A 144179-nucleotide genomic window follows, 5' to 3' on the forward strand; every position below is an offset into this window, starting at 1 on the left:
TTTTGGGTATATGCCCAGGAGTGGTATAGCTGGGTCCTCTGGTAGTACTATGTCCAATTTTCTGAGGACACCAGAAAATAGGACCACCAGACCTATTTCCAGAGTGGTTGTACCAGTTTGCAATCCCACAAGCAATGAAAGAGTGTTCCTCTTTCTCCACATCCTTGCCAGCATCTGCTGTCACCTGAGTTTTTGAAATAAAGAAAGAAATCAAAGGCTTCTTAGAATTTTAATGAAAAGGCACAATATACCCAAACTTATGGAATACATTGAAAGGCAGTGCTATGAGGAAAACTCATAGCTCTGAGCGCCTCCAGAAAGAAACTGGAGAGAGCATACACTAACAGCTTGACAGCATAGCTGAAAGCTCTAGTACAAAAAGAAGCAGATATACCCAAGAGGAGTAGACGGCAGGAAATAATCAAGCTCAGAGCTCAAACTGACCAAGTAAAAACAAAAAGAACTATACAAAGAATCAACAAAGCCAGGAGCTGGCTCTTTGAGAAAATCAACAAGATTTATAAACCCTGAGCCAGACTACATAAAAAAAAAAAATCAGAAATCAAAGTAAAGACTGAGTAACTCACTGTACTACTCCTTGTGTTGAGTGATGGGAAGAAAATATTTTAATGTGATTTTCTCATGCTGTAGAGATTTTCTGGGCAATGTCACAGTGTCACTCAAAGACCCGACTTTTACACCCTGCAGCAGCAGAGCATATTGTGGAATGCCAGTGGTTCAGGGCATGTCTGCTCAGCCATCCTTTCTGTGTTCAGTTCCCTTTGTCCTCTTCATCAGTCTGTGTTTTAAATTGCCTTTATCTGTCATTTGCTGATTTGGCTTTGGTTGTACACCCAGCATCCAGAATTATGTTTCCAGCACAGGTCACATGTCAGACCCTAGCATTCCAATGGTCACCATTTCCCAGTGATACCATTTCTCACTGGAGTGTAATCTTATGTCCTAACAGCTGGCTATCAGAGTCAGTACCAAAGGTCTCACACCATCAGGATTTATAGAGGCTCATAACCAGCCATGCCCCAAGCTGCACTCAAAACCAATCAAACTGTTCTTGGCGCTATTACATCTTCTTAAGGTTCCTGATCATTTGTTTCTATGGCATGATCATGGAGAATTTTGAACATACATAAACAGGGAAAAATCTAATGCAGACACAGCCCCACATCTCTCAGTCCATAGCCCATCCTCTTCTTCTCATGTTCATCTTTACCTTGTATCAGTGGCGACCTCATTCCATGGACAAGCCCACTCCACCCATACAGGCTTAAGGACAGAAAGCGTAGATTAAATGAGAAGGAAATTAAAAACACAAAATGAACCTGAGAGAGAGATGTAACACACAAGCGTGCGCACACACAGAGACACACACAGGTGCACACACACAAAATTGAGGACTCCCCTTTTAGCTACATTTTAATGAGAATGCACCTAAGGGGAAAAAAAGTGAGCAGGTGTATGTCTCTCCCCTCCACAGCATTCCTTTCAGCCCCTCACCTGGATCTCATACTTTCCCTTCTACCACCCTCCTCCCCACAAAGTCTCAAGCACTGGCCACCATGAAGCCCTAGCCTGGGTTCTCCCTACCTGGGGTGTTCTACTCCCAGCAGACAAGGGGCTTGGCTTGTTTTTTCTCCGATGCCACCTTCTGAGTGAAGCCTTCATTGATTATCCTATTCAAACTCGCTCTCAACCCTATACCCCTCTATCCCTGCTTATTTCTATTTATAGCGTTTCACCGAGTCCTCAAATACTGAATTAGTGAAACGTGTCCCATCAGAATAGAACACTGTAAGAAAGGGAGCCATGTAAATATTTGCTGAATGGACATAGGGGTGAATGCCTAGAGATGAGCCAATGAGACGCTGGGATGAAGGGGAAGAAGCCCGATAGATAATCTATTTCATAGTGTTTTCATGGAGGACACAATATCAAGAGACATGAAGAGATGAGAATATTAATAGGTAATGCATTCACGGTGGACTAATGGCGAAAGCTGCAACGTTTCAAAGAAATCCCTAAATACTAAGGTTACATCAGAGAGGACAACTGTTTCTTTTATTAGCAGTCTCTTGGGCCTGCTCCTACTACAGAATAAAGTCATGTTGGTGGAGCAGAGCGACTGCACGGTCATAATCAAATAGTCACAATACATAGGCCAAAAGCAGCAGCTCCTAAATACATATGCATGTTTATGTGTGCTAGCAAGGGGAAAAAAAAGAGTCAGAGTATTGAAGTGAAGTCTAACTGGGCAAAACCCCAAGCATCCCTGCACTAGGCCATTGCAGTCTTCTCCTCTGGGGAAGCTGATCCCTGAGTTCTGTATACGTTGCTGTTCTCCTTGAATCAGGAGCATTGTTGGCCCATTGCCAAGCACAGGAAACTGCAAGACAGCTGAGAATCTCTGGAAGGCCAGAGCTACACTGTCAGGCATAAAGGTATTAAAGCCCTTCCCTACCCCCCTCCTACCGAGCCAGAAGGCCACGTGGAAGCACTCCCTCTGAGAAGCCTATCTAAAACAGGTTGTTTCCATTCGGCCTTGGGACATTTAGCACTGGTTTCCAACATAAGAAGGAAACTTACTCTTTCTTTTCCACATCTAAGGCACAAGTTGTTCTGCCGAGGCTTGGCAGAGAAACATCCAAGGATACTGTTTGGAGAGCTAGTCCTGCCCCGTTTGTAAGCTCCAGGATCAGAGACCTTGTCTCTAGAAGAAAAAGAAATAAGTGAAGAAGTGACTGTGAAAGACACATGACTTGCGCCTCTCTTACCTACACAGGCACATCGTGTTCGTGTGCCATGTATGTGCATTTGTGCACACACCACAAATTACAAAAGCTACCACTGAAGCCATCTGTTCCCATGCCCTGCTGTCCCTTGTTATGTTTGGGAACAAAAAGCTGTTTATGAACACAATTAAAAGGAACTTTTACTTAAAACTTAATAGAAACTTAACAAAAGTGAGTTTTCTTTGGAGTTGTTTTGAGGCGTGGTGGGACTCAAAGAACACCCCCTCACCACATTCTATTAGAAAGAATAGTAACTAATAACCAGATCTTCTAAATTCACCATCCCTTCCCAGAAAGATTCATGTAAGCATATGCTGATGTGATATTTGTCACATTTAGGACAGTCTAATTCCCTTTGCTGGTTTGAAAAAAACTAAGCACCTCCTCTCCCCGACACACACACACACACACACACACACACACAGAGAGAGAGAGAGAGAGAGAGAGAGAGAGGGGTGCTGTAATTTCTATTTTGTAAATGCTAAAATATTGGTGCCCACATCGCCCCATTGCTGGCTTCTGAGGTCTCACAGGTGACTACAAACAGAGCTTGCTACCGAACCTGAGGGGAACTGGTTTTTACCAGTTGAAGAAAGAGAGCCTAGACAGGGTTTGTAACTCTGCCAAACCTTAAGTAAGTTTGTAAACATCATCATAGAATATGCTACGATGTTTACATCACATCTTTTATTATCAAGGACTACTGTGGAAGCATGAGCAGAGCCTACTTCTTAAAATGTTTTCACATAATAGCTGTGGCATTAAATTATACAATACTAATTGTGCTAACTGTACCAAACCCCAGTCTGTTTTACGACTGCTTCTCACGCTGAGCTCGCAAACTCTACACAAACACCATCTGTATCAAACATAAAACTCTTAGCTACCCTAAGAACACAGGCTTACCAAGTAGCTTATTAATTCTGCGGCCAGCCAGGTTCATGGCTGATGTTTGTTTGAGTCCCTACCAGCTACCTCACCCAGGTGCTGTGTGTGCTCTGTCTTTGCCTTACCGGCTGGGTGCCAGGGCAACAGGGCTCCTTGCAGGCACCATGACCCAGGTGCCCCGAATGCTGGCCCACATTTGCACAATTTGTTTTGCGCTGAATGCATTTTGTTCTGCAGAGTTTGCTAATTTCCTGCCTTTCAGGAGGTGGGGAGGGAAGAATTCAGGGAGATAAAGTAGCCAACAGTGGTACTTCCTCAGTGTCCCTTTGTGGAGTGCTGGCAGACCTCAGATGGAGCTTTTTCTTTGCCATAAAAAAATTATTTTTTAAAAAAGGGGTGGGATAGCTCTTAAAACAAAATTCTGAAGTTCTTGTCAAAGACAACTAGAAATTTTACTCAAGAAGCTGAACCAGATAATAACAGTAAAACGCTTGCTTTTTTGTTTTTTTTTTTGTTTTTTTTTATTTGTTTTGTCCAACGGACACCCAGTTATTTTCTCAGCACCATACAAATGTAGACACAATCTACAAGTGAACAGAAACATCTTAGCAGGAAGTGAATCAGTTGAATCCACCAAAGATCAGTTGTACCCATTCTCACATGCACTGTTTGGATTGGCCATTTGTGTCTAGCAACTGATGGAGCTCAGACGACTGTTTCTGGGCTTCTGATGATCTAGGAGCAAGTAACGATCATCAAACTTTAGTATATTTAAATCTTGTAATGTTTCACTGACAGAAGTCCCCATCACCCTGCCAATCAATATCATAGGAGTTAAGGGACTTTGGGGGGTAGGAAGGGTTGGAGAGCCTATATAGAGCAAAGGCATGGAATCGGGTTCTGCTTTGGAAATAACTTTGGTTGGACTCATGTTTATTGGCCAGACGATTGTGAACATCGTTAACAAGTTGCCAGCTAGGTGTGTCAGCACTTGGGCATGGTTTATAAAAATGTTATTATGGACAAAATACTGCCTTTTCTTCCAGGTAACTGTCCCAACATTCAAAGACGGATGTCTTAATTTGGCATCCAAAAGCACACAAGAGGTCAGACTGTATGTAGGTAATTTCCTCAGCTGCTGTCATTTGTCCCCAGGGGCTCCACGTGCTCAATACCAATTACAGAGGAGAGGATTAAGAACAGGCAGAAAGGGGTGAGGAGCAGCTCAGCAGGTCTGAGTAATTTGGAACTAAGATCTTGTGTCAAATTTGCAAATTACCAATTAAGGCAGGTTTAGGACATGGCATCATTTTCGCTCACTGTGACAAAGGGAAAATTAAGACTCTCTCTGCCCGTTAGAGGGATGACAGCAGTGACATATAACAAGAAATGTTATCAAAACGCATCGCTCTTGGTAACAATATCCTTGGATGCAAGGCAAATGGATTGGAAAGGAAATGTAGGGCAGAAATCTGAAAATAAACCCAAGACCCAGATCCCAAAATAACCACTCTGTTATTGAGTCTAGCTAAGTCACTCAAAGATCGGGCAAGTGAAAATCCTGGGTATTTATTTGCTCACAGAATGCTCATGACTGGTGGTCCATATCTGTATGGTTAGAATTCCAGACTACCCAATCTTGGCAAGCAGCCAGTTACAAGGTACTTTTATGTCCTTTATTTAAAATCAAGACAATAATAAAATTTGTTGACAAGAGACATATATTGCATTTGACAAGTAGCTGTGTCAAATCCCCTCCTACCCAATAAGAGCATGTATTTCTCAGAGATGTAGTGGAAACTCATGAAGGGCGGGATAGGATGCCTGCTGCACCATTGCCAGGGACACAAACTCCCTCTACCATTTCACATTAAGCAGATCAATTCTCTGGGCTCCTTAAATCATGCATAACAATCCACATCCTCCTGACTCTCATCCTATGCCATCTTCCTCAAAACTTCCTCTTTCTCATACACGTGAAGCAGTATATACTTTGCCTAGCCATCGGCATGGTACCTAGTGACCTAAAACTTGAACACAAGTCCAAGCCATTTGCCAGAATACAAAATAATGACAGAAAGACACCATGGTAGCGAAAACGATCAGAATGGAAAGTATTCACACCAAAATCAAGTGCCATGTGGCACTGGGCCCCATTGAGAACATGGGTTAGGTGGCACTTGCTCTGGCTTGCTGCTTGCCTAGCCATGGGGAAAACATGGATTAATTACTCTGTTTAGTGTTGTGATGGATTTCTGTCACCCATTTACATCCACAAGCATCCTACACATGAATACACAAGCACACATACAAATGCCACGGATATTCAAGTCCTCGAAAGCAAATAAAATTAACAGGACCCTAGAGTGAGTTTCCTCTCTCCTTGTGCCTGTGCCTCTTGTAAATACATAGGGAATGAAGCCAGCATGCCTTTCTGTGCCTCGGTTTCCTGGTTTGTTACATGTTAACTCCCACCTCCCCTGGCTGAGAAAAGGAAGAAGTTATTCACTGTAAACCACTCTGGAAAGTACAGCATGCTATACAAGGGCTAGAGATAAGGAGGTATTTTACAAGAGAGCATCATTCATTTGCTAAGAGGCGTTCACATGCCAGACTTTGCCTGTGAAGGTTCTTCTTTGAAATTAAACTGAGACTATGACCAACACCTCCTGCAAACCTAGTGCATTGGCTTCTTTTTATCCTCTGTCCTGTTGGAGTTCAAGCTCTGAGAGGGACTTTTCCCCAGCAGTGAAAATAGCTTTGTTTGTTTGTGTGTTTGTTTTCTTTACAGCAGACTCAAAAAATATTCTCTCTTGATGCTAACATAAAGATAAGGCCAGTCTACTATGACCACCAAGAAAAAGGACAAAGCCTTGAGGATGGGAGGATGAGACATTGTGGAAACCCAAATATTGAAGAACATTCTCAAGTAGGGATTTCTCTTTCAGGTTTACATGTCAACTGGATCTCGGTCTTTTTGTATTCATCCGTGCCTTTCTTGTGTGAACACCTTCAGAGCCCAAGTTAAGCAATTCTTCAGCAGATCATCAACAAACTCCCTCTCCCGGACTTGCTTTTGCTCACCTCTGCACAAAGAATGTATTTCCACATCTGTTAGCTACTCTTCCGCTGCGTTCAAGTGCCTATATTGTCAACTTGAGTCTTCCTCTGCCCTCTCTTAGGCTGGAGACACCTGCTCTTCTAGGTCAAGACTTCTGTCTCGGCTTCTGACAACCTACCAACCCCTAAGGCAGCTCCTAAACACGCGTAATTTCATGCAGCTTTCTCTATTACTCCTTCCCAATTGCAATCTCTCCCTTTCCTAATGAGAATTTTCATTTTCTCAGATTAAAAAGAAAATGGCACACTTTTGTTTCATGTCTCCTGTTGGCACACCTCATCATTCTGGGTGGTGGTACCTTCCTTGCCCCAAGGGGAGGGGGAAAGAAACTCTGATGAAGGATGGCCTGTTATGAATTTTTTTTTAAATCTTTATTAGGAAAAATTTCAAATATATACCAAGTAAACAGAAGGTGCTATTTATCTCTGCGTCTCCTTTGGGACCCATCACAGGGTTCTGCATGTTGCAGAAGTAAATTTAAGTAATTAGGGCCTAAGGCAAATGGAGCTGTCTGCCTGCATATCTGATTCCACATCTCCCAGGTGGCTTAGTGTTTCCTCAGTAACATACACAAGCAAACACCTGTAGGCTTGCAGTCTACACAGACGGAACTCAGCCACCAGCTTTAGCATTCAGGGGACATATGTATCCTTGAGGGTTAGTTTAAAGAATATAGACAAAACCAAACCAAACCAAACCAAACCAAAACAAACAAACAAAAAAACATGTGGTTAAGAATATTTTCTAAGAAAATTCAAGTTCAGTTGAGTAGCACTTGTGCAGCATTTGTGGGACAACCTACGCTTCTGAGAGGCTCTGCTGGATCAGAAGTGTAGGTTTCTTTGCTGACAAGAAGTCACCACTGCTATATTCTAGTAGGCCCCCCAACCTCAGATTCCTATGCCTACTTTAGAATTTTCTTTTAACCTTGAGCTGACTTACTCATTAATTTCCATGTTTTTATTCTCTCTCCCTACCCATGTGTGCGTTTGTGTTAAGGAGCAATGAATTCCTTAAAGTGTGTGTGTGTGTGTGTGTGTGTGTGTGTGTGTGTGTGTAGCAATGAAATCCTTAAAGCAAACAAGAATTCCAGAGTGATGGGTTCCACATCCATGCTGTGTCATATGCAATTAACTCAAATGGACTGTATAGTCCATTATTCTGTTAGTGCACGGAAGATCAATAAACACGGGGAAAGATCCACCCCAGCTCTCTACTTTCCCATCCAATTCTGCTAGGGCTGAGCCGGATCATGCTACTGTGATGTGTACGCCACGGCTAAGGCAGGCAGGTGGTGCATAGACACCATTCAAACTTGGCCTATTCAGTCCCAGCTCCTCTAATGCTCCATTCATGCATAGCAAAACACCATCTGGTCCTATTTTGCCTCCAGCAATCACAGCTGACCAAAAAACGATAATAACAGCTGTTGCAAAACAAAAGCCAAACAAAGAGGGTGGGTGAGGGGAGGAAAGGTTAGCTTGAAGTCCGGAGCTGAAAATGCTCTGTGAAGTGAGGGCCGGGGAAGAGACCATTCAGAAGTCTGGAGCCCGCTGAGTGGACAGCGAAGGACTCCTACTTAAAACTTGAGATATTAATCCATCTGTCTCGGAAGCCTTCAGACCGCCGTCAGGTGGTAATAAATTGCAGAAATTATGCTGCAGGAAGGCATTTAAGTTTCTGTTCTTTGAGTCAGGAACTAATGACCCCATGTCAGCTGAAAATGAAAAAGTCCTTCTGCTCTTTCATCAGACGGCCATACAGGTGAACGCAGAAAGGGAACTCGGTGTCCCCACAGAGGGAAAGAGACAAGGAGTGTGTGATGGAGACAGGGTATGGGGATAGGGAGTCTCAATGTCTGTGGAACAATTTGAGGGTCTACACAATCAGGTACCATGCTTTCTCCCACAGGTTTTCATTGCCCAGACTTCTTTCTGACCTACTAAAGAAAGAGTTGGGTACCAAAAACCTTAAACTCAGAGTCAGAAACCAGCCACAGAGAAAGCTTCAATTTAGACATAAAACCTGTTTTAAATATACAGGTTTGCTTGGTGGTTGTGTTTTAATTGCAGAAATTTATCTTATTCTTGCCCTGGAACTGACCAGAAATAGCTTTATATAATTTGATGAAATGGGATAAAAATCTAAGATAAAAAAGACAAAACCAAACAAAAACCAACCTCGGGTAACGGCTGTGACAGATCCAGCCTGTAACTGCAATCAGTTGCTAACAGACTTCACATGCAATTAAGACTCATCACTGCTGACATTTTTTTTCCCCAGCAATACTTCATGGGTTTTCAAAATGACAATTATAGAACTAAGACACAATTACTGTCACATGTAGTTTAGCAATTAATGTTGAAGACATTTGTCTAAAGGTCCCACAACAGAATATCAAATGGTTCTTAGTGCTATGTAATGCTGGGTCCCATTCACAAAGACCCTTTGAGCACTGGCTCTGTTCCTGATGGTCCTGCTGCAGGCCGACCACTGTGCTTGGGAGTACAATCATCTCCTTGTAGATGTGGTGAGGCATCTTTCTAAGACTGTTTGAACCCTGATACCTGTCAACTAATACATCTTATAAAAAAGCTTCAATTTAGACATAAATTTTTCTACAGCAAGAAACCTATAAATTTATAATTAGAGTATCTCGCTGTTCAATATTTGTACATACGACAGAGCAGGAGAGGATTATGAAATATTAAAAGCAAGATTCATTATTCATAACCCACAACATACAGTAAATATTCTTTGAAGTATGACAACTTTGAGGAATCCCTATTCTATTATTTTTGGACGTCTTGCACACAGGAGCAACGGACACTGTCACCCTCCCCGCATTCTTTTCAGATTAGGATTCTAGTCAGGCTTGACACTTGCTGTTCTTAATTTTCATTTTATCATAAGCAGTTTAAGACTGTTGCCAGTGGTAATTTGCAATTTTTATCAAGACCTCTTCATTACCGCTTCTGACAGGACAGATGCTGTAATTAATCATGCCAGACAACTGGGGATCGTGGTCACGTAGCTCTCAGAGAAGCCACCACAGAGCAGACAAGAAGTGGAAAATGGCCACCAAAATTCTGATTTAAACCTTAAAATCAGGATCCGCCATTTATTTTAATAGCTGAACAGGAGACAACTGTTTTTTCTTTTTTTCTTTTTTTGCTTTATATAAATATCTCTGTAGCTCATCTGTATTTTATTTGTAAATTATCTGTATCAAATTCATATCTTAGCAAAAACAATAATTACAAAAAATATTCCTGCCTTTTCTTCTGGGCTCTGGGATTTGGATGTAAAATCCAAATTCTTGCTCATGAATGGTGTACTTCGAGATGAAAATGGAGGAGGATGCAAAGCCCAGGCAGGGCTGGTCAGTGCCACGTTCCCCGACTTAACGTATTCAAGGGACCAAAAGTAAAATTTGACATTCCATTTTATTTGAAAAGTGAACAGGGTCCTTGCTGTTGCATCAAAATACAGTCCACAGAGTTTACTGAAATGTGTTTATTCTATAGCAAGATAAAAGCATTTTGTTTTAGTTAAGCAAAATACAAACAACTTAATTGCTGCTATCGTAACTCATAAAAAAGTATAAAACAGCATAAAAACACAATAAACAAGGTAGCAGTGAATGGTTCATGTCACCAGTGTTTACGTTAAAGCCTCGTTTAGGAAAACTTTACAACACATGATATGAAAACTTACACCTTGGAAAGAAAATATTTACAGTGATTATTTCGGATGTAGTGTGCCTTTTAAATATTCCATTTTCTACCGGTATTACATCATAATAAAAACTCTTGCTCTTTCTTTTTAAATCTTAACTTTCGTAATAACTGTTTTCATTTAAGTGCATTTCCCTTTTAAAAATACAGTGTTTTTATTTTTCCAAACGCGTCACTCAAAACACGTAATATAGTATTCACATTTCTTCTAATCGGAATGAACGTGATGGGCTAACAGTGGCCGTAGATACTGTCACAACATATACCACGGTTTGATTCAGAGAAGTCATGGATACAAAGAAGTAAGGAAATAAATCAATCATTGAATCTAATCACTTGCATTTTTTTTTTTCTGGAGAGATTTTGAAAAAAAATAAGAGCTTTGGCAAAAAGTCTGTGATTTACATTATTTTTTTTTTCATGACAAAAAAATGCCATCAACTATTCACATCATACAAATGTTTGTATGACACTGGGTCTTCATATGTCAGGTAGTTACAACTGTGCTTTGTACTTAGTTATTTATTTTAGGGCTTCAGAAGTCCAAACAGCCTGGAAGTGTGATTCACTCACTTCTGGAGAAATAAGGCCATCTTTATTTTCTATGACTCGGCAAGGCCAGTCCACAGTCATCCGTATGTCCCAGGGTTCACTAAACGGGTGGATTCACATATTGTAGGAATAGCCTGAATAAATAAAAAGGCAGCACATGACAGAGCGCAGCTTTTCTTGTTTAAAAACAAAGTGATGTACAGTCGGCTAACAGACTCTTCCCAGCTACACTGAAGTTCTTATTGCCTATCTAATAGACACTTGAGGGGATCTTTTGATCTGTTACGCATTGTGGCATAACCAGAGTCAGCTTACAAGTTCCGGTCGGTACACCTTCCCTCCTGAGCCTCACTCAGATCTGCATGCCTCGTGCACCTTAGAAAATACTGACCTGCGGTAATACTTGAGTCTGTGTCTGCGATTGGATTTGAGGCTGGTGCTGCTGAGAGGCTGGCTGGGGGCTGCCAATGGCGGGGATGGGGGATGTGATCTGTGAGGTGACGGGCGAGTGCTGCCGAGGAGAAGGCTGAGACTGGTGCTGCATGTGCTGGAGTTGCTGCAGCTGGAGATGCTGCTGCAGCTGCTGCTGCAGCTGCTGTTGGCTGATCTGTTGCTGGAGATGCTGCTGCTGCTGCTGCTGCAGGTGCTGCTGCATGTGGTGCTGAAAATGCTGCTGCTGCATCTGCTGCTGGATTTGCTGATGCATTTGGTGCTGCTGCAACTGCTGCTGCTGCATCTGCATCTGATGCTGCTGGGTTTGCACCGAAGGGCTCACCTGGGTGGAGGATGCTGAGCCAACCATGGTCGTCCCCATGGAGCTTATCAGTGGAGCCCCAATGTTCGAGGGCATGTTGGCTGCAATGGTGACTGATGTGACAATCTGGCTCATGGGTAGTCTCATGGTTAAGGGTTTGGGGGCAATCGACCTAGGGAGCGACTGTGGGAGAGTCTGAGGTGAGGCTGGGACTGTCCCATGCTGAGACAGTGATGTGTTCAGAAGGAGAGAGGATGTCAGGTTGGTTGATGCCAGAGTCTGCTGGACAGAACGGATGGTCTGGGCTTCTGCGGATTCAGCAGCAGCCTGCACATAGAGGGACAAAGTTCCAGAATGTTACAGTCTATAAACATGAACTATAAACCGACTCAAAAGCTAGCCACCGTCATTCACACTGCACCATCTGCAAGGCCTTTGCCACGAGACTGTCTATGCATGGCCTGAAGGCAGAGTCAGCTCTGCTCTACTCCACTGAGTCTGGCTGGTGTGATGCCTTTGCTTGGTCCCTGGGCTGGGATGACAGTGAAGCTGTCCCAGCTCCAGGCTGATGCCCTCAGGGATCGTCCACCACCCTTCCACTCACTCTCTCTATCTAGAGCTACCACAGAAACACAGAGCCATGGCCCCGCCTCACTCAGCAGCCAGCCCACTGTCTGCATCCAACTGCAAGTGTGCAGCTCCTTCAACCAGACAGAAGAGCAGGGCTCCATCTGAAGGGCTAGTCAGCTACCTGGCTCTCTGCGATAAAGCTTATCTTTGTATGTCTTTGGTGTCTGTGGTTGGTTGTTACACACCATTAACTGGAATCAAACATACCTGACATACATTTTAAAAGCAACAGTTCTTCATTCAGCCACTCCAACCTCCTTTGTGAAGCAACACATACTGAAAGACAGTGGCCTACAGCTCTACCAATGCACATCTCCAGATCTTTGAGAACATCTATTCATTCATCACTTCCGTAACACGGCACGGGGTGATGCCGAGCTTGCAGAGAAGGCTGTAGTATGAAGAACCATTCAGGCACTATGCTTCAGATCTGTCTCTGGTTCTTGGGGAGTACTTTGGAACTAACAAGAGATGCCGCCAGAAATCCGAACCACTAGTAAAAGTCCAAACTCCACCTGCATAACTACCTCAGTGACCACTCAAGTAGATGAACACTATAACTACATTCTTCAAAGACACCAAATGGAAGCAACTCGGGACTTGAGAAGTTTCAGGTTTGACAACCATTTTCAAAGGCCCCTAGACTTTATTGTTGCAGTCACAGATGAAGAGAGACCATTAAAACATCATACAATGTGATAAATCATTAAAGGGTGTTGATAAATCAATTCCAGTTTGTGCCCAGAACACAATTCTGCAAAAATAATTTCTTGTACACATGCTGGAGAGGTTTGAATGTTTCACCTTAAGGAAACTTTCACCCTTTATTTTTCATAAGATCAATTTTCCTACTTTGTTTGCTTTACTGCTTTTGGTGGTGCTGGTGGAACCCAGGGTCTCCTATATGCTAGACAAATACAACCATCATTAAACTATCTTCCCATCCTTTAGGATTTTTCTTTGTGTTGTGGGGAGGGGTCAGCAAAGAAGACCATAGTACAACTGATAATCATGAGACATCTTTAGTGATTTTAAATATTTTTTTCTGCATTTTTTGTGACTCAGATATGTAAAATTCTGCTACTCGAAAGAACCTGAAAATGGCCTCATATAGAGTCACCCACCCAGTGTAGCTGGTGGTTAGACACACCTTCCTTAAGCACCACTCTCATAGGGCCCCACTCTCTTGTATAAAAACCCAGTGCAACTGAATGTTACTGAGGGCCCCATTCTAAAGGCTTAGGGTAGACAATGTTGTAAGTGTGCAAAACTATCCTTAGAAATTTTTAGCAGACTCACAAAATAGAATATGCACCGTTTCATAATATAACTTCATGTACTCTATTAAAAAATCACCAGGCTAGTTTTAAGGAAGAAATTGTAATGGTAACTGTTGGCACTGGCCAGTGGCACCAGGGAGCTTTAAGGTGGCATTTTGGAGGTAAATGAAACAGGGTTGTTGACTGTGGAGGCACCTACTAGATTTACTCACTGAAAATCTAATTGTAAGCCTCTATTTACTGCTCTGAAGATTTAAACTCAGGGGACAGTAGAGTTAAAGCTTGGGGTGGGAGTTCTGGGCTCTGCACACAGGTGTGTATTCTGGGGAGTATGATTCAAATCTGCTCTCTTCTCTTTCACTGTGGCCCTCACAGTTGAAGATTAAGATCTCTTGCCTCCAAAGTCTCATTGACCAGATTCTTGTAATTATTCTAATAGGAATTGGTTTACATTGATCTTCATCATGAAGGTAAGTCTGGGAGTCTTCAGTTGATTATTCTTTTAACTTGTGGACTCTCATACAGAGCTGTTCTTCAGAAGAGTGGAAAGTAGTCACCCTGTGTCATTGGATGCTGTCTACTAGGAGCTCTGTGTCCTGGCTGGAATTCTTCTGAACATGTGCCTCAACCATGACTTTAGTCTCTTTCACCTATCTAAAAATGAATCCAAGTGCACTAAAGTACATTTGGAAATAGTTTGGAATCCTGACTCTAGTCACAATATTTAAAATTATTCCTTCCAAGTAAAGCACAGACCGGAAGGTCCTGGTTGTGGCTGTTACTTCCATTTGAGATAGTAGTTCTTGGTTTAAATTCATGTGGTCAGTTGCTGACACCATCACTCACAGAGGTCACCGGCTTGTCTCTGGGTAAGCCAACAGCAAACTAGTCCACCTGAGAAGCACACACTGCTACTCTACCTACTATTGCCAACCTATTGATCAACCACACTTCTAGGTGGTTGCATACACCACAATACCCATAGTCCACACAACCTGCTTTCCATCCACTGCACATCTGAGTTCAGACTCAGTGTATTTTACAGTATATGTCTTTCAGAATTTCAGAAAAGGGATGTTGCTATTGACCAGATAAACCTTTTCTTTCTTTTTTTCCCACTCTTTCTAATGAGGTGGGAAGTATCCTAAGAAGTGTCAACAAAGACAGGAGGCCCTCTGTGGTTCTGATGCAATGGAGCTGCCTTTGGTGGCTCATCATACAAAGAAGAAACAACTCAGGCGAGCAAAAGAAGAAAGGGAGAAAGGCCTTTCAACAGGGCTTTGAGGCCTTATGTACTTGAGATAATGAAGATAAAATAGAATCGACCTCTCAGAAAAGATGAATCTGGGACAAAAAACCTGCTAGTCCAAATCGTTCACCCTAAAGCCAGTCCAAATTCTAGAAAAGCAAAACCCCTCAGGAACTAAATGGTAAAATAACAGTGTAAGACTGTACATCTTGGTGATGAGACTCCAAGCTAGAGTGGTTGCTTAATATGTGTGAGGTTTTGGTTTAATTCCTAGGACTACCAGTAGATGGACAGACAGAGTGCTCATTCCTCTTGGGTCAATGTAAAAGTGCCCAAAAGCAGAACTGCTCTGAGCTATCAATGCCTTTTAGACCACATCACTGTACCTTCTAAGTGTAATGCATATGCTTTGTGTCTTAGTACTTGGGACATGATTTTCTTTTAAATAATCATGAGGTTTATTTATTTATAAGATGTGAAACAACTTGTCAAAATGTACCACTGTTGATTACAATAAACATAACTACCAGAGAACTCCCGGTATGTTCAAAAATGCCTGACAAGCACACCTCCAGTTTCAAACAGAGGACATTAACCCAGATCCAACTCCCCACCACCCAGAGAAAGAACAATAGGCTATTTAAATGTATCTATATGGCTACAAACACAGATAGAACGAATGGCAAGTCTATCACAAGTTAGCAGTGATTCATCCTCATCAGCTTACAGGAGCCCCTAGTGTTCACAATGTTGGGTGGGTAGAGTCTAATGAGAAGCTTGTAGGGGGGCCAAAACTAAAGTTTCCTGTGCCCAAGGACTGCTCCCACACTTAGCAGACTTACCTTAGAAACGAGGCTGGCCCGGTAGGCAGCCAGGGCCTTCAAGTATTCTTTCTTGGCAGCTTCTGTCTTCCTTTTATACACCTATTAAAATAAGGCCACAATTAGCATCACTCTCAGCCTATAAGTTCTTAGCTATAAACCCATTGCACAAATTAGGTCACATAAACAGAGCTCACCTGTAAACGTCATGCTCCAGCTTTGATTTTTCAAGGGTTTTACACATGCACAAGCACACACGCACACACATAGAAAAATCCATGTCTACCTATACCCAAATCCAGTTTTGATGATAGTTGATGATCAAAGGGGAGAATGATCTCAGGTTGTTACAGAAGGCCCCTTGATAGACAGCCAAAAAGCACTGACTACCAGCTTTCTGCAAATGGCTTCAATTCTAATAAGAACAAGGCTTCTCCATCGGTATCAACTTTCCCTTGCATGTCCTCGTACACTGTACCAGATCTGAGCTTTAATGTCAAACTAGAGGGGCTAAGGGGATGATGGCTCAGCAGATAAAGGCATTGGCTGCTATTCCTGAGTACCAGAGCCCAGGCCTTGGGATCGCCACTCTGGAACTGACTCCTCTAGCCTCTGGCGGCCACACACGTGATGTGGACCTCACACATGGCGGCCCCAGAATACAAAACAAACAAATAAACAAAGTTATTTATTTATTAATTTTTAATTAGACAAAAGAGAAAAGATGGGGGCCTCTCAATCTTGGGCTTCTCTGGGAGAAAAAGGAGAAGCAGAAATCATAAATAATAAAAGATGGTAGAGTGCCAAACTGGAACCCAGGACTTACGGAAGGGCTGGTGCATTACATAAGACTGGGGCTTCATTTCTCTGAAACAGTCTGATGGCTGACTGTTAGAACAAAGTAAAACTCTCCCTTTCTCCAGAATCTGTTAGGTTTGTGGCAGTTGTTTTCTAGTTCCTTAGAATTCCATTTGGGGACAGACGTCAGTATGGGGTGTATGGTAACAAGCTCATGGCAAGCAAACTGGCACAGTCAATACCTGCACCACTCCATTGAACAAGCCGTGCGGGAATGAGTTCGTGATGTGCATTTCTACACACCCCCCCCCCCCGTAAGCATCAGTCTGTTTCATCACAGAGAGGGGTCTGCTCTCCCATAGATGTATAAAACTCCTGTTAAAGGTAATTGGAGTTTTATGCAAGCAGGGAGACCAACCGCAAAGGACCCCGATTCTTCCCTTCATTTGTGTTGAGTAGTTGACGAAGGAGCAGGCCCCTGAGGAAGTATCTCCCACCAGCATAGCAAATCTCTGAATACCTCTCACACTACCTAGCTTCAAAATGAACTTGGAATGAAATTTCAAATGCCCGGTGACAATAATAAGATACTCAGAGGCAGCTTCAAAGTTTGGAAACGCACCAGGAGAGCACAAGAGCTCAGAAAGATGATCAATGGAAAAGCAAGCAGGACGGGCCTAATCCCTTTCAGGGTCCATTCTGAACAAAGGGTGAAAATTCCACATTATTTAAAATGAAAAGATTATCATCAAAAGTTTATGCTTGCAGGCTGCTGGCCGGATTTCTTCCAAGTCTCCTGTGAATGAATTCTGAACATGTACCCTTAACTTGACTAAAAATCAATACAAGTAGAGTTGTTTGGATTTATTTGTGTGTGTTTTAATTCCATAGCTTAGAAAGGCTTTCTTAAGAAGCAATCATGCTAGATGTAAAAAATATTCTGGTAGCTTTTTAAATACATGCCCATGACATGCTTGTCTTACCTGCTTTTGCTCCTCTCCAAGGCTGTCCCACATAGATGCTACAATTTTTGAGACCTCTCCAAAGGTTGCATTGGGATTTTGACCTTTAATTGCTGCCTGTGTATCTCTGAAAAACAGGGCATATGCTGACACTGGCTTCTGAGGCTCGTTGGGATCTTTCTTTTTCTTTTTCTTTGGAGTCTTGGGCTTCTTGCCAGAATCTGGGGCTGTTCTTTTCTCTCCAATGGCCTGAAAAACAGGAAGAGAATTCATTGCCTAGAATGAACTTGCAAAAAATGCAGCAAGACCTACTCCAAGCCACAGTTGCCCTTTGAAGGTTTTGTTAAGCATCATCAACAGATGAATTACCACCAAAAGCGGGGGAGGGGCACACTTGCTTGGAGTTAACTGGACAGCAGAGATTAGCATTTAGAACACTGATTAATGAGACCAGGAAGTAGCTTCAATATATTCGAAACATATGCTTTCCATGGCAATTATGAGTAATGAAAGCCCGAACACTCTGTACCACGCCACACTATCTATGTACACTGCTACACACACACACACACACACACACACACACACACACACGAGAGCAAGACAGTTCACAGTGAGATGGTTTAGAAGGAACACCTAATAACATTTTGGATGTGGATCACATTAGCATATTTTAAACAAGGCCCCCTGCCATAGTTACAAGCCATCTGTATGACTGGTCAGAATTGATTTTTGTATGGCTGATTTTTTTCTCCCCTTTTATAAGGAGGTTGCTGTGCTAATGAGCCTCTGGAAGTGCAAATAGAAATTAGCTGTAATCACTACACTTGCACAATAAAGGAAAGGTCATCTTTATTTTCTAAAATAATAACTTTCTAAAGGACACGATAACGAGAAATATAAAAATGTCAAAACCACTTTAACTAGAGATAGAAAAGAAATGAATACTCATCGTAACATTAACAGCCTGGAAAAGAACACACGTTGCTACTTAAAACCACCAAGACTAACAGGCAAAGCTACAAGAGAGCTATTCATTAGACAAGGTAAGTAACCCAGAGTGCACAGCACTACAGAGAGACACGTTCACAGGGTGGACTCTCAAGAACCCTGTGTATGTCATGAGTAGAGATCCACATCTACACACAGCCAGACTTCCTATTCACACGCTGCTATTTGCTGGTATGTTTACTGTCATGTGTATTTTGCCTGCATGTATGTTTATATACCAACATGTAGGCACTGCACATGGAAGTCAGAAGAGAGCATTGGATCCCCTGGAGCTGGAGTTTTGTAGGTTATGAGCAACCACGTAGGTACTGGGAACCAAACCTCAGTCCTCTGTGAGAACAGCAAGGGTTCTTTTTTTATCACTGAGCCATCTGTAAAGACCTTACCACCTGCTTCTTACTAATCATATGATAGAGATACCCATCCAAGAAGAAAGGCAAATGCTCAACCACTTCCACTTTCTCTGACCTAGGTTACAGTTAGAGTACAGTGAAGATTTCTTTGCCTGTGGTTATCTTCACCAAGAATCCCAAATGTTTGACGATATCACTTTAAAAGCCAGACATGGGCCTGATGAACAATAATTGATTCAAATTTGGATCAATATGGGTTTTTAGGAATGTGAATCTTAATTCAAATATTAGTGGAGTTTTAAAACTTTCCAAATGAGGGGCATTTGGGATTTAATCCAATTGCTAACAGTTCTTAGGGAGGAACACAATAAGCAGCAACCTTTCCGAGAGATTACTACATATTTCAGTCTTTGACAAGCACTGGCTGTCTTCTAGTTTGTACTGGTTTGAGGGGCAGCCACATCTACAAGGCATACAAATGACTCATTTCCTTCCTTTTAAAAGACTGGTCTTTAGAACTTACACAGTTAATCTGGTGATTCTGTAGACCCCATAGCCTTCTCTTTCCCCCCTACATTTTCAGAGTAAGCATGACTTGTTTAATTCTATCCAGTGCCTGAAACCTGGATGGGGAACCAGACCCCTTTCAGGTAGCCACTTAATGGAAGCCAGGCTTCCTTTCTGAAATGCTACATTCATGTGTCCCCAATTTCTGAGGCCTCTCTAGGCAAAACACAATATGTCCTGACCACCATTATGTTCTAAGACTTAACTAGAAAGAAAGAGTCCCACAGTTTAAACAACAAATCAGAATACAAACATCTACAACAAGTTTCATAGTTGACTCCAAAGGGCTGAGAACACTGAAAAGAGGTATATAATGATCATCTTGGCCCTACTTTATTTGATAATTGGCTCTAAAGGTAACAAATCAGTCTTCACACAAACGTAAACTCTCGGTTACAATGGAGAAAGGCAGGGTGGGGTCATTTGGACTGTTTCTGTTTGCCAGGGGACTGGAGTGCATGTGAGTGGAGGGAAGGATGGCAGCTGGATATGCAAAGGCATAGCTGCCTAAGCAGCCATGACCTGCGCCTCACTTTCCTCACCCAGCCAAGCCTCTGTGAAAAAGGATATTAGTCACTCTGCGTTAGCAGCTCAGTACCCAGCTGGGTGCTCTAGACACTGAAGCACCAAACCCTCCACCTTAAATCCCCTCCTTCTGCCATATGGTTTCTACCCACCTCCTATTCTTCCCTTTGCTACTATAATAATGATGCTCAGAGTTCTGGCTATGTTAGGTCTGGACATTGTCCTACACCTGGCCTCCAACCCCAAAGTTTCAGCTCTGAAGGACTGAGCTCCAGTCTCAAAAGTAAGCGCCTTAAAACTTTCCCCATTGCAGGTCAACCCCTCCATGCTTTCTCTTAAACCGAAATCCAATTTATCTCTCCCATCCTATCATCAAATCCTAGCGATTCACCTTCTTTAGAAACATGGGCTAACCTGATATCCTATACCTGTTCCTTCCAAGGATGAAAACTGGTTAGCTAGCATAAAGGTCTTCTCTAGCCAATCTCTATTTCTCTTGACCCTTCCTGTGTACTGTTGTCTACAGACAGCCAGAATGGCGGTATCCATCCAATTATGCCCTCACCCCATGTAAATGATCAACCCTCATTTACCACTGGAAGATGACACTGTACAGCCATGCCATTTCTTCTATTCCTGCCCTCCCCTATATCAAACTTCACAGCACTCATAATCAGTCACACAGTTCCCACTGTTTTTCATTTTCCCCTGAACTTGAAGGTGGCCTCTCTCTTCTGTCTCACACACTTTTATGCATCCTCTCAGACCTCAAATACAATCTTCTCAGTAAAGTCTTTCTCAACTCACAGACCAAAGTGACGATAATCTCTGCAGTGGCGCCAATTATGACACTAATCAGACCTGGAACTAGATTTAACTAGTTCAGAACTAGTTTTAACTAGTTCAGAACCAAGGAAGGATTCCTTTGTCTGTCTCTGTCTCTCTGTCTCACCCTCCCACTTCCAGTGGTGCTGAGCATTGAATTCAAAGCATTTCAAAAGAGTAGAAATGCTCCCAAGCACTTAGCTACATGACAGCTTCTTAGAAACTTTTACACCAAGAAAACCAAGAAAACTGACAAGCATAGAACAGGTCCAAAGCACACCCCAAGTAGAAGCAATATGAGTACTTGTGCACCACCACAATGCTCGTTTTCATTAAAGCTATCCATTTGGCCATTCAGGAAAGTCTGCAATCTATGACATTCAAAAGTATATTATACATGAGAAAAGCAAAGCACAGAGGAATTCAAATCCACCGAGTGGCCATCATTGAGATAGAACCCCCCTGAAGTGTAGTCACTCAACAAGACAGGTGAATCTTGCTCTTATCAACCACAGAACGAGAGCCTTTAGATTTCTCAAGAGTCTAGAATATTGGAAACAGAGTACAGGCCCTTCCACCTACAGAGTGAAACAGTTAAGTCAAAAAATACTTAATGGGTGTGCCTAAGGTCTTCTAGCTCAGAGACCTGGTCTCTCATCCTAGTCTTCTCTTTCATTACTCTTTCACCAGGAATCGTATATGAACGAAAGAAATAAGAGCTTAAAATCATTGTCAACTAAAAGGTGTGTTCAAATCCATTAAGAAAGGAAGGTGATTCCCCCAAATGCAAACTCTAGCATGACCAGGGACTGGCCCAGCCATCAGCTCAGCTCCATAGTAAACCATCAATAACTTACTCTGTTTGCTTCATCAGCATCCTCTTCATTGATAGAGCTGGAAGGAGAGGGAGTGGCTGATTTGCTTGCTGGAGGTGAAGGAGATGTGTGGGGCACACTGGCTCCTCCCAAATTTAAGCCCAACTGTGCACTGAGCTGAGACTGGTTAATGGTGGTCAGTTGGGCAGGAGGCATGATTCCAGAGCGAGCAGCATCCGTCATATGGACAAGTGACCTCATGACCAAGGACGGATCCTGGCGGTACTGTGACACTTGTGTGTGGCTCTGATCCTACAAAGAGTAAGGGAGAAAGGGATTTAGTTTTTCAAATACTGACAAACTTGCAAGGTCAGCAACCCTGTAGGTGAGTCAGACCCATCTGCAGCTTTGCTGAGAAACGTAGATGCAAGCCACAAAGATGGAAGGCCAGAGCACAAAATGCAAAGACACAACCCAGCTGTCCTGCTATGGGACAGTTGTTAGATGACTTCTGTATAAAGACAACTAGCCAAAACCCTTTAGGGGTTCATCAGTGAGTCTATGTCCTTCTTACACTGGTCCCATGACTCACCATGTAGGAGGAGGGTTCATCCTCCGCTGAACCCCATGGAACCGCATTCCCACCAGAAAGTGGCCAGAGACACGCAGTTCTGTGATTGCACAGAGCAGAATCTGTTTGCATTGGAGAATCCTTCCCATGTAGTCTGGTGTTAAGCAGAGTCATCATAATTCTCAGTTACACCCCGAAGGGCATCTGAAAGTCATTCAATGTCTTGGCTCCCACACCAGTGCTTTCAATTAAACCTATTTTGTTTTCGTTTTCTTTTGCTGAGCCCACCGTGATTTAATGTCATAAAACTTCTAAAAATATTCCAGAATAGCAGGTGGGGATTTCCCCATCAGCATTATTTTCCTGTGAAAATTATTTCCCTGACTTCAGAAGTAGCCTTCTCTGTTTGGGGAGTCACACAAAGCCACTAAAGCTATTGCTGCCTCTTTCACTTTGCTTCCCTTTTAAAGACCAAAGAAGGCAAAGTAAAGGCATGCCTTTCCAGCCACTTCTTGCAGACCTGTCCTTTGGAGTAAGTGAGGTTTTACTAAAATCTAATTCTTTTGACTCCCCAGTGACTTGGGATCTCATTTTATATAGAAAATGAAGGATTCTTTACTGTTTCTCTCTCTGGAGTCTTTTTGGTAAGGCTTCGTTTTTTTCTTTAATTAAAAAAAAAAAAAAACCAAACAGTAGGTTGTCAATAACTACATTGAACATTTGGTTTCTTAATTACATATCGCCCCTGTCACTAAAGAAAACGCTATGTCCGGAGAACAGTGGCTGTGTATAGGATGGCCTCCCTACACAGTGTTGGCAAGCTTAGGCTGTATACTAATTGATCTATGGCTGGGTTTTTCAATCATGGACCAGGTAACTGGAGGTGTGGATCGGGTCCTCGGATTTTGTGGCACTTCCACAGCATCCTCGGCTGCCACCCACTAGAACTGAGCAGCTTCCCTCCCTTCTAGAAATGGTTTCAGGGGACAAAATCACTTCCACATAGTGACATCTAAGATGGTAAAAGGTAAACCGAGGTGTATCTGTAGAGCAGAGTCTGTTTTTACCTTTTAAAAAGTGAGCCCACTGTTACTAAGGGTCACATTGTAAGAGACGGGGTGAGAACAATGAGACTGTTCCAAACGTCTTCGAAGAATTATAAAATAAAAGTATCGCTAGAAGACTTAACAGACAGACGCAAGGACTGAAGCAGGACTCAGGAATAAGACAGAACAGAAGATAACACAAGATGGTTAAACCAAAGTAACTGCTAGATTTGTTTGTTTTGTTTTGTTTGAAACAAGGCCGCACATAGCTCAGGCTGGCCTTACATTTTTGACATACCCAAGGCTGACCCTGAAACTCTGGATTTTTGTTTGAAACAGAGTCTCATGTAGTCAAGGTTCACCTCAAAATCACTATGTAACCAAGGCTAGTCTTGAACTCCTAACCTTTTCAACTCAGCCTTCAAGGTGTTGAGACATTTCTCCTCTTTACAAGCCCTGAGCTACTGGGCAGATTTCATGTTCTTCTGAGGGTCCAGCGTTATCCAGTCATTTGCCCTTCCAATGGTACGCACCCTGCACACACATCTTTCTGGTATGCTTTCTAAATCTTTCCAGACTTGCCTCTGGAAGTTTTAAAGTTGTTCTCAAGCAACGTTGGGAGTACAGTTCAATACAATGAATTCTGATTGAGCACTAATGTCTTAGTTAGCTGGTATAGCCATGTGAACTAATATTAATTGAGCCTGGCTTTATCCTCCACAAAGGAGACACTTGATTCTCATTGTTTCAATGCCTGTGAAAATCGGCCCAGATAGATACTTATTGAATGGCCCCCAAACACAGCATTTTCGATAGCCTCTCATCAGCAAAATGATGTCTAGGAACCAAGCTCCTCTGGCAGAAGCCACCTGCCATTCACACCTTTATTGTGGAGCTGGCTGCTAGGGGGCTAAAAAGCAATCTTCCCTGCATGTTTTCTGGGTACTAGGATCTAAGCTAAACTCAGTATGTGTTTCTTAACTCAACCCCTAGGACTATATAACCAATAACTATATGTATTGGTTATTGGTACTATTGTACTATTGGCACTATTATTATATCAACCCTTAGACAGACATGAGTGAGTCTGTGAGCCTCTACTCACTTTCTAGTGATTCTTGCTCAATAGTAAAATGATTCTCTAAGGAGTCACAGAGCCCAAGGGACACACGGTGCAAGCAGCAAAAGAAGAGAATGGACCCTGGGCTCTCCACACCACCATCCATTTTAACAAAATCATCTTCATGCACATTTGTTTTCTAAACTGAGGTCTCTCATTTTATTTCATTTTAAAAGACAGTGCTCCTTTGCAATCAGGGAATTATGTGAAGAATATTGGTGGTGAAGCTAAGTTTTTCCCAAAATGTTAATAATCCAAGAGGTTACTGGTTCATTTTCCCCCCATAGGACAAGATACCAAGAAGCCCCTAGAATATATTCAAGAAAATTCCAAATCATTAGGATGTGTCAACATTCCTCAGGGCCCACAGTCACCCTACTCACAGCTTCCTTCATTGGAGGACTATTATATAAGACTATTGGTCAGAATGCCTGTAGACTATACTACAAAAAGTATATACTGCACACACTATATAGCAGTCTAGAGTATATACTGCACACACTATACAGTCTAGAGTATATACTGTACACACTATACAGTCTAGAGTATATACTGCACACACTATACAGTCTAGAGTATATACTGCACACACTATACAGTCTAGAGTATATACTGTACATAATATACAGTCTATAGTATAAAGGCTTAAGCCTCAGTAGGGCCACCAATTATTAACAGCTCCTCAGAAGAACTTGAGCCTCAAAACCTCCAGTCATTTTTCATTTAAAAAGTAATTATTAAAAGATATCTATAAGCTGGGATGTAGCTCAGTACTAGAGGGCTTGTCTACTACAGGATTGGTAGTACCACAGTTTCTAATCCCCAGTACCACAAAACAAATGGATCTTAGGACTTCTTTATTTATGTTAGTTCTTGAGCATTGAATTATCAATATTTTAAGACTCAGTTTTTAGAAACTAGAAAATCCTTTAGATATGCAGCAGAGGTTAAGGATGGCTCATCTTATTTACTTCAACAAAGCACAGGTCAGAAGAATCTCTATGTACTTCTCCAAAAGAGCTCATAGTTTTTCCCACTAGGAATGAGATAATAAGGAAAGGCATAATCCCAAACAATGCCCAAAGAAATATAACGTTTTTATAAACCAATAAATAATAATAAACCCTATAAAATTAGGTCTTGAAAGACTTGCCAGCGGTCAACTTGAACAGGCAACATATGCATTCTAAGAGACTGCTACAAGCAATGAGGGTTGAATGCTAATAACTTTTGCAGCATTGCTTGTTCATATATTTGTCTGTTTAATTTTGTGTTGTGTTTCTGACTTCAAACCTAGGAGCTTTCTCACACTAGATAAGAGTTCCACCAGCAAAACATAGGTAGTGTTCATTCAGCACTAGAGAAAAACTTGTGTTTCAGGACAAGAGACCTGAATGCACAAGTTGAGGGGGACAGCACAGAGCATGCTCAGAGGTGCTCAGGGCAGGGTTAGTCAGGAGAACAGGAGTGGACAGAGGGCAATGGGTCAGAGTGGACAAAGTCAGAACACTTCTCTGACAAAGGGCGCCCAGAGCTAAGGTACAAAAGGAGGCAGAAATCAATAGCCAGGAAGAGGAGCAGCACACAGCAAACAGAGGTGACCTGTGGAGGTGCAAGGGACAGAGCAGGATATGCAGACTGGATGCTGCCAACACAGGGCCAGGAGCAGCAGGATCCCTAGGCTGCAAGACAGAGATAATGGCTAGAAAATGATGGATCTGACAGACTGGTCTAGGACATCTGGATGGCAGCATATAAGACCCAGCAGCAAGCTGCTGGTTGTTCAATGGATGCTCAACAGTGTGTTTTCTACCTAGTGGGATTATTCATTCTAGTAAATAAGAACTGACCACTCCTCAAAGGCAGTCTCCCTAAGTCAATTCAAGACATTCAGTATACATGTGTAGGTGGCTACCTCAATCTGTGTTTGAAGATTGATAATTTAAGGATTAATATTCAACTGTAGAAAGTCTTCAGGATGAACAAACTTGGCTCCTCTTGTTAGCTACCTGCTGGCCTGGAAGTACCACAATATCCACATGCCTCCCAACAAAAGGCCTACTGCTCTGAGGGTTGCTTCTCCCTCTTCCCCCCCCCCCCCCCAAACAGGAGTCCAGGCAATGGCTATTTCTGACAGTAGTCCTGTGCTTATTGTCTGGATCCTTGACTATTGTTAAATATTTATCATTTAAGTGAACAGTTTTTGAGACTGATTTTTATTATTTAAATTGTGTGTGTGTTTCAATACGCATATGAGTGCAGGTACCTGGGGGTGAGCTAGAAGAGAGCACTGAGTCCCAGGGAGCTAGAGTTCAAGCTTTTGTGAGCCATCTAGTGTGGGTGTTGAGATCCAAACTCTAGTCCTCTACAACAGGTCTCCACTGAGCTGTCTCTCCTGACTACAAATCAAACTGTTAAAAATGTGGATAATTTGTATTACTAAAAAAAGGTCTCGTCAATAAAATAAGGAAAGACTAAGCCCACTGTTTGGTGCTGAGCCAAACACTGGGTAAGTACCAAAAGGCAGAAGAAACAATGTGGGTCTATGAAACCTGGGACCTGCCTAAATTAACAGCACAAGGTCTGCTTTCCCTTATCATAGGCAAAAGAAAGGTGTCAGAGGAACATTATCCTCTGACAAAAGGTTCTCCTTGATTTACCAACTCCAAAAGACAACTGAGAAAACCCTCCTGACAATGTAAGTCCCCACTATAGAACCATGATTGCAAATCACACATAGGACTTGGGGGAGGGACGGATAGATACAGTGTGCTTTCATTTCCTGAGCAAGGAAAACTGAAGTCACATTCATATTTAAATCTTTTTCACACATTAAAGCATTGATCAGCAACTTCTCTTGGTACAGAAAGAAATATCTCCCCTAGTGTTTTTCCCAAATGTAAGCTATATGCTTTTGAATTTGTCTTTTTAACTTTAAATATTACATATTATCCTTCCATTTTAAATCCATACATTCATTAAATGGTGCTTCCTCCCATCTCTGTTGATCTCATTGTAAAAGGCATTTTAAATTTCATATGTAAATGCTTTTATGTGCCTTCTATCTGCATTGTTGAGTCAATATTTTCTATAACGACCCAGCATCATGTTCACACTGGAGGACAGCATCCAATTAACAAGCAAATAATCCAAATATGAGACAGTGTGACTAAATAGATTTTCACTGAGCCAGTTTTTAATCAATATTTCCTGAGAACCGGAATAATTAAACAATTACTTGTAATAAACATTATATTGCATCAAAAATACCAGAGTAACTATAAATATAAAATATAGGCCAACAATTTTATGCTCAATTATTTAGTCATGTCCTATAGCAATGTTAAAATTTTGTTTATAAATTAACAACAATCTAGCAAACCCTAATGCTGAGCCAGTAATATGTCTAACCCCTAGACCATGAAGCGAATGCCAATAAGTAAGCCAATGAGAATTACAAATTCTACTACTTTTATTTGGAGATATTTTTTCCCTATGTTCAGTTGTACGTCTGTGATATGGTGGGGGAGGGGGCTTTAGGCACCTGAGTGTAGGTGCCTATGGATACCAGAGACAGTCAATCCCCTGGAGTTGGAATTAAAGGTGGTTGTGAGCCACCCAGTGTGGGTGTGGAGTCAGTCAGGGCAAACTTGGATTTTCTGCAGAAGTCTAAGCTCTTGTCAGCTGCAGTGTCTTTGAAGCCACCATTCCAACTTGCCTTTCATCATGATATCTACACTCCTCAGTCTCGCTTGGTCACCACGCTCAGACTTATGGTCTCACACGTGACCTCAGGTTTATATGACTTGCCTACACTTGAATTTTATGCACAAGAGCAAAATAAAAATTTAAAGGGTTTTATATCCAATGCGCCAGGGTAGGTCAGCTCTCCTAACAGTGAAGCTACTACTCTGTCTTAGCAGAGTCTGCACCATGCTTACGCCCTTTAACCTTCTGTTAAGTTTCCTCAAGAGGAATTCCAGCCTCTTGCCTGTTTATGTGCTAACTCTCCTCCCCTTTCATTTAGTGTAGCGACCAAGAATGCCGTGTAATGAAAGAGCGCTCTCACGCTGTCCTTTCATTCACTCATATATTGGAGAGATGAAATGCTCTAGCCCTAAGGTCGGCCCACAGATGCCAAGAAGCAGCAGTAGGTGAGGCTGCTGCCCTCCTGGAGATTCTATTCTGGAGGGAGTCAGGGTAGGGTCATGGTAATCACACAAAGGCCACCAACACCAAGATGGCAGGTAACAGTAAGGATCTGGGATAGCTACACAGTGGCTTTTGCCACTAACCCATACTGTACCATCTTGTCAGGCTGTACTGAGGAACCTGAGCACTGTAAAGTGGCACCTCCATAGTCCCCCTGTCACTGCTGAGGTTTGGCAACACTCAAGTACAGTAGATACCAGCTGCGAAAATGAGACATGGAAATAAATTGACCATGTCACTGTTGAAGAATACTGACCCTTTAAAACCAACAAATCAAGTGAGCTACCATGTACAGAGCTGCCCAACAGCTAATAGTATTTATTAGTCCCTAGCACATGCCTGTTTCTATAGATAACACTGACTGTTCTTAAAGACAGCGCCTCACCCATGTGATGTGGGTCAGTGGTATTTGCAGGCCATGCAGACAGAAGATTTTAAGCACTGGATGGTTTGAGGCCCTCTGCTCCACTGTGAGGGGCAATAGTGGGGCATCTGGACCTGGGAAATTTGGCAGGCAGTCCAGCACAGAGTAAGAGCTACATGAAAAGTGTCTTCGGTAATGGGCAGCTTTTAGCCCTCAGACTGTGAGTGTTGACAATCCACGGAGGAGACATTGATTATCAAAAACAAAGACAAAAAAAAAAAAAAAACAATAACAAAACAACATGCTATGAGCAGTATAATTCAGGTAATTAATAGCGTTGAAGCACTTAGTAGGTCTCTGCAAAATGTTGCTTAGCAGTCCATGAGCTTCAGTTTCATAATTCGGATTTTGTATTGTTGAGGCCTTGTCCACTAAAAGTGAGGTGTCTGCTCCTTTTTCATTGTTAACTAACAATGAAAATGGTTTTTGACAGCAACTCAACTTAAAATACACAGGCATCGTAGTCATTCAATCTGTACGAGAACTCGCCAGTCCCCAGTGGCTGAGCAGTAACCATCCTTCGGAATTCAGCTGTGCAGCCTTTGTCGACAACGGCAATGAACATGCTCATAATAATAATAAGGGCTTGTTTTAATAGAACGTTCCACACATTAAACACATTAATGACCCATGAAATAACTGTTTTATCTGTAAGACATTAAGCAACATTACTAAAAACAATGTATTAATTGGTAGTGGGCTATTTCTTTGAATGTAAGTTTTTTGGTTGTTGTTGGTTTTGTTTTTTTTTTGTTTTGTTTTGTTTTGAAGATAGTAAAGAAAATCATTTCATATTAAATTAGAACCATGCCAATTGTGTGGGGGGGAAAAAACCTTGTAAAATGCACTTGGTAATTTTAGACATGTCATGTTGATAAACTCTCACTTTCCTGATCACAAATGATATCTACCAGCATTGCAAGTTAAGCATGTGATTAGCATGTGAAACACTCCTACTCTGCTGCCCAGGTCCCTACAAAGCCTCTGCTCTCTCACCTGAGCAGATCCCAACACTTCACACCCCCATACACTCCCAACACCTCCCCCCTTTTCAATTTTCAACCACTCCCTTTGATGTGCTACGGCATCCGCCCCGAGTTTCCTACACACACAAGTTATCACAATTAAATCCAACGCAACATCAAACAGAACGCACAGGCCCTCGACACAGAAACATAATGTAGGCAGGAAACGTGTGTGAATTATCAGTGTGTTTTATAAATTCTCTTTTTTGGGGGGGGAACATACAAAATATCAAACTAGAGACAATTATTGCACTGTCTGTTTCTTTGATATCAAAGAGAATTTTGAAAGTCATCAAAGCTAACCTCCTGTTATGTACAACAGGCTGAGCTGAAAAGAATGTTAACAAGTTCAATTTTCATTCAATCAGCAGCACTGCTCCCTGAAATGTTTCATTGCAGGAAAGAAATAAAAATAATCTATATGGTAATTATGAGAATGAATCCCCCAGTAACTTTCAGCTACATGAAAGGTCAGTTCTATTGAAGATATTTTATCAGTGCCCTGCAATACTCCTGTCCTGTCATTTTAAATCTGAACAGCATTTTATTTTCCCATTTACAGCTACCTGCAGAATTAAGTACTTAAGCCAAATAAGAAAAAAAAAGGAGAAAGAAGAAAAAAAAAAAAGAAAGAAATGTTGAATGCTGGCAAAAGCTATAATAGCACAGAGATAAATCGTTCATCTGCTCTCTCTCAAGCCTCTGGGGCTGCAGATTTTTCTTCTCCTGGTGCACTGTGGGTATTCAAAACTTGTTCAACATGATTTCATTTCATTTCAGGCACTGCCTGAGAAAACTAAATTACAGAATCAATCATACAGAAGGTCAGAGTGAGACTTCATTACAAGTATTGCATGCTTGCATGAATATCTTTCATTTATGACTGACCCAATATGTCACAATAGCTGTCTAGTAAAAATAATCCACTTTCTGAAATTGATGTACTACTGATGCCGGTGCTGCTCAGCAGGTTGGGCAGATTATAGAGAGGTGTTAAAAAAGAAGAAGAAGAAGAAGAAGAAGAAGAATTCTTTGGAGCTCACATTGTCAGTTTTCAGAATTGTAATCTTTTGTAGATTAAAATAATTTCCAGATGATCAGCTAACTGACAATAATGCTTAGAAGTAACAAATTTTTTAAGTAAAAATCTACTGTTGATTGCAACCTGCCAACCACCTCTTGTTTTAAAACCTCTGTGCCCACCCCAAGCAACTCGAGGTTGCTCTTCGATGGCACAAATGCATGGACCTTCCGCTTTTCAGCAGTTCTCTTTTGAATACCAGGGGCGGCATTTTCATTTTCTGAAATGTGAATGCTAATCACTGGACTCTCTTTAATCTCTCCCCTTTTGCTTCTTCGTTCTGTTGTTTTTAAAAATATAACAGCATACGCTTAAAGAAGATAAACATGCTGTGCTTGTTACCTATCATAAAACAGCTAATCAGCCCTCTGACAAACTGTCAGTCTTCGCTAAAGCAACGACGACAGGGCTCTGAGGATACGCTGGTCCGATATGACATAAACAAACTGGCTTCTCTTCTCATATGATAGGCTTAATTCACCAGAGCAATCCCTCACAGTCAGCCATATTCATTTGGATAATAAAACTTGTTACTTGATAAGGTATGGAACAGTCCACGTGCCCTAGAATGCTGCACGCATGATGCACACCGTATTATTTATTATTTCTGGGTTGACCTTCCTACAGAAAACCTCAGCGGAGGCTTCTGCTGAGCATTATGATGTAGCCAGCACCTCAGCACCCAGAGGAAAATAGAGAGGAACTTTGACAGAACCCATTTTTAACCATGCCTCTGGCGATTCTGAATTCAGGTTTACAGGTGAACATGTCAGGAGTCCACAGAACAAAGCCAACGACACATTGTATTCATCATAATTCTGTCCTGCTACATTTTATTTTTCTCAACATTTGTGATTTAAAACCCCATGACATTTTTTCAAGGTGAAATTCGACTAGAATTTCCAACAAGATTAGTTAGCTTCAAGCAAAATAAATAGCATTCAGGTTGAGCAGAACTTCAAACCAGTAGCTATAACCATGACGCAGTCTGGTCCACGTAAACAAAAGAGCCTGCACTTAAAGTACTTATACATAAAAAAAAAAAAAAAATCAATGGAATAATTGAACTGCTTTACTGATTAGCCATACATTACAAAAGAAGCATTAAAAATTGAGTCCTCGCTTCCAATGCCAGCCCAGGAAAGCATTGTCTTTAAGTGTATGTGAATATCATAATTATTTTATGATTCCATCTTTAGTTCTTTCCAATATAGTAAATTCAATTGACCATGAAATGAAATTTCATAGTCAAAATGCCTCCTTTACACTTTTTTATAGCAGCAATAACTGTTTTATAGCTTTGAGGCAAGGTAATTCATCAGATGTTTAATTTAAAGGCAGATTCTTGTATTACTAATAAATATTTACCAATTTAATAAAGTACACATTTTAGCATATATTATATGGTCTTTTAAGTATTTCTGCAACTTGAATGAGCCTGGCTGAGCATCTATAAATATGGCCAGCTCTAGTAAACTCCCTTGGTGACTAAACACCCTTTTTTTCTTTATTATTTTCCATGTATATTACAAGCTAGACTGTAGATTGTAGAGGAAGACAGAACCCTCCCCCCTTCCAGTGTCAAAGGAAGAAAACTGTAAGAAAGTCCACAGAAAACAATTATTTGTGATGTCAGGGAACATTTATGAATACTTAATGACTACTTCCTGCCTGCTCACTGCATTCTTCTCTGACCAAAAAAAAAAAAAAAAAAAAAAAAAAAAAAAAAAAAAAAAAGAAAAGAAAAAAAGAAAGAGAAAAAAAAGAAAAAATGAAAACCCTCATGTTGTTCAGCTCAAACACAAATGATCACAGGCAAAGAAAATTATGTTGCCGAAATCCTATTTGGGGAAGTAATCTTACGTTTCAGAAAGCACACTGAATCTTTGCACTGTTAATCCACTATGTATTTTGCAATCGTGCGTTCTTATCTGGGGAATTAAAAATAAAACCAATAAACATCACTGGCTTGGTCCTAATGCACAGAGAAATATGTAAACAAGTGACGGGATTTGTTTTTCTTATACCAACACATCTGTCCCATTTTATCAGGATTTAAAAAGAGAGAGGGAGCCCTATAAACTATTAATCTTGCTTTAAGATGCCTGGTTAGTACTTCACCTCCGCAGATACAAATACATTATATGCTGTGCTGGAAAAGACACAATCCCAGCAGAAGAGTTTAAAATACTTAAACAGATTTACTCTGGTGATTGCTGACTATAATTGCACACTAAGAAAAATAGAAATGAAATTATCTTGTTAGTAATCTTTGCTCTCTAGAGTGCCCTATTCAATGTTTGTGACAATAAATACCACAATTAGGTGTATTTCACACAATAGCATGGGCCATTTTTCCTCTGCTTTTTATAAGCAGACCCCTCCCCCCTTCTTCTGTACCAGTTTGATATTTGATTGGAGGTGAGAACCAACTATGTACCATACACATTATCCTCTAATACAAGTTCAAAAGACCTGGGCACCTAAGACAGGCTTCCATGTTCAAAGACTCGCCTGAGTAAGTTCTCACTTTCAGCACACTTCCACATTAAAACAAAGGCCAGGAAAGACCTGCTGCCTTCAAAGCAGTAAGCAAGCATCCTTCCTAAAGTTCCTTTCATACTGGAAGACTCTTGTTGGCCATCCTCTGTGACTGTCAATCAGCCAATACCAGATATCAGTCTAGAATTACCTATGGTTAGAGTATTACCTAAGTGGCCACCAGCCCATCGGACAGGGATATTTCTGAACAGAGCCTCACAGATCTTTACCATGAAGACAAATGACACAGTGTGGTCTAGGGTAATGAACAAAGTGCTTACCAGGTGCAGACCATTGCTATGAAGCACACCGTCTTGCTCCACCAGATTTCTTGAGATTGTGATAGAAGGAAGATCCAAGCTTTGAGGGGGAAACTGGGGTGTGAACTCATTTCCCTGGGAAGGCACCGGATCGCTGAGAGTCTGAAAGGGTAGCAGTACATCGGGCATGCCCAGGGTGGGGTCTGACTCTGGAGGGGGTGTGATCGGTGGAATTTCAAACTCTTCATCCCCAAGGCTTGGCGTGTGGAAGGTCTGCTGAAAAGGAACAGAATACAGACACCCTTGAAGTCAGTTTCTGTATCGTATCCCTCCTTAGAGGAAACAAGCAAGACTACGTTTCTAGGCCAAATAGTTATTTCTCAACCCGAAAACATCTTAAACACAGATTTCCATATATAAAGTTTTGCTGATCATTCTGATTAAAGATTTAAGTCTCATTATCATATGGTTTTAATGGAGTATCAGTATTAAGAGTGTTTTAATGCGTACTTAATTAGCAACATCTGTCTTTGTTGTTAGTTGGAGCATCGGCAACATTAAATTTGGCTATATAACAAATTGCCACTTTATTGATATGTTAGTGAAATAGATCAAATAGCTTACACCATCCACATGCTTCAGAAAAAGCTGACAATGTGGGGGCGCACACATGCATGTAGTCAAGTGCTTGAGCACACACACACACACACACACACACACACACACACACACACACACACACACAGACACACACTAACCCAGAAGTGAACATTATAGGTGTTCACTCTCTGCCAAAACCTATAAAACAAGTAATATTAAACTTGTGGTTTTGTTTTAAAACTTTTCTTTATTGGCAGATTCCCAAGTGTAATAAGTCCTTCTATGGAAATTGTTATGGTGTCATGCAGCGTTTTCTGTGAGAAGATTGGGGTTTTTTTTTTTTTTATTTGAACATTTCCATATGCATTTATCAGAACACCATCTAGCAGGCTTCTACAGACGACCCAGAGAGAGAAAAGCCATACTGATATAGCTACCCTAGGAACCTGCCTGTTCACTTCATCAGACAAATGTTATGTCTTAAAACACGAGTAAATCTTGGTACATTGTTATCCTTGAATGCTACGGATGCTCTTCAGGCTGGGTTTTAAAGTAGGGTCTTTGAAGACTATCAAGGATGCCTTCCATTTCAATTACACTGAACATCTTTCTCTTACCATGCAGGCCATATGGAGAGAGAAAAGACACCAAGATCCACATTGATGAAGATGATGATTATTGTATATACATTCGTGCGCCTACATTTTGCTGAGACACAGGATTTGGGGGCCACCCAGATTTATTTTTTATTTTTAGCTAAGAGGGTCACAGATGTAGTTCATTTATTATTAATAGTATTTGAAAGAGTGGACTGGCATGGGGTAATTGGAGTCTGCTATTATTGATAAAGAGACCTAATTAAGAATTGAAAATCATCATTTTCTCAATTATAATGCTATATAATAACCACCTGAAAGGAAAGATAAACAAACTCTGTGGGGGTTTGGGGGGGGATAGTTTCAACAAAAAGCAGTTCTTGCACACAGAACCTGACAACTGTTACTTGTAACTCACCAGCAAGAAAGAGAATCAATGAACTCTGAACTCTGAGAATCTATGGCAGGCCAAGTGGTCACCTTGCGCACCCTGGTAGACTCAATAAACGCTTTTGGTTTTGGTTTTATTTTAAATTGAAACCTAATAAGGCATTTGGAGGCCAGAGTGAAGCATCTGATATTCAGACGTGGGCACACTTACAGTGATACCCTCCTTCAATGTCAGTCTCTTTCTGTGGTACCCTGAGTTCCTAGCAACAAAGGGATGAATTGGCCACAAACGCGGGTTGGCTAATGAACGTAACCCTATGGCTGCGTTCGCTGTTATTTTGGCACTAATGTGGTCTAGTAACAGATGCAACTGTAATTTGTGACTCATTTGCTACCCCATTACTGCTTAATGAAATCTAACATATCACATTAACAATACGGATAAACACTCATTCTTGATATGTGGCATTTGGCTGTTTTCATTACCACTGTAATTAACACTTGAAATATTATTTCAATAAATATTTAAAGCACTTTAAAAATGGTCAGAGTAATCATGACACAGATAGAAAGCATAAAGCTAAGGTGTGATTTTCAAACATCAGAGTACCCTGGTCTCTGTAGTGCTACCTGCAGGACTTTGCCCATCTGAAGGAAACTGGCTTCAGGAACGATTTAGGCTTTACAGCACGCTAATCTAAAGTCTTTCTGAATTAGTTTGCACTCATTAAAATGTTTAAAAAAAAAAAACAGATAAATTTACTTTCAGTGTCGTGATTGGGAAATTAGATGAGAGCCGTACTGTGGCACATTAGCATTTACTCTGGCTTTATTTTTGATTGTGGGAAGACACACAGAGTGAAGCCATTACGTAAGATTTTAAACTCTAGTATAAAGCACACCTCAGGCCAGGCAGTCAAAATTAAAGAGGTTTTCAATTTTTATTTTTGTTAAGTAATATAGAGAGGCATGTTATATATAATATGTCCCCATGGCATAATTTTTTAAAGGCACATTAATTTTAACTTATAAGCAATATATGTCTTTATTGACCTAATAAAACAACACAATGAAATAACATTGTAATATGTAACCAAGGAGATGCTAAAACCTTAACTACCTTTAAGGAGAGGTAAAATATCTGCATGTGAAGCCTTCCACAGAGAAAAAGAGATGTAAAGTATCAAGTATGATATTAAGTACCTCTGATCCAAAGCATTGTTTTCTGAGAAAATAAAAATACCACAAATGCCATCAACATCGAAGGACACAGGCTTTGGATCAGATTAATCATTCGGAGCTTATGTGATTGATTTTTACAGATACTGACTTTCCAGTGTTTACCTTGAACATGTTAAAGTAGTGTGTGCATGGTTAAATACCATCTGTACAGAAATGTTCAAAACATTTGTTCCTTTTGATAAGAATGCAAATCTGGAGAGCACTGTTGTATCAACATGTAACAGCCAACGTCTGACACGGTGAATTATCACAGCTGGAATTAAATTGTTTCTGAACAGCTGCTGGCAGCACAGCCTTCATCAATGTTTGATTCAAATGTAGAGGGGAAAAAAATCCCACAGAATGAAACATCATGTTGTCCTTACAGATGGGGTTTGCACTCATTATCCCAAACAGCCCGGCAGCCAGTGCCAAACAGTATTCCTGCATCTAAGCTGTCTTCCGGTTGGAGCTGCGATGCTCACTGGAAAATGATTAATCTACAAAGACCCTTACTTCGAGTCTGCACTTACACTAATAATTTTTCGACATTCATTTCTTTCATATCACTTGTTCGCCTGTACCAAGATCATTTGCAAAGCCTTTATTATTTTCAATCTCTGGGGTCAGCCAGTTCACTCTCCTATATCTGAATGTATTTGGAAAAATGAAGACTTTTTATTGCCCGAGCCACAGAGGAACGGCTCAATTTGGACTGATTTTTATTCTTCTGTTTGTTCTTGTTTGAAAATGTTAAATCTCACACAAGCTATCCTTTTAGGAAAATGTTTTGATTGAGCTAATCAAGTATCTTGAGTTTTATTTTTTATTTTTTTCCTTTCTGGGAGGCATGCCAGTGAGACCAGACAAAGGTGGGAAGTCATACTTAAGAAATACAGTAGAGAGAGCAAGAAGACAATACTTATGCCATGTAACCTGTAAACTAGCAAAAAGCATGAGTTAATACGGCACTGTATGCAGAGCCCATCACCCAGAATTCCTTGCTACAATTGTATCATGTACCAAGTCTACTCGTTGAATCAGACACTCAATAATTTCTTATTGGATCTCTACTATCGTGGGCTTTGTGCTAGGTGGTGGGGTTCTAACGACAAAGCACTCAATGCAGGTCACTCTAGAAACCACAATACTGTCGCTCATAGTTCCCTAAGCTGTTCTGCTCAACGAGGTTAAGCTTAGAAAGCTAGGAAGCAAAACATTTTCTATTAATGTTTCCAAAATACCAAGATATCTGCTTAGACATCCAGCAGAGAGAGAGGGAGAGGGAGAGGGAGGGAGGGAGGAAGGGAGAGAGAGAAAGAGAGGGAGGGAGAGAGCAAGAGAGAGAGAGAGAGAGAGAGAGAGAGAGAGAGAGAGAGAGAGAGAGAGAGAGAGAGAGAGAGAGAGGAGAGAGAGGGAGAGAGAGGAGAGAGAGAGAGAGAGATGGAGAGAGAGAGGGAGAGAGAGAGATAGAGAGGAGAGAGAGGGGGGGGAGGGAGAGAGAGAGGGAGGGAGAGAGAGTGCTTTTTATTACACATTTATAATTGCTTGAGTGTGTGCTTTTTCTTTTCCTTCAAGAGATTCACTTATAAGCTTTGCAATGTTAACAACTACCCGTGGACAGTGCTAAAGTCTTGTCAGGTTAGTTTCTTTTCCAATAGGCTTTTCTCATTCTCCTCCAAAGTTACTGTCTTCTGCCACAGGAGAGAAAGAGAGAAATCCAATATTTTGCTTTTCCCCTTCAAGCCTGTTACATTATCTATACAACACACAAAACACAAACAAACTTGGGAAGACAGATGGACACCCACCTCACTGGCAGCAAAGAAGGCGTTATTTGCCTCGGCCATGTTCATGTAGTTACTATTTCCCAACTGGAAAAAAAAAGGAAACATTGATTTATGTTAATAGGAGGCAGAGTAAAACCTTGAGCTGTTTAGTTAATGCTCAGGGGCAATTGGGAAAAAAGCCAAGCATGGGCTAACCTGGGAATGGGAAGGTGTAATGTGAGTCAGCCTTCTGCAGTTACAGCATGGAGTTACTCTGTCTCTAATTCTAGGAACTAGTTCTGTTTCTCCCCACGACTGGTAGTGAAAGGAGCCAGTCACAACCATTGGGCTGTCTGGTCACTAGGGTGCTGTTTATAACCAGCCTTTGTCAAAGGCTGGGAAGAAAAGGAGTTCCCAGGAAAACCACCTGGAAATGTTCGAGAGCATGCTGCGATCTCATACGTTACCTCTCAAGAACAGGTGTCACAAGTGTGGGTGGGTTCAAAATGTGAATTCAAGAGAACACAATTCAATCTCCAAGACTCATATTCTAGTTTCTGGCGAATGGGGTGTGGCATGAACATAAATAAATAAGACTAAAGAACATTCTAAAATCTCCGAGCAGAGCTCACTGCCATATCGGCTCCATCAGAGCTGCTGAAAGCTGTGCTATTTAATCTCTCCATGTAACATTAAGTGCAAAGAGGTTTGGAGAATAAGCAGGATCCCATGAACACAGCAATTTTTATTTCATTCCCTAACACAATGGCCCATTCATAGCGTCACAAATAAGACTGTATCAGCATTTCACATGTAGGCTCTTTACTTCCAGGGACCTGTTATCAAAATGTAAAACTTGGATTTTGGGCAGAAATGTTATTTTCGGGTTCAAATGATCTGGGCCGGCACATTTCGTTGCTTTCAGCATTCTGCTATCAGGCTGGCAATGCGGGAGGCTCTGTGGGCATAATTATCTGGAGCTGTGTTATTTTCATGATGGTTAAATGGAAAGAGAATGTCCGTGCGCAAGGCATTCTATTCATCTCCTTTAGCGCATCAGAAACAGCACAGGTGTGGTCTCCAAGCGGTGAAATGTATATAGGCATTTTCTAATGTATACTAAAGCTAGCAATTACATTAAAGTAAAAGGTGTAATTTTCCCCTGAGATAAATTGGTAGACCAATGACTGGCTGGATGAATGGGGTGGTTGGGGGGGTGAACAGGATTAGAGACAGGTACACAGATACTCAGATACTTATGTAGACTGACACAACCAATAAGGAGAAAGGAGACATACAGGTAGGAAAATACAACATAATCCTCCCTTCAAGATCACTGATTTCTGGGGTGGGGGAGTGGTCTTGGTCCAATTCTCAACCTGTAGGAAGCAGGATTAGCACGCTACATTTTTATCATGTCAGGGACCCAAGAGCTAAGCAAGATTTACAGGATAAAACTCTAATGGCTCCAGAGTGCCGTTAAGGTCTACAGAGGCAACATCAACCACCACAAGCACTTCAACACACACACACACATACACACACACACACACACAGAAGCTATCAAAAGCACTTCTACTCCTTTGGGTGAAGAACTCCCTAAGAATTCCTGAAAGGTGTACTCATTAGCCCTTAAAAAAGACCTTTATCTGGCTTGACTGAGGGCATGTAGTTTCAAAGACTGTGTATCGGGCCACAGTGCAGATACACATGTACACTCATACACATGTACACTCACACACATGTCTCCGTTCTTCTACAGTGTTAAAAGTATGTCAGAACAGACCCCCATAGGCTTCTGTCTTGATTGTTTTCTATGTAATGTTCAGGCCTAAATCAAATATGACCCATATTTGAATCTATATATTTCCACGCTCCAATACGCTCCTCCCACCCCCAGCTGCCTGACAGCCAGCGTCACAACTTTAACATTATTTAAATGTCAGCTTTGTTGGGGAATTAGAAATCCATTTAAGGCAAAGAGCTCATTATCAGAGAGTATTTTTTTTTTTAAGATTAAACTCACTTATTATCTAATAGCACCTAGAACAACAAAGGAAAATAAAATGGCCATTAAACCAAAGGCCTAAACAATTCAAAAAAAAAAAAAAAAAAAAATTAAGCTCAGGGTGAAGTAAGAACTGGGTTAGAAATCCTCTTCAGAACAGTTAGTATGCGAATGTAATTACCGAAGAAACTACGCCTAATCAGCTGTGAATTGTATCCATTAATTAGTATTTGCCCTGGAGAAATGAGAAAAATCAGTAACAACTCTGGCACCACCACCGTGCTGATGAGCTGCAAGCGGGCTGAGCTGCGTTTAGTCAAGCAGGTGGCTCCAGCGGTCCACATAATTTGGAAAGCTCTCACCTGGAGGTGGGGAGCTGGAGCGGACAGAACACTCTGTGCATATCTCTTGTATCTGCGTAAGGCCTTAATTAATGGCTTTTAATTTGGAGGCGCTTGGTGATCGGGAGGGAGCGGTTATAAATCATTTCAAGTAGAAGCAAGGGTTTCCCTGTCTACCTAGGGTGGAAGATGCTCTGTTAAAAGGTGCCTTCAGATGTTGGCGGGTGGCAGGAGACTGTTCTTCAGCACATGGGGCTGTGGGGACTTAGTCACACCACCACCAAAACTAATTCTGAAACCTACATTTCATTTGGTGCTGTGTATCCCTTACCTACTAAACCCAGGCATTCTAATAGCAAGAAGAATTTTGTATTTGGTTATTTTCTGTCCCCACCCCCTCCCCCGCCCATGCTCACTTACTTTGTTTTCTTTTACATTTTGTTTTCCTTTGCTTGTTTGTTTGAGTCACAGTCTCACTAATGGGAGCCTAGGCTCCCCTCAGAACACACCCCTAATCCTCCTAACTCAGCCTCTTGTGTGCCTTGCCTCCAGGAGTGTGCCACCATGTCCCCTCTGTTGATTCCACGTTAAAGTGTAGCCTACGAGCCCTGCTGTACTTATTGGATGCCTAAAAAGAGACAGGATTCTGAGAGGGAAAGTCCTCCTTTGGGGTAGACTGCTGACAGAAGGACCAAAGAACAATTCACTTTGAGTTGTGTACAATGAAATTGAGTTTATGTTATAGAAGGAGTAGCATTGGTAAAAGCATTATATTACACACCCCCAGCTCCAGGAGGGAAGGACCTTAACTGGGCTCCCCACTGCCATTCACTGGACTAACCATGCCTGGCATTTGTTGAAAAGATGACAAGCTGATCCCACTCAAACTTAGGTGACCCAGAATCACCCCTGCTACCCAAGGTCATCTGTCCAATATCCAAATGGTGGTTAATAATGAGTGATGCTTCTGTAAACACTTCTTCATTTCATCTCCCAAAGTGGGACTAAATGCAATCCATTTTTTTCCCAACAGCCAACAGGAAAGAATTATTAACATACTCATTTGTTCTGGTCAGCGGACTGAAGGCTCCAGGGGTCATGCAGTAGAGAATTTGAGCTCACAAAGCTGGCATCCCCCAGCCTCACTCTGCATCCCTCACATGCCAGGACCCACACACAACCTTCTCTCTCACTTGGTGGTCAGTTCAGATTTTAAACTTTATTGTTAACTCTGTTATTCCAAGCTGGAGGGGTATTCTAATGGTCCCAGGTCTCTTACAATTTTCCCAGTGGAAAGGTGTTAACTGGGAAAGGTTTTTTGATGACGCTCAATGCTTTCTGAGTCTACAGGCTCTTCGATCTCTCAGTCCGTTTGATCTACAAATAACTAGGTCCCACCTGTTTAGGGCTGGAGACTCACTGGATGGTGACAGAAATTGGATTCCTGGGAACTCTTTTCTAATGGAGGCCATATATACCTTGCCTACCCTCCAGCAGGCACCACGGAAAAGGAAACAAACAAACCAACAAACAGCCTGTGGATCTTCCTTATTCTTATTGTAAATGTTCCTTACAATAACTAAACTCTTTGGGAGGCCTTATTGGAAAACAACCATTGGCTCCTCCTCTTAATCCTTTCTCTTTTTCTCCTCTTACTCTTCATCTTTCTTCTTCTTTTCCTGGATTATTTATATAAAAGCCAGCCCTGATTTTGCACTGTAGCAAAACCTACACATTAAAAAAAAAAAAAAAACTATTTTTTCTAACTTTTCCATTCTATGTCACTGCCTAGCTCCACGTTTTTGAGATGAAGACCTACAGTGAGTGATATTCCTCCAAACCAAGACCCTACTCAGTCATGTCTTCTCATGTCTTCTTACATTCTCAAAACTCAAAGCAAAATATTCTGAATAAATAAGATGAATGAGGGAAGACACTTAATTACTGTGGTGGACACATGAAGACGTCATCCAAGAAAACATCTCATTCCCAAAGTCTTAAGGAGAACACATATGAGGTTTAACCTTCACAAAGAACACAATGGCAGCAGGAATGTATCTACATTGACCAACTCCAATAGATGTCATTCCCAAAGATACCAAGGTAAAGGAGAAGGAAGTCACTTTGCTTGTGGAGCCTCTGTCTCTTAACAGGCCATAAAAGGACATCTCTCCTGTATCAGAGGCAGATCTGCTCTTGCTTCATGATGAGCAATTATGGCTTCAGCAGACATAATTTAAGAAGGACATCAATTAAAAGGGAGCAGCGCAGGATTTCATAGAAACACATCAAAGAACATCATGTGACTGTGTGAAGTGCCACAGTAAATTACTGCAGTTTGCAAAGTCTGGCTCAGCTAGCAACAGGCTTGGTTCAAAGAAGGACCGGCAAAGACAAAAGCCCATCTGTAAGCACAAGGCAGTAACTTGGCCTTGGGCAGTTCACAACAACACCATATCCACTAAAACTACTTTAACATGCATGTGAAGAGTTGTATAGGCTTCTAATAAAGAAGCATTTACAATAGAATCTCAAACAGCTAAATGGTACACATGTAATCGTTTTAAAAAAGATATTCCTTCAAAGTCTTCTTTTCCCCCATTAAATTTGTTAGCAGACCCCATTCAATTTGATGTCTCACCCAGATATCTCTCAAGTCACTTACGTGAGAAAACTGTGCCATTATAAACCACTTGTGCCTAGCCTGCTCATGTGACAGAGAGGGTAACAGGTGAAGTCCACTCACTTTTGATGGCTCTGTTAAATAGATCCTGGGAAATGACTGGTGGGTATCAAGCTACATTTCACTGAGGATCAGAAGCCCACAGGGAAACAAAACTGACATGACAAATAGTGGATACCCTACGAAGAAACAAAGGTCGACGGGGACACAATGCTGTCACCAAAGGTTAGGGGCCCAACAAGAATCTGGAAGAAGAAAAGCTACAGGGATTGGCCCCATGGTGGTTTTTCTTGACCACAGTGTAAAAGTGAAGTGCATAGACACTCCACACTCCTAGGGTTTTGAATTCTGATCCCAGACCAGTGGCAGGCAGTAGGAAACCCACTGCAGAACTAGTCAGGGCAGTAGCAGCAGGTTATCGTTCCCTGTCAGCCACGTGAGCATGAGTAAAGGAGACTCAGTGCATCGTTGGATAGCAACTATATTTTCTCCTCACTGGGTCTACAAAGTGTCCACCTATCTGTACACATCAATACCCCATTATCACATGGGTTTTGTGTGGGTGATTTTCCCCTACTATCAATAAGGTAGATCCATAAACATTCTTGCCCCTGTGACTAAACTGCCTGACAGAATAACTCGACGAGGGACTTATTTTGGCTCCTGGTTTCAGACCAGGAAGGGAAGATGTGGAGATCAAACCAACTTATCATGGCCCAGAAACACAGGTACAGGGAACTCAGGAAATAGTCGTGCACAGGGGACTGCCCCTAGTGTCCTGCTTCCTTCTTCTAGACCACACCTCCTAAAGTACCCAGGTCCTTACAAGTGAACAGCCCACAGTGGGAACCAGGCACGTGAAATATGAGCCTATTATAATTATATGTTTAAATTATATTTATTAAATATTATATGTAGTATATTGAATTATAACACTTCATTTTAAAGCATAAAAGTATTTGCAATATGCTGGCTAAGCTGGGATGTTTGGTGGGCTTAGTGTCTTACTGACATTTTCAACTTAGGTTATTCAAATTGTGGTATTTTTTTACATACAGTATCTTTAATACAAGATTTATCAGCAAAGAGCATCTAAATACATGTGTATACATACATGTATACATAAACATAATATGGCTAATTAAGCATATACAAGTATATGTACATATATGAAGAGAATCATACACATATGCACTATTACACACACACACACACACACACACACACACACACACACACACACACGCATCCCTTTTGACAAGCTAAAATTGCCCAGATGTCTTCTACTGAACACCCAAAGTATGAGGACTCACATACTCAACACTCAAACTTGGATGTGAGCAGGCATTTCAACATCCATCCACTGCTGAACCCGATTTGCTCCCCGAAGTCTGCCCTATACAGTCTTTCCCATTGCCTTCAATGGGGACCTGACTTAGGCCAAGTCATTCTTGAATCTGTGCTGTTTCTCCTTTCTCCCATCAAGTTATCCAAAGGAGATCCTGTTGGCCCATCCTTCTAGTGAAACTCAAGCAGATCACTTGTCCTATGCCCACCTCCTGGGTACCCAGCCCTGCCTAAGCCCCACGGCCTTTTGGCTGCAGAAGCTTCCTAGCAGGTTACCACTACTCTACCAAACTGTCACCAGACTATAATAGCACTGTCACAGAGACCTTTGTCACCAACTTTCCAGTGGCTTCCTACTGGCTGAGGGAAGGAGCCATGGCAGCATTCTCATTGTCATACTACCACATCCCGGCGGTCTGCTTGCTGCCCCAACAACACCCAAGACCCATGCTTACTAACTTCAGGGCCTTGACACTGGCTGGTTCTTCCATCTGAATCACTGTCCCTCCAAATGTCCCCATGGCTTACACATTCCCTCCTTCTAAGTCTTCCCTGGATGCCACCGACAATCACATTTCTGCACAGCCTCCATCACCAACACCTTTGACCCTTCTCCTCCTAATCTACTCTTTCTAACCACACTTTCCACATCGTGCAGCAGAGCCATTGCCTTTGTCCTGCTACTAGAGTCTAAACTCAGTGAGGGGAACACTGGGACTACTTGCTACTCAAAGGCCCTGCTGACAAGAAGACTGGGAAACGGTGGATGCTCAAAAGCTCTGCTCTGAAGGAACCTATGAGCCAGCCGTGAAAAGCCAAATCATTCTCCAAGCCCCTCAGATGACAGCACCAACTCCTGGAATCCAAAGGACAAGAAAAAGGACCCACCACCACTGTTGTCCCCCCACAACATCTACGGCATAAAAAAGCAGAGAGAAGGAAACACACATTCTGAGAAGGAGACACCCATCTGGACCAACACTGTTCCTGGAAAGGCACTACAGACTGATCTGCAGCTCTGGACAGTTGTCGTGCTTAGCAACAGCCTGTGCATTTCCAGGCAGCTAGCAGAAAGTATTTAGAGCATTCCCAATGCAAAGCATTGAAACACACTTGTGGGCACCGAGGTGCGATCAGGGTCATCTCTGACCTGACCATTACAAGGTGTAATACACTGTGCCCATGTGTATGGACAATTACCGTGTCCAGTATAAACAAAAGATCCATATGAAAGATCCAGAGGTCTATACGGGTAGGGTGGGCTGTTGGGGAAGGAACTATTGGTGGCAAATTACAGACTGGTCTGACTGGACGTGCTGGCGGGCAAGATGCTGAGAGAAGACAACCAACCACGTGGTGTCAAAGGGGGAAGGCTGCAGGTATTCAATTTAATGACTGTTTGTTTTATCTTTTAATGAAGCTTTTTAGTCTGAACCAGTGTCATTTAAAGTGTATGACCAAGGACCAGGGATTAATCCAATGCTTGCTCAAGCATACAAATTACCTGACCGCATCATGACTATCAGATTGTAAGGCTGTGGGCCTCTAGTTTCATGTTTTTTTCTCAGGGACTGCACAGTATGTCAATATTTGTCTCGTTCATTTTATACTAACATCTTGAATTATTATGTATTATATTTTGAGATGGGTTGCTGGCATGGGGCAGAGGCTTGCCCCAAATTGGCCATTCTCCTGCCTTAGATTCCTGAAGTGGGCTCAGAGGCAGGCCTCACCATGCTGGCTTTAAGTAAGTTTTCTAAGCCTCTAGAACAGGCTAAAGGAAATGCTGGGGTCCCATTGTTCTGCCGTTGTTGACAGCAACACACAAATCAACAGGGGTTCCTCATCTTTCTCCTTTCACACCCACAGGAGAAGGGCAATCTGGGAAGAGGCCACCTACCTAACTCTCACCCTAACCCCCAGGATGGCCAGAAAGATCTGCATCTCTATCAAGAAGGGAATGTACACTTTGTTATCTGAGTTTAAGCAAGCGGTGTGGCCACACAAGCAACAACAAAACCTAAACATATGCATCCTCCTCAAACACAAAGGCCTTTGGAGTCTCACGATCTGGATGCATTTGAGTTTGTGAATCACACAACCATCTGGACAAGCTACTAGTCACAGGGGAAAAAAAGACACTTGTTTAATATAAAACTTACACACACACACACACTCACACATGAGTAAAACGATAAAGGTTTCAGCATCATGGGAGTTTTGAGCCGAAGTGGAGTCATCATTGGCCTGGTCAACACACGCTCACTACTATTTCCAGATCAGAGAACGGGAGACTAGTGTTCGTAAGACATGTTTACCCATGACAACAGTCACAAAACACTGTGTGAGCAGCCTTTCAGAGCCCTTCTATATGCCTCCCCTACCTCCCCTCATTCTCAGTTAGTAGGACTGGATGCCGGTTAGTAGGATTTATTTGGGGAATGTCTTACCTCTCTGTAGAAGATGAGAAAGAGGTGGGGCTGTTGCTCTTACAGGGATAAACAGTAAGGCTGGGATGGGGGCAAGAACAGTAACAGCATCATGTGGGCAACAGTCACCAAAGTGAGGGAGGAAAAAAAATCAGAAATAGCCACTTCAGAAAACAAGTCCTGGACTCAGGAAGTGGGCAGGGGAACCAGTAGCACAATGCAGGGTTGAGTAGGGTCGCCAGTACTGTGGATCGAACCATGCACAGGGCTTATTTAAAGATCAAAATAGGGAAGTAAGCAGGGAAAGAGAAGGCGGGCAATGGCCGTGAAGACCAACCTTGGTGTTCTTAACGGGAGGTTTAGGAAAGATTTTGCTGGGAGAGGATATCTCTCTACAAATGCATACGTGTATATATCCATCAATGATGTGAGGCATGCAAAAGTAACACTGAAAGATGCCACACACACTAAAAACATGGCTCATGGGGAAGTATCTTCCTATCACGTGCAAAGGCCTAGATTCCAGTCCTAGCACTACGAAGAAAAACAAAGCACAACACGAGATGTCCACAGTGCACAAACAAGTGCTAGGGACAGGGGCAATGATAACGCTTTCCCAGGAGACTGGACCCTGTTTGGGCTCACCAAACTAGCTAAGGGAGGAAGTCCAAGATCCCAGCTGAGCCACAGGAAACTGGCCACTTGTGTCCTCCATGTCCTCTTCTATCCTGTAGCACTGAGGAAAGAGGCCAATCAGTCCTGTGAGGCTTTGAGAACTAAAAGGGCTACCGCATAAAATGCCATTTTTCTTAACCACTAGAAGCCATCGGAAAAGGCAAAAATGGATGAACACTGATGCCTGTGGCCCCTGTGATAGCACAGGAGAGTTTGCTACTTAAAAACTCCAATGGCAAGGCTGGGGAGATGGCTTATCAGGAAAGTACCTGTTACTGGAGCCCAGACATAAGGGGTTTCAGTTCTGATACCCAGGAGGCACAGAAGAGTGAGGCAGGAAAGACAAGCCACCTGATTCCTGGAGCAAGCTAACTGCCAGAATGCAGAGAAGGGTGAGTTCCGGCTTCAGCAAGAAACACTGCTCCACTATAATTTGGAGAAGAAATCCAACATTAACTCCAAGTCTCCACACATACACACAGGTGCATATCACACACACACACACACACACACACACACACACCAAACAAACAAACAAAAACAAAAATAAACATGGCTTCCCTGTGGTATCCTTTTCAGTCACTATACACTCAAGCTGCCAGAGCATCTCTTGAACAACTCCTCCTTAGAAGACTGCTTTTGCCGCCAGGCTCTGGGCACATTGCGTGCACTCTCTCTGTCTCTGTCCCTGTCTCTTTCTCTGTGTGTGTGTGTGTGTGTGTGTGTGTCTGTCTGTCTGTCTGTGCATGTCCCAGTTATTTTCTTGAACCTGCACAAGCTGCTCCTGGCCCCACCACTCTCTCCTTTAATCCCTGTCCTCTGCTCACTCCTCAGAGCAATACTGAAGCCCCTCCACCCTGCACACCTGCCTTTACTACCCTTCCCACGGCTCTGCCTTCTGCTTTGTTGGAGTCAAACTCACTCATCACAAACTGACTTTCCTTCACTAATGTTTGTTACCCTCTCACCGGCTCATGACAATGGAGAGTCTGTGACAGGGTTTCCTCTGGCTCTGTGATTTTTTTTTCACCATAGGATGATGCCTGGTCCACAAGAGGTGCTCTATGTATGTGCAGAGTAAAAGAACAAGCCGGTGAACCAGAGAGATCTCAATTCAAATCCCAACTCTGCCATATCAAGCTTGACCTCATCCGAGGAGCCCTGTCCTGTTACCTTTATGATCTCCTCATTTACAGAGAAGAAATGAAAGAAGTCTATGGAAATGAACTGTGTAAGGGAAGCAGGACAATGCCAAACAAATCAAAGATTCCAAGCAGAAAGATCCATCAAGCAGGAGAAACCCGAGGACCAAGGATCTCAATAACCTGGGTAAAAATGAGGTCTCGTTGAGACATTTTACGTAATATTAGCAGCCTGTTACATAAGAAGCAATAAGCACTGTGCTAAAAATAAGTTCTGACTTCTGCCCAAGATTCCACTAACGAGAAAACCAGATAGAACTTTCTATGGTGGGAACAAGACTGGGTAAGTATGAAGCAACTCTCACTGGAAAGCCAGGGGGCTTCCGAGAGGAACCACTTGAGTGAAGTCTTGATTGGCTTGTCAGAACTTCCCTGGGATATAAAAACATCCTGGTAGAGAAATATTACTGAACAGAGACCCAAATGTCATGGTAGGCAAGGCAGGTCACGAGATGTGAACACAGCCTTCCTGATAGAAGGAGCCCTGGTACAGTATCCCACATACATGCACTAGTGTGAAAGGCTGAGCCTCAAGATGAATGGATAACAGGAGACGTGCACTTCGGTAGGTGGAGAAAGCCTAAACATAGAGAGAAAATCTGCCTGCAACAGAAAAGCAAACACAGACTGCTGTTTCCAGATGATAGGAATATTGTGCCAGATGTAGCTTACCTGTAGCCTCAGAACTGAGGAGGCTAAGGCTGAAGGAATTGCTAGTTCAAACCCAGCCTGGGCTATGTAACAAGATCTTGTCTCAAACAACAACGACCACAAGAATAGACTTCATAGTTCCTATCCTGTGCATCTCCCACAGTGTTTGGCAAATGCAAAAGCATTATATGCTGACAGAAAGGGGCAGAAGAAACATGTATGATCACACTTGAGTTTTGTTAGGACCACTGAAATTACAGCAAATATGCCATTAGTCCTGAAGGGAAAGAGGGCTACTTGGCCTCATGTTGCTTCAAGAACTAGGAAGATTCCCCCCCCCCCCCATTGGTTTGTCCAAGAGATGTGAAGTTTACACCCAAACTTCTCACAGCAGCAGAACCCTTGGGTTGAGAAAGGGCTATGACCTGTGATAAACATGGCATCACTGTGAAGAAAAACAACTTAGCTGCCATCTACCATGGGCACTTTAGTATAAATTAGTTTTTAATAAATGGTCCATTAATGTAGACTGCATCATCACTAAGGATGCTCAGAAAACAAGTCGTATCATGATACCCTCCCACTCTGGGCTGGACCAGCTCCTCTTCCATGCTCCAAGGCAACCTGTGCTTCACTCTACACTGTGTTAAAGCAATCTGTTGTAGTGCCAATCTGTCTGTTGGAATCCTTTCAGGCAAAGACCAAACCCACCAAAGCCTGGCTCACAGGAAGTCCTCAACTGATAATGCCCACGCACACCCCCCCCCCTTTAGAGTAGTTGGGGATGTGCTATTAAACCACTTACTATTTTCTCTTTTCATTGATGACAAGTATGAGTCAGTCTGCATCAAAGTCAGACGACCCAGTGCTATTATGACTTAACAAAGCCTTAAAACAAGGTAGAAACGACAAGTCATAGAAGATAAAAACCCAAGTTATCTCCCTTATACTGACAGACTTTGTAGTTTTCTCTGCAGTCAAATGATAAAGGACCCCAGAGAGTTTCTAAAAAGAAATGGAGGTCTCTCAAGGCATATTTAAACCAAGGACCCTTAGCAAGTATCTTAGACACTACTTCCTATAGGATTTGAAGTTTCAAATTATAAAAAGAAATAACAAACTAAGTCAAAGGAACCCCTGTGTTTTTAAACGAACAGCCCATGGCTGGTTACAAAATATCTTCAGTTCAGTAACTCAACTCTACTAACCAATGGGAAAACCATCTGCTCTCTAATCTCAATCAATCTTTCTAATTATGATTTAGTATGAGTGTAAAAAGAAATCACCAATGGCTTCCTATATGGTCTTCTGTCTCTGATCTCTAAAGCTGATGATTTGTTGTTCTGTACCCACCACATCTTCAGTTGCCTGAACAATTACCACATACATACATAGATGTATAGACAAAATCATGCATACAGGTATAGATTAGTGACTCTCCACCAGAGGTAATTATGTTCTGCAGAAAGAGTGATCTGCAGAAAGAGTCTGGAATTTTTACCTAGGTGAGGAGCCGGTGCACTCACTACAGAATGACCTCAGTAGAACCATTGTGTTGAGATCAACAGTGACTGAGAAACCCAGACCCAGACCCACCCACCCAGCAGGCATAAACAAAAGATGAAAAGTGAAGTATTAAAAAGACAAATACTACAGAATTATGGCGCCTATGCCATCTGAACACCAGTATTCTTTTCAGACTGGGTATTGGGCTGACTCTGAACATCTGTAATCCTAACATTATTGACTACCCTCAAAGTAAATGTCTTTCAAGTATGTAGCAGTAAGTAGGTTGTCAGCTATGAGCTTTATGTATATAAATATGCACCTTCTCTTATTTTCTGATGAGAATAAGTCAAAAAGAATTTTAAAGTGAATAGAAATAGTTAGCATGGTCTTCTAAGGCTAACATTTCCCGAGAAGACCAATAAGCCCATAAATCCTTCATGAAATATTTTAAGTGACTCACTGTGTCTATTCTCCAGCCTTAATCACATCTGATAAACCAAAGACCTGAGACTTCCTTAACTGAGAAAACATTAATGACTAGCCCACGAGTATATGTAATATGGAATGACACATAACCATTGCCTCCCAGCAGGGTGACACCAGGTCCAGGAACGTCTGTAATTCACAACCATGATTTCAGAATTCAGAGAGAGGGAGGGAGGGAGAGAGAGAGAGAGCAGGCCAGGGAAGCCCCTTTGTGAGCACAGCAAGAAGACCTCAGCCCCATACATCTTCCTAAGGTTTTATGGTGATAACAACTTTGGACCAGATGGCTAATGATATAGTTCTTATCACTTCTCTCTATTTGACCAGTGATGTATGTTTGTCCAAAGCCTTTTAGTGGGGAGGGATCACGTGAGACAATAAATTCATTTCTGATGTGGTCTTAGGGCAGATGAGGGCAATCACATTCCCCTCAACCAACCAGTATCAAATCTTATATTTATTTTTTAAAGGCAGGCTTTTCAAAAAGTACTTTTGAGTATGACACTAATCACTTCTTAAACATAACTATAAAAATAAAATCTCTTCAAAGCAGGACCACTAGCTTTCATCTTGAAGACAAAAAATAGAATTCAGCCAAGCTGTCCAATGTTAATCTGGTAAACAGCTCGAATTTATTTCAGCATTTTGTATAAACAACCAAGAAATTAAGTGTGACACAAAAGGCATTTTCTTACTAGGGTCATAGTCATGGCAGACTAAAACATTCAGGACTACCTTCACATTTCCTTCGAGGAATCCAAAAGATGTGACTATGCAGGAGTTTGGGAACACTTCTTTCTATGTCACCTACCTGATTTTCTAACTTCACCAAAACCCAGCTCTATCCCAGAGTGACTCCGGTAGACAGGGTCAACTGTCACAGGTGCAGGGGCAACTCAAAGAAGTGAACCACAAGTGCCAAAGTGACCAAAAGAAAAATAGCAGAGGAGAAAGCATAAATCAACTACAGAAGGCTATGAGATAAGGCTACATCTGAGCTCAAGACTAAAAAGACCACCTCGAAATAGTCTCTCTATTATGTTATAGCTACACCAAGACATACTTGGGAGCAAGTTCCTGCTTAGAACTCAAAAGCAATGTTCCTCTTTCTCCACATCCTCGCCAGCATCTGCTGTCATCTGAGTTTTTGATCTTAGCCATTCTGACTACTGTGAGGTAGAATCTCAGGGCTGTTTTGATTTGCATTTCCCTGATCACTAGGGATGTCGAGCATTTTCTTAGGTGCTTCTCAGCCATTCAATATTCCTCAGTTGAGAATTTGTTGTTTAGCTCTGTACCCCCTTTTTTAATAGGATTGTTTGATTCTCTGAAGTCTAATTTCTTGAGTCCTTTGTATATTAAATATTAAACCTCTATCAGATGTGGGATTAGTAAAGATCCTTTCCCAGTCTGTTCACTGCCATTTTGTTTTCTTGACAGTGTCCTTAGCCTTATAGAAACTTTGCAATCTCATTAAATCCCATTTATTGATTCTTGATCTTAGAGCATAAGCCATTGGTGTTCTGTTCAGGAAATTTCCCCCTGTGCCTATTTGTTCTAAACTTTCCCCCACTCTGTTCTAATAGTTTCGATGTACCTAGTTTTATGTGGAGAGCTTTGATCCACTTGCACTTGAGCTTTGTACAGGAGATAGGAAAGGATCGATTTGCATTCTTCTGCATGCTGACTGCTAGTTGAAACAGCAGCTGAATAGGCTATCCTTTTCAGCTCTTTGAATGTTTTCAGTTCCTTTATCAAAGATCAAGTGACCATATGTGTAAGATTTCATTTCTGGATCTTCTATTATGTTCCATTGATCAACATGCCTATCACTGTACCAATACCATGTGTTTTTTTTTTTTTTTTTTTTTTTACCTGATTGCTTTGTAATATAGCATGAGGTCAGGGATGGTGATTTCTGTTGTAAGCTGGTACAACCACTCTGGAAATCAGTCTAGTAGTTCCTCAGAAAAGTGGACATAATACTACCTAAAGACCCCGTTATTCCACTTCTGGGCATATAACCCAAAGATGCTCCAACATATAATAATGACACTTGCTCCACCATATTCATAGCAACCTTATTTATAATAGCCAGAAGCTAGAAAGACCCAGATGTCCTTCAGTAGATGAATGGATACAGAAATTGTGGTATATTTACACAATGGAGTATTACTCGGCTATTAGACATAGTGACTTTACAAAATTTCTAGGCAAATGGATAAATCTAGAGAATATCATCCTGGGTGAGGTAACCCAGTCACAAAAGAACAGATATAATATGCAGTCACTGATAATTAGATACTAGCCCCAGAAAGCTCTGAATACCCAAGAAATAACTCATAGACCATATAAAGCTCAAAAAAAGGAAAGAAAGAAACAAAGAAAAAGAAAGAATGAATGAAAGAAAGAAAGAAAGAAAAAAAAAAAGAAAGAAAAAAGAAAGGCCAAAAAGTGAAAGCCTCAGTCCTTCTTAGAAAAAAAAATAAGTGTATAGCACCTTCTCAGAGTGTGGTACACCTAGACCTTAAATCATTAATAATTCAAGAGCTAAGAATTTAGCCTTGTGGCAGTTTTTGGTATTTAAAAATCATTATGTTTAAACTTTACACACCAAGAAAACTTTGATTATTTCCATGTTGTATTTTGTTTTACATGTACTTTATGCTCATTGTACTAGTAAGATTTCAATGCAAACTATCAAACCTTTAAAAAAATCAAGTACTGACAAAAATATGCTGATATAGTTTTATGCCAAAATGCTTTTAAAAATCTGTACATTTATCTCTGTTTTTTTAAAAATAAAGTTGTTTAAAAACAAAAAGAAGTCAAAAGCAAACTTCTTGGCTCTTAGATATGAGAGAGAGAGAGAGAGAGAGAGAGAGAGAGAGAGAGAGAGAGAGAGACAGAGACAGAGAGAGACAGAGAGAGACACAGAGAGAGCACATTTACATAAGAAAAATTATTGCACATTCTATGGTGCTGGTTAATAAAGTCATCTATAAAACCACACTATAAAATTCTTTGGCCATAATAGAAACAAGTTAGAGGCATGATATTTTTAAGAACAGCAGCTGCCTTCCTATCAAGATTAATATTGAAAGTAAGCCCCATCTAATGGGGCCCCTGGGATTGCTAACAGATTCCATGAGGGGTGTCCATATGGCCCTGGCCATAAGCTGCTTCCTTCTTTGAGTCTACCACACACTCGGATCCTAAAATACACCCTTGCTGATACTATGTCCCAGGGCGATGTTGACTGTCCACAGCACTTCACTTGGATATTTTAATGACTGTATCAAGGTTGAGGCTGAATATCAGAACACACAAGTGTAAAGCTACATCAAACAGGCATGCAATGGGGAGGTTCTTGACAAAAGGCATCAGGGCTCTCCACAGGCGATGACTCCTCTTGAGGTAGGAGGGCAGACATAAGAAGTCAAAGTTCTTCAACAGACTGTGAAGAAAGCGTCCAGAGCTGACGTGGCCCTCCTCCAGCTCAACTGTCACCTCCTTACAGGTGTTTTTGGAAATGAGTGATAATGAAACTTTCAAGGTTCAGTGAATTTACTCTTAGGCAAGATGTTAAGTGGTGTTAAAAAAAAATCAAACATAGCTGGGCTTTGTTTTGTCTAAAGAGTTTTTATTTGTGCATGCATGTGAGTATGTGTGTGTATGTGTGTGAGAGTGTGTGAGTGTGTGTGTACATGTGTGCATGTGTGCCTGCAAAGGTAAGGGAAGGTATTGAATCCAATGGAGATAAATTGTCAGGTGGCAGTGAGCTGCCTCAGTGGGTGCTGGAAATCAAACCTTGGTCCTCTGGAAGGACAGCCAGGCCCTTAACTGCTGAGCCATCTCTCTAGCCTATGGGCTATTTAAAAAATACAGATGGTTTTATTTCACTAAAGAGATGGGGTTTAGTTCTTAGTCCAGGATCCTAAAGTTAGTGTTTTATGTGCGGTCACATGGAACTATCCACAGCATGGCTCTGTGGCAAAACTCAAGCAAGAAATCCTCAAACTAGCCTCAAGAAAGATGAGGGGAAGTCCAGGTAATAACATGGAGTTTCAGAAAGCAGCCACAGTTATTGGAGCAGAAAACTGACTTTGACACTAAACCAGATGTAACGTATTTTCAAATAGAACCTCAGGTTCATCAAGCTTTGCAGACTCCTGTAAGAAGTTTCTCTTAGAAGAGCTTCTCTTCCACCAGAGTCAAGCGAGCACCCCTAAGTTATCTTCAGTATGCTCATAGTATTTTGAATCTTTCTGAAAGGGTTTGAATGGCAGAGGAAATAGTTATGGTGTAAGAGCCAAGACTCAAAACCATAAACGATAATATGCTTCATCCCTCTTTGGCTTTTCTGTTCTATGCCTTCTAAAATTAACACCTACCAGCTCCATCACCAGAAAAATATGTGTCTACAGTGGATGTTCCCAGAAAGGATATCCTTAATCTCTCCTGGCAGGAAACAGGTACATAAACACCAGTCCTGAAGACAAAAAGCAACAAGCAGATTTTACTGTCCCTCCATTTCCGCATTCTTACATCACGTATATTCTACGGAGCTTGTTCCGGTGACAATACAATGGGAGCCAAGGAAGATGGCTGCTGATTTCCAAGAGTTGCAACCCAGTCAATACAGAGAAGTCAGACAGAAATGCACGAGTAACTCCACCTGTGAAAAATGCCATGAAATTAGGGTGGAGAGTGAAACAGATTGGCCAAGAATATAGGAACAGAAAACTACCTGATGGGGCCTGAGTTTGGGGGGCAGGTAATTGGGTCCAGGGTGAAATGAGGGAGGATCAGGGATTTCTTAGAGGATCACTTTTGCCTGGGGTCTAATTAGGACTTGAGAGCAGAGGAGGGGAAGGAACTGTCAGTGAGACTTCTAGGTTTGGGGTTTCAAAACTTGAGTGTCAAAGCCATTCAAGAAACTGAACTGAGTCACCCTCTGGGGAGTGGGCAAAAAGACAGGTGTACTTTAAACTCATTAGAACTGAGATGCTGAGAGATGTTTGCAGTTCATGGGAAAGTTCTAGATTCACTTTTTCAGACTTCTCGAAAGATCCATGGGGAGAGGGGATCAGTGACACCTCAGACATAAATGGGGTTGAGAATTGAGATTTCCCCGAAGCCCCAGCATATCCTTTGTGAACTGTAGTCAGTTCATGAACTCGGTGTTGAGAATCCAAGGGAAGAGTGACTAGAGATGTGGAACAACGCCTAAAGGGTGGTATGCCTGCCACCAAGAGAGGCATAAGGAATGAGCAGCCATGTTTAGTGCTGCTCCAAAGAATCTACCAGACACCAGGATGTGAGGACACTGTCAGGTCTCAGATACAAGGAGCAGAAACATGGGGAAGCAGCTGTGACCACTGCCTTCTGGAAACTGTGAGAACAAGACAGATAGCCAAGCTAAACCAGACACACAAGAACCACACAAATACTCAACTGAGTCTGATAAGGAAAAAGATTATGAACATTCTGTCCTTAGCCTATAAATTATGCCCCAGTAGATTAAAAACAAGCCAAAGTTTTACAAAGGAAAATACCTAAGGCCAAATGGGCAAAGTAATTATCTTAAGCTACAGCAAAACACCTATCATCTGGGATCAATGAGAGGGCTTGCTCACCAGTGAGATGTGACATGGTATGACATGACAGTGTTGGTTCTGGGGGCCAAATGCAGAGTCTGCTCTTCTATTCTACATCTTTCCCCTCACCAATAGCCCAGAGGCCACCAGAGCAACTGAATCACAGATGATACATTGAAAGCATGTCTATTGAGCAAGAGTTGTAAGGACGTGTTCATAAGACAAGGACACTGCCTGAAATGGATGGAATTAAAGGATTCAGTTGTCAGGACACAGCAGTGAAAGCCGGGGACTAACACCCTCCTATAGTTCATTCAGTATTGCTCTGGAAACAGAGGGGAAAGGGGCGATTTTACAGTGAAAGTCAATATGCAAAATGTTAACCGGAAATCTGAGGATACTTCCCAATAACAAGAGGAAGCATTTCTTACAACGAGATGGGGGTTTGATGGGTGATCTCTGGTCACATTTGAACGGTCAGTTTTGTCTGCAGAGGAATGAGAGTTTCTACCAAACTGCAATGTTTCGAATCAAAAGATGAAGAATGAACAGTGGCTGTCTTTCTCTGTTCTGAAAGGTAGAGAAAGCGAACTTCACCCACGTCTAATTGTTTCCCCTAATTGCTGGGAGGAAAGTAAAGCATCTAGGACACAAGCTCCAAATGTGACTCACTGTGGTCCTTTCTGCATGTGGACTCCTCTGTGTCCATATTTTTTATATTACCTCTGGAACACATCTCACATCCCCTCAACTTCAGCCTGTCCTCCACCTAAGCCTCTTCCTCTTCCCGCATCCCAACACACTTCAGCTTTCTCACACTGCTCTTCTCTGGAGGGCCAAGCAACCATCTTAGTCCTGTGCTAGCCAACTTCTCCACCAGTTCAGACAGGCAATCACTCCACCTTTCTTTAGAATCTCCAGATCTTTCTTCCTCTCTCTTTTATCATACCAGACCATGTGAATAGGTAACTTTTCCTTTTACTACACCCCTACATTACTATACCCCTAGATTACTATACCCTCTACATTACTACACCCCCTATATTACTATACCACCTACATTACTAAACCCCTATATTACTAAACCCCTACATTACTAGACCCTCTACATTACGCCCCTTATATTACTGTACCCCTACATTACTACACCCCTATATTACTATACCCCTACATTACCATACCCCCTACATTACTACATTCCCTTAGAAGCTAATGGCAAGGAGTATCGTAGCCCCACAGACCCTCTGCTCAATCAACAGCATATAGTGGCTTTAACTGTGGATCTGGATTTCATGTTTTATTGTTTCCTCAACTTGGGAAAACAAATTTACTGGGAAAGAAAAGGCATTCTGAAAAGAGATGAAAATCAAATGGCTTAATGTCTACTGCTGACTGTATTATTCAGCAAACAGGAACTAGACTTCCATGTAAATAAACATCCATCACCACCTCCCCCACTTTCACACTTACTGATCTCCTTGGAGATATAAGGACCAAAAATATGTATCTTTACTCCTGGAGGCTTGGTTTCTTCATCATAAGGGTTCTGGTCTCATCAGAGCCTCTTCAGCACCCAGCACCCCCTTGTAACTGGCTCATTTTTTCAGTCTCCAATGGCCTCCTCTATTCCTCATATATGCTCTTGGCTCTAACTCCTACCTACCCAACTAGCAGATCTTCAACTGTCAGCCTAACTACTTCAGTTGGCTTCCCTTCCTTCGGGAGAGAAAACACTGTCTTCTGCCTGGGTTCACTTGACCAGGTCTACACTCAACCCCACCAACTCACCTCCCACTGAATTCCAGCTCTAATGTACCACAATATTCATATCCCATTCAACCTTAAGTTACAGAAAACATGGAGCATGGTGACTGATGTCTGTAATCCCAGCACTCAGGAGGCTGTGGCAAGAGGATTCCCATAAATTCAAATCCAGCTTAGGCTTCAAACCTGCCTGGGCTAGTATAAAATCCAATCTCAAAACAAAGGAGAGATGGAAGGAAATAAAAATGGCCAAGTCTCCAGTTCATCATACAAGCCTCTTTCACCAGCCATCTCTACAATGTGACTTTCTTTTCTGCCTTGTGGTCTTTTTACCTATGCAAGATGTGTTATCAATGAGTTCACCATGAGCTGCTCCTTAGAAATCCCATGGACACCTTCCCCTTGTATCCCTGCCTCAAATGACCGCACCTCCTCTGACTCTTCCATTTATCTCTGTTTTGAAGAAATGTTTCCATTTGGAAGTAGTCACTTAGTGTTCCTGAAAAGCTCCCCATTCCCCTTTCCTTAACACGTACATTGTTAACACATATGCTGTGCCTCATCCACCAGGCACACTTGGCCAATCTAAGCAACTTTCAATATACCAGGCTGCAAACCTTTAACACCTCACATCCACTAAAGCCACATAGAGCTTGTTTCTTCTGGTTTTTGGGTTGCTCCTCTCAAGCAACCATTATTATCTTTCACATAAATCATCCAAACCTCAGCGAACATCTCTGTCATCCTGCACATAAAATCATTCCATTTTGACAATGACATAAATAGACTCTAGTCCTAAAGTTGGTTGGCATTTGTGCTTAGCCCAAGTAGTGGCAAATATTAGGAGGTGTGGCCTCGTTGGAGGAAGTGTATCACTGTGGGAGTGGACTTTGAGACCCTCCTCATAGCTGCCTAGAAGAGTCCTCTTCTAACTGCCTTAGGATCAAGATAAAGAACTCTTAGATCCTTCTCCAGCCCCATGCCTGCCTGGATGCTGCCATGCTTCCTGCCTTTATGATAATGTGCTGAACCTCTGAGCCTGTAAGCCAGCCCCAATTAAATGTTGTCTGTAAGAGTTGCCTTGGTCATGGTATCTCTTCACAACAATGGAAACCTTAACTAAGACAACCATCCAAACTGGTGATCTGACCATTCCCATCCCTGACATTGTAATGCACAGCCTATTAATCATAAACTCCCCTTATCATTGGGACAGATGTCTACTTACAGAGGACACTATGAGTGCTTCCTGTCCCCGGTTCCTCTCATTTATTATCAACCTTGTCACCTCTGCTCCCAGGACCTGTGCCTTATTCCTTCCTTCCGACTGTGTTAATACTCAGCTCTCTTTCCCACACCCCAGGATTCTCCATCAGTGATTGGCTTCTTTTTCCTGATCTCTGCTAGGCAGACTGAGTGGCTCCCTGCACAGGTAAATTCACAACATGATCTCAGTTCTCTGCTAAAAAAAATGAGAATGCTTTTAGATATGCAGTCAGAAAAGGACTTAATATGTGCTATTTCTAACAAGTGCTCACATTTAAGAAGAGCTGATTGTCAGTGAACACAACTTTGCTTACTCTTTCCAGGGTTGTGACTTTTATGTATTTGTGGAATTTTAGCCTGATCTGTTTGCCCCGCCCACTGATTATAAAGGATGACTGTCACTAAGGACATTGTATCTCTTTTTGTTATTTCTTGATGACACACAATATACAAGGTATGGGGGTCCTGAGTATGTCCTGCATAATGAAAAGCTGACCCTGCAAGTCACAAGCAGTACTTTGCCCATCCTTGGGAAAGAGAAGCAATAAATACTTTGATCGGGGTTTCACATCAAAGACCACAATCTGACAGGTTTCAATAGCCTACTCTATTTTTTCTGAAGGCTTCTCACTTGTCAGAAAAGAAGGAGCACAAGACCATGCACCAAGCAGTGTTCAGAGCTATGCACCAAGCAGCTATGAGCAGAGCCAAGCAGCTTGGCCCGTAAGGACTCCAGTCACAAGGGCTGGTCCTTGCAACCAGACTCAGTCAGTTGTTCCTGACCTAAAAAAATCATATCTCTGAAAACAAATGAGCACAGTGAATTTCAGCATCAAATCGTTGAGTAGCGTTTGGGGGAATTCTTGATGGTGCTGTTATTGTGACTTTTGAAATTACAGGTAAATGTATTTCTTAAATTTCACTTTCATGTAGAACCTACATTTTCATATCATTTCTGAAGCCTATGAGCCAACAATCAAAAAGAAGCCACTCCCACCCCTTCCCAGTTCAGATATTCTGGGCTCCACCTTGGCAGGTAACAAATGCCTTATTATGATTTCTTTGATTCGAAAGATGAGGAAAGCATCTTTATTTCTTTTGCCCCTGAACATAAGATCCTCTCAACCCTCAATTTCTTTTCATGAGTCATAAGCTAGACTCCGGGGAGGGAAGAACAACAAAAAAGACCACCGGGATTATTTGCTGTGAACAGTCAGATCAAAAGAATATTTCTGAAGGCAAAACAGGTGGGTTTCCTTCTTGATAGCTACAGGTGGAGTTCCTCCTTTATATTCTCCAGTGGAGCCAGTGGAACACACAGAGAGGGGATGGATCCCGCAACCCTCACATATGTGACCCAATCTAGCAGGTATCTGAAGTCAGTAACTTAAAGCTGGGACAAAGATACTGAGAACAGAAACTGAAGAAAAACTTGTGTACAGTCACGGTGGCTAGAGGATTGTGAGTTCTAAGCAACAAAAGTCGGTGCAGAATGAAGTACAAGGGAGAAGCAGGAGACAATGTACCTGTGCCCCTTCGTGCACATGCAAACACAGCCACAGTCCAGGATCACTCTCACTCACTCAAGGATGGCTTCCACAGTCCCACCCACCAGCTTCCCTCCTAAAACGTCTCTCTATTGGGGAAGGGCTACAATTCTTACTCAAATTTGGCATCTCCACGCACTCAACTATAAAATGAAACTAGTCCCGTTGAGTTCCCAGAAGAGGTTTAAAAAAATGGGTAAATAAATAAACTGCTGATGAGAAGCAACAGAGCACATATCAACCCAAGTATCACCTGAGGAGACTTGTCCACAGCCGGAAATAAAGAGAGACAATGGGTTATACATATTTGACAAGCCCGTCTTTTGTCTCTCTCCCCTAAACCCTCTTCTCACAAAAGATCCTTGATGTCACATCTTCCCCAAACTCATGGTATTTTAGAGAACAGGCCTTCTCATCCAGGCAGCCTTTGTCTCCACCTCTTGAAACCAGATCTTTCCTGCAAAGTCTCCTCATTTCTCTGGGATAAATGAAGGGATTATCTCCCAACCCCTGGGCAGCATAAGCCCACAATTAGCCAGGCAGCTTCTCCCGGCCACACCCTTGACGTCAATACAGGACACGGTTGCTCTCTGTTTTTAATTCGCCCCGAGAACCTACGCTGGTTAAACATTCATCTTCACCAACACTAAATGGCACAAGTTTCACACATGAGGAGAATGAGAGTTTCTCTAATAATCCTCCCCCAACTAAGATCCATTAATCCACAACTGTAAGAATAATTTTGACTTCCCGTCTTCTATCTCCCCAAAGAAATCTTAAATTTTGACAAAGCAACGTGTTAGTTACTTGTGGCAGGTACAGCTTGTTATTTCCTGGAGGGTCACTCCACTCCTCTTTCTATGGTGCAGGGTCTTTCCCTGATGCCACCTCCCCCCTACCCCCTTTGGGGACAGGTAGGCCATGCAATTAGTTCTTGCAGAATGCAAAGTGAATGAAGAATGAAACCCAAATCCTACTTTAGGGCCTGTGGTGGTTTGATTAGGTTTAATCCCCATAGACTCACTTGTTTGAATGCTTGGCCCACAGGAAGTGGCACTATTAGAAGGTGTGGCTTTGTTGGTGTGGGTGTGGCCTTGTTAGAGAAAGGTTGTCACTGTATAGGTGCAAAGGGAGGTTTCCTCAATGAAGAATGAGGATTTCACTTAGAGACAGGTTCAAACTATATGACCTTAGAACTCACGATATGGATCCGGCTGGCCTCAAACTTATAGAAATCTACCTACCATATTTATGAGGTCTCACAAACTCAAGCTCTGCCCAGTGTGGAACTAGAGCCTCCTCCTGGCTGCTGTGGAAGACAGTCTCCTTCTGACTGCCTTCAGTTCAACATGTAGAAGTCTCAGCTCCTTCTCCAGCACTTTGTCTGCCTTCATGCTGCCATGTTTCCTGCCCTGATGAAAATGGACTGAATCTCTGAAGCTATAAGCCAGGCCCAATGAAATGTTTTCTTTCGTAAGAGTTGCTGTGCTCATGGTGTCTCTTCACAGCAATGAAGACCCTAAGAAAGGGCCCAAGAGGTTAAGAAGCAGGTGTGACCTCTCTGACTACCATTTCTCCTTCCACTCATGCTGATTGTAGACAACCAACACATGGTTATAGGTTTAAGGACACCACCCAGGGGGCAGGGGGCGGGGATAGGCAGATTTCTATAAGATTGAGGCCAGCCAGATCTACATTGTGAATTCTAAGGCCATATAGTTTGAACCTGTCTCTAAGTGGAATCCTCGTTCTTCATTAAGGAAACTTTTTGCAACAGCTGAAGACTATTATAGTAAATCAGGATCCATCAAAATGCAGAACTGTAGAGCTCAGCCCAACTGACGAATCTACAGTAGAGCTTCTGTTCATAAGGCTGGGGTGAGGGGGGCGTTGTGGAAGAGGAGTTGGGAGATTTTAAGATCCAGAAGAATAGGGAGTTTACCATAAGATTTTTGTCTCCTAGAAATATCAGAAGTAATACCACGAAGTCTCACTGATATTACTACTTAACCATGACTTTAACAAGGGTGAAGTAATAGATATGCTAGCATGAAGTGTGGAGGAGGGGCATGGGATGTAATCATAGGCCCTCAGAAAAAGTCTTCCCCAGGAAAGAGAGTAGCAATTAGATAACCAATACCCAATGTCCAACCATAAGAACATTTACATACAAATGACATTATATAAAACGGAGCAGGTTGTATACCTACACACACACACACACACACACACACACACAGCAATTAAAGAAAAAGAAGAGGAAATTAATTTGAAAGAAAGCTCAAGTTGGGGGCAAGTGGGGGGGGGCTTGGAGGGAGGAATGAGGAGAAGAAACTGAGCTTGTATTATAATCTAAATAAAAAACAAATTAAGAATGCAGAGTAACCACTAGTCTGTGTTCCGGCTGACAGCCAGAGCGACATCCATGGCTCAAAGCTGACAAAAACTACACTTCTGTTACATTTCACGGCTGACATGTTGCAGGGTCTACTCCTCACCAGTGGCTAACCTGGACCACTGTCTCCTGCTGCCTCTTTTCCACCTCAACTTTTGCAGTCATCTTAGAAGTTTCATACACCATAAGTCATTCAGTCTTTGCCCTTCAGAGTTCCCATCACGTCCATATCTCTAATTAAAGCCCCCCCAAGGCCCTCCTCTTGCATATAGTCCACTAGAAGCTGTACTCCCTTGCATCCCGTTACATCACGTGTCCCGCTCCCTCGCCACCAATCAGTATTTACTCGGGGCAGTGACTTCACCAGCCTCAAGGAGGGGGGATTGTGGGGGACAGTGGCTCTCACTTGGCATGTTACTCCGTGCCACGCCATCCTCCTCAGACCTGTGCCAGTGGGGAGAAGTAAACTAGCTTCATGGACTGAGTCACTCACCTCTTATTCTGTCCTCAGCATGTTCCTGGGAGGGGAACTAACAGGTCTTATGTGAAAAAGTTATTGATAAGTAAACAAGAAATATACCTCTGATACATTTCTACTGCCCGCCATGGGTTCAAATCAAAGACAAGGGTTCAAATCCCACCTAGCAGCTTCTTTCCCCCCTCCCCCAAGGTCCAATTCCTTTCCTTCAAGGGTTAAGAACAGCAATGTGATCTCCCAACAAAGAGCACCTAGCAGTTTGGCAGTGAAAAAAAGAAAAAGGGGGGGGGGGGAGGAGAGACAAAAGAAGGCAGCCAAGTAATGTCTCCAGACCCCTATTCCAGGTCTCAGTAGCCCTAGAGCTGGAAAGGCACCCCACAACAACAGCAGCACATACAGGCCATGCAGTTCCTCTCACCTTGATAGGGACACTAGAGGGAAAGCATTGCCTTCCCCCCGTGTACAGGTGCAGATTCTAAGAGAGGCTGGGTACCGTCTTGTTGAAAACTCACCTAACGCATGAACCTGTGGTAGGTCCAGGATCTGAAGCCAGTGTGCCTGGTACCAGATGGTAAGCTCATAACGTACCACAGCGTGAGTGTGCACCCATGCCCTTCCAGAGGACAGCTAACACACAGATACTCTCCAAATTCTTGCAGCAGGGTACTTGATCCTGAACCAAAATTCATCTAGAAATTATCCAATTTAAGTCATGGGGGACCAGGCAGAAGATTGCCTTCAGCCTCCATCCAGTGCTCTTAACTCGGATACTGTGTTTCCTTCCGTTTATCCATTAGAGTTTTAGTAGAAGCAATTCTGTGCATACTGCCACCCCCCATCAATGTTCAAACAACAGCACCCCCCGAAGAGCCCCTATCCAGTTCCACCGAATGATGCTAAGGGGGGATCAGATTCTACCTATTGATTTCCCTCGCTCACTAGCTCACTCATTCCTTCTCTGACTAAACACTCCTTTAACAGCCTACATAAAATAGTAACTGGGAGCTTAAAAAACATGTAAAATACCATATAATCAAGATTGTTTAAATGTATAAAACTGTCAAGCAGATTATCCTTCATGCAATTCAAATGAACCTTTGGGAGACAGAATTAACTGAGGGCAAACAAGAGCTTAACTCTAAAAGACAAAGAGTTGGCTTCTATCAAGTTGACACTTCCAGATAAGACACTGCATTACACCAGGTTACACTCGCAATAATAATTTTTGATTGGCATATCATTTGCCACTAACTACTGCTTGGCTCCCACTGAGCACAGGCAGCATACTATAAACTGTTATGAAAGATGTCTTTGTATTGTTCAATATTTACAGAATATGTTATTTTATAAATGCTCCAGTTGGCAGAGGTAACCCCCCACCCCCAGAGCCAAAACAACAATGACAACAAAAGCATTAAAAATATCTCAGATTTAAATGATTCCTCTGCCTTAAAAAAAAAAAAAAAAAAAGTGCTTTCATAAGACAGGTGACAATTCTGTTCAGAAAATTTCACACCCAGACTCAGTAAATGCTCAGTGGTAAAAACAGAATGGCTTTGTTCAGCTGCACACACAGATTTCCACATCGCCTCTGTTTGTGTATCCCTGAATATACTCTTTCAGACCCCACTCTCATGGAACGCAAAATCAATTTTCTTTTGGACCCAAAAGAGAAAAAAAAAAGTGAGATCTGGTCTAATGATTTTTAATCTTTTAAATAAACATGAACTGAATTTGGAGCACAAGCTCTTCTCTCAAGAAAAGATCTTTGTTCAGAAAGGTCTCTTTCAGCATGTGAACAGCTAAGGCCAGGGACACAGTCCAACCTGGAAAACATGGTTAAACACACATCTACACGGATATGCCTTTAAAAGAAACAGCTAATGTTTGAACACATGCACACATGCAAAACCACAACCAAATGCTCTTGCCCCAAAAGCAGACTGATGTTTAGTTTAATTTTTGAAGCAAATTAGGTTCTCCCGATTCAATTTTAAACAAATAGAAAATGAGAAACAGAAAACTATAACATAAAACTTTTATGGCTACTTTGCTTTAAAAAATAAATAAATAAGAGTGGCACACTCATGTTTATGAAGTAGAAACCTCTCAGCCTCAACAGGAGAATCATCCTAAAAATCCCAATCCTTCAGGGTCCTCACAAACACCTCCCCAGCATGGCCCTGGCAGCCGGTTTCAGTTCCCCTAATAGTTATTGTTTGTAGCACTGTAACTAAGTACATTACCAACCAGTTGTTCAATCTATATAAATTTAAGAAACACACATTGCCAAGGAGTGACTCATACATCAGTCTATTATATGGTACAGGGCTGACTGTATTAAACAAATCACTCTGCCTACAGCTGAAGAATGGGAGCTATATACAGAGCAGAGGTTATTGTCTAATTTAAATCTTGGCTCGCTTCCCAGTGCTGTACAAGATTCCAATTTGTGGAAATGTTGCTCTTTGCTACTGCGAGAAAGACTGCAGAAGACGGTACTGGGAGCCTTCCAGAAATATGTCTGCAAAATGCCAATCAACAAGTCGCTGAAGATTAACAGTATGACTATACCAAATTAATTTAAATTATAGAAACATATGGCTAAGATGTCTGCGTTACACTTAAGACAACACCTACCTCACAAAGAGCGAGGTTTGTTCCAGGGTAGAAAATGATACTCTAACATTCAGATTCCTGCAAAATGTGAACATCGGCTAATAAATGGGGAGCTAGCTGATCTCACAGAGGCAATCTTCTTCAATATTTAGGGTCTTATCTTTCATATATCCTAAACATATGGGAAAACACTTTTTATAAGAAGGTATTCGGCTCCCACAAAGATACAAAGAAAATAATCAACATGATTCAGCTTCTGAAAACAATTTGCTCTCTCTCGAAAATTTTAGCTTTCTTGAGATTCACCATAGAGCCCAGAGGATCAAATAATCCACTATGCATTGCTCTGGTTCTTAAATACAATATTAGACCAAGAATTGAATATGCAGCCGAGAGATGTTGCCAATTACATGACCAAATCATGAAATCCAAAGACAACACAGTTTCTGTGCCATCAGCTGTTCTGAACTGTATTATATTCACGCTGCTCCCGTTATTTCCATGGGACTCTTTAATATACACAATCACGTCATCAGCCAAGTGGGGGGTGGGAATCAGTGGCACCTCCAGCCGTAGTGACACACTCGTGTGTGCTGTATTTCAACCAAATCGGAAGGGAACTGTTTCCTGTCTCTCTCCACTGCTTTCCTATTACTGCCTAGCTAATGGAAATACATCAAACAAATGTTCTACATGAACAATAAATATTAAAGTTGACCTATCCATCTGGGAGAGATGAGAACAATACTGCTCATTTTTAGCCCAAATATGACACTGATAAATGAATCGATGAGATTCCATCACACTTCCAACAACCTGGGCTGGGAGCCCCTGCATGATCCTGGTCCCAGCAATTTTCTTCATTCATCTTCATTAGGCATTCACTTGACCGGCCTCCCAATATCCCTGTCAACTCAGACCTGTGGGGGTTGTGGTCGTCTCTAATAATGTAGCCTAAATATGTTCTTCATGATTTGAGAGAGAGAGAGAGAGAGAGAGAGAGAGAGAGAGAATATCCAACAACAAAACAAAGTAGATGAAGGCCTTGATGAGCCAGGCAGAGGGCACAGTTCCTCTGCAAGCAAAGAGCCATCAAGTGTTCCTCATGATTAAAAGAGAAACCACAGCACAAAAACTGGTCCACACAGCAACTCTGTTGCCAGCTCATTGGCCACCAGGGCAGGGAAAGTCCTCCAGGTGTGCATACGAGTACCCAGAGCCATCAAAAGACAATTACGTATTCAAACGAAGGATGTTCGCAGGGCCTTATCACAGATGTAGAAATGCCTTCCATTTCCTTCCTCAATCACAGTTTCAAGTGAGCTGGAACAAGAAAGGAGGACATTCTTCCCCTAACACAATGAACGGGTTTCAGCACATTAGCGGCTTTACATTACAGTCCCATTATTTTCTATTTCGACAGCATAATAAGAGAGGTGCTGATTTGATTATTCTATAATAGTGAAAATGAATACCAATGCAGTATAAAATTGCTATTATAACACAGAGCTACTAATAGGATTCACAAGACCCTTTGGAAATTAGGTTTTACAACTATGATCACAGGGGTAAAATTAGAAAGCCAGTAAGCAACAGAAGGGAATTAGGTGTTCCACGCCAGAGTCCCGGCGATTCAGACAGCTGCATGCATGAAGCCAGGCGGCATTTACTTTAAAATGACCTGCAAAATGCAGACCTTGTGTATTGCTAGAGAGGGATCCCTTCAAGATAAGTTCCCAGGTATCCACGATGTTAAGGAAAGCTTTGTGGAAGTGTAGCAAAAACACAAGGTTTACTGATTTCAAAAGAGAGCCATAAATGAGCCAACGGTGGAAAGAATATGGAGAATTCAGTGGTTAAGGACCAGACAGACTCAACAGACCAACAGCAAACGGAATGTGAGATAACATACCTGAGGAATCTGGAGGAAAGAGCCTAACCTAGTACTCCTCATCTCAGATAAGAGGGATGCTAAGTCTCCATGTGGTTGTTTGTGACCCCCTATTCCCACCCCCCTAGTAGTCCACAGGACCCATGACCTACTGCGGGATATTCTTTACTGGCAGAACAGTGCATACCTGGACTCTGTGATTCTATTGATACATGAAAACATGCTTCCCTTATGACTTCAATACATCTCTGTCCTAACAGGTAGAGGGTGAGTGGAGATGTAACCAAACCCAGTGTCACCTCAAGCACTGGCAAAAAGACACACTGCCTTTTCCAAAGGCTCTTTCCAAGACTAGCCTCTATCAGGGTCTGAGGATGACCAATCTGAGACAAGCACATCTCCATGAAAGCAGCCATCTCTAGCCATGAGCACACAAGCCACAGGCAGAAAGTGATGGCTGACCATGCTTGTCTTTTCCATACAAAAGAGAATATGCCGAATTTTACAGAGTTCAAATATAAACGGATTAGTGTCTACTTGGAGAAAGAAGTTGGACGGCATATTTAACCTTACATTTAGACCCTTCACTTTTGTGTGAATGCATTTTCATTATTTGAAGATGGGAAACTACGCCACACAGAAATGGCAGGTGTGTCCCTTACGTATCTCATCCTCGGCACGGATGTTTGACTCCTGGCACAGACTTACAATAACCAGTCCTCCACCAAGTGACAGTTATTGGAAGCATATCATCAGCGCTCCATCATTTAAACCAATAGCACACCACAGAGATGCTTCACAGAGATGGCTTCCCTGCTTCTCAAGCTGTGTACCACAGAGGGTCTTCCAAGAGCCAAGCGCACAGAGATTTGAAACCGCAGTTATGTCAGAGCTGGTCTTCACAACTCTCCAGCCACTTCTGAGTTTTGTCATCTCCCTTCCCTTTCAGAATAATGCAAAAGCTACTCTAATAAATAATAATAGCAATAAAATGTCAGCTTAATATTTATTGGGTAGTTTCTAGGTGGTAGATACTGTACTAGCCATTTCCCATTTTATCCTTAAGAAGAATCTTTTGAGGTTGAAACTAGGGTATTTCATAAAACCTCTGACCCTGTGGACCACAAGATAGAATTTAACTGCAGACATGCTAAAATATGAAAAACTATGTGCCCCAGTAAGTGGGGCACAATAATATAACTTACTAACCCCATCTACACTTACGGAACCAGTGCCCAAACTGCTTAAGTATCAAACTGGTCCATAGTTAAAAACAAGAAAGTCTGCACACAAATTAAGAACTGGGCAATTCTGAGGTCTTAAACTTAACTAAATTGTCTTCAGTATTTTTCATACATCTCACCTAAGGATTTTCATACATGAAGTTGTGATTAACGTCTGCATGTTTCCATATGCCTGCAGAGTTCAAAGAACTTTCTGGATTCACTAATGGCCTCACAAAAGCCAGTGAGTCTACCCATTCTACAGAGAGAAAAAACAAGGGCTTTGGCCAAGGCTGCTTGATAATGCAGACCAATAGGCTCTTTAGTCCATTTTGAGCTACTGCATTGTCTTTCTAGAACTAGGAGTCTCCATCATAGAACAGCTTTTGTGATAAATGAAAGACACAATCTGTACCACTTTGTTATACATAAGTCAAAGCATACCAAAAATGTCAATAGGAAAAGAATTGTAGGACATCAAATCATTAACATACTCTGCTCCAATCCTTAGGGAAACTTCCTGAGATATGTAGACAAAACTGGGGAAAGTATTACCTCCCATACTTGCCTGCACCCACCAAGTTGGACAAGCTTAGTGACGACCATCCTGAGGAAGTCTCTGTGGCTCTTACTACTAGTCACTACCTGAGATAAAGGGACAAGAAAGATTAGGAGGCCACCAAAGCTTCCTGTCATCCAATATAGCAACAAACTGGACTTATATTAATTCAGGAGAAGAGAACCCACATGTTGCTGCATGACTTAGCTGACATAGTGCTTCTCACACACTGCAAGTCTGTTTCTTAATAAAAGATCCCTCTAACCCCACCAGACACATAAGCATCTTCTGAGCACCTAGTATTGACCATGAACAGAAAAAAAAAAGCTGAAGCCATCCAGGAACAGGATCTCAATGAAAATAAAAGACAAAAGAACAGTGTCCTGGTTACTTGTTTGTAAACCTGACACAAACTGGGGTCATCTGGGAGAAAAGAAGATCAATTAAGAAAATGCCTCCATTAGACTGACTGGTGCTCTCCCTGGGCAGGTGGTCATGGATTGAACATCAAAGCCGGCTGATGTGGTCTCTGCTTCAATGCCTGCCTCCAAGTTCCTGCCTTAAGTTCCTGCCCTGACTTCCTTCTGTGATGGACTGCGAACTGTCCATCACAGAATGCCTGTGATTTTCTCGTGTCAGTTTCTCTGCTGGTAAAACCAAGATGTGATGGTGCTAAGCCATAGGGTCTCAACAGTCAGGGCTGCACTGATGAATATGCACAGACTACTTAACATAGCCACATGTAACCCCACCTACCCCACTGCAACTAGTACTGTTAACTTGTGGCTTATAACCAGCGACATCACACAACACCCAAGCACATGAGCCTGAGCTGAGCCGATACTCACTGGGAGTAAATGAATGAGGGAGATGGCACAATGTGACCTTAGCTTCCAACTCCAGAACAATGCTTGATAAAAATCAAAGGACAAGGCTACCTTCTTAGCTCTTGAGTTATTAATGATTTAAGGTCTAGGTGTACCCCACTCTGAGAGGGTGCTATACACTTATTTTTTTTTTCCTAAGAAGGGTCGAGGCTTCCACTTTTTGGCATTTCTTTTTTTGAGCTTCATATGGTCTGTGACTTGTTTCTTGGGTATTCAGAGCTTTCTGGGGCCAGTATCCAATAATCAGTGACTGCATATTATGTCTGTTGTTTTGTGACTGGGTTATCTCATTCAGGGCGATATTCTCTAGATACATCCATTTTCCTAGAAATTTCATAAAGTCATTGTTTCTAATAGCTGAGTAGTATTCCATTGTGTAAATATACCACAATTTCTGTTTCCATTCATCTACTGAGGGACATCTGGGTTCTTTCTAGCTTCTGGCTATTATTAATAAGGCAGCTATAAACATGGTGAAGCTGAGCTAAGAAGATAGTCTTGTGGCAATTTTTGGTATTTAAAAAAAAAATCATTGTTTAATCTTTACACACCAAGAAAACTTTGACTATTTCCATGTTACATTTTGTTTTACATGTATTTAATGCTTATGGTAACTAGTAAGATTTCAATGTATACTATCAAATCTTTAAATAAATCAAGTACTGACAAAAAATATATTCATATAGTTTTATGTCAAAATGCCTTTAAAAATCTGTACATGTATCTCTGTTTTTTAAGTAAATTTGTAAGAAAAAAAGCTTATTACAAAAAACAAAACAAAACAACAACAACAACAAAAAAAAAAAGATAACGGGAAGACAATCAGTTAGACTGCACCCTCTGGTTTTCTAGAGAAAAGCCTATGTAGCCTCCACTTCAAAACTCCCAAGGATTAGGAAACAAGACATGAATAAAAAGGCCTATGTAGTGAGGGGTGAGAGTTACTGTGATCTGTGGTCTAAGTGCAAGTATTGAGAATGAAAGTAGAGACCATTATGGAGCCCACACTTGTCAGAATGCAGAGAGCAACCAACTGATCACAGGGTGCCCATCCCTAGTGAACACACATAAACCACAGCTCCTGCACATCATGGAAGACCGAGAGAGACTGAGAGCCACAGGACCAAAAAGTCTTCATAAGATTGGCTCTCCTAGAACTGATAGAGAAGCAATGCCCATGATACTTCAACACTTTCGTGACCTCAATTAGTTGTCTAAATAAGACCTGAGCCAGGGCAACACAGATTTCTATGTTTATGTGGAAGGGGACTTCACACAGGGCCCCCACCCTTAGACAGAGAACCGCAAAATACTAAAGACAGCAGTAGAAAGGGAGACAATTAGTCATCCACAGGAAAAAGCTCTTTATTAGTTATTCAATACTAAGTGATCTTTCCTGAAGTCACGGGCATCCAGGCAATACTAAATGGGATCAGTAGGCTGTGTGTGTGTGTGTGTGTGTGTGTGTGTGTGTGTGTGTGTGTGTGTGTGTTAAACAGTAATAAATAAGTAAGAAGAGGGTGTGAACTTGAGAGAGCAAGGGAGAGAAGTTAGGGGAGGGACAGGAAGGAAGAAAGGGAAAGTGAAATATATTTGTGTCTTCATTTCAAAACTTTTTTAAAGGGCTAAAAGAGCTATTAGCATTATTTGAATGAGCAAAAAAGGGGGGGGGGTGCTACAGCCTCAACACACACTATAAGTAAATTAGCCAGCTCTGATATTGCAATGCAATACCCCAACAACAAGCATGTCACTGAATTCAACTAAGTCTGCCATGGCAAGTAATAACAGATACATCACATAATATAGCCATCACTCTGGGGTCTGCTTTTCTGTTGTTTTTCAAATCAGGGAGTCCTCTCCTGGCATCTGCTCCCCCACAGACCCATCACCTCCACATTCATTACAGTACAGGCTATTTAATAAGCAGTGGGTCACGACAATCCAAAGACCATGGAGCTTCTCTTAGGGAAATTGAACATGAGGGCAGCGGATGCCAGCGATTCCCAGTTGTGCAGCACTGTTTGCTACTTGGGGAAAGTGAGGATGCTTCTGTTTATTTCTCTTAGGAGCTCAGGATTGGACATGAGGGGAAGTGGAAAATGCTCACGCACGCACACGGATCCACACACCACCAGCCGAGCGCAAGGCCATCGCTATACTCTCCCTGCTTGGGGGACATGTCAAAACCAAGATGAGGTCCAAAGGCTGCAACAAACCTTCGTCTCACATCGGCAGTGACCGTGGATTCAGGAGGCTCTTAGAGACCAATGGGATGAACAAGGCAAAGAGCAGCGAGGGATGGATGGGCGGCAAACGGGTGGACCCAGGGAAGTGGCCCGAAGTGATTCCAACAGACTCGAATTGCTTTTAAAGAAGCAAGTCAAGACCAATTAAAGGAGAACCAAGTGGGTAGGCGGACATGACATGGGAGCCCTCCTGGTCCCCATTTCCCTGTTGCCCTCAGTGGCAATACAGCTAGGAACCAGATCAACCCAGTGGAACGAAGCACCAAGTGACTGATTTGTCTAAAGTCACACTGCCAGTGAAAATGCCCCTGCTGACCCCTATCCTGGAAGCATTCACATGTTTGCTTCTTTCTTCAACTACAATAACATCTGATGCCAGACTCCAAACAAGCACTAAACAAAGTCAATCTTAGAGCATAAAAGTAATTCAGATTAGGATAGATACATAGCCAGATTGGATTTTCCACAAAAAAAAAAAAAAAAAAAAAGAAAAAGAAAGAAAGAAAGAAAAGAAAGAAAGAAAGAAAAAGAAAGAAAGGAAAAAAAAAAAAAAAAACAACAAAAAACCTTACCAACTGCTTTGGTTCCCATCCAATAAACTCAAATGTACTGTGGAGATTAAAAACAACCAAAACCACATCAAATCAGCTAATAATTTTATATACAGTTAAGCACTTAAAACCCCTAGAACTTTCCCGACCTTTCTCTTAGCCTATCTGTAAGCTGGGTGGCGACTTTTAACTTAAACTTGATGTTCCAAAATTCCAGTCACTGCCAGAGATGTGCCTCCACATTAAACTCTGAAACTCTTTTACCTACAACCAAAAATTTGGGGAGAAGCAATTAAAAATGTTTTTTTTTTCTTGAAATTGAACAATGTTCAAAGCTCCTCTCAGTATCAAGTCTCAGTCGTATAATGCCTGAGACACAGTAGTCCCTGATCTGTTGCCCAGGCATATAAATGCCCAGCTACCTGTGAGTACTAACTCTGACTGTCAATTTGATTAGGTTAAAAGCTGCGTGGGAGATTAGTGGATCACACCTCTGGGTGTATCTATGTCATTTCCAGGAACAATCAGATCATGAAAGTTATAATAATCAGTAGATTAAGCCCTTGAAGGGTTCATAACATGATGGCATTATTCGGTGGCGGTGTTAAGGCTGGAGGTGGGGCCTGGAAGGAGTAGGCCAATAGGGAAAGAGCTTGGAGCTCCATCTCACATCTCACCCTTTCTTGTTCCTGCATGAACTTCCTCTCTGCTTCCTCTCTAGAATCAGGAAAATGTGTTTATCTGGCACACATTCCTACACCACAATGCCTGGCTCAAGCACTCATGACCCGAACCTTCTGATTTTTTGGGTAAATGAAAATAAAGTCTCCATCCTTGAAGTTGATTCTGTCGGAATTTGTAATGGAAGCAAGCAAAGTTAACTAACACGGTGCTAAAGGGTAGGAATGAGCAGGGCAGATAAGAAGTGTAGGTGTCCCAAGTAGTAGGACAGTTCCAAGGTGAAGGAAGAGAAAAGAGTAAAAAGCTAAATGCCTATCAGATGTAGAGGTTCACACCTGCTAGCTCACTCTCTACAGGTTATAGGAGGATTGTCTCCAGCCCAGGGCTAGCCTGGGGTACAGTGTAAGACACTGTCTCAAAAATCCAAAACTCAACAAGACTCATAGATGAGACACAAAAAAAAATATGCAAACATGTATGCAATGATATGTGTTCTACCATGCTTCAGCTCCACCCACCCTGGCAAGTGATGGGGTGGGCTGTACTACAGCTGGTTTGGGGGCGTTTTAAAGAACTAGCAAAGGCCACAGAGATTAAGGGCAATTCTTCTAATAAATTCCAAGTTTCTGAACAGTGATGTGTCCACGGAACCAGAGGATTTATCACCACACATACATTAGCCATGTATATAATTCAAACTCCCCAAAGACACAGGTGAGAAGATGCTCCCCCTGGGCTACTCTCTAATAATCACTAAGATTATTAGAGAGTACTCCAGTAGCAGCCTGTTACCCATCACCATCCCAGAGACTGAAAGAGACATTAAACTCCCACTTCCTTAACCATTCTATCTAAGAAGTTCTGGGCTTTAGAAGGCAATACTGTTGGTCATTCCACAGAGGAAGTGAATGGGTCTAAGGAGATGGAAACCCTGGTTAGAGACGAGACATGTGAATTCTAATCTCAGAGCCCAAACCTTCCAACAAAAAAGCTATCAATCACAGACTGAAGAAGCCATCCAGCTCACATTTGAGTAACAGTAAAATGTATGACATCCCCTTATTAGAAACTGAGGTACATGTATACATGTCTTATAGGGAAATTTTTAAAAAATAATGTTTCCAAACTTACAGAATGAACTTGATAGCTTTCTGGCTTATGCATTCACTCGGGAGAAGAAAAGAAGAGGAGAGGGGAAGGAAGGGGAGACCTGCCCTGACTTTCACAGCAAACATGGAGTCATGGATATCCCCAATTCATTAATATACTCATTTGAAGAAAATAAATACATGCACTACCCATTTGCTAGTGAAATAAGAGGCTGAAAGGCCGGGTCAGTGCAAGAGCCACACACTGAGAAAAAAGGGTGCCATAGAATTTTTAAGTATATCCATGATCTGGATTCCATTTTACTAAGACTAATACTTTTGTATTTTTCTTTTCTGCTACTTCTAGTTTAGATTATTTGAAAGTAAATGTCATCAAATCTTGTCCAATGGCAAAAGAAGGCCCGGGAAGAAATGAGAGTAAATATGTTGTCTGAACCACCTTACAAATAAACTGTGACATCAACTAAACAGTATGAACGGATTTACGGTTTATTAACGGCCTGCTTAGTACTTGCCCAAGACAACTGAAAATGGGTACTTTTGACTAAGCTCTGTAAGCACAGACTATGCAATCACAGGATCCCTGTAAGATTCTATTGTATGTTTCCTGTGACTTATTTTGAGTTGATTAATCATACAAATATCTGAAGATATTAACATGAAATCCAACTTGGAGAAAATGTGTAACCCAGAAAGATTCAACTCAGAAATATAGATTAGTATAACCACTCCAGAAACCAACTCTATTCCTGAATGAACTGCTTCCTCCAACCCTCACAAGTCCACCCCCACATAAAGAGAAAAGAGAGAAATCCTAACAAGGACATTTGCTAGCAGAGAGGACAGCAAACAGTACCGGATTGGACCAAACGTCCACTGATAAAAGTGGCCAAGAGAGGTAACCTAGCTGGGTGTGGTGGCTCACACCTTTGATCCCAATGTTTGGGAGGCAGAGGCAGGTGAATCTCTATGGATTCCAGGCCAGCAAGAACTACACTGTCGTGAAAAGCAGCCTACCGGTGCTAAGGTGGGGGTGAGAATGTATTACCCAGTAACAAAAACAAGAGGTTTAGGCATGAGGTCAGGCTTAGACATAAGTAAGGCAGGAATAATGCTCTAGGAGGAAACAGAACAAAAGAAGACAGATACAAAGCTCTGCTCCAACAACAACAACAAAAAAGAAGAAAGAAAAGAAAGAGAGAGAGAAAGAAAGAGAAGAAAAGAAACATGACTTTCACTGCAGCCATGTGGTGGGCAAATGGGTGATTCCTGTGCTGGTCTTTAAAACAGCCTCACTAACCTTATAGCTGTATCTAAAAGCTTTATAATTTACATCCACATTACCATAGTTGGGATCCTTAATGTCACCCAAAGATTCATGTGCTAAAAGGCTTGGTCCCCAGTCTGTGGCACTATTGGATGGTGGTGGAATCTTTCTGAGGTGGTAAGGCCAACTACAAGGAAGTTAGGTCACAGGCAGTGTGCCTTTGAGGGGATATTGGGATTGCAGTCCCTTCCCTTCTCTCAGGCTTCGTCTCTCATGTGCCTCATCAAAGCAATAGGCCAGAACAACCGTAGACTGAACTCTCTGAAACGGTGAGCTAAATGAGACTTTTCCTTATTAAGTTTACATGCATGCACGCATGCACATGCACACATGGGACTGGAGTATGAAAAGCAGTAAGATGGATAAGCCAAACTCATCACCAAAAAAAAAAAAAAAAAAAAAAAAAAAAAAAAAAACTTATCAATCATGTATTTCAAAAAGGAACATTGGAGGGTTTCCAAAAGCTTTGATCATTGCGATTTTCTTTCAACCCAGGGTAAACTTTCAGAAGGTCGCCTCTGTGTGTGTTTTGTCTAAGCTTCAAATACACATAACTTTTCTGTGAGCTGTCTCCGTGGCTATGCTGGAAGGGGAGGCTGCAAGTCACGCTATTTATACCCCTTTATCACTGATGTGAACACTCATCGCTGCAGCTTCATTACAAAGAACAGCTAAAAGACTTTTTCCAAGCTAAGAAAAAACAGGGCTATAATAAGGTATCTTCCATTCGTGGGTAAAAATACTCCTTCTAGAGAACATAATATAATTAGTTTCTATTCCAAGTCTGTCAGTGTGCACTGTTAACCTCTGACAACCATACACGAACCTTCTAATTAGCATGTTATCTTTAGTGCAATTAATAACTTGTACCTCATGCTATAGGCAAATTAAAGTTTTCCCACTAAAACTAAATTCTTCAGCGTAATTCTAAGTGTTTTGCCATTTAAATGAGATTTTAATATTCAGACCTCTTATTCCAGTGTTCCCAAGGCTGGACAGCTTTTCGCCATCAACATTCTTTCAAATATTTTACCTAAGACAGAAAATCTTATACTAAATTCAATTTCACACTTGCCAATCACACACGCCCACACACAGTTGCTCCAGATGATGTAGCCTAATGTGGATGCATATGTATGTCTGAGTGTGCACACACAATGCTTAAATACATATAATCACATTAGCTGCAGGGCAGTGGTTCAAACAAACTTTCAGCACACTAACTTAAATATATGAAACCTAATGACTAATATTCAGACCTACTCACGCACTTAACTGTGAATCTAACATCCACAGCAATGTCCCCAGCACAGCGCCATAATGGCCCTCACCACAGTACTCAGAGTTGAGTCTGAAAGTCCTTGGCCCTAATCCTCCCACAATTCAGAGCTATTTCTACTTGTAATGGTGAGAGAGGTTTTGTAAATACAAGATCTCCATATTCTTTTTTGTGAGACCTGACCCTTCCCTTGATCCTCAAAAAATATGGTTGCATTACTAAGGAAAGACAAAAGCTATGCTAAGCTTTTGCATGAATGATACTACTCAGATTCTAAAAAGTCAAAGTGTTTTATTTGCTTTTCTTCTCCCTCCTATGACAAGCATGGATAACCCAAAATATTGACATCAATAAACTGATTACTGGAAAGTAATAGACAAGACAAAGATGGATAATGCAGAGGTTTAAAAAGAGGAAACACCATAATGTTTATGGCCTTAAGAAGCCAGAGTTCATAAAGGAATACATACATGTGTATTATAACAAAATAAACAGAGATTTGGGGTGGCTGGACTTAAATGTGAGGTAGCTATTTGAATTCATGACCTGGTATGGAGATAGGCCTAATGGTACACACATTCCTTTTCTAAGGCTTCACCTGAAATGGCTTCACAGAAAGTCATTTCTTTCCTCCAGAAGTCTTTGCAATAGGACTCCTAGCCGTCAATTGTTCTGTTCTGTTTGACTTCAGTCCTGTTCTCTAGTAAAAGGAACTGGAACAGAGAGTTGCTGGCACCGTGTGTAGAGAGGGCAAGAAAAGAAAAACAAAAGAATAAGATCTACAGGAAAGTATGTGGGTCTCAGAAAACAAACAGGAAGTAAGGAATGGCTGGAGAGTATCCCTGAGACACTAAATGTAAGTGACTCAGGACCATCTGAGTATCCCCAGAAAACCATCATTATGATACACAGGAACAAGTACAAAGTCAGACCATAAAGCATGCTTTCTACAAAGGCACCCACAATACAAAGAGGGAGCGTAAAGGAAAACACCCAAAGGCATGCGTACTCACACGCACACACCACCACCATCACCACCACCACCACCACCACCACCACCACCAGAGCTAAGGCATAGATTTGAGGGTTCCTGCTCTCTCCTGATTCTTTATGAAGAATGACTTAGCATTTTTGTTATAGAAAGAATAAACAGAGAGAACCCTAATCCAAATAGGTCCAGCAAAGTAGCAAGATGTGAAGTGTAACCCTTAAGGCTTCAAGAAGGTGATTCTAAGCATTTAAACTTCAGTGTGTGCTTCAAAACAAACTACTTGTGTGTTAAAGCATTTCTGGCCTAATACTTTTAGAGAATTATGAATCCACACTAGATGAACTGACAGGTGACCAGAGGTGACAGGATGAACAAGAAGCATGGTTCATCAGAGTGAGAGGCTGACTGTTTTTGCACATTCAGTGCATAGGCAGCCCTGGGGCCGGCCCCACACTTCACAAACATCCAAACAACTAGTGCAAGGGCGGTGGCACGAGTTCATAGGCACAAAAATGCAGAGGAAACAAGAGCTGAAATGTGTGTGAAAACCTACACTTAGCTCGGGGTACTGCACAAAAGGCTCCCAACCCAGAGATGCTTGTCCTCTAGGCAAGGTTAGGTCCCATAGGAATCGTGAAATGACAGTTGGGAGTGGTTATGAAACTACAATGTCCCTCTTGCCATGGATAACAGGTTAGATGACAGAATGTCCGATGCACAGTTTAAGCATCCAGAACATGACTTTAAGATACGGGAGGCTCATGACTCAAGCTCCTTTGGCTCCTTATCAAAATTTCGGCAATTATGAAAACTCTTAAAACCGCACACTCCTAAGTTGTGGTTTTATTCCTTTGTCCCTCAGCAAGAAGTGTAAAATACAACAGGAAGCCCACATTAGAGCATCTGCCCACACGTTTCTTAACAGGAATCTGCTGATGATGGTGTCTGAGCACACTGAGAACCAGATATCCTTAGCATCTGAAGGAGAAACAGAAATCTGGCTCATTAAATATAGTTTACCACTACAGAGAGGGGGAAAATTTATACGTATTCTCAAGTGTCCTCCATCCATTAACTGTACCATAGACCTGAGGTTAGTATTGCTACCTCCTTATTCCCAAGGACACCATGTTTAAAGATATTAAATAATGAAAGCAATGGGCAACACAAATAGAATGGTGACTTTGGATAATCTGGGGTTATCAGGCTCAAAATCTACATTTTTTTGCTATATCAGACCCCTTGTTCACTCACAGTTTTTAAGGAATTCCAAATTACAGGGGTCTGAGTAGGTGCCTTCTTAATTCAACATCCTTTCCTGAATCCCAGGCACAGCCAATGTGTATATATTTAACCCACTAAACTGATTTCAGAAAGACCCCAACTGATACTTGACCACTACTCCAGTCTCATAACACACACTTCACGGATAATTGGTGGAGCTCATTACGAGTCAAAGTATAACCAGGAGAAGCAGCTAGCTGTCCCAAAGGTTCCAAGAGGATGCTCAGAAGCATACATCTGGTCTGCTCCATTTTGTATGATTAACTAGACTGGGTGGATAAAGCAGGCAAACAGCTGGAAAGCCCAGCACGCATGGAAAATCCAAGGGAAAACCCTGCCATGCCTTGTCCTTGGTCCTGAAGAGTTGAATTTGGTTGGCTGGGACTCAGTCCCACATTCTGTGAGTTTTTCTTGATTTGGCTTTTCCATTTTTGCACATGGCTTCGATTATCTCTTGTGGTTTTGTTAACATGGAGCAGAGCATCCTATAAGTTGTTTTCTGAGGGTAGGTAGCTAACTTCATGGACTTCTCAGTGACTTCTTTTAATCATTCTTGGCACAAATATTTTTTTCCTCTCTCTCTCCAGGAAATAGGCATTTGGTATTTCTTGTTCTCCATGATGATACATTTACATTTGAAGATAACAGTCATTAATACTGAATAATTCAGTGGCCAAGATGCAGATGCAGGAGGATTATCCTGACAACATGATGAAATATGAAATCTATAACGCTATGAGATCCTGCTTCTCAGTCTGAAACAGAAAGGCCAGAAGAATCTAACATGTTCCTCCTATCACCCTTCTAAGTTCCTTCCTGCTGGTGCTGAGGGCACCCAGAGCGATGTGCACTGGCTTTTGTTGTTTCCCTTGGTATGGAGCAACATCAATACTGTTGATAAATTATCCATATCTTTCTTAAAGCTGCAGTCAAACATCTCCACCAACTGCTCACTTCTAATAGCAGGGTCACTGGGTAGGAGGTATCATTTTCCTTACTATTTAAAATCTGCATTAAAAATCTTGCATGATTGTTTACATGCACGCTCCCACATTACACTTAATTCAAAAACACATATTTAAAATGAAGGGTTTTCAGTTTCCTGAAATCATAAGGTCATCTAGTCTAAAGTCATGATACTTCAGTGAGCCTCAAAGGTCAGATTATTCGAATTTCACAAGGATGAAAGTCAGCCCAGCCAAAGATTAACATTAAAACACTTAAGATTTTAAAAACTGTCTTAGTTAATATTTTTAATCAACTGTCAGGTGTGAAGAGCTAGGTCTGTATACTACTAGAGCTCAAACTAGCTGGACGTGGAAGCAGGCTTTTGTCACTGTAAAACTAGCTAGTTATGTAGAATACAAATTGCAGGCTTTCCTTCAACCACAATCAGACACAAATGCAAACCTTAAATTAACTACAAGTGAAAGAAAGTGGACTCATGAATTCCATGTACTTAGAAAGACCTAGCTCATGCGATGGGAACCTTGAAGGAAAAAATAACTGCCAACAATTACAGATTCCAACAAATCTTTTCTCAACCACAAGCAATATAAAGTCTCATTCAACCCAAATCCCTGACACCTTTTTCTCTTGGCAGTAACTACCAAAATACAGTAAAATATTTAAAAGCAAACCATATCTGTGCCTACTAAAGGCTTAAGAGCCCACAGAGACACTTGCATTGAGACACTGGGATAGTCATGGATTCAGTTTGGTTGACTTATGAGAGAGACATCTTAGGGGCAGAGGACTGGCAGCAGAGGGACAGAGGAAATGGTGAGGATGGGCATAATTTACCAATCTGTGCACCCCAAACTGGCAGATTGTAAATTATAACTAATGTGTCAGGCTTCTCCTCCTACCACATAATTCTGTGCACTAACTCCTCCTCAGAGTAATTTCTGTGGAGTACCTACTGAGGTCATGGACTCCCAGCTATCATCAAAAGCCAGCATACTCCTAACAACCACACATCATGGGGCTGGAGAGATGGCTCAGCACTTAAGAGCACTGACTGCTCTGGCAGAGGTCCTGGCCCTGCTCCCAGCTCTTGCACAGCAGCTAACAACTATCTGTAACTGCAGTTCCAGGGGATTTGATGCCCTCTGCTGTCCTTTGCATGGTACACATGCATACATGCATGCACACGAATAATCATACCCATAAAATTAAGTGCTAACTTAAAAAAAAAAACCCACATGCCACAAAGTGTTAAGGAAAAATAAGTACAATATTTCAGTCTGGAGATGGAGAGATGGCTCAGCAGTTAAAAGCACTGATTGCTCTTCCAGAGGACCTGGATTCTATTCCCAGCACCCACATGACAAGTCAAACCATCTATACCTACAGTAGCAGGGAATCCAATGCCTTCTTCCCCTCTCGGGTGCCAAGCATGCATGTGGTTTACAGACATACACAGAGGCACAACACCCATACACATAGTAGAAATTTTAAAAAGAGTTCAGTCTGATACCATCATGCAAAACAGAAGACAGATTGGCCATCCCCCCACACTGTCCCATCCCACTGCACATACCAATCTGTCTGACTCAGACTGGTACTGGGGGACTTCTGGACCTATCTTAACTCACATCCTCTCGTTACAACCGAACATGCCCTTGGTTCCCAGACACCTCAGCTTGGTATATGTGGGTAAAGAAGAGAGAAAGAAGGTGGCTGCCACCCATACATCTATCCCTAGAGCAGAAATGTGCAGTCGGAGAGGCCAGTTGCTGGACAGGAGTGTAATGGAGAACAGGGTATGTTTTATCAGAATATTTTCCTCCTGCCATAGGCCCTTCTTAATGGTGGCCAGCCTACCCTAATCTATAAATAGACCAAGGAAAATGACTCATACCAGCTCTTGTTAGCAGAAGTTTTTAAATTATGAAAGAGAAACTGTCAATGTTGTACACACACCAAAGAGATTGATGGCATGTCTCTCTTTATATTTTTATTTGTGTGGGTATTATGTACATATATACATAAATAATAAAAATATGAAATATATATACAGTTCCATGAGTTTATGCACGCCACGGGTGTATAGGATTGACCGTCTCACCAAATGACGTAATTGAAACCACTGTGACCCAATCACACTCAGCACACCTACGCCACTGTGAAAAGATGGAGAAAAACCCAAGAGGAAAAACAAAGCAGTATTTTAAAAACACGCACGTTTTTAAGAGTATCAAAAACATTCCTATTTAGGCCATCGATAGTCCTTTCAAATCACTAACCAAAACAGACATGGGTTTCTGGAGAAAAAAAGAAAAAAAGCTCTTCCACACAGAATACATGTGCTTTCAATTTGGTTTAATAAAATGTAGGGCAAAGTAGAAAACCAGGTGCCCATGCAGATGGAGTGTGCTAAACACATGTAACACTTCTGATAATGTTGAACTACCCCTTTTTGGAATTTAAAACATCCCTTAAAACCTGCATTTTCAAACACTGCTAAATATTTGGAGTGTAAAAAGATGACATTTATTATTTTCCACAGTAACACATCTTCAAACATTCCAGGCTAGTTTTTGAAGAAGTGCAATTGATATCTTTTCCATATATACTTAACCTCCTACAGATTTATTTGATTCTCAATAATTACTGCTCTCTGGTAAAAAGGCATATGTTATTACAGTGCGCTGTGCTCACACAAGCTGTCCATTCAGAGTATTTTAATAAATCTCTGCCAGAGCTGTATAAATTTGATCCTGTTTAAATTTAATAAGGATCAGAATATATCAAAGCGCAAATACCCATGGGAGAAATAGATATTTTGCATAGTTATTGAATGGCCTATTCAGGGTTACAATATGTAAGACCCAGACCATCAACCTTGAATTAAAAAGAGAGATTAATGTGTTCAAAGCCAGCTACTTGTTAAATAACATATGAAATTAGTATCTAATAAAACATTTTCTCTCTATTGCTGCTAATGGCATCCGCCTTAACAAAGCCGCAACATCAGCATTCTCATACAGAATTCCAATATTTACTAGGACTGTCAGCAACATGTCTGCACTGTCTACAATAGCTCTGGTAAAAGGCCGAACTATGTGGAAGAAAAACGAGAAAAACACCTCCCAGAAGTTCTGGAGTGTGGGGGGTTGATATTTGTTTGAACAACACAAATATTAAGACTAAACAACCACTTGGCTTGATTTATGTTCCCCCCAACAACAAAGAGCTGCTCCCTCCAAACATTCTCTCAGACAAGATGGCATGTCTGAGTTGAATGTGACGTCAATGAGCATTAATGCTCTACAGTTGGGCAAACCCTCTCTATTTTCTCTCCCACAATTTACCCTTGAGTGTGAACAGGAAGGACAGTGACTAATTAACCTGGATTTAGAAGCTGCAGGAAGGTACAGAAGGACGTGATGTCAGTCACCAGGAAGTCCTTCCTCACAGAGAGAATGAATTATGGGGCGGCTATCACACTAGGAAGATCAAAGGGGTGTGTCTCAGCCAAAGCATGTAAAAACAACCATCTCAAGCCGATAGAAGGACAAAACTGTCTCCTCTTATCTGCAAATATTTGGAGACCTCGAGTTATCCAAAGCCTGTCAAACCTACATTAGTCTGCGGTGCCACATTCAAATCTACAACTAGTTTCTCTTCTGCTTTCATCTTCCTTAAACCAGAGGCACAATGGCTAGTCCATTCATCAAACTGATAAAAGACACTGTCAGGTGGCCCACCCGGCCCACCCGGATGCACTACCCAGCTTACCAGAGGATTAAGTCCTACCATCAGATAGAGGGCTCTCTGGTGATGAGGACTCTCCCCAGTGTGCTTGGCTCCCTCAGTTAGGCAGGCCCTAATCACGCCTCTCTGGATATTCTACATATATCTGCATCTTTTCTGACCCCCCTTCCCTCCTGGATGGAGCTGAGTGAAAGAAGTAAATTCTAGCTACACAGAAGATGAAAGAGATGTGATAGTTAGGTAACCGTCCATTTCTCACATCAAGAAGATCTGCTTCAAAATGGGTAAGCCTATTTTGAAGAAAGAGTGATAGGCAAAACCATGATGAGCAAAACCCAAACATGGAATACAGAACCAAGAGAGCAATTAGTACAATGAACATTCCGGATATGATCTAGAAATATACGTTTAGCCAACTAGCTCCTGACCGAATTCCTTTGATTTTTTTCAGCGAAATAGTGAGGATGTTGTCACTGGTCTTAAAAATGTTTTAAAGATGGTCAGTGCCAGCAGGGTTGCACCTTATCTTCTGCTGGGCACAGATGTGGCCTCTTAAACCATCATGCACCCACAACCAGCTGTTTACACTAAGAGCAGAGAATTGTTGTTTCAAGACATGTCCGATCTGTTCATGTTAATATGCAGCTTGTCCATCAGACCGTGCCTGTCGGTTTCAGTAAATGATAGATGTCCTGGGAGGATTTGATCACTAAAAGCAGGTCCACAATCCTCTTAATACAGAAACTTGAGCCAAATATGATTTGCCCTTGAGAGATTCTAAGATTTGGAGATGAGACAGCCGAATGTGAACCAAGCTTACATAACTCCTCTAGTCAATGTTTTTGAAGCAAAATGTCTAAATGCTCACCCACAAAAGAGACCAAAAAATAGCATCACAAGCTGGCACAGATGGTTCAATGGGTAAAGAATTTGACTCACAAGCTTGATGATTTGAGTTCGATTCCCAGGGTGCACACAAAGGTAACCAGAGAGAACAGACTTCCCAAAGTTGTCTTCTGACCTCTATATGCACACCACGACATGCTTACCCCACCCACCCACGTGTCATATACATATGTGATCATAATAGGCAACTGATTAAGAACAAACAAACAAACAAACCTCATGTCAGTGGAGGCCAGATTCTACTTCAACATGATATTTCGAACTATTTTCTTCAAAGCATTTATAATGTTAAGATTAGAAATAAATTTGTGAGGGCCTTGATTTCTCTTTAATTTGTCCATGTGGATAAAAAATAAATGTGTATTTTTATGCAGAAAAGGAAAGTTCACATTGTAATGGAAAACTGATAGAGCAGAGGCAAAGCCATCTATTTAATTCTAACACAGCACCAGCTGCAGCCCTGACTGTAGCTGCGACCTGCATGTGTTCCCCACCCCCTCTCTGCAGCACAGCTCTGTTAAAAAGCAAGATTAACAAGTGGTAGGTGTTAAAGACATGTTAGCACTAAACAGATCTTCTCACTGGTGTAGTAAGAGACTGAAAGGGAAATGAGGAGTTGTCTGTGAGTTGGTGTAGTTTAAAAACCAAGCCACATCCTACTGGTAGGAACTCTGTACTGCCTCTTTTCCCTAGTTCTAAACTGCTTATAACCTTCTCAGCTAGATGTTTGGAAGCACAGAGATATCACCATTGTTCAGCTGGGGGGTGGGTACGAGTATCAACAGTATAAGACAATAAGGCTCCAGGACACGCTTTATTTACATGTAGTCAGTCACATGGTTTGACTGTGGTTAGTCCCCTCTGAACTTACATTAAATTATGACTGTCAGAGTACAGGTGTTAGTAGGAAAGGCCATTGAAAGGTGATTAGATCCTAGGGGTTGTAAGCCCTTTAAGTGTTTTAATGTTCTCTCCATACTAGATTCCTTCTGGCAGAAGTCACTTATTCCTCCAAGAGAGAATTCTTACTCAACAAGCTATCCCCTCTTCTAGTCACACATACTTACTGCTTCACACATCCACGTCCCCTCCATTCCCTGGTGTGGGCTGAAACAACATGTAGCCTTCACTGGGGGTCTTTTCAACCTTTGCTCAATCAAGCTACTCACACGAGCCCAAACAAAGCACGTTCCTACATAAGTTGCATGCTCTCAGATGCTCTAATGGAACAACAGAAAATCAACTAAAGGCAGCCCATGAACTTGTTGCCCTGTCTATGGCTATGTGTGCTAACATCACCGTTATTGATGGAGAATGTAAGTGTAGAGGTTAACAATCTACACTGCTCTGGTGGGTACAATAGCTTCCTCATGGGACCCTGGCCCCTTCAGATGTCTTGGGATTCTTTGGGACTTGAACTATGATACAGGATGGCAGCATCAGTATCATTTGGAAACCTGTCAGAAATGTCAACTCTTAGAATACACCCAGATCTACAGAATTAGAAACTCTATGTGGGCCAGCTTCTGCCATCTTGGTTCAACAGGCCCTATGAGCCTCAGGGAAGTACTAAGAAAAGCCTTGGGTAAGAGACACAAAAGGGACACATAAAGAAAACATAAGGGACACAACACAACCAGTGGTCTGATGGCCTTTATCCCTACCTAGTCTATAATTTGAGTGTTTTCATAAAACCACAGTTATGCCTCTCTTTCTCATCTGTTAATTATTAGTTGTTATTTATGAAGTTACATTATGAAGTTTACTAATATATACAAACTATGAGTTACTAAGTACATTCTAACTAAAGCCTTTACTTTCTACATTCATTAACATGAGCCTCATAGGACTTATCTCCTAATGAGTTAGGACCCTGGATCTACTTCAGCCAGTGTAAGCAAATGAGCCACAAGTCATACACAGTCCTTGCAGTTTCCAGTTAAAGCTAACAACTGTTTAAAAATTATCTGGGCATAGTAGTGTGTACCTGTAATCCAAGTATATAGTGAGAAGGAAGGAAGAAAACCAGAAGTTAGAACCAGAATCTACTAGCCAGAATCTTCTGCCCAGTGAGTTCAAAGCCAGCCTGAGTTACATGAGACCTTGTCTCAAAAGCAGAAAGAGACATTAAAATTAAATATGAGAAATACAATAGAAATCAAAATGAGAAGCTCATCTTGGGAAGTAAACAACTTAAAGACTTAAGGCAGTCCCAGAAACTGATCAAATTCACCAGGCCTCTCACTCTCCAAGTGCACATAAACAATAAGAAATTCTGAGAAACACACTCAGATAAGTTGAACTACCAAGAAGAGGCTCAGATTAAGCTATGCTATCTACAAGAAGCAGAGATCTGATGAACTATCTGGAAGAGGCTTAAGTGGACTGAGCCACCCGGGAAGGAGAATCCAGACTGTTGAGTTGCCTGTAAGTTATACAGTGCACTTGAAGTGTCCAACTTTCATTAACTGCCACCCATGGTGAGGTGAACTGTTAGTGATGTCTTTGAGTTATTCTTCTCCTATAAATGACCCCTCACCCATATTCCTGTAAATAACCCCAATAAAACTCACTGGTTCACCAAGTTGGACTTTGGTGGTAAAAGATTATCCTTGACTCTGGGGATAAACTATGGACCAAAAGAGACAAGACTCCCTTCTTGAGGTTACTTTTCAGCTTTGGGGAGTCCAACAAAAATAAACAAATAAATCAGTATGTTACTGCAGAGAAGAATAAAGCAAGAAAATGGTCAAGATGCACCAAGCAAAAGGGAAAATTCTATCTGAGATAGGCTGGTCCTTGGGGAAATGACCTTGAAGGAAAGATCTAAAGATGTAAAAAAATAGGGTTAGGGTCAGAGGAAGACAACCCAAAAGCCTAGGGGTGGGGGGGGGGGAGAACATGTTCAGGTGATGAGAAGCCAGAGAAGGCCCAGGTCACAGACACCAAAGGCAGACGCTAAATTAAGGCCACACAGGACTTTGAGAGAGCTTCAGAAGAGCCCTGAGCAGGAGGGAGCAAACCTGGTTCTTGTGTGTCTACAGATTGGATGCTGACACCAAGCTGTCTCCCTTCTGTCCCAGTAGGTAAATGCAGAGCAACCAGAGTCACCTCTATAATGCCAGCACCATTGCTAGATACCGTGGCCAGCTAAGACAGACACTGAATCAAACCATGAAAAGACCTCAGTCTATCCACAGGAATTTATGTACTGCAGGCTATATTCTATTTCACTTGGATATTTGTGTTTATGAAGACATCGTAATGAATGATGCTTTTTTTTTCAGTTCATGAAATTTTCAACATAAAAGAACTCTGAATTCCTATTTTGAAACCCATTGTGCCATTTTTATTCTGCCTGTATTTTAATATAGCATCAATATTTAACTACTCATTAAATGAAGTGTGACTTTTATAGTGAAAATGTCAGTCTTTGCAGTTCATTAAATTCATTTAAAGTATAGCTGTTTGACTTTTCTTTTCCTGGAAGAATAAAAAGACTGTGCTCTGAAGGCATAAACTTTAAATTTAAGCATGTGTTTTCTTTAAAATTAACATTCAGGATCTGTGGTATGATTCATAAGACTGAGGGACTGTTTGCATTTTCCTGCATTTACTTAGTGGCTGTCGTCTTTTATAGAGTACAGAGCTGTTTATCACAGTTGGATATGACCAGTGGAATGTCACTGTGGACATTAAGATGTCATAAGCGATTATGAATCTCTGGAATTCTGCATGTAGTATTAAAAAAACATTATCTTGAACTATGGGCATCAGAAAAAAATAAACCCTGGAAGATATGAAATTTAATAACTCACAGAATCCAATAGACCCTAAAAATGGTCTATTTCAGTTTTAAAAAAATATTTCTGATAAGACATTCAACTGCCTTAAAGAAGTGGATACATTAAAATGGTATTTGAGAAATGCATTCAAATGAATTTTTTAGATGTTTGTGATTCTTTCTTCCTAAAATTACTATGATTTACATGGATGAAGCAGTAAATGCAAATGGCTTCCCATCACTACCAGTGCGTGTGCATGGTGACACTGTCTCTTAATGAGGATGGAGAAGATTGTGGCACTCACTGAGCAAGACTAGAGGCAATGCACACTTGCAGGCCCTCTTTCCCCATGGAAAGCAAAAAAGGGGCATGGCCACTCCGCTCCCTTTAACCAGCTGCCTCTCACACCAACCCCAGCTTTCCAAGCAGAAATCTGAGCAGGAGCACAAGGTGTTTTTGTCTTGTTTGAAAAGATAAAGCCCTACCCTGGCCACATGCCTGTAATCCAACTATAAGAGAGGCAGAGGCAGGAGAGCTGGTTTTCCAAAAATATCCAAACAAACAGAAAAACAAAATGAACAAACAAAAACCTGAAAGAAAAAGAGGAGGAAGAGAAGGAGAGAGGGCTGACCTCTGTACCAAGACATGACCTTTCAACACCTCAACCACCTTCTCTAGTTCTCCTGAGTCCCCACTTCGAGCTTTTTGACTGGAACCTGATGCTATGGTCTCTCCTTGGCAAACTCACCCAATTTTATCCTCATGCTATGTTTAAAACAATCTCCCAGGAAATTGCCAGAGCTGGAATAATAATCACAAAAGTAAAAAAAAAATCCTACCTTGTTCAACTCTTGTTTCAAAGTCTTAAAACACAAAACAAAGCAAGATAAATGTAGAGCTCTTGATACTTCCACAATGCAGTGCCCAACACACTGCATTCAATTAGATACGGTAGAGAGTATGAACCCAGAACCCTTCTGATGGATGCGTAAGCTGCTGGCTCTTTTCCTCTTTCTTTTTTTTATCCTTTTCTCTGAAATCTTTATCCTGTCAAGGAAATAGAGAACTTATCTGGAGTGCAAAACACCTACCAAAACACCCGAGTTCAAAGGGCACAGACAAAATACCACATTCGACTCCAGGCACCTGAACACTTGCTGATCAAGTATGTTTAGACTTCAGTCACTTCACCAAATACACAAATGAGAAACAGTTTCTATCAATGGCTACCATCAAGCACTTATGAACTGATATTTCTGCTATGAGAGATGGTGGGGGCATGCGCTGTGAAGGCAACGGGTAAGGGGAAGGCTTTTCTCACGGATATGCTGCTCTGAAAAACCTGTGCGTACATGCGTGTCCCATGTGTCATATGTAAGCATTCATGTTCTTTCAGCATTTTCCAACATTCCATGTTCTTGCTTCAATCTCTGTCTCTTACACTTCTACGGGACTATTTATACTGTCCTAAAGTACTTACTTTGTAATAGAATTTCTCACTGCTTGTAGGTCATTCTGCAACATTCCCACTGGCTTAAGTGGTCTCATATTTTTCTACCTAAGCCTGTAGTTTCCCAAGTTTAATTACCCCAGAACAATCTGGTTCACAACAACCAACTAAAAGAGGAGGAGACTCCCCTCCCCATAAATCTATTCATCAGGACTCCACCAAGCCCGGAATGTCTAGGGAAAGCTTCGATAATCAGGGGGAAAATGAGCTGCAGAAACTCAAAGAGAATGGAATAGCTGGGGCAGATTAGGAAGCCAGGAGATGAGGGCGCACTGAATTAAACATTCTTAAGCAGACTTACATACATAATGAATTGGTCAATTCTGCCCAATGTTTCTGAGAGAGATTACCCTTCCAACAAGCCAAAGGAGTATTCGAGGACAGTAGCTCAGAGACGGATTCCTGAACAAAATAAGTGTTAATCACTTTATCACTTTATCTACCCCAATCTTCTTCTTCTTCCTTTTTTTTTTTTTTTTTTTTTTTTGTGAAGAAGAGCAACTTTACATTTCCATAAAGCCTTGAAACCATCCTCTGGTGGGGGCTGGGATTTGGGGCTGAGAGCTGGTTAGAGGATGCTGACAAAGAAGTCTCTGAAAGGGGGGATTTCCTGACAATAAACCCAGATCAGAGCCAGAGAGGGGACATTGTTATCTTCCGCTCTCCCCTTTCCTCTGCAAATTCCAGGCATAGTAGAGCGGGCAGGGTCACAGAGATGGGGCTTGGTAAGGAGCTAACAGGTATGCTAGGCAACTAACTTCTTGTGAGACTCTGGACCACTACAATATTTCTTGGAATTTGTTTTTTAGACATATTGCTTTCAGATTGTTTAAGATACCCTGGGTATATCAACTTTCCCCAAGGGTGTACAGGTAGCTAATAAAACTAGAATCAAAGAAACCTAAATTATTAGTGTAAAATTTTACACCTAATTATGTATACGTAGTTTATTCACCAAGCAGAAAACACATGGCAATTGCTCCCGAAAATTCACAGGTGAAAGGGGCCTCACTGCCTACCAAGTTTCAGTGTTCTCCATACCAAATGCAGTGACTGTTTTATCAATTTCTGAGGCATAATCTGTGCACAGACTGAATATTCTTCTCAAATCGCTTCGTGACTTAGTTTAACTACCTAAAGATATAGGTGGACCCTAACTGAGCCAATTCCCAGTTGATCAGTAAGAAAATTATATTTTCTTGAGTGGACACAGGCTTTCTCTTTTTTGGGCCACCTAATTTGCACAACTTTGTAAACCCAAGAGATACTTCTATTAACCTGGAGAGAAAGAAGAAGGAAGAATTTGCCAGATGTCTAAGACAAATGCAGATTATTTTTTCCAATCCTGTAGCTTCTTTCTTTGGTGATCATCTCCTCAAAATGAGCAGTGGCCTTCTTAGCTATTCCGAAGAACCGCCTTTTCTCCTTTAGACACTAAAAAGATACCTGCCCTCTGTGTTGATGAATTTCCTTTGTAACAAAAGAGTAACTCATCCTGGTTAGGACTTTCTAAATGACAATCCCCACCCCCCCACCACCAAAAATAAAATCTTAAACCAAGCAGAACAAAGCAGTGGTTGCCAATCAGCAAATGTTCGCCAGTCTAGAGACTTTCTTGTTTGTCACAACAGAAGAAGAGAGGCTTGACCCTCAGTGGCCACAGATGCTACTGAGCACTGTACAGAATACTCAAAGGAAACTGATCAAGATAAGAAATCTTGCCCAAGTGAAACATTAAACAAGACCATTGGGGTTCTATGTCAGAACTCATGATGGAAATCTTCCAAACGGTTCCTAAAACACCTGGGACTATTGTGAGGCCATGGGTCTACAACAGTCTGCATGAGCTTTGATCCGTGCGTGAAGACACCAAGCTGATGTTAGCGTGAGGATAATGTCTTGGAATAATACTGCTGAACATAGTTAGCGTCAATGGAGTCCTCCCTAAGAGTTACAGTCGCCATTCCAAGGATCCTAGGTTGTCAATACAACCTGTTTTCCTGTGACGGACCTGATCACACAGTAATCCACGTTCCTTGGAATTTAAGTGCTATGAGGCAGGATGAAATCTGTTTTGCTCACCACTGTTTGTCCAGATCCACAAAGTCAAATCTCGGAGAGGCCCAGGAACATGCCAGAATCGCCAGGAGATGCTTGAACCCTGGTTCCAGCTGGCAACTCTGGTTCCAGTCTGCTTCTCCAGCTAGTCTCGCACCCTGCCAGCATCCCACGTTATCTACTTGAAGTCTCAGAAACCCATTAGAGTTCTCAGGTCTCACCTCTGATAAACAGAACCAACAGCAAGGAAGGGAGTCCAGCAGATTTCCAAAAGTTATCAAAGTCAAGTTTTCCAATTTTCCAGAAAGCTGATTAAAGAAAACAGTGACAGCCCTGCCCCCCACAGCAAACAATGGTCAAATACATTTGCATTACCAGAGTCACTTGAAAACCAATCTAAGAGGGTACAGGCTGCAGGATAGGTTAGCTCTTTCTCTTCTTTTAACACGTGGCACCAGGCTGGATACCTGATGCCTAGGGCAGACCTTTCTCAAAGGCAACTCTTTCTCTGGACCCTTGGGTGCCAATTCTTGGATGATGGGATGCCAGTGTAGATCTGTCAACACCTGGTAAGAGATCCTCAATGACAGGCCCATCTCAGCACAGACTTGAGGTAGAATTCAAATAGGTACTAACTATGCAGTGAGGTCTACGCTCAGGATTAATACCTCCTTGGGTGATATGAAGGTTCAGGCATTAAATACACAGTGAAAGCAAACCAATTTCTGCATTTTATTGGGTCAGGAAAGGCTAGAATTCTGAAGGAAAAAAAGCCAATGAGAAACTTCTGGCAAATGTCACACACTGAGGATTGTATCATATTAAGAAAGATACCAAAAGAGGAACGGATGGAGTGTGCTTTTTTGTTGTTGTTGTTTGTTTTGTGTTTTGTTTGTTTGTCTTTGTTTTGTTGTGTTTCGCAACACTGAAACAGGAGACATAAGCCCCTTTTCTGACCAGGAAATTTTACTTCCGAAGGATATAAATATCCCTGACATTAAACACTCATGTATCACTGTACTTGTTGAAGCTTCAACTAATTTACCTAAATGTTCAATTTTTCAAGGAGGGGGCGATACTTCTTAGTATCAAAGCAAAACCAAGTAAAATTAGGAATCTAATAAAAAAGTCCTAGACAGACGGTTTGGTGGCAAGGTCTCTTATTCTTGCAGAAAATACAAGTTTGATTCCCAGCACACAAATGCTGGCTTACAACCATCCCCCACTCCAGTATCTGGGGTTCTGATTCTATCTTCTGGCCCCTGATGGCACTAGATACATACATGGTGCACATATATGACATTGAACCAAACACTCATATACATAGAAAACAAATTAAGTTTTAAAAAAAGAAACTAACAAAGGCTAGGGAGTTGGCCAATAGGAAGATGATTCCTAGCATCCCAAACAGCTACTACATGCTTACTTTTTTATTGCAAGTGCTTGGCAGCCAATGGAAAGCCAGAAAATGAAAATGTCAAGAACAATACACCAGCAGGATAAAATAGTAGGATTTTCTTCTGATCCTCCTGTGAAAGTTTCCTAAGAATCATCCGTGTTGAGTCTTTCTAAGGACTCACTGAGATTCAGTGAGCCACAGTGTAAACCAGTACACACAAGTTCCCTCAAAGCTGAAGTGAGCCCTCACCGGTGTGCACAGTACTGAAGGATTCCGGTGCACAGGGCACCACTGGTATCCAACAGTCCTTCAGTTCTGGAGTCTGGCCAAATTCTGGATAAATGGATATGATACACCTTCTTTACACCAGCACTATTCTTAAGACAGAATATATATATATATATGGTTTGAGCAAGCAGAGATGTCAGGATGACCACTTCTGATAAGAAACTAAAAAACACAGATTCTGTGGCAATAATTATGTGAGGGCAAAATTTAACAACAGAATGAAAGGCTCTCAAAACATTGAATTCTAGTGAATTGGAAATTCTGGTTGGTGGCTGCGATCAACCATTGAAACCTCATTTCTTGTCAAACATATTTAGCAATGCTACACTAATCTTATTTTAATAGAGAAGACCTTCCAAGATTTCTCTCAACACCTAGATGTCACTCTGTCATTCTATCTATCTCTTCGTCTCTGACTTCTTGTTCTTCTATTAGCCCAACACGTTTCCTTCATCTTTACATGAGGTCCCTCTGCTCTGTTCCTACCTTGGACTTCCCCAAGCTCTACCCTCACAGGCCTGCAGGCTCAAACACAGGTACAAAGGGGGATGCTCACTGTTGTCTTGCATTTCCTGGAAGCTGGAACATTTTCGAAGTACCTGAAGGAGAGAAGCCAGGTGTCCAAAGCAGTGTTGTCATGGCCACAATGTTGTCTACTAATCCATGTTTGATAAGCCTCTCAAGGTGCATGATTTATCCCAACTGGAAACTTAAAGCCAAGAATGGGGAAGGCCTCTTAGAAAGATGGAGCAAGGATCTTTTACCACCAAGAAAGTTGCTTTCTGTAAACAGCTGGGTTGGCAGGCAGAAGGAAAATAGCAATTTCAAATTAATATTTTTAGAAACAACTAGCATGTCTGAGCAAGGTGGAAAATTAGAAAGACAGGCAATCCTGGCTTGTGGTGCTGAAAACTGTGACTATGACTCAAACGGGTAAAAAAAAAGTTTACCAGCTACTTGCTAAGAAACTGGAGACTGGTTGACTGTAATAGGACTGATATTAAACATGAACCATCTTCATTGCCAAGTTGAAGTCATAATAGTTCCCTCTCTGTTGGCTGGATTAACAAAAGCAGCACATAAGTGCTTAAAAATATGAGAGTTACAAACGTACTTAGTAACTGTCACATACCACAGTAATGTAGGGTTGCCATATGCAACAGGGAGCAAAGTAAATCAATGTGGAAAGTGTTGATTGAATAAATAATTCCACTGATAGGTGAATCTGGAGGTTGCTGGTTCAAGGAAGCATTGGTACCAACACCCAAGGCACGAGATATGTTTCTAGAACCATGATCGCCTAGACTATTCTTGTGAGGTTAGAAGGAAGGTGGAACACATTTTTGTTGGAGGGAGGGATGGAAGGAGGTTAGAGAGACAGAGAGGAATGTGAGGCTGAGATCTAGAGCTGAGGCCTGAGGTAGAATGTAGAAGGGCCATACTTCTGCACACCTCTGTAGCCAGGCCCTTACATTGGATAATTTTGTTTCTCTGTCAATCATAAATAGAAACTATAAAGAAAAGATGACGGGGCACCAATGAAAGGAAAAGTCACAGGGCACCAGTATTGTGAAAAGATGAACGTCCTGGGTTTCAGCACCAATGTTAGGGGAAGGATGAAGAGAGTGGGGGCCATATGGCCCATGGAGGTGTGGTGAGGCCTGGGAGCAAGGGAGATGCCTCTGGGGGGCCCATGTTGGGAATCCCTTCCCCCTGAGGGACCAGCCACACAATGGTATAGTACAGAATAGAGTTTATTCAGGTTAAGGGGTGAGTTAAGAGGGTGGTAGAGGGAGGGGGGGAAGAAATAGAGGAGTAGAGGCCGGCCATGAGCACATGGAGGGAGGGGAGGGGGAAGGAAAGGGGAAGAAGGATGGGGGGAGAGCAAGGCCACAAGAGAGCAGCAAGAGGGGGGGGGCAAGCAGCCCCTTTTATAGTGTCAGGTCATTGGGGTGGAGCATACCTGGCTACTGCCAGGTAATTGAGGGGTGGGGTTTACAGAATCCCAACAGAAACTATGTTCTCTCCTCTGGAATCCGGGCTAGCCCAGTGACTCACTCTGGCTCATAAAATATGATAGAAGGTGTTACATGACATTTCTCATCCAGGGTCCCATTCTTCTTATATATTCCATAATCTTTCAGGAAGCTACCATGAGCCCAAACCATCACACAGTGGTATGGGATAGCATGCTGGAAAAACAAGGTCTCCAATCTGACAACCAGGTGCTGTTCAGAAATGAAGTATCCCGACAATCCTATAAGGACCATATGAGAGAAAGCCCAGAGGAAAAGAAAACCTTCCCTGCTGAGCTCCCTGACCTGCAGAATCATAAGCCAGAGTATGTTTAGAAATGCTTTGTTACAAAGCCATAGATATCTGATATAAACATCCAAATGGGGCCAACAAAAGGCACTGTGATGGTACCATTAAAAGGTATGGCCTTGTTGTAGTAGGTTTGTCACTGTTTGTGGGTGTGGACTTTAAGACCTTTGACCTAGCTGCTGAGAGTCAGTCTTCTCCTAGCTGCCTTCAGATGAAGATGTAGCACTCTCAGTTCCTCCTGCACCATGCCTGCCTGGACACTGCCTTGCTCCTATCTTGATAATGGACTGAGCCTCTGCAACTGTAAGCCAGCCTCAATTAAATCTTGTCCTTATGAGAGTTGCCTTGGTCATGGTGTTTCTTCACAGCAGTAAAACCCTAACTAAGACAGATACAAAGTAAAATCCATACAAAAAGTTAAGAACAAACAAAATCAAACAAACAAAAACCACAAAGTGAAATGAAAACAAAACCAAGCTTAAGAGGAACTTTCACATTCTTGGGGAAGATGAAAAAATCAGTAGTCATATGACAGAGAGGCAGTCATCAGAAATATCCAGATATATGAAAGCAGGATCTAGGGGTGTTGGAAGAAGGAGAGACAAAGAGGGACATGGTAGATGCAGGAGGGTCCAGGTTACCATAAAGTAGAAGTCTGGGCTTAGAATAGTATGTTAAAGTGGCATTCCATTTTCTTTCAGGGCAGTTTGACAAGGCATTGAGAACTTAGTGAAGGAGATGGTTACAGTAACTTACAGAGGGAGAAAGTGGTCCGTGCTGGTGGCACAGGAGTAGGGGTGGGAAATTGGGGGGCTACAGCAGGTCTCAGTGGGACCCTAGGTAAAGATTACTTATTTGAACAATTACTCAGAGAAAATACATTCAAGAAAGAGCCAGTCGAGGTGGCCAGACAGAAGCCATGTAGACAATAAATCCTGTAGTCAGGGTTAAAGAGTCAAGGGGAAAGGAAAGGACCTGTGGGTTAAGAGAGGAACAGGGACATTCAGGTCTGTGGGCTTTTGGAGAAAAGGGTGTTTGGTAGATATGCATATACAAAAGTCAGTTGCAAACTGAGTTTGATCACATTTTTTTCAGAAATGTTGATCGGCCTTTGAAACCTCTGAGCAGAGGATTACGCAGCTCAAAGCTTTGTCATCTATGCTGGGATTTGAGAAACGGCACCATAAAAACTTGAAGATAGACTCTGAAAAGAAAAGAAATGTGGACCCGAAATATATGTAATCAGTGAGAATGAGGACATAACAATTTGCAGTTTCTGCAAAGAAAAACATAAACCACTGGGTATTTTAAGCATGCCCAAAATAAAACCCCCAAAGTGGAGAACACTCAAGAGCCGTCCATCCTGGCACCAGACATCTCTCACCAAAGGCTTTCCAAGAAGCAACTGACAACAAGGACACATAGAAAACTGGACCACTGAATGCAATCTCAACTTGTAAAGGTCCAAATATTGGGTTTAGGACCTCACCAGGAACAATACTGTGTCTTCTCCACTTACTTCTCCCACACTGCTGGGGTGTTTAGCTTGGTCACATGCCCAACAGTAGTCCAGACTACATGCCCTAGGAATCTTTTCATCACAGGAGACATCTGACTCAGTCTAACCAGTGAGCTATAAGCAAAGGCTTTGTACGGCAGCTTCTGGAACCTTCCTTTACCTTTAGCCTCCTCCCTCCTGTTGGCCTGACCACTGATAACTCAACCTTGAACTAGGAATTCAAGAGTCGAGTTAAGTACTGAACCCTGGTTCCCATGTGTGCATGAAGCCTTGGAGCATCCCTGGCCTACTTTCTTTGAGAGTTGAAGAGGAAGACAAGCAGATGCTCAGTTCACTTAATCCATCCCTATTCAAGTTCACTATACTCCCCGCTGGGCCTGCACTGAGGATACTCTTTCCGTAGTCTCTTCTTGGCCAACCTGGATTAAGATCAGTTCCTCCTATACCTGTTCTTCTCTGATTGCTCCCTTAGCAAGATCCACCATCAAGCCCACATCATGACCATTCCTCTGCTCCTTCCACGAACACATAAAAATCCTGATATGGAAGATTAGAAATAAGATTTGAATTTTAAAACTTTGGAGAAAATCAGTACAAACGCAGGCCATCTCCTTAACAATAGGACAGGTGGGTCTTTACATCTACACTTCCATTGCCTCCAAGTGTTTAACATGTGGTGGGTCCAGTCCATGTATAAACAAAGATCAAACTACAACCAGGTCTGTTCAACAGTCTTCTTATCCATATCTTTGTCAACCTTAAGGGGTTCAAATTCCAGTGGGAAGAAGTAAACCAGAATAAATACTAATGTAAACAATTAGGTTACACAGTAGGAATAAAATTATATGGAATCACTAGGGTCCTAACTGAAGGTCCATACTGGAAGGTGGTATCTGGGCATCAAGGGGTCAGTGAAGTGAGGATCTGTGGGAAAGTGGCTCCAGACACAGGAAGGTAGGATGAATGGTAGTGTGGTAGAAGTGCACAGAGCAAGCCGGAGTGTGAGGAATACATGAGGGAATCCAGCAACGACAGATCCTGGGCTTGCCAATCCATGCTCACACCACTTCAACATCCATTCCTCTCAGTCTGTGGGTATCTCTTCCTCCTTCACTCTAGTCTCTTCTACTCAACTATATCTACATGTATGTTATATAAGTCTGGCCATCTGCCTTTTCTTCTCAGTGGCTAGCAGGCCTTCATGTAAGGTTGAGGTCACGTGTGACCTTTATGCTAACCCACTGCCCGTCACTCAACAGCACTCTTTGGGTTCTCCCATCTTTCCTCAGATTTTCAGATGCTGCCCTGAAATATTCAAGTATCACCCTCTGCCTACATGCTTGCCTATAAACACATGTGCATATACATATGTGAATGTCCTCGAACACATGTAGACAAGCCTATCAGTACCTGGCTAAATGAAAGCTTGGACCATTCGCCAGGCACCGTAATGCTTCCATAACATGCTCTTAACAAACTGTATCTCCAACTTCAAGAGGATAAAAGGTCATCTCCATATTCATCCTGTGGGGCCAACCTGTGCAAGCTTCTCAAAGGACTTTTGCCTGTGTTTATGTTCATGGAACAAATCTCACCTAAAATTCTCACTCTCTCATCTTCTCTAAAATCACATTATAATCATATATGTGTGTGTGTGCATGCACATGTGTGTGTATATATGTATAGTACACTTAGATATATGGATATATACAAACACATATTTGTGTGTATACATGTATAGTATACATAGATATATGGATACACACATGTATATGTGTGTATTAAATAAGCGCCAGGCTCATTCTGGTTTCCAGAAAGAATAACCATCAGCATGGTAATGCAAACACTCAGAAGTCTTCAGCTGCATCAAGCACCACATGAGTTGGCATCTGCACACGTTTATTTCCACAGTAAACCAGATCCCAGTCTTGTGATACCAGCACTTTGCTTTTTCTCATGGGAATCAAGAAAGCGCCCCAGTCTTCAACCATGTGGGTTACCATATGGTCTCAAGGGCAATCACAATATGTGAATCCCCTCCTGAGATGGCACATGACTTGGTGTCTGGGGCCAGAATCTATCCAAGGAGACTTGACCTTATCAGGAACCACTGTTGGACATTATCACAGCAGCAACAATCAGACTGATTTAAAACGCCAACTAGGTGAAAGCAGACGTGATAAGAAAGTCCTCTGGTATCCCGTTGAGATCTGGATCTAGCTGTGCCTGAATCCCTGCTGACAACCCAACTGTCTTGACTCAGTTAGCTGATATCGTCTCACCTGCAACCCAAAGCATTTTTAAAGAATAAAATTCTATTACACACATCTCCATTAAACATTTTTACCAGATTTTTTTTTTAAATAAGCCAAACAAAAAACTGCAAGTCCTTCACTAAAGAAGCAGCCAGGAAGGGGAGCCAGCAGAGATCTGCTGGACATACTTTTTAATGGGTCAATATTTCTAAATTGATTCCCATCTTTTCCCTTTAGGAAAACAACTTGTAACAAAGCACTCGTGTATTGCAAAGGTTCACAAGGCAGCTCAGCATTTGGAGCACTGTTATTACTTCCTACAGGAGTTAAAGAAACCGTAGAACCTTTATCAATCTGGAGCAAATCCTTTGCCCACCACAAATCAGCTGAAGGAATCGGCAGGGAAATCTCACATGCTAATGTAGTTACTTACTCTAAGTCAACTTTAAATCAGTTTGAAAAATCACCTCCATCATCATCCTTAGTAAAATTCTTCTATATAAACAGTTGAGTTCAGAAAGACGAGGTCACATTAAAATGACATTTGGAATAGAAGGGCCCTGTTGAAGATCTAGTACCTCTCAAAGCATAAAGTCACATTATTCAAGTACGTGAAATCTCAATGTGTCGTGATGTTGGTCTATTTGTTTAATTTCTGGATTATCAGAACATTCAAATCATTCTTTAATAAGCAAAGCAAAATTAAATTAAGATGAAGCAGCACTTTCCAGTAGTTGATATGTCTTCCATAATCATGGAATACAGTTCAAGAGACCATGGCCTCCTTGAGGAAGAGATTAAAGACACAAACCTAGGGAACAAAGAAAACAAAATGATCTACCATCCCAGGAGAAGATTAAAAAAAAAATATATCAGAAGCTCATGGACACCTTGAATAAAAGAGGCCACTACTGATTTTTTTAACATAATTTTTGTTCCTTTCCCTAAATGATCCTAATATATCTCCAAAACATATTTGAATTTATAAGTACTCAGTAAAACTTCTGTCTCCCTTTAATTACCACTTTGAAAGACATGCTAAGACACTTAAAAAATGCCATTATATCTCATTGATCCAATATAAAAGTGCACCTCTTACTCGTAAGAAAATGAAACGTTTTCCTTCATTATTGGCTGGTAGTATTTAAGTTACCGCAAACTTTACATCATTTCTAATTAACCATAACTATTTAAAAGTGTTTTCTTCCAAATAACTATTGAAAATACAAGGATGTGTCACCACGCTGACAAGATGCTATAATTACCCTATTCCCCCACAATTATTATCATAAAGAATTGGCTCAGTGGGCAGAAGTGCTTGTCACACAAGCCTGGTGGCCTAGGCTCCTTACTTGAATGAGACTCATGTGGTTGAGGGAGGGAGTCAACTCCCACACATTGTCCTCTGAATTTCCATTGGCATAGCATAAACACCACACACACACACACACACACACACACACACACACAATTTCTTTTAATCATGAATTTGGAAGGATTTCCAAATGAGTATATATCCATACAGCACTTTCCAAATGGCCGCCTCACCAACTGAATGGAATGTGTTTTAAAAATTTTTTGTACCACCCCTGGGCTAAGGTCCATCCTCTGTTGCTTCACCCTGGAAGATTCTTGAATCACACTATAAGTGCTGGTGGGAATAGTCTACCAGAATAGCCTAGGTCAGCTTTATCTTCCGTTCAAACCAAACACCTGTGAATCAGTCTCTAGTCATCCTAACAAACTCCCCTGTGTTCTTGTGTGTGGAAAGATGGAGGAATACAACTCCGTAGAATGGTCAACACCCCCGCCCCTCTCACACACACCTTCTACCATCTCCTCTGCCATGAGAAACCAAGCCATACAGGTGGTCTGATATTTCTCCAGTGATAGCGACCTTATTTCCTTTGGTTTCTGCATGATGCCTCTCTTGCTTAATAGAATCTCCTTGTAAAGAGACCCTTCAAACTCTAAGCCTCCAACCAAGCTGAACAGGAGATAGAGAAGCCTGCAAACTGAGGTTCACACATGTGCCCTTCAGAAGTGCTTCTAGAAGATACCTGGTCACAGACTTAGTGTTAACAGATTTGTAAGTATTAAAAAGAAGAAGAAGAAAAAAAATTGGAAGCTGTATTTATATGCTAGGAGTTTTAGAAACAGTCAACGAATTGAGGCTGATTATTTGTTTGTTTGCTTGTTTGTTTGTTTAATGGTGATTAAATAAAGTAACTCCTCAAGTGGCTTCAGCTTCCAGCTGAGTTTGTGCCCTGAAGGAGGATGGCAGAGAAATACTCTGAACACCACGACCATATAAAACCATTGGCTTAATCTAAAATCCTACAGATTAATTTTCTTTGCTTAACTATGTGCTTGTCCCTACTGAGCACAGGGGTCCATTGAGCATTCCACTATTTGGGATGCTGAATGGAAAGTGTGTAGGCCTCTCTAGCTTGTAACCACTGGGCTGCTTTACTCCTCAGTCACTATGGCCTGTAAAAATGTGCATGTGTGAGTGGGGAGGCAAGCAATAAAATTAGAATTAACATAATTTTATGTTATTAATTAAATGTCATATATATATATATATATATATATATATATATATATATATATATTAACTGATCAACATCAACCCAGGACATGAAATTCAGGGCTAGTGTCAACATTTGGTATGATGTCGCAGGCTTCCCAGACCATGAGTGCACACACTAGCTTTCACTCTGACCAAAGTCTAGTCAGCTTTACAGCTATCACAACACCCAGGCCTTTACCCATGTCCACTCTAGCACTACACGAACCACACTGTTGGATAGAGGAATAAAATCTCCCATTATACTGAACTCTGTGCCTACAACAAATGACTCCCTCCCTACCCCCGCAACCTCCCCGCAAAAAGGTGAGCCCTATTCCACTTTCGAACCTAAGACCAAAGTTTCAAAACAACACAAATGTAGATATTGATGGTCCTGTACAATTATTTTAATTATTCATTTCTGCTTTAAGACTATGGATATTTCACATAAAATCTAGATTATCATCATCTCGAAAAAGAGAAGTGAAATATATGAACATACAGGGCCCAAGTGTTGCCATGGTGATAGAACTCTTGCTAATACTGAGCAAGTCTGCGCCTTTAAATGGGTGTTACTTTCTGCTTGGCCACAAACCCTGTCCTCACGTGGATTCACTGCCCTATAGATACCTGAGTGCATCACCCCTGCTAGGAATTCCTTAAAAAACTATTTTTCTCTCATAATATTGCTTCGCTATCTCATTGTAAGACCTGGCATGGTCTTATATATGGAAATATCTCAAGGTGGTTTCAAAATTCAATAGCCTCGTATTAGAAATGAAGTAACCAACCTCATGCCAAGGTAAGGTACTGACTGATCTGGGAAATACCCATCAACACTCCCCTTCCCCTTTATGTCTCTTCAGTTTTAAAACATGGTTTCCAAGAAGAGACTCAAGGAACAAATCAGTCTTCAGTCCCTCTGTTCCTTCCAACTAGCCAAGGGAAAGGCCCAATGAGACAGAAATCAAAGGAAAAGCAATAGTACACTTTAATACAATAGGAGTGATCAATAAAAACACATAGATCATCCATAGAAGTGAGGCTTATGGCAGAGGCCTTCATCTGCGTGAATATAAAAAAGTCAATACCCATATCTTGAAAAGGAAACAAAAAGCCAAAAGTATGAAGGAAGTCAACTTCTGCGGGATTCTTACTCACACCATGTTAGTTATATGATCGTATTTTAGAACACCAGACTTACAACAACTCCATTTTAATTGATATTTTATGCATTATTTTCTTGCTGGTAGAATAAAATTAACTGAACCCAAGGTAATCTCCAGATCAGTCACTGGGTCACCAACTCACTTGAATAACATAGTGACTTTTTTCCTCCTTTTTTAAAATACAGATTTTTAGTTCAATTTTCTAGTCATATCCTAAAAAAAGAAAATTTCAAACAGTGGATTGAAATTAAAATGGAAATTAGCCCTTGGAACATAGACATGGCTTTAAGTTTAAACATCAGTGGCTGATTCATGAATTATTAACTGATTTTAATGATCCTGGCCATATTTTATTTGAAGTTATCCTCTGACTTGCAATGACTTCTGAACCCTCCAAACTCTTTCAGCCATTTCCCACAAACAGCATACTTGCACGAGGGCTGACATTTAGCAAAGGGCCCATATACTCACAAAATGTAAAGATAATCTACTCACATGTAATTTATACAAAGGACGCTGGTCATTTGTTAAAAGGGGAAGTAGATGGAACCCTATTATTCACAGTTTGTAAATAAATGTAAAGATAAGCAGGAGAATTTCGCTTGTGACGCCCTGGCAGCGGAGTTCAGCGTCTTCTCAGGTTTCCCAGATGGTCATTAAAACAAGAAAAGGCAGAAACATACTTTTTTTGTAATCCATCATTTCTCATTCAAAGAGATAATACAAGTCTTGGAAAAGTCAAGTTTTAAGGAAGATTAATAATCCCAGGTAGTTTCAGATGAAATAGGCGCGTGTCTTTGTATGCTGGTTTACGTCTTCAATAAATCTACCCTGAACAGCAACAAGCGCCACCTGAGGTGCAAGTTAGCTGGGGAGCAAATGCTGTAAACCTTTAATTAGCTCTTGCTGTTCTGCACTCATAAAGTTAATACTTCCTCTTCTGTTACATTCTCTGTGCTAAGATAAATTCAGGGGGAATAAAGCTGTTCTTTTTTTTTTTCACTCTAGAAATAAGAATATAGAAATACTATATTTGTGCTGTGGCTCAGTCTAAAGGCACTTCAGTTTTTACCTGTAAACAGGGAAAGGCAAACACACCTTAGAACGAGTACAGTTTGACCCCTCCCAATGCTTAGTGCTGATGCCAACTTTTATAAGTTGGGTCCCCACGGTCCTTCCTACCATCAGACGGCTGAATTATTAAAGCAAGTTATTTCAGGACCCTCGCGGGATTCAGAAGGGGACACCTTCTGAATGAGCTTCTTCTCTTCACTGCCAAAGTTGACAACCCAGCATCTAGACGAAGACTCTGATTTCAAGGTTCATATGCCTTCCCTGAAATAAGTTTCTGAGTTTAAATTGACTCAAAATAACCCTTCTCAGAAAATGAAAAGACACACACACACACACACACACAATTTCCTTCATCTCTTGAAACCCTTGGGATCCCAGTGAACAGAGATTCGCCATGCATGGCAGCAACTGGCTTAATACAATAGGTTTCTATTTGGATGCCATTCGAGTGCTGCTGATCTTAAATCAGAGAAAGAAGTAGTTACATTAGACAAGGTAATGGTTTCCAAAAATAAGAACATGCTTGCCCAGTTTACAGAAGGGCTGCATACACAGGCTGAACTCTAAGGAGATAAGTAATACCCCACTGGAACAATTAGGCGGATTCTCAGAAACACTACATACTTAATTAGGCTGCCTAAGTCCCTGACTGAGCATACATGGGGGACTTTTTAAAGCATTTAATAACCTGAGTAAATCCAAAATCAGACGACAGAAACCGATCCTTTACTCCGGCTACAGCCTTCGGCCTTTTCTAGCCTTAAGGCATGCCTCTCAGATCCTACAAGAGTGTCAATGGCCACTACCACCACTGGGTTGAAAGCACTGAATAAAGTCCCTCATCCTATAGCTACTGGAAGGGTCCTGGGTGCCTGGCTCGGGGCTACCCACACGAAGTGAGCCAGTGGGACTGCAGTGGTCTTTGCAAACTTTAGCTCTGGAGCTGGGTACTGTGAACAATAAAGAACAGACTTCCATCGGCCAGGGGCACAGACAACTATCCGGACTCTCATACAATCCCTCCTTTCTGCGATGTTCTCTTTAGTTTTGTGTTGCGCCTTTCTTTCAGCTGACTCCGTATTTCCTCCTCTGTTATCCAAACAATCATAAACAAACTAGGATTTGAAAGAAAAGTCGGAGAGGAGGGAGGAGCAGGAGGAAGGGGAAAGAAAAAACACATTCAAAAGGCGCAGGGCTCTTCCTCTGAATCTCTCCCTAGGGGTTATGTCTCAAAGCTCTGTGGTGGGAGCAGCAGGCAAGGTAGAGACCCAGTCCGGGAAGCCCACTTGGCTGCGTCTGAGGGCCACCTATGACCACCTGAATCGCTTGCTCCTGTAAGTTAGTGCAGCCTGAGGTGAGAAAAATGGGGTGACGCCGAGGCAAGATGAGGAGCTGCAACTCTGATCTCCATGAAAGAAAAAAACTTACCCCCCCCCACCGCGCGCAAGAGATAAAATTAAATAAATAAAATAAAACACGAAGAGCCACTTGCATTAACTTGGGAGAGGCGAGCACCTTCATCTGGTAGACCAAAGCGCCCCAGAGAGAGGGAAGTAAGAGGCACCTGCTGGGATCCTGCAACTTCAGGCTTCCCAGACCCAGACCTGGCCACACTCTATAAAGTTTGTTCATCTTCTCCAAGCTCCCGGGACCAGCTCCTGACTGGGTGGGTGAGGAGAGAGATTCGCTGCGAAGGTACGGGATCTCCGGCCCACGAGATCGGGGACCCCCTATGTAGCGTACCGCCCCCCCCACACCCGTGCACACACAGTAGTGGTGTAGCAATCGTGTTTACTAATAACATCAACAAAGAATCACACACGAGTTCAGTCCCGGGACTGCGCTTCACACAGCTTTTGGGAGAGCGGGGGGGGGGGGGGGGGGGGGACCAGGAGAGCAGAGGGAGCGCCAGCAGAGGGACAAAAAGGTGGGTAGGAAGGGGACATAAAGAGAAAACCAAGAGTTGGTCAGAGACTAAGGCGCACCGAGAAACCAGCGGTGGGAAGGAAAGATCGGAAAGAAAGTGCAGCAGGCAAGGCGGGACGAGGGACGCGCCCGGGATGGAGAGGTGGCCCCCGCCCCCCGGCCCGGTCACCTTGCTGTAGCCGTAGTACCCCAGGCACTGCGCGAAGTCCAGGCCGGCGGGGTCCCCGGCCGCCGCGGGGTAGAACCTCACATCCATGCCGGGGCCGGGGGCTAGGGACCGGGGCTGGAGCTCGCCGGGGCCGCTACCCGCCTCGCGGCTGCACGATCCACCGTCGAGGACGCCCGGCCGGGGGCGCCCGGGGACAGCGCGCGGGCCGTGGGGCTGGAGGGGCGTCGCGCGGGGGCCGCCGACGAGCCCGGGAGCTGCGGCCGCGGCACACAAAGGCGCGGCCACGCGAGCCGCGGGAGAGCGGGAGTCGGCCCGGGGGACGCGCCCCACCGGGACACCGAAGCTGGCTGCGCGCGGGCCGGGCGCCCGGGGCGCGGGGCGCAGCGTGTGGGCCCGGGGCGGCCGGCGAGCTCAGGTGCGCGGCGAAGCTGGGACGGCGGCGGCGGCTGGCCCCGCTCCTCCTCCCCGGGCGGACTGAGCCGTAGAGCCGCGGAGACAAGGGGCCCGGCCCCTCCCCTGCCGCTCCCCCTCCTGCCGCCGCCGGTCCCCTCCCCGCGCCGCCGCCGCTCCGCCCCTCCCACCGCGGGCAGCTGGCGCGCCGCCCGCCCCGCCGGTGCGCTCGGCCGCCGACCGCCTTCGGGCTCGCGCCCCGCCCCGCGCCCCGAGCAGCCACCGCGCGCTCCTCTCCCGGCCCCTCTCCGTCCCACCCCTTCCCTCCCGGGTCCTCTTTGTCCCCGCGGCCTCACCGCTCTCCCCGCTCCCGGGCCTCCCTCGGCCGCCCCGCTGCTGCCAGCGCGGTCCCTCCTCTGGTCCTGCTCTTCTCCCGTGTGACCCTCGCTTCCCTTGGCCCCAGCATCCCAAAGTCGTCCACTTCCCACCCAGCGCTCTCCTCTCTACCACCTCGTCCCAGTTCTTGCTGGTGGGGACCTGTCTCCCAACCCCTCTACCCTACCTACCCTTCTGCTCGGATATCCCCGGTGTAGACTTAGCCCAGAAACTAACCTGTGCAAGTGGCTCCTGGTAGCCAGGACTGAGAACCCCTTGTACACCTGTGGTATTTTCCAGATGGGTGTTAGGGCCTGACCTTTCACAAGTAGGCAGACTTGAAGCTTCCCAGGTTAAGCCTCAAGCCGGGTCTCTTTCTATTTCCTTAACTTGCTTGTTTTCGAAAGGCATTTGAGTAACTGGATCTAGGCGGATCACTCGTCCCTCTTTTCCTAAAGGGTTCTGAGTGATTAACTTCCCCACGCTGCACCAACCCTCTTATTTCTTTCTCTTTCTTTAATCCCCCCCCCCCCCATATTCACACCCCCATCACCACCACTCTTGGCTTTATTTCTCTGAGTTAATTTGAAAGTTTGGCCTTCAGCCTTGGCGGTAGAAATTGTTGGCTGAGCTGTGAGATCTCCCTTTCCTGGTTCAGTTATTTGTGAACTACTTTCAACTAGAAGGGAAAGATGTTGAACTATTTCGACTGACAGTCTCTGAAGGTGAGGGCCCTGGATCACTTCGCTGGCCCGGAACCTGAACTTTTCCACACATACGCGGGTTTCCGTGTGTTCTCCAGCTTGTAACAACCTGTGTACGTACCTTCACTAAATAGTATACCTCAGGAACCAAGCGGAGGGGGAGGGAAGGGGGAGAGAAAGAGAGAGAGAGAGAGAGAGAGAGAGAGAGAGAGAGAGAGAGAGAGAGAGAGGGAGAGAGAGAGAGAGAGAGAGAGAGAGAGAGAGAGAGAGAGAGAGAGAGTTCTTAGCAGAAACTTGTTAGGGGACTGCCTGAGAGAGCCCTGTCTATTCAGAGAAGGAACAACTCCCCACATTGTCACTGGGTTGACTCTGATTCCCCCCTCCTGAAAAGGCTTTGGTCCCCTCTCCTGGGTCTCCATTTAATGTTGACAACCCAGCGGCGCTCCCTAATGGCCCAGCGGGTTGCACAAATTGGCAGTGTGCTGAGATGTTATCAGGACAACACCCCATTGAGTAAGTTCTTGAAACGATGAAGTGGAGGCCCTTTCTCTGGGCCACTGGGCACCTTTCCACCAATCAAAGCTAGAGGTTGCAGTGGCCACCTGTTGTCCCGAAAGAGAACATCTTTTAAGTTTCACTATGAGTATCTAACAATGGCGGCAAAATGCAAGGTCTGACCAAGGAAGAGAAGCAACTGCTGACCCAGGGTACCAGCAAAGAATTTTCCTATCACATAACTGTTAAAGGAAACAAGCATCAAAGGCAGGGAAGATGAGCTTTTCTCTCTGCACACTCCTGTCTCTCCCTCAGCTTATGGTCTATCTGCCTTGCATCTGGAGGGATCTGAGCTTGATCACAAAGGAAGGAGTAAGTATAAACAAAGTTGCTAGGGGTGTGTGTGGGAGAGAGAGAGAGAGAGAGAGAGAGAGAGAGAGAGAGAGAGAGAGAGAGAGAGAGAGAGAGAGAGAGAGAGAGAGAGAGAGAGAGAGAGAGAGAGAGTCCTGAAGTTGTAATCAGACCTTAGGGATCAGGCATATAAATACTTTGCAGCAGAATCCCACTAGCTGCAAGAGTTGGAATTACAAGAGCTTCTGGGTTGTACTCACTGAAACTATGAGAACCTTGCCTCTTAGAGGCTCCTGGATTTAGGAATACCTGCTCACACACCCCATACCCCTCTTGGCCACTATTTTAGTTTTGGTTTTTTTGTTTGTTTGTGTTTTTTTGTTTGTTTTTTTTTTTCCTATGAAGCCTCTGCCTGCTCTTAAGAGATGTGAGTATTGGGGGAGGGGTGAAGGGAACTGTGAGACCTGAGGTATGCTTGGGGCAGCAGAGTGAGAAGTCACTGGTCATTTGGGAAGTCTGTGCAAGTGATCTTTTCAGTTTGTCCCCATGCAATCAACAGTTGTCTTCGAGCACCCAGGATATGCCAGCTACTGTTTACACACTTGTGTATAACAAAGGGAACCCCAACATGACTAATAAAAGTTGTACAGCAGAAACACACACACACACACACACACACACACACACAGAGGTCCTGTCTTATCCAACCACCAGGAAGTCCTGTCAGGTTACAGTTACCGAAATTATGGAGTTGCAGAATACTTTAAAAGGAGACTTAAGGGATGGGGTGGTTGGTACACCTAGCAAGATGTGTGGTATTTCAAGAGCAACAGACCTTGATTGGTGCATCCTTTGCAATGGATAAGAGGAAGTTTAGAAGGAAACTCGGAAAGATGGGGGAAGGAAAGAAGCGAAAGCACTTTGATGTCTGAATATTCCTGGCCCGAAATCTGGCTATGGGGGTGGGAGGACTTAAGGCTACACAGGACCTCTGGCTCAAATAATCTCCCCAGAGGGGACTGTATTTTAGGCCCCTGATGCCTTAGGGATTTTGAGTGGGTGAGCTCGAAAAGTGATACCCAATTTCATTTAGAACTGACTAGATTTAAACTCTCTATTGTACTGGTGGTAACACCTCACTTCAGAAGTTCCAGAGGATGTAAATAAGGCCCAGACACAAACAGCTTTAGAATGGACTCTTAAGTATTGAGGACAATTGTGGTGTGATGTCATCTTAGACACCCCTTTTCCAGTCTGTCAGAACTTTCCTTTCTGAATCCCATCCCAAAGGCTTCCTACCACTAGGCAAGCCTTGAGCCTGAAGAAGCTTCTTTGAAACTTCATCTTAAATGTGATTTGAATTTATGCCGAATGGTACTGACCTTCATTAAGAAGGGCAGCAGAGGGCTGGAGTGGGAGATGGTTCAGTTGACAAAGCTGGTCAAGCAGGAGGTCCTGAGCTCAATCCCCAGAGCCCACTTGAAAGAACTGGGCAAGCCTGTAATCACAGGACTGGAAAAGTAGAAGCAAGGTCTTGATGTTTACTGACTGTTCATTCTAACCTACTTGGTAAGCCTCAGTCCAATGAGAGACCCTGCCAGAGAAAAGGTAGATGGCCCTTCTAAGACACCAAGGTTTAACTTCCATACAGATGCACACATGAAAATACACATTCATCAACAAACGCATATCTTTTTAAGTAGTGACCATAGAATTCCTTGTGATGCCAAAATATAAATTCTGAGCATAAAGAAACTCCTTGAGTAATTTTATTGATTTGGGTCATTACTAGTAGCTGTATTAGCTTGGTATCTCTATTCATCCATACATATTTTTTAATGAGAAAAAGTAAGTAAATATTACAAAGTATGAAAGCTGCTTTAAGTCTTAGCAGAATTCTGGGTTTGTTTGTTTTTTTTTTTTTTTTTTTTTTTTTCTTTCTACTTTCTGTGGCCTCTGGTTTAGCAAGGACCAGAGAGGAGTGTATTAAACTAGACCCTACTGGATATTGTAACCAGAAATCTGACTTTTAGGAATTTCTGAATGTCATGTAAGCCAAATGCGACAGATACTATTAAATATTATATATGGCTTAGTTCTCTTGAGTTTGGGTGATGAAAAGTCCTATCCAAATATTATGATCCTTGTTTGCAGGATGTAATGTAGCCAAATTAACAGCAGCTCCAAATGGAAATTAACAAGGCCTGAGCTTCTCAAGTTTCTCCTCTATTCCCATAGTAACAGCTAATGTATTATAAGGGCAAATGTTTGGTGGTTGGTCTTGTATCTGAACTTGGCTTCTCGTCATAAAGCAGTGTCTCTAGCCAGCCTGGATTCTTAACACATTGCCACAAAGTTTAAATTTCCTGTCAGAAAATCAGCGTTTCACATTTGTAGTTGGAATCAAGTGAAAATAAAATCAGACTGGCCAACATTTTCACAATGGCTAACTTGGGGCCTTAAGGGGATGTCCAAGTGACAATTCTTAAGCACGACACCCAAGTAAAACTAGTCAACAGGCAAGAGATCCACCAGGAAATACTGGGGAATACTGCCGGAAAGAAACCTCTAGGCCACGGGAATCTTAGTTTTAGTGTTTACTAAATCCAAACTTCTAGTCTAGAAATGCAAATTATTTTTGTTTTTATCCCAGCTTAAGATATAGAAACAATGGGCAGATGGGGAAAAAAAGTAAACCTTCCCTTCGTAATAAACATATATTCAGCTGTGTCCATGAGGTTATTTCTTGCGTTGCTAAGACAGATTTTTGTCCATGCTGGTCTCTGTGTAGGAGACACAGGAAAAGGTACACCCAAACTAACCACCTCTCCAATCCATGGTTACCTTTACTAAGGACAGAGTCACTGGTAGGTTCTGACAGACTGTAATTATGGACCAACAACCCTAAAAACCTAGTAGCAAAAAGTACTAAAACGAGAATTAATTTTTAGAAATAAGCGCAGAGCTGCACCAAGTATTTGTATGTACTCTAAATCTTTCTTCAATGAAGCTGTTTTAGAAACCCTTACCCTTAATGCGATCAGGAGGTGTGCAATTTTCAGCATATCTACCTTAAAAAGAAAAAAGAAAGAAGAAAAAACCATTCACAGAAACCCTAAGCTGCTGTCCTGCCTGTTTGCTGAAACATATTCTATTTTTTCTGAAGGGAAAGAATGGCCTCTTTTGCAGGAACAATTTTCAGAGACAGCGTGTTTATCAAATGGTTTCTCTGTTTTCATAAAAACAATTTATTTCTCACTGAACTCTTCGAGATAAGCATCAAAGCCAGGAAGAACACACAATGAAGTTTATAATTACACTCCAGAAACAAATCCTAGGTAGTTTTTATTTTGTTCAAGTGAAAGGTTTTTTTTTTTTTTTTTTTTTTTTTAAATTCAAAAAGACAAAGGCAGTAATGGCTGGTGAGGAGGCTTCCACAGGAGTGGAAATGAGGAAACCCAGCCAGTTTACAGCAGGAGGCCCCAACAGGGCTGCCCACAAAGCCCAGATGAACAATGAGGGCTGAAGACCCAGTATTTTCTCTCAAAATGGGTGTGTGGGGTGTCAGTCTGGATTTTATTTTTCATTAAGGGTGTGAAGAAGAGAAAATCCTTAAACAGATATACATGAAACCTTCTCATGACAGATCCGCTGAATGGAAACGCATCTCCATGACATCCTTTCTTGGAAAGTCCCGAGCCTTCCTAGTCTCCATGTATATGAAACGTTCTCTTTAAAAACCAGTGCACAATAAATTTGCAGGAAATAGTAATAAATAAATAACCGAGAAGAGCCGAAGTCTAATAAAGAGTGTGTGTCTTGAGAAAGGAGAAACAATTGCGTTTGATCAGAGAGCAGCCGAGGACTAGCAGAAAAATCATCTCCCTTAATTTACATAGATCTGTGCATGCCAAACAGATGAGTGTTTGCGTTTCCAGCAACAGTGCAGGTGCGTCTCCTGCAGGGTCTAAAATCTCTACCTCATCAAACTGTTTCACCAGAGTGGGACATGCCCTCTTTCCTGGAACGGCTTCAAGTTTTTTCCACAGCATTCCAGCCACCTGTTTGTGGAGTTCATCCTGTGGAGTCTATGCATGCAATTAGAAACAAGAGAATGAAAATAAATGACCTTGTTTGTTATTTATAACAAAGAAACTCAGCAAAATTAATGCTGTGGAGCTTGACCTCGTGACCCAAGAGAAAAGGCCACCTCATGGCTTTGTGGCCAACACACAATAGCCCGGCAGTTCCTATTGTCCCAATGGTGTGACTTTTGGATGGTCATTAAAACCGTATATCCAAAATATTAAATGTCTTACAAGTTAGATTAGAGGATTTGTTCTCCTTAAAAAAATGAGCATGTGTAAAGACATGAGTTTAGTTAGTCCAAGAGCTTTTCCCTTTAAAGACAGCAAGTAAAATAATTTAGCTTTGTCTACTTACTCTGTCCTGTGTCAACATGTTGAAGAAAAGGGAAATATTAAAAAATTTCAAATGAGCACCCTGGGATTTGGAGAGTTGAGTATATAATAGAAATCAAACAGAAGAATGATCTTTGCAAGTGGTCCAGGGAAAACACTTTGTTTCCTTCCTGTTGACGCTACTGCTGGGCAAGGAAGATACAGCTTCCTTCAAGATAAACATATTGTAGATGCTGCCCCTGGAGTTGTGTGGTGAAATAGAATTACCTCATCCTCAACTGCTATCAACCACACGGCCCAGAAGTTGTAGACAGGAAGAAAAAAACATGCACAAGGAAGTACCTAAAGGTCATTCAAATGGATCTTAAGATGTGGTGGTTCCTAATAAGCAGCAACTCTGAGTAAAGAGTCTGGGGTTAACCTGTATTCCTACCTGTTGCTTTTCCAGATTCTATTTTGGTCACTTCCTTGGTTAACATCAAAAAGTGTAGAAGTTGCAGCATCAAATATTCAGCCAAAATTTAATTTTTTTACATTAAGAAAATTTATTAGGTTTTGCTTTTATCTGTAGTAAGTGAAAAAATTATATGACCAGCAAACTATCTTCATATATCTTTTAAATAATTTATCATCAGCAAATATATGGTTTTTATGTCTGTTAAATAGACCTATATACCCAGGCCAAATAAAAATGTCTTGAGTATAAAAGAGTTCCAATGTGGGAAAGTCTAGGAAAAGCTGGCAGGGTGCACAGGTCTTTAGAGATGCTGTGGTCATATATCAACCTTTAGAGCAAGAAAAAGTGATAAATTATACAAGGAAAGTTTAAACTCCATGGTGAACGTTATGGGGACTAGCCGGTTCTCAAATGCCAAGAAGGGAAGTATGGGAAGATTCTTAATTTAACAAGTCTGTAGAAACCCATTGGGCAGACAAAGACAACATACCAATTATTGTTTGTTTGTCCAAAAGTCTGAGCTGTTTTCATTTATTCTTTCATAACCTCATTCATAATACACATTAAATCTTTTATATAAAAAATAAATATTGTGAACCCAACTCTTTTATCTGTAGTAAATGAGAAAAGTATGTGACTAGCAAATTATTTTAAAATACATCTTTTGGCCACATCTACCCTGCATCTTACTCCAACTACTTCAAGATTTCACTCATTCCCTACTTCTTTTCAACTTCATGTCCTCTTCTTTGTTTCTTTCTCTCTCTTTTTTTTAAAACCATTGAGCCCAATTACAGCTGCCCCATATGCACATGGATGCAAAGTTGACCACTGGCCTGTGGAAAATCTACCATGGACAATACTTCTAAATATGGACTAGAATCAACTGATTTTAGTTCTTCAGCTAGAAATGGGGTCTCATGAGCTCCTTCCCCATCCATGCTGCAAAGCTGATGAGTCTTGTGTGGGCAAACATGGTGAGCTCATTTGTGCAACTACAAGTTCATATCCAGATGAAATTATTTCATACCTATCTTCCCTGAACTCTGCTTCTTATACTCTTTCTGTCCCTGTCGTGCAATGTTCTTCAAGCACTTGGGGAAGGTAGTGTGATACTAATGTCCCAGGTATGGCTGAGCATGCCACAGACTCTTGTTCTTTACACTCTAACCTGTCATGAATCAATCACTTTCTACTGAAAAACAAGCTTCTCTGATAAGGACCAAGAGCCCCATTTATCTATGGGTATGTGCATAAAGGAAGCAGTTTGATGCTGTGTCCTTTTAGCAAAATAAGGGTGTTAGGCTCTCCTATAGGTCCTTCGAGCTTTCTATCCATGGGTTCCTGACTCTATTTATAGCATCTGTTTTTTCCTCTGGAATAAGCCCAAGTCCAGTCTGAAAGCCATTGGTTACCATAATATTTATATTCATATGACTATTGTACCCATGGGCATGTCTTGCTGGGCCAGTTGTTATTGTAGCTCACAGTTTCACAGTGGGATAAGACTGTTGATGACTCTTCTCTCTGAATCACTTACCCTAACCTTACTGTGATAGCGCTCCATGTTCAAGGCCACCCCCAGTGACACACTTCCATCGGCAGGGCCGTATCTTCTAAACAAGAGCACCGTCAGCTAAGGACTGAGTGTGATGTCTGAGATGATGGGGGCTATTCTGTTTTAAAGCACCACACCCCAGAAACCTGAGGAGTACCTTCTGGTACTATGAAAGCTAGCCAGCAGGGAACGTGCTTCCGGTCAGAAGTCACTTGACTTCTCCAAGTCTTGAGACCAAGGCTGGTACTACCTGCAGCAATGTGATCATATGTCAAGTACCTGTGGGCAATGGAGAAATGACAGTAGTTTGCATTGTTTTGGGCAAATCTCTGACACCCAACTTAAACATAGATATCTTAGTTCGGAAACTAGGATATGTTTGGTTCACAACCAATGTTTTCTGGAAGGAATATTATCTTCTCTCTAGAGTAATTCCACCGAAACAAATTCTTTCCCCCTGTTGAGGGGGCAGAGAGAGCATTACAAAACACTAGATTTCCATGTGGCTTTTCATAGTTCAGCTATCCCTCCCTTTACCCCGTTCCTTCTTCAGATCATGTTTGTGTTCCATTAGCCCCTGTCCCTTAATGTATTTCTTGCCTCCCCTTCCAGCTAAACTGACTTCATCTGAAAGCACCACCAAGTCCTCACTGTGTGCCCTATGTACCAAGTTCTTTCAGTAGCCATGTTACAGAGTCAGCAACAGGACAGAGTGGTAAGCAGTTTATCTCTCCTGGAACCAGAACCCATGCAATGAGTTTCTATGTGCATTTTCGCTGTGCTTTTCCAAGTAAGGCTCCAGAAGAGGAAAACTCAGGGCCCTGTCTATCTGCCTGAGAGAGTATTGTAATGGTGAAATAATATAATTACCACCACGGGAAAACATGGTCTTTCCAAAGAAGTCAAGAAACATGTTGCAGAAACCATTACAGATACTGTGTTGAGGCTGTTTAGAGAAAGAAGTGGTAACCTAAGATCCTGGAAACAGAAGAGGGAAGCCATGTCAGAAATACATCTGCAAGATAGCATTTTCAGTAGGCAAAAAGTAAAAAGAAATATTCTAAATTAAGGAGTTTTTAAATACACAAAGAAGTCATTTGTGTGATGGCATTCTGAGGTCCTATTAGCCATCTCTTCTATAAATGATGCTTCAATATGGAGAGTATATAGACAACTTAAAAGGACTGAGTTAGGCTGAAACCCATGCTTATCCTCTGCACAAGCTATGAAACCCCATCTGCCCTCCTTCCCCTAACCCCTCCCATACAGAAAAAAATCCCCCCATCCCTCAGAGAAATCTCTGGGCAAAAATCACTCCTTATCTTTTTGCTCCCAACCACCCATCCCAGAGTGCCCACCAGGGGCTCAGTCTTTGACCATGCATGGGCAAAATCCCAGCTCCTAGCTGACACATCACCACCCCACACTCAAGACCCATAAGACACCCTTGCTTGAGCCTGGATGTGTGACTTCATTGACCTCCACCTGTGAGATCTGTGAGCCCACCAGAGAGCTGCTTCCTAATAAACCTGTTTTAGTCCAGTCTAATCTGGCCTCTGTGTCACCAGGAGAGTGAAAAAGCCTATAACCTGCTCCTCAGATACATCCCCATCTGCCTATCTACCTCCCAGCAGCTCTTGCCCGTTTGTAGTATTTTATTTCTGGAGAGATAATGTCTTGAAACAGACTTTTCCTGGGGAGATATAACACACACATTCACTCACCCCAGAAAGGAAGCCCATGATAGATCAAAGAATAGATAGCACCAAAGTCCAACTTTAGTGAAACAGTGAATTTCGTTGGGGTTTCTTTTGGGAGTATGGGTGAGGGTGACTAACAGGTGCAGACATATCTCAAGGACAGCTCTGTTACCAAAGCACACCCCAGTGTAGTGTCAGTTCACCAAAGCTAGGAGCCTGGAGCACACTGCAAGCCTGCTGACAGATCAACAGATCAATTCCTGAGGTTCAGGGAATTACTTCACAAACCACATGAACACTGATCTCAGTCAGATAGGGATAGTTTATTGAGCATGCGTCCCCAGGACTGGTCGACCAGGGCCATGGTACAAATTTGGGAACTGAATCATGACCCTGAGTTAAGATCCTACAGGGTTTTAAAGACCAAAACTCACAAACATCTGTGTCAAATTATTCTACCAATCAGGATTTGGGAATAAGGAAATTTTTTTGGCAACAACATGTCTTTGGTTTACACTTATGCCGCTCCCATTGGTTGGGATATTCAACTGTGACAGAAGATTTGCCTTGTCTAATGGTCACCTCTTCAATTGTCTACCAGGATGGGACTTGTTTAACATAATGTCATAACTTGCCAACCACAATGTCATCTCCCCATTACTGAAAAATGGAAGCCTTATTCCAAATAGTTTCTTATATTGGTGCAGGTCTTATGTTGGAGTCTATCCAATATAAGGCAAATACCATAAAAGCTTATATATAGTGCAGGAAGTACTGTTGGGTGGTTGGTTCAGGTCCAAGCTTATTGTAGGTAACTAGGCAAAACAGTTCAATTGAATTCTGTGATGATTGTTTTCCAAGGGCACAGAATATAACCGAATATGTCATCAATCATGGCATTAGGAAGTTTCCTTATAGTGGCAAATCAGCCAGGTAACTGTTACCTAGACCTTAACAGTTTGCCTACACCTTAACATTCCATCTAGGCCTTAATATTTTACCTGCATCCTAAGAAACTGTCCTTTCCTGGTGACTCAACTGATTCAAACCTTTTCCAGGTGGCTCTGCTGGTTTCTACTTTCTCCAGGCTACTCCATTGGTCTCTGTGTCTTCTTCGCTAATCAGTTTCAGGGACTTTCTGGAGCTATTTTGAGGTTGTTTTTACCCCTCTCTGAAGGATGGAGTATTTCATTCTGATAAGGCTCAGGAAGTGTGTGGAAGTATGGGAGTGGGTCAGGAATGGGTAGATGGGAAATAGGGGTTGGTGGAGATGGAACAGGGGGTGGGAGTTTTGGGGCAGTACCACATGACAGAGGCTTTTATATGTGGCCTGTTAGTCTTCGGGTAAAAGAAAAATCGAGATGCCATGGAAGGATACTGTGGTGCTCTGGTCCCTTCACTTCCTTTCACCTTTGTTGGTCACAGTAGTCAGGTACTCACACCTGGCATCAGTAAAGGAGGAAGTATAGCTTTTCCAAAAGGACTGATCTGGTCTACAGGACATCTAATATTTTGCAATAAGTAAGTCGGTACTTAACTAATTAAAAACATTAGGTTTTTAATATCTTTTCAGAATTCTCAAAAAAGTTTGCTGCAACAGTGTTAAAGGAGGAAGTACTTGGAAGGGTTGGATGTTAGGGAGCAAAGTCATAGGAAATAGGATTGGAAGATTACCTAGGCAGTAGAATCCGAAGGCCAGACAACCAAGTCCCAATTGAAACATGAGGCTCCATGGTAGATTACATGAAATCACGGGCAGGAATTAGACCCTAATATCTGATCCATATTCAAAAGATTCACTTGACAGTGAATTTCGACTGCATGCCAGCTGTATACTATATAGACATTCGTGTACATATGTGTCTTTTAAGTATACTATCATGACTGTAAATGTTACAGCTCTGAAGGGAAAAAATCCTGGCAGTCAAGGGCCAAGGAATACGACAATATTACACTGCACCACAAACCTCACATGAGAAATTTCTTTAGGAAAACCATCAAAGATGGCTGCCTCTGCTCAGGAGAGAACAAGCCAAGAACCAAGCAGGAGGCGGCATTATATGGGGTTGAAGGGAGGGGAATTTCTAGGGTGGCCTGGGAGTGAAAAGACTTTGTGGCCTGATCTTGGGGAAAGATCAAGGACTGGTGTGGTGTTGCACTCAGAGTCTCCTGGGATTCTATAGCCTGATCTTGGGCCTTTTCTTTTTCCATAGTGTGGCCTGTGTCTCAAGGGGCTGGAAATGACCTTCACATCCATTAAAGTAGTCAGCAGGTAGGACCTGGCAAGGGCCTTACAACAATATCTCTCCAGGTAGATAAATATTACTATTATTGTTCATGCTGAAGAAGGGGTGTCACAGAAGTTCGATGTTTTACTTACGGAAAAAAAAAAACATAAAATGGTGTGTTTGCTAGTTTAATGTTAACTTGACACAAGCTAAAGTCACTCTAGCTTTGAGAACTTGCTAGGAAGGAGGAACCTCAGTTGAGAAAATGTTTCTATAAGATGGGATTGTGATAAGATACTGTCCAGAAGTCCTTTGGGAAGGAAAAAGATTTCTTACACTTGTAGGTTGTAGGTCATCAGTGAGGGAAGCTGGGGTCGGAACTCAAGGCAGGAACCTGGTGGCAGGACCTGAAGCAGAACCCATGAAGGAACTAGGCTTGTTGACCCCAGCTTGCTTGGCTCCCTTCCTTATACAACCCAGATCCACAGTGGGCAGGCCCTCTCACATTGATCAACAATCAAGAAAGTGCCCTCGGCCCAGTCTGATGAAGGCAATACCTTAGTAGGGAACCTCTTTTCAGGAGTATCTAAGTTTGTGTCAAGTCGACAAAAACTTACTATAACAGTTACAGATTCTGGTCGTCTAGAACCAGCGGGCTGTTACTCTCTCCATCACCTTTTGCCATTTTTGGTTTCAGTTTAGAACCAGTGGCTAAGTTCATGCACTAAAAATATTTAAATGGTAATAAGGTTTTTGGCAACCCCAGTGGATCAGGGGATTAGTTCATACATGTATGTAGTTAAGGGGACTTGGAGCAGAATAAATAATCACAAAGTTGTCTGTTTATCATCGATAAAATAAAGTTTTTAGTGAAGTTGTACTTTATTCTGCTCTTAGTTCTGAATTATTCCTTAATTATAATGTTTCAGTGACTAGATTAGGAAATAGAAGACATGCCTCTGGATTTCTTACCTGGTGAGAGGACTGAGGCCTGGGTGAATGAAGGGGAAAGAGTTAAAAATAATCTAAAAGGACGAGACATCTAGGTAGAACCAAAATTAAAGAAAATTAACTGAAATTGATATTAACTTCCAATTTTGGAAGCATTGCTAGTATTGGCTGGCAAAATAATACAGCGGAGCTTAAATTGAGCCTTTCTGTAAATTACAGACCTCTGTGGAGATGTGCCTTCCTTTCTGAGAAAGAAGCTTTTTAATTTGTTGTATGTTTGTATAAAGTTGGCTTTATAAATGTCTTAGAATAGACTATTCCTGTAATTTTGATTTTTCTTTTATTTAAAACCAGGCATATAATGAGAAAATAATTTGTGTTCCTTAGGCTAACTCCACAACCTAGAAAACTCCCTGAAAAAAGAGCCCCCTTCTTGAGATAGCTCAGTGTGTTACAGCTACTGTAGGACACAGCCTAGTCTACATGACACCCTATTTTGCAGCAAATAGATGAGCATTCATGAGCACATTTTCCTTCAAAGGACAGAAAGAAGATAAATGTTTCCATTTGGAGCCATTTTGTCATGCTATTTTTTTTATTTCTTTGCTTTCTCAAAATAACCATATTAAATCCTTCTTAATGAATAGATAAGAAATAGATCCTTATTGAAAACTGAAGCCCAAACATTATTTTTTTTTAAATATACAGGAAATGAAACACCACATAACAGGTAGTCCGTGTCTGTAGTTAGATGAGTCTTCTTTCAAATTACAGGTCCAGTGCGTACGCAGTGAGGCACTGCCATTTTATGGAAGACCATACTACAAATGTTCTTAAGCACTTGTTTTTCCAACGTAATAATGTATCCATCAGTAGGCAATGGTAAATTTATTATAGGTCACTCTGTCAGCTAGAAACAACTACAAAGCAGGATATATGTACTTCATTGACTTTGTATGAAGACAGTGTACAGCATGAGGCACCAAGGTGGTGAGCAGCTAAAATCTCTATGAAATGCAAGTATCGAGTGCATTCGGTCTCCTTTTGCCTTTATGCCTCAGTTAATTGCATAAGAGTCATATTCAAAAGATTAGAAACTACAGGACAATATCAAGGAGGAAATGACAGTTCAGAACTTGCCGTGGTTTGAATATGTCCACTAAGATCAAATGTTGGGAACTTGGTGCTCAAGGACATAGTCTTGGTAGAGAACAGATTAGATATTAAAAGGAGATGTTTCAAGATAGAGGTCAGCCTTTAACTTACTCTGTTATGTTTTTTGGCTGTTTGGTTTTCCCTTGGTGCAGGAATGGCAGGAGAAACCACAGCCTAGAAACCCTCATAAGATGCCTGCATCTCTGCATTGAGTTTCCCATCCTCCAGAATGCTAAGAACCACATCTCCTTCTTTATGAGTCTCCAGCCTGCAGCATTCTATTATAATGACACAAAATGAACCGCAGTGAAACCTACCAAGGAGAAGCTACCATTCCAGCCATCCTAGGTTCTCAACTGACATCAAAAAGGGCTATACGATGGAAGTGAGAGTCAACTAAAAACGGACCAGTTATATGAAGACTAAATCTAGATTTGAGCAGCCTTAGTCCCAGATTATTAATGATACATCTCTATGTTGTTTACTGGGTGGGGACAGGGTATGGGAAGGGGAGAGCAAACCTTTATAAAAGTACTCAGACTCTTGAACTATCTTAATTTTGTTTTTATTTACACACAAAATATACTCCTACACTACCAGTCATCTCCGAAGACAGGACCATGTGACTGGAGGTACAGATTTTGGAGACATACCTAAAGTGTGTCCAAATGTTGAAGTTATTACACATGGACTTTTAAAATCCATCATGATACCAGTACCCACCACCCCAACCCTTGCTAAAGAGAGACAGACACTCCTCGGCTACAATGAGGTTATGCCCTGATAAACCCATTCTAGATGAAAGACACTGCAATTGGAACTTCAATAGTCTTAGGCTTACAAAGAGTCCTAGCTTAGTTTAACCTCTCTGGAACACACTCAGAACACATTAGCCTCTACCCTGGTAAAATTATCTACCCTAACACCTGTTTTATAATAAAGCTCTAGCTATCTCATGTAGCTATCAACACCAATGCTGGCAATACAGTACTATGTAGGACTCTTTCTCGTTTACCCTGGTGATTCCACAACTAGGTGGGATATGTGGCTTGCTGTGGCCCAGCATTGTAAGAAATGTCATGATATATGCTGCTAGCCTGGAAAAGGATTAAAATCCAAAAGTCCAAGTATAACTTCTACTGAATATTTATTGTGTTTGTAGCATCGACAGATCCAAAAATATTAACGCAGCTGTCATAAGTCATGGGATTTCTGTACTTAGTACATCATCTTTGCTCGGTGTGTTTCCCCAGTAAATATTTACTGATGTATACTAGTAAACTAATCCAGAATAATGTTACTGGTATATTGACAACTTAAACCTAAATAATTTATGTGTGATTTAACTGTGATTTCTAAAGATCCTATTATAACCCAAAGACACTACCATAAGTCAAAGTGATTTGAAGAAGTCCACAGGCACTAAATTACATGGAGAAAATCACTCACTCCTCTTCCTCTTCTCCCCATCCTCTTCTTGTTCTTCTTCATCTTTATTAACTTATTTATAAGTTATTTGTTTATAAGTTATTATTTGTTGACATTTCAAAAGTTTCCCCCCTTCCAAATCCCCCCCATGTTCTTCACTCCATACCCTGGGTGGGTGCTGCCCAACCTGTCCACCCACCTCACCCCGACCAGCACTCCTCTTCCCTGGGGCAAGTTACCACAGGATTAAGGGCATCCTCTCCCACTGAGACCATACAAGACAGTCCTCTGATTCACATATGCCTGGGGGTGTGAACCAACCCATGTGTGCTCCTTGGTTTTTGGTTTAGTCTCTGGGAGCTCTGAGGGGTCCAGGTTTGTTGACATAGTTCCTATGGGATTACAATTCAATTCAGCTCTTTCAGTCCTTCCCCTAACTCTTCCACAGGGGTCTCCAACTTCAATCCAATGGTTGTCTGTAAGCACTTGCATTTGTCTCAGTCAGCTGCTGGTAAAGCCTCTCAGAGGACAGCCATGCTAGACTCCCGTCTGCACACACAATATGGCCTCCATGTGAGAATTTGGTATGCGTGCATGAGATGGATCCGAGGTCTGGCCGGTCACTGGGTGGCCTTTTTGTACAGTCTCTGCTCCATTTTTGTCTCCGAATTTTCTTTAGACAGGTACAATACTGGGATAAAATTCTTGAAGGTGGGTGGGTGGGTACCTACCTCAACTGTGGGCCATGTCCATCTACTGGAGGTTTTCTCTTCCAGTTCCATCTCCACACTGTTGGGACTTTCATCCCCACTGAGTCCTGGTAGCCTCTCATATCCCAGGTGTCTAAAGGTTCCCCATACCCCCTAATTCCCACTGCTGCATATATTCATTCATTCTCTTGACCCTCTGAGCTTTCCACCTATCTGTCTCCATACCTGATCCTGCCCCTTCCTTTCCCCTCCCACTCCCCTCTCCCATCCAGTTTTCTTCCTCTCTCTGCCTCCTTCAACCATTTTATTCCCCCTTCTGAGTAGGGTTTCAAGTATTCACATTTGGGGTTCTAAGTGGGTTTCAGGTATCCACACTCACACCTTCCTTCTTGTTAAGCTTCCTATGTTTTGTGAGTTGTATCATTGGTTTTTTGACCTTTTAGGTTAATATCCATTTATCAGTGAATACATACTATGCATGTCCTTTTGGGTCTAGGTTACCTCACTTAAAATGATATTTTCAAGTTCCATCCATTTGCCTACAAAATTTATAATGTCCTCATTTTTAATAGCTAAACAGTGTTCCATTGTATAAATGAACCGCATTTTCTGTATCGACTCTTTGGTTGAGGGACATCTGGGTTGTTTCTAGCTTCCAGCTATTACAAATAAGGCTGCCATGAACACAGTGGAGCACGTGTTCTTGTGGTATGGTAGAGCATCTTTTTGGTTATATTTCCAGGAGCAATCAGTCTTTTCTTTTTTAACATTTAGTTCTAATGATCATGAAAAAAGTTTCAACTTAATGACAGCTGTCTCCCACACTACCCTAACACTATTAGAGGTTCTCTTTTAAGAAGGAAACCATAGGCCTCCAGCTTGACCCACTTGATAAAAAGGTGTCATAGTTTTCCTACTTGTGGTTTTTAAGAAGACACAATAGGCTTCTTGGGTATCTGTGTATAACCAGAACCTATCATCAAGAAAGTGCCTAAGACAGACATAAAAGGGAAAATATAATGTACTAGAATCCTACCTCATGTTTCCTTGGTTCTGAGGTATGTGACAAATATTAGGGTTCTTTTTATAACTGATTTTCAGAGTGCCTTTGACTTCTGTTATGATTAGAAACCACTATTGTAATTTTTGCATTTATTTGAAGTAAACAGAAGTGAATAAAAGAAAGAGTTCCTAAGAGTAAGAAATGAGAGAAAGACAGGGGTACGTAGTGACGGGGACAGCATGCTGACTTAACCCAGAGAGGTGGAGTTGGCTATGGAATTGCAGGCTGGCGGCTATGTATCAGGCGTGGAGCAAACTCGCATGTCTACCAGTAAGCATTCGCTTAATGAGCAGCACCAGCAGACACAGACACTTTTCCAGTTGGAGAGATAGGGCACCAAGCAAGGCAAGTCACTGAAAATGCTTACAGTATGGCAGAGGAACACAGACAACAGGCTAAACGTACTCAGAAATAAGCTGGTATTTCTATAGGAAGCTGAATGAAGAGCCAACAACTTGAGGAGAGAGTGGGGTAGTGAGAAGAGGCGCCTTGCTTGACGCTGGGTCAGAAAGAGACCAGTTTCCACTCCATGGGTGCCTGGAAAAAATGAAGAGTAACAGCTGGGCTCTCTGCACTATTTCTGTGAGCCAGGAGGAAGCCTGAATCCCCTCAGTTGTTCCTCTTGACACCTGGGTGAATGGCTGTTTACACAGGCAGATCACCTAGCCGCTCCCTGAAAGGCAAACAGCTGCTTCCTGCCTTGTTAGCTGGCACAAATTGGGGCCCTGACATTGTGTGCCCATGAGAAAGAGGGGGCATCCTCCATTTGTGTTTTCATTTGTGGGTTCAAGCAAGACATCGTGGATGCCTCCTAAGGACAAGGACGTAGGTGGGAATTGGAAATAAAGGATAAGAAAGCTGTCATTCTTCACCTGGTCTCTCCCCTCCACTTAAAATCCACGATTATCCAACTTACCAGTGCCTAAGTCCATCCACATACTACCCAACACATATGGACAGAGACTTTCCCAAGATCTAGATCAAGATGGTTTTGGATTTAGTCAAGTCAGGCGTCTGAGCTCTCTTCCCAGTTGTGTTCAATGCCTCCTGCCTCTCAGTTTGTCAATCTGGGAAGCCTTTGGATTGATTCTTGCTAATTTTACTTTACCAAACTTTCATGGTTAAGTGAAGACCATGAGTTCTCTCTTGAAAGCGTACAAAAATTCAATACAATCCAAGTCCCTAAACTATCACGTGGACCCTCTGGACTGCTGAGTAAGGCTTATGTTTGTTTGCCTTACTTTGCATAGGACACCTCTGAATATCATTTCTCACACTGAAATTAGTACAGACTACAGTTAAGGCAACTGTACATTCCATTTGGTCAACACTCTATTTGCATATATGTTGTGTTTCCCCAATGTTTGTTTGCTCTGTTAAATCCACAAGTGTTCACAACCTCCCATGAAGACTTAATGGCAGTTGAAGTAAAGAACACACCCAGATTTGATCTCTCTGCCTTTATAGTCCAATCTAAGAGTATGTCAAATGATCGCATATATAAATTCTTCAGCAAACTAGATTAGATACTCTTCTCTTAGTTTAGGTCCTCCGAGAGCCACATGAAAACAGGGATTAGCAAGAAGGCAGATTACTGGGAGCAAGCCAAGTGGGTGAAATTGAGAGAGGGGCCTAGAGAGAACTGCCGTGCACATCAGGTGAAGTGCTTCTACAAATGAAAGAGGATAGGAGAGGTGCTTGTCTTGTTCCAATTTATGTAGTTAGACAAAGTACACGAGGCTAAGTAACTTGTAAAGAAAAAAGGTTTTGGTAACAGTTCTAGTGTCTAGAGTGTCCAAAGAGCCATAGGCTGCACCACAGTGTAGAAGGAAGCAGAAAGGACCATGGCCACAGACACAGATGCATGAGACCATGGAGGTGGCAACCTGCTCTTATTAGGGCAATCCTCTTTTGGGGACTTGGGGACTATGCCTCACTAAGATCTGAATCACATGCCCAAGACAGCATTAATGCACTGCTGAGGATGGTACCACTGTGGCCAGATTTCTTTCTCTCTAACCCTACCTGTTAATGATTCTTGCCTTGAGGACCAAGTCTCGGGTACAAGAGCCTCTGGGGGACCAGGCAAGTCTAGACATATGTTTGTATGGTCAGACCACAGGATGGCTCTGGGGGCATTCTGGAAGGGCCACATACGAAGAGTTTCTTTTCCTTCTGTGTTCAGTGATGGCCTGCCAGCAAGACTGGACCTTAAGACTTGGCATAAATAATAAAGCAGTTGATTGTGAGCAAAGGAATAAGAATGAGAAGCCAGTAGGCAGGCTGGCTGATGGCCTGAGCTCAGCCAGGATGAAGAGGGATATAAAATCAAGTCCAGAGTATTCTAGTGCGTGTTCAACAACCCACTCCTCAGGGAGAGAAAGTCCATATTTGTAGTGTGCATTGATGTCCATGATGAAACTGAAAACTTCCGCTCTGATGAGGTTCAGAATCCAGTCTACTGTGCCTAAGCACAGAGTTGGAACAGCTATGCATACGTCCTGTGAGATGGAAAAGCTGGTCCCAGCTCACCACTGCGGTGTGTGAGGCTAGAATTACTAAATTAGTGGAATTGTGACCTTCTGGACCAGTGCCTGGAGTATAGCAGGTGCTCTGTAAATGGCTGTTTACCCAGGAACTGGGTGAACTAAAGCCCACAGATGGGAAATCAGAGAGGGGTGGGGGAGGGCAGGGAGGAGGACTGTGTTAACCCTGGGTGCACGAGTCAGAAAGAAGTTGTGATTGTTTTGAGCAATTACCTTTCAGACGTCTAGATCCTGCATAGGGCAAGTGGATAGGAGGTTTCTGTGGTTTCTGTAACTCCTTTTATAATCCTGTGCTTGAAAACAACAGTTTTAACCATTTTTTTAAAGTGCAGTTATCCTTACAAATAAAATATTATAGATAAAACAGATGAAGAATGGCCTTCTGTTAGGGGCCCTGTTCTGCATTCCTTGAAAGACCCCACTAAGAGAGCACAGACTCCACGAATCCCTGTGAGATTACTTTCTTCTGTCTGTGCCCTGTAAAGTTTCTACTTTCTTAGCTTTTTGACTTGGCCTATGGCCCAATATAACCAAGATGATGCATCAGGAATGAAGAAATTCTTGGGGCTTCCCTGGCCTCCTACATTAGAAACTCAGATACCCTGCTGGAAAGGCCATACAGAGAGACCACAGAATAATTCAAAGGTGCTGAGACCACATGAACCCAGAGAAAAGGAGAGAACCCCGGGTTTGCAGTGTTCCAGATAAACGTGGCCAAGGCCTAAGTTGTGTAGAAAAAATTTTAAAATCATGAGTACATAGAACAGTTGTTATGCGGCTTGAATTTATGCTCCCTTGGATTTAGATTATGTCGATGAAGTTAATTATCTGAAAAGCATGCTAGAGAGACTGCTTACCAGTTAACAGTTCTGGCTAGTCATCCAGAGAATCTGGATTTGGTTCTCAGCACCCACATGGTGCCTCACAACAACCTAAAGCTTCAGGTCCAGGATATTCAGTGCCTTCTTCTGGCCTCTTCAGGCACCAGGCGCATGTGTAGTACACAAGCACAAATGCAAGAGAACATCTGTGCACATATAATGATAATTAATAATAATAGCAACAACAACCACAATAATAATAATTATCCAGGCAAAGTGAGCATTGGGTCACATACTGTGATTCTAGCAGGGAGAGAACAAAGTAGGAGAATCCCTATAGTGGAGAAGGAAAAAGAAGGAAAGAAAACCAATGAAGACTCTCAATGACTTAGCACTGGATTCCAGTCTCACAGATCAATGTAGCACATGCTTTTCAATTTCCCTCCCAAAGAGGGAAGAATCTGAGACCTTTCCCTTCAGCCTCTGGGTGCATCAGTTCCGTAGGATTTCTAGTGAGCCCCACCAAAAGGCTGAGATGCAGAGAAAGCGATGGTAGAGGAGATTCAAGCAGGGCACCAGGCTCTCCTCACCTATCAAGCAGAGCTTCAGTCAAAGCTCATGTGCTAATGGGATGAGGAAGAAAAGAAACCAGAAATGACTATGCACTACACTTTGATAGGATGGCTGCTTAGCCCTAGTGTGTGTCTTCTTGGAGACCATGGGAAACTGCTTGATCATCCCCATCATGCCTGGGAGAGTATGAAGGAGAAGAATTTTGTACTTCTTGGTTACATAGATGTTGATAGTAGTGGGTGACATGGGGGTCTTCTATGTCACTGATAACTGGCAATTCCTGGGCTGGTTAATGAGTGAGAGACCTGTGATATAGGATGAAGGAATGGAGGTGCCTAGTAACCCTGGGAGTCTGAGAGCCGCTACCTCAGTAAGTCCTTCCACCTTTCCTACCACCTGTAGAAGCTGAACTATCCAGGACTCATGGGAGGAAGATGAATGCTGACATCTGGTACCAGGATGGATCTTGAGGTGGTATACAAATTAAACCCAGCCCAGAAAGCAATGAGAGAGACAAAACCAGGTGGCATGTCCTGAAAGTCACAGATCTTCACTAATGAGAAGGTTCATAAAACACTTAGCGGTTGGCTTTCAAGGAGAGAGACATCTCAATAATGCTTCCTGGTCATTATAGAGTAGAGGATATTAACACCGAGAACAAAAAGAATAGGTTACTAAGACCCAAGTCTAGTTCCCCCAGAATATCATGTTGTACCAAATGTCCATTATTGATGAAAGTATTGTAGTTACAACATTTTGTACTTTGACCTAAGAATGCATCTTTCCTACGATAAACCAAACATGGCAGCACAGCCATACAAGAGTTTGTTTGCTGTTCTTTTTAAATAGTGCTCACATCTCCTGAGCTCTGGTTTGTGCTCATGTGTTGCTCTCTCTCTCTCTCTGTCTCTCTCTCTCTCTCTCTCTCTCTCTGTATCTCTGTCTCTGTCTCTCTCTATATATATTTGATCATGTGAAAGAAGGGAGAGCAGCCACATTTGCCACATTCACCAGATGCACAGATGGCATAAAGACAGAGTAGTTGTTATGTTTGGCTGCAGGACTGAGGCTCAACTTGTATCGACAGGACATGACATTAGGGAACACCAGGTTGGCATAATATTTAAAGATAACAGAATCTGTATTTAACAATACAAATGAATCAATCTTGTCTGTACAGAGTTTGGGAGCTAGATTGATAGCCACTGAATCAGAAAACCTGAAGGTTTTAATTAACCCAAGACTCAATAAGATCTACCAGCAGAATATTTATTTTTAAAAGCAATTTTAGGCTGCAACAGCAGGTCTTATTTTGAGCAGAAGGGCAGTGATGATCTTAATAGATTCTGCGAGGAGCACACTACAGCTGGAGCAGTGTGTGTTCAGTTCTGGGTGAAAGAGTAAGCAATTAGATGCAGGCAGGATTTCAAGCACGTGTCACACAAGGAATAGTTATCAGCATCAGGGATAAATGAGAACAAAATGATACCATTTTGTAGGAATAATAGTGGCCTCCATCTATCTGACGAGCACTCAGGTGCAAAAGGGAGTCAACAAATCCTCCTTACTCTGCCTTTTACTCAGCTATGGCCACGCTAATGTTGTATGAGCTACAGTAACATCTGTTTATCTTGTATGCATCTACAGGTGAGCTAATTTCTCTGGCCTGATGAAGGGAGCCCGGTGTAGAAGTCAGTAGTTTGGGGATGTGTTCTCTGTATTTCTTCTCCTTCTCCTCCTCTTCTTCCTTCTCCTTTTCTTCTTCTCCCCATCTCTTCTTTTTGAAATCAATGTGCCCCTGAAAATAACTTTCTGATGTTAATATCAGAAGCACAAGAGGCATGAACATGGAAACCATTTGTAGGCTCCATATTGACCAACATCCCAAGTTAAGCCATATAAGCTGAGGGGCAGGAAAGTATACTGTGTCTACTCTGAGACCCCCAGAAGGGAGTTGCATACATTCCTATCACAATAGACAAGAACCAGTGATCTTTACTCACTTGAAACTAATAAGATAAAACTACAGCCTATGGTCTAAAAAGTTACTAAAGGAAGTTCTATTTGGGTATAGGGCAGTGAACAACTGGATGGTTGTTAGAAATACCCAAGGATGGAGATGTGTGGCTCAGAAGTTGAGAAGGATCCATTAGCTCATTCCTAAGAGCATCGGAGATGTGAACCGATATCATTTGGAAAGTTTACCATACACTGAGCACCTCATGGTCCCATTCCATCTCTTTCCCCTGACTAGGCTCTTTCTCTCTGGACCATTTCTTGGAGGTCTTAAAAAATATAGATAATTTGTATCTATGGAAGTTTCCAGAAGGGTTTCTTTCCTTCCCAACTGCCATGAAAGTGTAGGGGCTGCAGATGGTTATGAGCTTCTCTTGCTTCACACGTAATGTGAGCTCACTGGCAGGTACCAAGTCCGTAAGATGGCATCATTGAACATCTAGTTTAGTCCAAGCCATCATTCCAGATTCCATACCCATTCCACTCTATAGTCCCCTCAAGTGTTGCTAGCTGCCTGTTCCTTTCCACGTTCTCTGCTTTGCAGGGCAGGTTCCCACATATCATTGCCCACTCGTAGCCTCAGACCCCCACCCATTCCATCATACCAAACTAAGCACTGTCCTCTCCCAGATGTTTTTGCTCACAATCCACCCAAAGATGTTCCTCATACTCATAGTCCTACCCAACATGATGGCACTTAGTGTGTTCATATCACAGAAAGGATGACCTCGGAACATTTAGCACATGCATACTCACATCTTATTTTTATAATATTCTCACATTATTGGTCTGATAGAAACTTCAAGCAGAATTAGCTTAAGCACGAAAGACATTTGGCTAACTCACACACCAGGGTGTATAGAACTCAGTGGCCCCGGGTTAGCACTGCAGTTTAATGAAGCCAGGCTATCTCTGGTAGCTGCTATTCTTCATGAGTTACCAGTATCTTTCATGGTTGGCAGACGGCTGCAAAAACCCCAAGCATCATATCCTTACACAAGCAGTTTGTGCTGTCTCTCTTATCACAGTAAGAGGATACAAGTTTCCTGTAGACAGTTTCTTTCACCTGACTGGTTAATACTGGTGCCCAGGCCCACATCCCTGGTCCATCTCTAGCAAACAGGAATAAATTAGTAAGATAGTTCTAGGTCAAGCATGAGCCATTGTTGGGGCTAGACTGTGCTGAACAAATTCAAGGCTACAAACTGTAGGCAAGAAAGAAATATGGGTTGATGCTTCATCCTTGCATAGCTTCAGAATTTGCTCTAATTAGGGGTGACATGGTAATGAAGAAAGGGCAGGCAGACAAGAGGATACAAATAAAATCTGGGACTGGGTATAGAGAGATACTTGGGATCTCAGCAACATTATGATACACACCTGAAAAGCGGGAAGGGTTTGTAGTAGCTGAATCCAGGAAGCAGGCTCAGCGACTCACCCTAGGAGGAGTCTCTGTAAGGGAACAGTTGAGGGGGAAAGCTACCATGGCAGACATTTTCTGCACACACCATCAGCATCCACACACAGACCAGAGATGCTTTAGATCCCTCTGGACCTAACCAAAGGAAGGTTTTGCCTCTCTCATAGGTCTGAGTCATTGGGGTTCTTAACATGGCTGTGACATTCACTTGGGACTTCACTTGTTCGGTGCACATTTTTCTTTGCTAACCAGTCACTAAGAAGGACCTCTTACTGAGCTGTCCCTCCGAGGAAGTACGTTTGCCAAGGTTGGACAAACTTCTCCATAGCACAGATGCGGTTAGTGATCCTCCTTTAACCGTGAGTACAATGCGGTCTTAGTGCTGTTATACAGTCAGTGCACAGGTTCCTGTTCTCCTCATCTTCCGAGGATCTCCAGGAGTGTTTGGCCTTCACTGAAGCTGGGGACTTAGAAGTGAAGTAATCCTATCAACACATACTGACAAATTAAGTTCCCAGGGGAACAAGTCTCAGTAAAGAACCTAGGAGTTAAGCCTCGCTCTAAACTAGGCCTTTATTTCTTCTTTTACTGCCAGCCCATAAGAAAGGATGGGGTGTGAACATATTGGACAAATGAGGAATCAGACCCTATCCCAACACCTACTACTCATATGAGCACGGGGAAAGGATTTAACGTCCTGAGCTTTAGTGCTTGGGTTTGCTCATGTGAAAGTATGAGCCTTTCCCAGGGATGCTGACTAAGGCTAATAATGATACAGGCTAGACCCTATTCTAGATGTTTGAGTTCAAAGTCACTTTTACAGCTGGTCAATTGCTCCACACTTGTGAAATTCCCTCCCTCTAGTCACCTGATGCTCTCAAACCCCTCTGAGCAGTTCCCAAAGGCATTTGTCATCTTGACCGTAGTGTGTCTTTCTGTTGTTTCACGTTTCTGTTTTGTCTCTAGGTAAATGTGCAAATCTTTCCTTCAAGTAAATGCCTATATATTGAAAAATTCCTGTAAATATACATATATGTTATTACATATATATGTGTGTATATATATACATACTTTGGATACATATACACGTTCAGGAAACAAAAGAGTAGAGAGAGGGAAAGAAAGATGTGACCTCAGATGGCCTCATAGTCTCTCTGCTTTCACTTCAGAATGCTGTGTCACTTAGGAGTGGTCTCCGGGTCATCTCTCCTCCTCAGGAGAATACCAGCTACCTTTCACTTCCCTTTTAAAGTGACCATAGACTTTGTTCCCTGACCACTGTGACTGCCTTGGGTTTGCCCTACCATTGGTGCAGGGACCATTTCTCTAATAAGGATTCCAAAGCAGCATACTGAACTTTTGTACCCAGCCTGTCATACCTTTATCCCAGATACCACAGGTACAGTCCCCTGGGTACCTCTACCCCTCTCCTTTCATGCAGGTCCAGTTTCCATTTCTACTGTCCTTCCTAAGAACTAGGACTACATTTTCCCCTCGTCTTGGGGCTACTGGTTTCCATCCTTTCCAGTTCCAATTTTGGTAGGATGGGGGTTCACCGGGGTGCTTTCCAAAAACAGGGCGGCCTGTTCTGCATGTATTTTTAAATACCTGTCAGGTAATATCAACCCCCAACCCCCCACACCCACATCCTGTATCAGCATATCACAATCTTTCTTCATGGACTGCAAGTCTTGCCTGTCATCATAAAGTAGCCATTACTGCTGGGCAGATAGACTCACATCAAATGTGGTTTAACTGAACTTAAAGTGAATGCACTCTGGACGTCTAGAAAGCATAGTATCATAAAAATCCAGATGCGATTTTTCTTCTGACATGTGAGTCTAGCGAGGATATTTGACACAAGGCTACAATAGGATCATTATTGTTTCACTGTGCTTAGGTGTACACATAAATAAGTATTATCTTTGACTGAATCCATACCAGTGATAATCAGTCTCTTCAACATGTTCTACAAGTGAGGTCACTTGATCTGTTTGACAAGTCTCAAAGGAATATATGGCCATCTCAGATTTTCACAGAAACTTAAGGCTAAGGGGGAGGGGCTAAGTGATGTATCTCCCACCACACAGTCAGTGTGTGTTGGAGGAATCTGAACACCAGCCTTGGGTTCCTTACAATAACTGCTATCATTCTGCTTCACTTGCATCATGTTCTAAGTACTGCTGCTCGCTGCTCCTTCCGTATTTACCTTCTGGTTAATATTTACTGCCTTCTCCCTGGTACACCATGTCAAGGGTGTGGCATGAGCCTTTCACTTCCTGAATGCTCATTGCTTAGTTTAAATCAGATTCCAAAAGGACGTTGAAAGAAGAAGCCCTGAGCTTATGAAGAATTAAAAGTCGACTCAATACACAATCTAGTAGTTCACATCCGGTGGCCTTTCCTTCCCCACAATGGGAGTCTCTTGAATGGGAAAATGGTCCAACCACCTTCCAACCTGCAGATAATCTCAGACAACATGTGGGAAATTGTCAACTGTAAGGGAGCTTCATGGGGTGGGGGTCGTAAATAGACTCAAGAACACTGGTAGATGGGATTATTGGAACACAGTAGGCACTTGGTCAGGGACAATTATATGACTTTTATCCCTCTTGAAGGATGGTGGAGAGAATGTGAGCTTTGAATCCCAAGCCTATTGATTCTGAATTGTCATCAGAATTCTAGACATGCTGGGCACCTCAGCTTCCCCCCTGGTAAAATGAGAATGATGGGCATGGGGAAGTTTTTTTCTTGGGAATTACAGTATTTTGTATATAAAGTACTCTGTAGATACCTGGAACACTGTAGGTATTCCCAAAACCAAAGTGACCATTATATCTGGAGGCAGCCCAGATCCCCCTGGCATTGACATATTCGTGATCTTTCAGCCTTCTTCTAAGCCACTGGGTGGAACTGGTCTTGTTCTTTTGACTACAGAGTCCAGGCTCCAAGCTTAAGCAATGGGACTCCTCATTCCACGTTACTGTCTCTTGCTGTGCTTTGATGAGAGTCACTGAGAAGTCTGTGAAATGTTTGCAAGATCCAAAACACCCTACAAGATTGTCCTCTGTTTACCTAGCAGAATGAAAGGAAGAATAAAGGATGGGAGAAGTAGAGAAGAGAATCCAAGACAGATGTATCCAAATTTGCAAAGTTATTTGATGGCTGATCCTTTCCCCTTACAAAGATCAGAGCATATTCAAATCACCTTAGTCAGTCTTTAGAGAGACAGATAGACAGAGGGGGTGGATATTGATTATACCACATACTTATACCACAGAGAAAACTACCTACTAAAGCCAAAGACCTCACAGCCCGTTCTCTCATCCATTGGACTATATGTTGAGCAACAGTAGCCCTTTCATCCAGGTTAACAGAGAAGCATACGCAGAGGGATTAGGGAACATGAACACTGTTCACCTCAAGGTGCAGACTCCCTATGAAAAAAGGATTCTCTGGTTAAGAGAACCCCCCATGAAGACATCTTGCATTTTCCATGCACACGACACATCATTTCTGCCATCTTCCAAGGTCTGATCTTTAGTAAAGATATACCTGTCTTTCTCATACAGACAAGTAAATTCTTCAGCCATCTGCTGTGCCTGGGGTTGTTATATCTTTCTTGACCTCTTCAAACCCTTTATTAACTTTAACGTAATTAGCTTTAACTGTCAACTTGATACAGCCTAGAGTTATCTGAAAAGTGAATTTCAACTGTGGTAAACCCTAGATAGAATTGGCCCATGAGTGTGTCTGTGGGGATAGTGTTGGTTATTAATTGATATAGGAGGTTCCAGCCCATCATGGGTGGTACCAATCCCTGGGTAGGTGGTCCCTCAATAATGGACTGTGACCTAGAAGTGTACATCAAATCAATCTTTTTCCCCTAACTTGCTGTTAATCAGAGTGTTTTATTACAGCAACAGAAAGGACACAAACATGAGCCTTGAAGCAAGTAAGCTGAATGTAGGACAAACCAAACATGGGCATTGAGTTAATAATGCAAGCCCATCCTAGAAGGAGCAGCTGGAACTTAGCGGCAGTAGAAAATGGCCACGAAATATAATGGAGTCAAGGCGTCCACAGCTGATTTTCAGACGTCCATTGCTCACAAGTCTTTCAAATATAAAATCTGCTGTTTTCTCTTTAAATGCAGGCTAAACAATCCTAAACACTGGGGAGGACAAATGCTTGCATCATTTGGTACAGTTGCCCATTGTTGGGGGTTGAAAACCAGCTAGTACTGAGGGCTGGTCTCAAACCAAGAGCTGGAGCCACCTGAGTCAAATGCAGCCTTTGTGATTCTTTGCTGGCCACTGTCAGATGTCCCAAGTTCCTAGGCAGCATTTGTTCCATTATTTTGTGTTTCCTTTCTACAAAAAAGGAAAGAAAAGAAGTGAGTGACCAAAGGAGTTGTGGGGGGAAGGTAGTGAAGGAAAGAGGGGATAGGCTTCTACCTATATCACCAGTGAGCTCCCAGAATGCCTTTCAGCAAAGCAAAGATGGATGTACTCTTCCCTACCTGTTCCACCTTACCTGGATTTGCTATTGGACATAACAATTGGTCACCAGAATCCTGTAGGACACTGGCACTGCCATGATACTCTGAGACTTGAAGGGACATTTTTCAAGAGAGACTGGCTTGTAAAAGGCTTGTGGGGTTGGCTCCATTTCTTTGTCCCTGCTGTTAGGCCAAGTGAAGGGGAAGATTGTAAAGTACTTTGGATATTATCAAAGGTCTCTCTGTCTCTCTGTCTCTGTCTCTGTCTCTGTCTTTGTCTCTGTCTCTCTCTCTCTCTCTCTCTCTCTCTCTCTCTCTCTCTCTCTCTCTCTCTCTCACACACACACACACACACACATACACACACTACCAAACAACCCCAGCTGATTATGCTGAGTTTCTGATAGGAGGCTGGGGTCATGGGTCTTGATATTCCAAATATTTCTCAACTCCTGACTGACCCTTAGTCCACCTGCTTTCTTTGGGGTGAGTTGGGAACACACCTTTTCTGTTTGTTTTATCTATTGCCTATTCCCTGCTTCAGAAGCTCAGCTAGAAAGGATAGCATCCTGCAGTGAGCCTCAGTGACTGGTGTCAGGACAGGTCAGTGTTGGGTTGGAGCCAATTACGAGCTATGTAGTTTATCCTTTCTGAATCTTGCTGTTCTTAGCACCAAAGAAGTAATGATGTATAGCCCAGCCTCAGTGAAAAACTCAGGTCAAGCAAATGAATGCAAAGTGCCTACCCGGGGGATGAAACACACAGGAAATGTTCGACAAAGGGTTGTTCTGATGAGCAAGGGCATCTCTAGTGCTTCTAGACTTGGATTCTAAACAGAGATCTGTGTGAGATAGTCAAGGCTCTGGTACTAGGCTGCCTGGATTAGGAAATCCTTGCTCTTCTACATTAGCAAGTTGTTTAGGGTGCAAGATCCTGCAGTGGGATCCTCATGGGTTGGTTTTGCAAGCTGAGAGATAACATGTATTATGTACTTAGTACCATGCTTGGGCCATGAGCCAGCCATCCATGAGGCAATGGTGTTAATCAGGTGGTAATTACCAGTGTAGACTGATAAGTCAGCTCAGCCTTTCTTTTCCTTGGGGACATTATAGTGTCCATGAGATTTTGCATGACCAAGCTGTGTCTATTTATATCATCCCAGGCCTCACCAGGACAAGTAACTTGTGACTGTAGGAGGCTGTTAGCATTGGTGGCTTATTGTCCCAATATCTACTATTGGTGTCTCTGCACTTCACCTCCCTGGCACCCTCATCCTATTTTGTATTCACAAGAAGCATGTTAATATTCCTGCAAGAGCAACTTTCTACCAACAACATGTAGGAACTTCGCTATAAACATCCCCACTGGCTGACTCCCTAGTGAGGGAACTCTGAAATGGATGTTCCTCACAGTTCTTAGTGGTCCCTAGTAGGCCTGAGCCCAGACACCCAGGGCTTGATGGTCCTCATTCTTGGTTTTTACTGGGCTCATGAATTTCAGTACACTCAAATCTTCACCTTCTGCTTTTAGAGACACATTGAGATGGTGGATTAGTTACCTTTTTCATTGCTATGAGCAAATACCCAACAATAATAACCAAAGACAGGGAGGCTCCCAGTTTAAGAGGATGCAGTGCCCAGTGGAGGCATGTCAGCAGGTGACTCCATGATAGCTTGAGCATAGGGCACCTACATATTATATACATGGCCCATGACAGGAAGCAGAGAACTTGGCTGAAATTGGACTGGCTGGAAATCTTCTAGTCCTGTCCCCAACAACCCTGTCTGCTAGCTAGATCCCATGTTCAAAAGGCTCTATAACCTCCCAAAACAGCATCTTTAGTGGAGACCAAGGGTTCGAACACATGAACCTGTTATAGATGGTTACATCCCAGGGTTACTCTGAAGGATGGAGATGACATCTTCCCACCAAATGCAATGATGCCTGGTTATTCTATAAGAACATAGAATCTGTGGTCAGTATCAGAGGAAAGGACCATGGCCCTGGGCTCTCTGCCGCTGTGTTCCATGACTCTGTGCTGAGTCCTTGTTTGGAAGCAAGCTTCCTTGGTGATGCCCCTGGAGGCCAGGAGCCATGAGTGGGCTGATGCAAGAATCTGAAGTTGTGTCTCTAGACTATGACCACATCCCAGCTGTGGGCTTCTTAATTTAAGCACATCTGTGAGCAAGAGGAAGCATACTTCGTCCAGGCCAACTAGAGCCTCTGTTTCCTTTTATAACGGGGAGACTATGGAAACACTTCACTCTGGAGCCTTCACCCGAGCTAATAATAATTAGAACAGTAGGTCCAACTGAGAGAAGTTCATCTCAATGAACAGTAATGTGAGAGACAAAAACACATCCAGACAAATAACAATAGGCAAATAGCTGTGCGTCTGAACTGGGTAAGTGAGGGACACAAGTGACTCAAGTTCTAGCCTAATGTTTTATAAGAGGCATAAATAAGGGAGAGAAGAGAGTCTAGATGCCAGCTATGGTTCTCAAGTACTTGCTAAAAAAAAAAAAAAAATTAGTATGGTAAAGATCAACCTGCCCGCTCTAAAATGTTGCCCCCTGCCCCCACTAACATCTCCTTGTGGTGTCATGCTGACATGGTTTGGAAATGCAGCGGTGACCTACCTACACTACATTCTGCATAACCACCATGTGGGTGAGCAGGTCTCGGGATGAGTGAGGAGAAGAAGAAAGAGGCTTCTCTCCCAAGACGTAAACCATTTGCATCACATTCAGAATCAGGACAGATCAATGCAGACAAAGAACCGCACTGCTCCTCCTTTCAGCCCCTTTCAGTCACACAGGGTAGTGGTTTCCAACCACTCACAGATGTGTCTGCTCCCAAAACAAACAGAGCAACAAATATTTACAGAGCTCCGAAAAGTCAACACAAGTCACCTGGGCACAAGGTCTCCTTGCCTGGGCCTGAGATCTCTGGCCTGGGATTATTAAACAAGAGTGTCACACCTAGTTTCCATTGCAGGACAAGAAACCCTTGCACCCCAAGCAGCTTAGTTCCCAGTATGTATTTGTGAGAAAAAGACCACATCTTTTCAAGAAGGTGTTTGCAGTCCCAAGGAAGAATGGACTAGAGACAAAGATAATGCTGGTAACATTTCCTCATTGGCTAATGTGTGCAGAAAACACGCCCGAGAGAGCTCATGACCCCCTTGTGAATCAACCCACTGTGTTTAGTACAATGGCTGCTGCTGGGGGCCCACTGCCCACCTTGAATAATCTCTCATTTTTTCATTTTCAGGAAAGGTTTTTCCTTGCTTTTTCTGAATGTTCCAGACATGAACAGGTCTACAAATTAGAAAACAGAGCAGCGATTGCTGTCAACAGTCTCTATTTCACTGTGGTTCTTTTTCCACAGAGCTCAAAACCTGACAAGAAAAGATGAGGAATGGCATTATGCAAGGAAAAGAAGGAAAGTGAGAGGGGGGAAGGAAGGGAGGGGGAGCAGGGGACAGCGTAAGAGGACAAGGAAGGAGAAAGGAAGGGAACAGGAGGAAAAGCAGCAGATAGGTACAGAAAGGAAGGGTGGACTAGGCAGAGAAAACCCTGCTGTTCTCAGACACTGGCTGGTTCACACGGAGGGGCCGGATAGCCTCTCAGTGAAAAGCTGAGATTAAGCCCACAACATAATTTCCATTATGTTAATGTTGCTTTAAAATATATTGCGCAGAGTGCTGCAACAATCAAATTATCAATTATAATGTCTACTCAGAGTAGAAAAGTGTTACAAACAGAGGGCTGATTACTGCTTCAGTACATCCAATCTACATACTCATTGTTCAGTACAGGGAAAACAAATTATCTTGTGTTGGCCCCAGTTCAAATTTAATTAAATGAGTGCAAAGCAATTATAATAAAGTACAATAGTGTAGTAATGAAAGGAAAATAACTCATTAACCTATTAATCTTTATTTATGTTCCTCTCAAATAACTATGTAATTTCTTTATCACCGCATCCCATAAGAAAAAGTAGGGTCTCATTGCTCCAGGCTTGCTTTAAAGATTCTATTTGGTTAAGATTTTTTTTTGTGTGTATGTGGCTGCCATTTATATATATATATTTTACCTACAGGGCCCGCCTCTTCCTTTTCTTCCATTATGCTGCCTGCCCACGTGTTCATGTGTAGTGTCTAGATTTTGGTTCCTCACGTACATGCCTCTGAACCATGTCAATTGTGCCACGTAGATCCTTCTGGAAGCTGAGATATGGTTAGTTCAGCAAATAAGAGATAGGCATCCTCTGCCCCCTATTACTTAAGGCAAGGGGGAAAAAAAGCAGGAGAGGGAGGTTGACCATATCTAGGGTAGAGGAAGCCCATACTTAAGGCCCAAAGTGCTTACCAGCCAAGAATGCTTTGCCTTACATCTCACTAAACCACTTTGTGAGGAGCATGGTTGAGAGATGAGAACACAGTCTTGGCGTGAAAAAGTGTTTTTCCCAAACCTCATATGATAACTAGTAGCCCCTGGACACTGAGTCATATCTATAGTCTGGATTCATTCTCTCGTAGACTTCTGGTAGAGCAGTGGTTCTCAACCTCCTAATGCTGTCCTTTTGAACAGCTCCCTACATTGTGGTGGCTCCCTAACCATAAAAATTATTCTTTTTGCTCCTTCAGAACTGCCATTTTGCTACTTCTGTGAATGGAATAATTGTAATATAAAATCTGTGTTTCCTGATACTCTTAGGCAGCCCATGTGAAAAGACCATTCTACTCCCAAATGGGTCACAACCCACAAATTGAGAACTGTTGCTTAAGAACCCCTATCCTCAAAGTGTGAAAGGCTAGACAACAGCTCAGAATCTTGCCCCCCCCCCTTGGTTTCTAAGGAGTCAGAACCTGGGTTATACACTCCCCTGATGATTCTCATGTATACTAAGGTTTGAGCAGTACCTTCCTACCAGGCACCAGCCACACAGCTTTCTCCTGAAGAGTAGCAACTTGGAGAAGTCTCTAGGAACATGATTCCTTGAAGCACCGTACCACTTTGTTAAGAATCTCCTTGCAACATAACACTCAGAAACAA

The 144179-nt window shown here is 42.3% G+C and overlaps 1 protein-coding gene across 2 annotated transcripts; it reads right to left on the minus strand.

Moving 5' to 3' along the window:
- Positions 1-11481: 11481 nt before the first annotated feature.
- TOX3 (TOX high mobility group box family member 3) lies at positions 11482-109343 on the minus strand (the record flags this gene model as incomplete). Of its 2 annotated transcripts, none has more annotated exons than XM_080936885.1 (7): positions 11482-12186; positions 15861-15941; positions 17621-17848; positions 21738-22007; positions 33997-34248; positions 38594-38656; positions 109257-109343. In XM_080936885.1, the coding sequence occupies 7 exons, from the start codon at positions 109341-109343 to the stop codon at positions 11482-11484; spliced, it is 1686 nt and encodes a 561-aa protein (XP_080793011.1). The 2 variants fall into 2 exon arrangements, with proteins under 2 accessions (XP_080793011.1, XP_080793010.1); XM_080936884.1 differs by having other exon boundaries at positions 33997-34251.
- Between the last annotated feature and the right edge of the window lie 34836 nt (positions 109344-144179).

Source organism: Micromys minutus, assembly GCF_963924665.1.
Source record: "Micromys minutus genome assembly, chromosome: 24".
Lineage (NCBI taxonomy): Eukaryota > Metazoa > Chordata > Mammalia > Rodentia > Muridae > Micromys > Micromys minutus.